This window comes from Hibiscus syriacus, unplaced genomic scaffold (assembly GCF_006381635.1).
Source record: "Hibiscus syriacus cultivar Baekdansim isolate YM2019G1 unplaced genomic scaffold, ASM638163v2 tig00110621_pilon, whole genome shotgun sequence".
NCBI classification, from domain to species: domain Eukaryota; kingdom Viridiplantae; phylum Streptophyta; class Magnoliopsida; order Malvales; family Malvaceae; genus Hibiscus; species Hibiscus syriacus.
In genome coordinates, this window is record NW_024062802.1 from 2103297 (window position 1) to 2247475 (window position 144179).

Consider the following 144179-nt stretch of genomic DNA (forward strand, 5'->3'; position numbering starts at 1 on the left):
GAAGATGTTGTTGATGATAATGAGGAGGAAGTTACAACTGTGAATGAACATGTTGAACATCCATTCTGTAATTCATATAATCCTGAAGAAGAAAAAGAAGAAGAAAAAGTCCCTGAAGAAAAGAAAATGCCACGAGAGTATAACTGGAATATGCCAGAATTACTTCAGTTACCGGAAGAAGAGTTGGCAAAGAAAGCAGTTGATTGTTACACAAAAGTTATTCGTATCAAGAAAGATGATTGTTTTGATACAAAGGAAGACTTGAAGATAGCTTTGTATACGAAATGTGTGGAAGATGGCTATCAACTAAAAGTAACAAATCAAGCAAAGATCGTTTCGAAACAAGGTGTATGATTGACAAAACTGTACGTGGCGTATGATTGCAAAGAGGATAAAGATGCGCAATGTTTCAAGTTAGGACTTTTATTGATAAACATACATGTTCAAGAACTCAAGGTTTTCCTCACCATAGACAGCAAACAAAAGGTGTTGGGTGGTTTTCTGGCTGAGTTAATGTTTTTGAATGACAGGGTATATCGGGGACATGAAATTATGACTGACATGAATGCTCGGTTCAAGATTAGTATATCATATTCTCAAGCTTGGAGAGCCAAATGTTATGCCTTGGAATTGTTGAGGGGGTCGCCAGAAGCATCGTTTGCCCAACTGCCGGCTTATTGTCACAATTTAAAGCTGAAAAATCCTGGGTCGGAACTCATATCAAAACAGATAGAGATGGACGCTTTGAGTTGCTGTTTATCGCCATTGGTGCTGCGGTTAGTAAATCAATATAATTCTGTTGACTCATTTCTGTTAGTTACATGCATTTCACATTTAAATGATTATTTCTTGTGTATATTATTTTGTAGATTCGTTCGTTTATTTCTTGTATGCGCCCAATTATTATAGTTGACGGAGCACATTTGAAAGGTCGATACCTTGGAGTAAACTTATTAGCAGTAGCCATTGATGCTAACAATGGTATATTGCCAATAGCTTACGGGGTTGGCAAATCTGAAACCTCTGATTCATGGACATGGTTTATGGGGCATCTTAGGGATTGCATAGGTCCTATTAGCAATCTGACAATCATATCCGATAGGGCAAACTCAATTGACAACGCTGTTAGAAGGTGTTTCCCAGATGCTTTTCATGGACTTTGTGGTGTTCATTTGTATGAAATCTAAAATCAAGGTCTGCTGGTATAAAAAAGCACAAATGGACATACTGGAAGGCTGTAAAGGCTTATCGGGAAGTAGATTTCAATAAGCATATAAACTGTTTAAGACGTGTTTTGCCTCAGTGTGCTCAAACACTAGAAGATGTCGGGTTTGAAAGATGGTCAAGAGTACATCAACTTGGAGCAAGATATGGTTTCATGACGTTTAATAGTGCAGAATCAATTAACGCTCTAAGTCGTCATTCCCGGAAATTACCCATTACTATGTTAATGGAGTTTTTTCGAGCCTCTATTCAACAGTGGTACTACAAGAAAAGAAACCATGCAGGTATTATTTCTTGAATTCGTAACTTATCATATATTTTACTAGTATTATTTATTTAAATTTACAGGAACATTGGAACATCGTGTTACACCATGGACTGAAAAAAAGATAACGAAACGTGTTGTGAAGTCAACGTTATGGAGAGTTGAACCATGTTCAAACACTTTGTTTGAAGTACTGGATAATAACTTAAATGGACTTGTCGATCTAAATGCAAGGACGTGTAGTTGTATGAAATGGCAAACATCTGGTTATCCATGTGGCCATGTTATAAAAGTTGCTCTTCATCTAAACCAAGATGATTCAAGCACATACGCTATGGATTGCTACACTACAGAAGTATATCGACAGACTTATGCCGAGATTGTCTACCCTATTTCACATCCTTCTGAGTGGGACATACCAGATGACTTACAAACAGTTTTGCCACCAGCCATGGACAGAAGGCTACCTGGCCGACCAAAAGTCACGATCGTATACCGTCTAAGGGTGAAGAGAAGAAGATATCGACATGTAGTCGGTGCAAGGAAAGTGGTCATACAAGGTTGACATGTGGATCACCAGTGCCATCACAATCATCTTTTCCTCTACCAAAATATGGATCATCATCAAAATCCAAAGCTCATATGGTGTCAAGAAAAAGGCAATCAAAATCGCAATCATCTTTAAAATCCCAATCACAACTGGCTTCACCTTTTGGGACTGTTAACTTAGGTGATTTTTAAATGCAAATGTTGTATTATGTAGATTTTATGTGTGAACTTTTAACATTTCAGTTAGGCATGTATTAGTAACTTGAGTTTGAAAATTACTATGATCTGTTCCAGTTGTTATCACTTAATAGGCAATCATCTTAATGTCCATCGCAACGCGGAAATTACTATCGCAATGCGATATGAAAATCGCAACGAGAGAATCACAATGCGAAATGAAAATCGCAACGCTAATTTCGCAATGCGGAATGAAAATCGCAACGAGGGAATCGCAATGCGAAATGAAAATCGCAACGCGAATTTAATTTCGCGTGCGATTTTCATTTTCGCGTTGTGATTCTCTCGTTGCGATTTTCATTTCGCATTGCGATAGTACTTTTGCCTTCAACATAATGCAGATTGAAATCAACAAAATCAACCATTACATTTCAATCAATTAAAAAAGCACAAATAAGAATTATGTTAACATCAATTAAACAAATCACTTTTACAAATCACCTTTTACAAATCAATTAAACAATCAAAAAATAAGCATAATTATTAGAGAAAATAACACTTCTACTATTGAATCAACTTTGCAGCCATACATCATTTTCACGCAGCTCACTTCTGAGATTAACCTGCATAAACCAAACATTTGCTCAAACAACACTTTCTACACATCTAAAACCTACAAACAGCAAATTATTGAATTCTAGGTACTTAACCAAACATTTTCAAACCACGAGCCTATAAACATACCAATTGTTTATGGACATTTTTATAACGCGGATGCAGGTAGGCAGCGTCTCGTATATATCGATCTAGCCATATAATGTCGAAACCACAAGCCTACTGCAGCTCTATCTATATCGGTGGGAGGTAGATACTTTATACTTCCTGTGATCAAACGGTCCAACGCCAAGCATACGAGAGGACCACAATCCCCTCTGGGTCCTTTCGTTTGTTGTGGTGCGGTCTCGTCTCTGCTAACTGTAATATTGAGCTTCTTTGGCTTCTTGTTTCCAGAACGAGTCCAATAATTTATCGCATCCAAGTATTTAGCCAAATAAGAGCTCCATCCCTTAATAATATCTCTTAAATCAGCCAATGATATATAATTTATCATACTGTCATATACTATTGCCTTAAGGGATGAGATCTGAAGCTCGACGAGAAGCCAATGATTACGTTCCAAAACAGGGATAAACACCTGCAATCATAAGTAATAATTCATTCATTTGCGCACTTATTTATGAATACCTTTAAACTCAATCTAAAATAAACACTAACCTTATCGACCTCCCACCATGCAGGATAAAGTTTAGCTTGTCTATTGCCCAACGTAAATGATTCATCTCGTTGATTCAAGTGAACGGCATTAAAAGACGTCGGCATAATTGTATACCGTGTATTTCTTTTATTTTCCTTAAGTTTCCTAATTATTAGAAGACGTGACACCCACGCATCGATATGCTGTTTTACAAAAAAAAGACATATATTAGTAACTTACATAAATTTACAAAACAAATAATCAAATGAAAATATAAGAAAAATATAAGACTTACCCCTCCATCGAAATAGCCATTGTCTTCGACCCCTAATTATACGCCCCACCAAGACCGATCAAGCAACAAATAGATATCATCATTGAGCTTGCATATGTCAGTGAAACACCCCTGGCTTCGCTCATGTAGATAAAAATCAACTGCGGTCTTAGCCCAAAGGGTGTTATCCAGAATTGTGTCCGGTAGTTGTTTCCTCTCCTCTTCAGATACCGGTATGGTACTGGCCGGTAACTCATACGAGAGCCAACTTGAATCCATCATGTCCGGCACGTCAGAGGGTTTCTCAAGAATCCTACATATGACGCCATGTGAATCGGGCTCTTGAATGGTGGGAGGGACCTCTTCAACGATGACAGTGGCCTCTTGAACGGTGGGAGGGGACTCTCGAGGAATGATAGGGGCCTCTTCAACGATAGGAGTGGACTCTTGAGGGATGATAGGCGAGTCGGGCTTCTTCTTGCGGTGTTTTCGCACTATTGGGGTATACGGAGACTTAATAGCACGTGCACGCCGTCTGATGCGTGAACTCTGTCGTGCAAGAAAAACCCGACGTAAAGCATCCACCTTATCGGTCCGCTAAATAAAAATACAAATATCAGTAAATAAAAAAACATGATATTTAAATAGTGAAAACAAAGATAAATATATTTCAAACTTTCAACCAAAAGACAAAACAAAGACAAATACTAACTTCACAGTGTTAAAGTAAAAAGTTTAGCAGTTTTGGCAGTAACCGAATAAATTTACTAAGCAATCTAAGTGAAATGGTTAATTTAAGTGAAATTACGAGTAAATTTATCATCAAGTTAAATATGGAAATCTTAAACTTACCTCGTTGCGTAGAGTATGAACCTCATTCTGCAACGATACTACCATCTCACGTAGAGCGGCAACCTCACCACGTAAAGTAGACACCTCCACACGCCATGCACCATCGTTATCGCGTAGAGTACCGATCTCCTCACGCAAGGCATTGACCTCATCACGTAACTCCCTTGACTCATCCGTGGAGGTGGAGAACAGGGAGATAGAAGTCGTGGCATCTTTGTCGGTCGCCTATCATGAGGTGATGGTGGAGAAGAGACTCGATGATGTGACGGGATATGTGATGGCTCTCGTTGTAGAGGTGTATAGTCGGGTCGATCAGGTGATGGCTCTGGGTGAGGTGATGGCTCTCGAAGTGGAGGAAGTGGAGGCTGCTCATCATTCGTGCCATCAAAAAAACGCTGACTAGCTTGCCACCAATCAGTGGCAAGCTCAGCCTCCGTGGGTGTCAGTCTCATTAATGGAGTGTTGGCCTCCTAAAAATATAAAAACTAAAACAAAGTTAAACGTCTACTATTAATAACTTGTTTATATATGATAGTATTTGTGTTAACTTACATTATTTATTGTCGCATATGGTATTAAGTCTTCCCAATCCAACATACGTTTCCTCTTCCAGGAAATAGCCCTAGGAATATCATCTGAGGATTTTAATGCATATGTCTGCATGCTGGGGAAAGCCTCGAATATCCAAATCTACAAACAATATAATAACAAACATTAGTAATTGTTAAATAATTAATTATAATTTTGAAAACATTATATAGAAATTATTACCTTAAAGGCCCAAACAAAGCCTGACAAAGTGTATTTCGACCCATCGCCCCGCAAACTTTTGCGGTCATCAAAGGCAGACGACAACTTAGTCCAGGTAGCTTTCCATATATACGAACCCCACGGAAACATATTCCATGCATTTAGGTCCTCTACCAATAATATTAGCTCCTGAGGAATAGGTTGTCTGGCCTCTCTGCATAAAAAGCCGGCATACAAAAGTAGTAGAAGGCATACTCGGACAACATCGACGTCATTCATCCGAGTAAAACCATCTTTCTTATTAAACAATTTCTTCATGTCGTCGACGTGTAAGTTCGGCTTCTCTATTGACTCATCAGGAAAAACCCTGGATAACCATGATGGGCGGGTGATATGACGAGTGTACCGGCCTACATCATCGTGTCCGAATCGTAGACCAGTGATTAAGCAGAACTCCTTCCGCCCAAAACAAGTATACGCGGTGGAAAATGAAACCATATCTCTTCTCACCACGTTGTATACTGTCGGGTAGATCGCTAGTCATGGTCTGAAGCCACAAATGGGTCAAACTAGCATCTCCACCCGGATGTTGTACTCTCAGCCATGGCCCGAAGCAGGTTTCTTCAAACAATTTTCTTTGTATAGGTGAAAGCTTCGAAGCAATTGTAGTGGCTAGGCTAACTTTATTCCTTAATGTCAATGAAGCCGAAAAAAATTTCTACAAAAAAACAATAAACATACCAAGTTAGATATACCAAAAATTACACTGTCAAGATATACCAAAAACAAAACAATAAACATAAATAGTAGTTTATTCTTGAAACTAAAATTTGCAACACTGTTTTTGTCTTTTGGTTGAAATGAAAATCGCAATGAGATAATGAGAATCGCAACGCGGAAATGACTATCGCAACGCGGAAATGACTATCGCAACGAGAGAATCGCAACGCGAAATGACTATCGTGACCAGACAATCGCAACGCGAAATGAAAATCGCAACCGCAAAATAAAAATCGCAACGCGAAATGAAAATCGCAACGCGAAATGAAAATCGCAATGCGATTTTGGTTTCGCGTTGCGATTTTTATTTCGCGTTGCGATTATCTCGTTGCGATAGTTATTTCCGCGTTGCGATTTTCATTCTCGAAACTATTATTCTTCTGCGTTACTTCAACCAAAAGACAAAGCAAAGACAAATACTAACTTCACAGGCTAAACAGTTTAGCAGTATTGGCAGCAATCGAATGAATTTAATAAGAAATCTAAGTGAAATTGTTAATCTATTATTGAAATTACCAGTAAACTTATCATCAATCTCAATATGAAAAACCTAAAATAATGCAAAAATTTCAAAATAAAATAAAAAAATTAACCCTCGGAGGTTGATTTTCCATTTCTGAATGATTGTGAGGGATTTTTGACTGTGAATGGTTGTGAGGGATTTCGCCGGCGATGGGGACGGAAATCTTCGGAGATGGGGACGGATTTCGCCGTAGAGAGTGAGAGATGGAGATGGGACTGAGTGTTGTGTTTTGTGTTTGAGGTTATGAGTTGCGATTACTGTGGACGGTTCAGTTTCGATTTATTAAGAAAAAATTCGTGTTTGGAATTTGAAAAAAAAAATACGCGTTAATACGAATGGCGCTATGTAAATCGCGTTGCGAAAGTCAGAATCGCGTTGCGAAAGTCAGTATCTCGTTACGATTTTGTATTATCGCATTGCGATAGTAAGTATCGCATTGCGATAGTCAGTATCGCATTGCGATTTTCCCAATTCGCGTTGCGATTTACTTATTCGCATTGCGAATTGGGAAAATCGCAACGACATTGTATACCATCGCAACGCGATTTCCAACTATCGCAACGCGAATTTGCGATAATGGAGATCGCGTTGCGAATTAGCGATCGCATTGCGATTTTGTTGGTCATTTTGGCAAATCCGGAAAAAGTTGATTAAAATCGTATATTATATGGGATTGTTGGTCACTGAGGTTATTTTCTCTTAACTTAATTATATTAGTAATTAAATTAAATTTTATTATAATTAAAACAAGTGTTATTTTTTAAGAGATAATGGGTTCGAGTAATTACTTTGTGGGTGTATATATATTGTTAATTATTAAAAAAAGATTATTAACATATACTTACTATATAATTTGGAGGTCGTGGGATCGAGTCCCACGGTGGACAATTCATAATTTGGAAGTCTCCCACGGAAGCTGCTCTCAACCTGGCGTTGGGGATAACCTACTATCTTACCTCTCCCTTACCCCATTACATATGGGAAAAAGGGTCAGCTAATAATTTTTACTATATAAAAAACATATATTATCTTATAATCATCGTAAACTATTTAATATATATATATATCTTAATTTTAATTTTTTTTATCAAGTCCATTCAAACTCAGGCTTACTATCTGGACAAATAAAAATGCTTAAGCAAGTCACTGAAGTCTTAAGCCCAAAGTATATAGTCAAAGGGGCCCCGCTTCAGTGAAGACGCCAACACTAGTACGGGTATATACCCAAATACAATGTATACAAAATTTTCAGTATTTTACCAAATATATTCTAAAAATATTTAAATAAACATTGAAAAATGTTTCTTTTTTTCAGTTCAATTGAATGGAACTTTGGAGACATATATTTGATTGCTAAAATAAATGCATGCAGTTCCAACTTAGTGAATTCTAAAAGACTTCACGCTAATCAATTGAATATTAATTAATATGTAATCAATCAAACACTGTTTGAAAATGACTTTTCTGCTTAATTCGTATATTATATTGTTTTTAAAATTTTAATTAGATACAAATCCAGTTAATATATATAATTTTTAATGATAATTAGTATTGTAATAATAATATTATTTTTATATATATTTGTAAATAAAGTGATTAAAATTATTGATTTTTTATAATTATATGTTTTTCGTAAAAATATATTATTTAATTTACTTCACTTTTAATAATTCTTTATATTTTAAAAAATAGGATAAATTATATGTTTGATATCTAAACAACCAGTTTTATTTTGTTTTAATACTTAAACTTTTATTTGTTTCAAAAGCGTACCTAACGTTATTTTTTATTTCGTTTTAGTATCTTAAAAACTTAAGGAAACTGTTACAACATGGCACTTTTTAATGGATAAAGTATATCACACATCACTCAATTATATTCTCATTTCTATTTTGATCTCTAAAGTTTATTTTTATTTTTAAATTTAATTATTTAACTTTCAAATTATTCCCAATTTAATCACTCATTTAAGGAGTACTAAAATAAAACAAAATTGATAATTTAGGTATTAAATATTTAGTTTACCCAAAAATTATAGGAAATTCTTGTCGAGTTGGTGCAGAAAAGGAAAATTGTAGCAGATTCCTATTTTCATTCTCACAGAAACTAAAAAACCGTAAAAATCCCAGAAATTTGGTTAAATCGGAATGCGTGTCTTGAGGAGCTCCTCAGGCGCCTCATTGAGTTCCTAAATTTTATGTGTTTTTATTTTCATAAATTTTTTTCCGTCGTCTCCAACGGCAAAACCCTAACTTGCTTATTTATTCTCTCTCTCTCTCTCTCTTTCCTGAAAGCTTTTCTCTCCGTGATTTTTGTTTTCAATAACATTCTTCAAATTATTTCCATTTCCATTTTCTTTTTTTCCCCTCCTGGTTTGTGGTGGGGGGTTCGAATTTTTAAGATGGATATCGAGCAAAAGCAAGCCGAGTTCATCGATCACTTTGTTAAGCAAGCGTCGGCTCAGAAGGGGACGGCCCTTGGTTCCGTTATCGTCGAAGCGACGTCGCATCCTTCCCTCTTCGCCTTCTCCGAGATTCTTGCCGTGCCCACCGTCGCTGAGGTCAAAACCTATTCCATTATCAATTTCTTTTCTTTTCTTTTCTCTAATTCCCTCAATCTAAGAAATCAAAGCCGTCACCAATTATTTTCATTGTTGCACATAGCTTAATAACATTTTTCCTGTTTCTTTTTCTGTCAATAGTCTGGTGTTTTAGTTTTCTTCATTGCTTCACTTTTGTTTTGATGCTTTAGTTTACTTTTTAATTTATAAGAAACCTATATACCTTTGCAGCTAGACGGAACTGAAAACTCCGTGTACCTCGAGGTGCTTCGGCTGTTTGCCCATGGCACATGGAGCGATTACAAAAGTAAGCTGGAAAACCTGTGTTTTATTGTTTGTGACAAGTTTGTAATGTTGATGATACGCTTGTTTCTTTGTATCATATTTTTTCTATTCGAGATAATTTGAATATTATTAGTAGTAAACATTTGTCACTACCGCGTAAAGTATCTGAACCTGAAAACTGGTCTTCAAGATTATCGGTTTTACTCTTCTAAATTTTAGTATTTTTAATTTTTGTTGTTGCTCATGGTTAAAGTGATAACTTTAGTTTAGATTGTTTGAGAATTGAGAGCATAGGGCTACTTAAAATTATCTAATTATGTAAATTCTTATTTACTAATCTTGTGAAAGACTGAAAGTATTACATTTGTTCATCTAAAAGGAAGTTTACCAGACGTGATTGAAAAGACATTTTATTTGAATACCAGCTTAAGACTTGGCCTTTTTTCATATTCTTTCTCTTTTAATCTCTTCCTAACTTCTATTATCTTTCTTCTGACATTGTTCGTAAGTGACGTTTATCTATACAGGCATTTTCGGTACCAAAATGCCCTTCACTTAACTATTCTACTTGATGTATTTCTCTGTTTTGATTGTTCGTATATTTATTCTTCACATCATAATGTAATAAACAGTGGCTGCTTAAACTATGTGATCAGGCAATACTGGCAGCCTTCCTCAATTGGTCCCTGATCAAGTTCTCAAGTTAAAGCAACTCACTGTCCTTACACTTGCTGAGACAAACAAGGTATTTTAGTTGAATTATGAGACATTTGCTCTTATAAATATGCTATAATTGTCAGCCTCGTTCCATTGTAGTGGTTATAGTCATTTTGATATTCATCGGACATGCCACTTTGAGGCTACCGACTTTGTAATATGATGGAACCAAGTCTTTAGAATCTCATGAAAATTTTAATGCCTTTCTGAATTGTTTTATTCCACTTTCTAACTGAAATGGATATGCCCTTTGTCTGATAATGGCACTATAGGTTTTAAATGTTGGTTGCATCAAGTTCATTTACCATTTACATATCTTCACCAGGTATTACCATATGATCAACTAATGCTGGAGTTAGATGTCACCAATGTTCGGGAACTTGAAGATTTTCTTATCAATGAGTGCATGTATGTGGTGGGTAGACTCCGGCCTAATTCTCTATTATTTTTCATCCTAGGATTTACTCCATTATGACATGCTTTAGCTACCGGAACAGCCTTGAAAGGCCCTGGGAACGTGATATTTTGGTTGCTAATGGATGATTTTTATGCAACGTGTTGCATGTGAAATAATTTTGCAGTTATTTCTGCATTCATGTTTGTTTTTTGGGGATGGTTAACTTCTAGAGTAGCCCTGCATTGTTTGCAGTTATTTCTACTACTATTTGAACTTTCCTTTGGTGGTCAAACCCAATACCTTAGATCAAACTATGCTTTCACAAAGGTTTGAGAAAGAAGGGGAAGGTGGGGCACTTGCCTTCGCATTGGGTGTTTTGTTGAATTTTAAGGGAAATGAGTTCTACCAGAGGTGCAAATATACTGAAAGTGTGCTGATTTTTGTTCACTTTTCACAAACTTTTTGTTAGGGTATAGTCAGAGGAAAACTGGATCAGCTGCGAAGATGTTTTGAGGTCTGTCCTTACCTCTCAAGAATTTTCCTTTACATTATTTTTCTTCGTGTATTAAAATCTTTAATATTTGTTCTGGAAGATCCAATTTGCTGCTGGGAGGGATATGAGGTCAGGACAACTTGGGAGTATGATAGAAACACTAGCGAACTGGTAACATCTCTGGTTCAAATAGAGCATTTCATTAAGTCTTCTGTCCATGCTGCAGTTATAGTTGCTACCGTGTGATTTTCTGTTACATTTTCGATTTGTTCATTAGAGCTATTTAGTCCAAGTAGACCTGACAGAATACAAAGTTAAATTTGATAAATCAGCATATATATAATATTAATAAATCTGTCTATGTTTGAATTTTAAACCTAGGTTGTTAACATCAGACAACTTACTAATCTCAATTCAAGAGAAGATAAAATGGGCGGATAATATGAGTGAGTTTGACAAAAAACATCTAAAGGAGGTTGAAGATAGGGTGGAAGAAGTAAAGAAGTCCATCTCTGCCAAGGTCAGTTGTATCCAGTTTGCCTTTTATATCGATTTCCCTTTTCCTATAATTCAGAATTGAACCATTAAAAAAACATGAGAACGTAAATGTGGGCTGAAAGTGTTCTCATTACTTTCTTTGTCTTTTAGTTTTTAAACTAATTTTATATAAGCATTGAAGAACGCAAAACTAATCGCATCTAGATAGTTGTTGATGTAAATTCACACTTTTAAGATATAGGAAAAAAATTTGGTGTATGGGGGTGGGGTGATGGTCGGAATGAGTCCTTTAATTCTTGCAAAAATGCTGAAACAAAGAACATTGGAGCTTAAAGCTGCAACTTCCTAGTTAAGATTCAAAGGAGGTTAACAGAATCTATATTTAGCATGCCACGACTTCACTCAATCAATATCAAGATACGTTGGTCGATGTGGCTTACTTACATTGTGGCAGAAGTTACCAATTGTAAGCAGGCTGAAGTTGACTTCCGAGGGATCGAAGAGATCTACTTTGAACCTGGTGGAGTGATGGACTATGAAGAAGACCGAAGTCGACCAAAGAGGTATTTTCTTTCCCTAGTTTTTTTAACTTCCATTATATGTCCTTAAACATGTTATCCTCTTTCTCTCTCTCTCTCTCTCTTACTGAAGAGTCAGTATGGTTTTCATGGCGTCCAGTGGTTTTCTGTTCTTAAAAATACGCTGCCTGGTATTGATATATATATTTCTATACCATCTTAAATTCACTAGATATAATAGGTTATTGTGACTTCTAAAAATTATGCTTCTTAATTGGATTGAAGAAACTTTGGATTAAAGTCTACTCTTTGAACCAACTGCATTTCACTGATGTCTAATGGTGTGGGTAATACAGGAGACGGCATCCAAGATCATGAAGATAAAGAAAAGCACCCGATTGGACCAATGTTTAGTTGAATAGCCAGATTTTTGTTCACAACATCTCAGCAACAGATGAATCTACTTTCGGGACAGGGATACTGCTGCCTCCCTGCCTTTGTGATTGTTGCTTTAAAATTCGAGAATTACACCAACTTGTTTTGAACCCTTTGTCTATTCCTTTCTGAGTTGGGAAGAACAGCAGTTGGTCTGGAGGTATGGCCGAAAACATTTTAAGTAGTTAGATACACCATAAAGAATCCTTTTATAAATACAGAACTTAAGGGAGCTAAAATGTTTACCAAAATTGAATAAAATTTTGCATTCAAATGATGTTTCCATTAACGGATAATCATCGGTCTAAGTTCAGTTGACATTGATTGAGATAAGTTTAGTTCTATCTCACTTCCTAACTCGGGTTCAAATGTCAAATTAATCTTTAGCTTATCCTCCGTTTCTACTTGGGAGTTCTATAGGATTCTGACTGAGACGATGACCAAGACGAGCCTGGAGACCTTCGTTTGTTATTGCCCAACTTCACAGGCTCCACCTGAACTGAGCCGATAAGGTGTGGAAAATTTAGCTTGGCTTTTGCGCCATACATTTGGAAAGCTGCTTTGTCATAAGTCACTGCAGCATCTTCCGGCGTCTCGTAAGTACCGAGCCAGATTAAGCACCATTTCTCTTAGGATCCCTTATCTCTGCTGCGTACGTCCCCCATGGCCTTCTCCTTACTCCCTTATAACGCAGCCCCTTAGGCTGTCTGTGAATCTCAGTCTTCACCTTAGAAGTCACCTTGCAGTTGGGAACTCGAACGTCAACAGCACCGGACTCCGGTGCATCGAATAACTGATCAGAAGTTATCCACTGATCAGCATTAATAGCAACGGCATCAGTATTGGGACAATCCATCTGATCCGATGGAACTGGAACTTGAATATTTGCAACGTTTTCGGGAAACTTGGCTGGAAGTTGAGTCCCAGAATCATCATCTTCCAAAAGATACCGACGAACCGAGTCCAAGAAGCCGAGATTAAATTCTGAACTTGTTTCACAGTACATATTTGCTTAATTTGTTGCTAATGTGGAAGATAAAGCTGAGACCACGATTGCGAGGTGTGGATTTAAACTGAAACTGGATGAGTACCTTGAGGTGTTGTTTGATTATAAATACTTTGGGACTTGGTATTAAACTACTACTGTTGTTCCTGGTTTTCTTTGCGGGAAGTTTTAATTGTTACGTCATTAATTATTATTATCAGTAATATTATTTTCGTGTTTCATTCATTTTTTATAATATACATCAATTAAGACGATGTTGTAACCCTAACTCATTAGGTATTATCCCGTTAATTGTTTGTGACAAAGACATTTCAAAAAATTTCTTATCATCATTTTTTTAAATTTAAGATAATGCTGTTTTATTAAGATAGTTGATAAAACGATCTCCCAACTCACCTGATGCTATCTCATTAATTTTTAATAATAAGATGAGATCTTTCACAAAATTAACAGTTATTCAAATGATTATAAATTAAATTTAAATCTATATTAATAATTTTTCAAAAATACATTTAATTCCTTCATTTAAAAATCACATGACTATTGAAAGTTATAAAATAGTTCCTCAATCATAAGGTATTGCTTTGTTGAGTCTCTCGACTATTAAAAATTATAAAATAGTTACATGACTATTCATATATTCCAATATCTTTTTTCGTTAAAAAATTGACGGTCGTCTAAGTTGGAAGTTAGCTTGGTCACTAGGATATGACAAAATATGATCTCATAATCGTTTGAGTTGTATTTTATAGATCGAGTCTTTATTTACATTATGTTGTCGAGCCAGTGCTTGAAACATTATGCTGTCGAGCCAGTGCTTGAAAGCAACGACAATGTTAGTAGATATCACTGAAATATGATTTTAGTAGATATCACTGAAATATGATTTTATCACTGAAATATGATTTTATCATATCATAGTCAACATGTTAAAGTCCAACCCAAACCGTCGTTAATTTTTTAACGAAAAAGTACAAGTTTTGAATATATGAACAGTCAAGTGACTGTTTTGTAACTTTCAATAGCTAGGGACTCAACAATGTTAGTAGATATCACTGAAATATGATTTTATCATATCATAGTCAACATGTTAAAGTCCAACCCAAACCGTCGTTAATTTTTTAACGAAAAAGTACAAGTTTTGAATATATGAACAGTCAAGTGACTGTTTTGTAACTTTCAATAGCTAGGGACTCAACAAAGCAACGTCCTATAATCAGATGACTATTTCATAACTTTTAATAGTCAGGGACTCAACAAAACAACACCCTATAATAAGGGATCATTTGCATACTTTACCCTCATAAATATTATAGATTCCGAATGTGTTAGATGTGTATTAATATTTTTGGCAAATTATAGGATTGATCACTTTCGTTTAAGTTTTGCATACTTTTCCTCACTGAATTCAAAAAACATAATATTTGGCCACTTTCGTTTTTATTTAATTATGATTCGGTCATTGAGGGTTAACTGTCGTTAGACCTTTAACAGATTGTTAATGTATCACACTGAATATATAAAATTAAAAGGGATAAACTATACAAATAGACACTAATGTTTAAATAAATTTTTGTTTCCCCACTATATTTACTCTGAGCAGTCTTACCGATATTATTCCTTTAGATTGTGAGCACTCAACCTCTCAGCTCAACCACTGTCACCATTTTCCCTCAAATAGTGTCATAATCAGACCCCAAATCCAAACATCATCGAAACTGCAATTATAATGACTAAATTTCTCCTATTCAAACCCCCACAACTTTCAAGAGGACCTCACACAACTAGAAAACCTTCAGTGATCAATGCTGTAATTTACCCTAATATTTTATGTATAATTGCTAATCAAAATTCTGTTCCTCGCCAGTTTCTTGATTAAACAAATATATTAAGCGACTTATTAAACTAATAAACCTTAGCTTATTAAGTAATTCAACAGAAGGCGGAAACGTGGAGGAGCCTCCACAGTAGGCGAGGCAAACTGGAGGATGAAGTGGTGGCGGAGGCCATGGGGAAGTATAGGGAAGAGATAAAGGACCCTGACAACAATGGCGTAAGAGTTTGGGTAGACACCTAAGAAACGTCCGAGGCCGCAGCTTTGGTTTTATGATAAAGCAAATTATCAAGAAACGTGATTCCAAAGACCAAAACTTTCTTCTTCTCCATTGTTGTCTACATTAGATAGCTGTTGGTCTGCATCAATGTCGAAAATTATTAGGTCTAACGATAAGAGGAGGGGTATAAATCAATGTGGTTTCAATGAACAAGGTTATATTCACGTTCATTTGTTTATATTTTAAGGTGTTTAAGTTTGGTTCGTATTCATTTAAAAATTTAACCGTTCATTTAGTTTTCGCAAACATGTTCGTTTAACGTTCGTTGAAATGCTCATTTATATGGTTCTAGTTCTCTTGACGATAAGCACTCTCTTTTTATCCTTTATTTGTGATAAATGGATTGTTGTTATTCATTAAGGTCTCGAATTTGAACATCATGAATATCAGACGTATGAGCATTCAATGTCGAATGGTTGAAAGTGTTCTTTAAATATATATTAATTTGTACTTACTCAAGATTAATAAAAATATGTAAGAAATTAAGAAAAATGATAATTCAGTAAACGAGCTTATAAATGAGTCTATAAAAAATTTATAAACGAACCGAACACCTATCTTTTCGTATTTGTTCATTTATTAAATGAACATAAATTTTTTGTTCGAACTCATTTATTTAACTTAATAAATAAACGTTATATGAATGATTCACGAATAGTTCATCAAACACGCTATTCATTAATACTCTTAGATAAGATGCATTATATTTCAATAAAAAAAATATATTTTAACTTTGAAAACAAATATTATTAGAAGATAATCATTAACCTAAATATGAATCTTGAGACGAGCATAAAAGATTAAAAAACGATATATATATATATGCACGAATCAAACAATTTTAGTAGTAAAATAATTGTTGTTATTTATTGAGGTTCTAGATTTGATCACTATGAATGTTATGAACGTTCAATAGTAAATAATTGTGACTTGAGAGATATGTTTGAACATATATTATCCTGTTTAAAAAAAAACTGTACTCTGGGTGAGCAAGAAAACGAGATATGCATGCATGATTGCGAGAGAGAGGCCGAAGGCACAACTGAAACAGCAGAGATGATGCGAAAAAGCAAAAACTCTTTACTTTTCTCAAGATAGGTAGATGACGTTTAAATGCAACCGCTTTGCTATATATACCCCAGGCTTACTGTTCACCATCATCACTACAGGGAGATATCAAGCTCACTTAGAAATTTACACAAACATCAAGTCTTCTTAATACCACCCCCCAAAAAAAATGAAGGGTGGTATTATCTTAGTTTTTGTGATGCTAGCCATGTTTCAGTTCATGGTGATGCAAGGAGACGCCACCGTGAGTTGTGGCCAAGTTAGAAGTTCATTGGCGAAGTGCGTTCCTTTCCTTACCGGTGCTCAAGCGGTTCCTACGGCTGATTGTTGTAGTGGCGTGTCGAGACTCCAGACCATCGCCACTACAACCGCGGACAAGCAGGCGGCTTGCAACTGCGTTAAAGACACCGCCGCTAGTATGCCCTCCATCGCGGCATCTCTCCCAGCCGAGTGCAACGTTCAATTTAATTTCCCCATCTCCAAAAACACCGATTGCAAAAAGTGAGTTCATCATCTTCGCTTCTTTTAGATTTTTTTTATAAACCTTAACATTATAGGATGCTTAATGACTAATGTTTCCTTCGCTTTGTTTGTAAATTGAAAGTATTCAAGAGCAGGCCACCGTAAGTTGTGACCAAGTTAGAGGTACATTGGTGCACTGCGTTCTTTTCCTATCGGTACTCAAGCGGTTCCTACGGCTGACTGATGTAGCGGCGTGTCGAGACTCCAGACCATCGCCACTACAACCGCGGACAAACAGGCGGCTTGCAACTGCGTTAAAGACACCGCCGCTACTATGCCATCCATCAAGGATGATGCAGCCGCATCTCTCCCGGCCAAGTGCAATGTTCAAGTTAGTTTCCCCATCTCCAGAAACACCGATTGCAAAGAGTGAGTTCATCATCTTCGCTTCTTTAACAATTTTATAAAGCTCAACACTATAGATTGCTTAATATAATAACCAATCTTTCCTTCGCCTTGTTTGTAACTTGTTAGTATCCGAGAGCCGGCCACTGTGAGTTGTGACCGAGTTAGAGGTACATTGGTGCACTGCGTTCCTTTCCTTATCGGTACTCAAGAGGTTCCTACGGCTGACTGCTGTAGCGGCGTGTCGAGACTCCAGACCATGGCCACAACCACCACGGACAAGCAGGCGGCTTGCAACTGCGTTAAAGACACCGCGGCTAGTATGCCATCAATCAAAGAAGATGCCGCCGCATCTCTCCCGACCAAGTGCAACGTTCTATTTAATTTCCCCATCTCCAAGAACACGGACTGCAGGGCGTGAGTTCATCATCTTCGCTTCTTTTACATTTTCGTAAACCTCAAAACTGTATAATACTTGATAGATATTAACCTAAACTCAATAACTCATGATCTATTTTCCCTTCGTTTTTGTAATTTGTCAGCATCCACTAAGATGGAAGTCATGGAGACAAATAAATAAGGCCAACTAAGACAAGTAGGCGTTGTCGTCGCCTCTTCAAGTACCTATATATCCTACTTGTGTTCTAATGCATAAAAAACTGTACCATGCACGTTGCATAAATTTAGAGTTTATACAACGTGTATACAAGCCTGTGTATTCGTAATAAAATGGAAGTTGAACAATGTTCGGAGCATATTATAAAATATAAGTCATAATCAGTATTCGATCTATTAACCCATTATAACGTGTAATCTTCCAATTCAGTTTACTTTATTCATGAACGCTAAATTTTAAACTCTTAATAATTGCATAATTACATTAATGGAGTCATCCCTTCTAAGCAACCTGGAGAAAAATGGTTGTCCCTTGTTCCCATATAAATGGGGTAAGAGAGAGGTAAGATAGTAGATTGCCCCCAACACTAGGTTGAAAATAGTTTTCGTAGGAGACCTCCAAATTATAAAATACCCTCGATGGAACTCGATCCCACGACCTCAAGGTTAAGAACCTTGTGCTCTACCAACTGAGCTGGATGGAATATGCATCTATAAAAATATTTATATTTAAATTACTAATGATACATATACTAACCATACATCAAATATTATTTCTTATGAAAAAAAAACAATGCAAATATACGTTAAATTATTGAACCGTATTATGTTTTACCGTTTTTCATTGGGCTCATGTTTTCAACGTCTGGATTGAACCGTAATTGAAATATTTTATGTTTAATCGAAATACAGTCTACGCAGAAATAGTTTCAACTAAAATTATTGGTTCAAATTATCCCTCTGACCCAATAGATTAGACTTAAAATAATCTATTCAAATCCAAGTTGGTTCGGCTTAGCTTGACATGCGACGGATTAAATATATTTATAGTTATATAATTTTAAAAATATTAATGACAAATCACAAACATGACTTTTAGTCAAACATATTTTATTGACCAGGTTTTATCCAAAACACAGGGTGTAGTCCGATAGAAATTTCTTTTAAATATTAAAGCATATTTTCAGAAGAAAAAAACAATTACAGATGGAACAATTTTTTGAATCTTACACAGCTAAACTTTTGCAGTAAAATTGAAGCATTTTCATGGAACACACTGCCAACCAATGTCACCAAGCATGCTTCCACAATCTCTACGCCTCGTATATATACTCCACTCTCCGTATAACCAAACCAAAAATGAAAATAACACAAAAACAAACACAATCCACTTCGTAAAAAAAAAAACTCGAAAAGTTTACACAAAAAAGACTCGAATTAACATCTTGAGCTGATACCGACAAATCAATAAACCCGAATGTCGTTACCAAGACTGCTCAACAGCTTCCTAGAAGACTTCTCATCCGCACGGCACCGTAGCCATAGGCAAGAAAGTTTGCTCATGGCAGCTTGACTAGCAAACTGCAACCTGCCAGCAATGCTTCCCTCGGCAGACATCTCTTCATCGAACACATCTGTGTCAAAGCTAGAGTCATATCCATCAAGGTCCGACTCTGTTACCACAACTACAGAGTTATCATCAAAGGCTTCCGTATCCTGTTGTTCTGGTACAATTAGGGTTTTCTTTACGACCACACAGCAAGAGTTTACGGGCATTCCATTATTTTTCACCTTGTGAAGATAATAATCTTGAACAGCCTACATTTACCAGAGATAGATAATATGAACAACACAAGTTCCAGAAGTTATAGGCCACTTCAATAAGTGCGAAACAAAATTGATAAACCCAATAGGCAATACCTGCTGCTGCGCAGGAGCCAGAAGTACCCTAGGTCTGATAGATCTAACATATTCATAAGCTGCATCAGGTGTCATATGCCTATGTTGCACCTGTGTTATATATATACAATTGTTTTAATGATAGATCGATTCATAAAGTAACTTGGAAAATTTTAAATTTAGCTTTTTACTTGGTGCATACCAGGTAGCAAAGGACAATGGTTGTGCTGCGCCCTCGACCAGCCTTGCAGTGAACATAAGTGGTCTTTCCAACAGATGCATTCTCTTCATAGAACCAAAAAGAAGTAGATATGCTACCGGTTAACAGGAAAAGCTCACAACCCACAAAAAATTTAAGGCCAGAAGCAGCATACCATGTATGAAACCTACAGCTTGGCAAATATCAGCAAACGATGGAGCAAAAAGATAGTCTCTTGTAGGAATCACCAAATGGTTGATGTTGTGAGCCTACCAAACAAAAATAATGAGTATTTGAGATATGAAGCATAATTATGACTGAATAACAAAAAGGTTTCAGATAGAAAATTAGAAAGTAACATCAGCATTTCTAAAATGCTTCTTCGTCAAAAGAAACACTGGCCTCCTTAACCTGCGCATTGGAGATAAAATAAAATCTCATTGACTCCGCTGTTCTTATCGTACCAAATATACACACTAATAGCTTGAAAGTAAAGTCAAAACTGTCTTCAACTTAAAGTGCTCTTGGTTTGACATCTGAACTTCCCACTCACTAAAAGATAGCCCAGCTTAATTAACTTTTCAAGGCCGAGTAGGTATATATAAAATGAAACCACTATTATCTGTGTATTTTTTATTATTCGTTTAAACATGTATCGCATTTCAAATCTTCCTCTACAGAATCGGAATAGGTGCTGACAACATAAGAGAACTCACATGATATAACGATGTCGGAACCAAAGTCTCATATGGTTCGTTTAAGGTCACAACTCCGGAGACACCAAGATCCTTCAACTGGGGAACATCGGCAGGGAAAGGCACGGCACCTAACAAAATAAACTGAATTCAAAGCAACAGCAACCATCATCAGCATAATTAAACAGTCAAGTGAAATTTCAGCCTATCTATGTGCGTTGGCAAACCATACAACTAGGATTCCGGGAAAACTAAGCTACAATAAACAAATAATAATAATAATAATAATCCCTACTCCTCCTTTCCCTTGCCCAATAACTACATAAATTGCAACAAAAATACTTCAATAATTCATGGTGTTGAGGCATAATCAGCAAAGAAATTTCATAAAAATGGTTAAATTATACCTCATCAACTCGATCCCACCACCTAAATTCAGACTGGATCTTGTTCCTGAGAACATTATATAACAAGGTTGGATAAAAAAGAGCACGTGCTCCAGCTCCCACCAAAACCCTCTTTGCATCCCAAACAACCAAGCTATCTCCGCAAAATTGACTCTGATCTTGATCCTGTTGCTCTCCTTCTTTCAATTCTTCAATATGCATCTCTTTTTCTTTTCTTTTCTTTTCTTTTTCTTTTTCGTCTCGATTAATTCATAAACATACATACATTTAAAAGAGAGAGAGAGAGAGAATAACCCTACCCTTAAATTACACACAGAACACTCAAATTAACAAGGAAAAAAAAAGTACCCTTCAATCTTAATAGCCATAATCGGAATCTACAAAGAGGATAACATGAACATCAACTCAAACAAATGAAAATTTTAATCAGACAACAGAAATTAAGATCTTTCAGCAAAAGCAAACTTTGAAAAGATGAAAACACGTTTGACCTAGAATTGTACATGATATTGCAAATTAAGAGAAAAGAGAGGAATTTTCTGAAGGCGGGGGGGGGGGGGGAAAGAAAATAAAGAAGAGATCCCAAGGAAAACGAATTCGAAATTAAAGGATTTAAAAGACAAAGCATTAATTGTTGCCCTTTTCTTGCTGAGTCAGTTACTCTCTTTTCCCCCCTTTCCTTTTCTCCAACAAACTCCAGTAATTTCGATTTGTATTAAAGTGTAATTAATTTATAATCTCCTTCATTAAGGAAACTAACAAACCTAACGCCACATAAGGGATCTTCTTGAAACGACGACGTTTTCAGGACAATTTAATGACGCATGAAGCTCGTATGTTATTTTTCTTTAAAATATGTAATCTTAAATTTGGAAATAATTGGATTGCTGACAACATGACTGACGTGTGTATTAAAAGTATAATTCAGTCCACGAAAATAAAATATGATTAATGGTAGGTCATTTTAACAAAATTGTTCAGATGTTATGATGAAAAAATAATAATTTTTATTTAGGGTGCGGATAAAATTATTTTCTTAACTAGAACGAGTATTACAGTATCCTTTATAGGCCGTTCAAATGATATTACTTTTTTGGAAAGATGTTCGATACACGACGTCTCCCTCTCTGTTACGTATATGTCTAAAAATTTGTAACACTACAACCTTGTTTAAAATGTTCTATCATTTAGACATCTTCTTGAAGATGTTATATCGGTTGAACGACTTATAATGTGCATTATGACAATCATCTATACAAAAACATAATCTCTCTCGAACTCTAAATAAAAAATTCTATCACATTATTCATAAAAATATATTATTTTGTTAGACTTTTCATGAATATTTGATTTCTTAGTTTGTTTATAAAACTCAATCCCTTACTGACTACATAAGACAACATTTGTTTACATTAATTAATTAATATATTCTATTATAAAATATTACGTAAATATTAAATACATCGGACTGTAGGTGGAGTCAAAATAATAATAAGTGGAATATGGTTTTGGTAGCCGCTGTTTTTTTCTTCAATTGTTTATTTAGAGTCAATGAAAAAACTATTTTATAATTTTATTCAAATAATATTGTTTTTTTACAATTCTCTGCTAATAAACTATTTGTAGTTGGTTTGAATTTACCTATTTATTTATATTTTATATTTTGGAGATGGTAGGGAATTCTTTTGCTTTATATGGCGTGTGATTTTAGAATATATAAAAAAATTATTTAATGTTAAGACATGATAGAATAACAAATAATAATGTCACTATACTAGGACTACGAGGACGAAGAATCCTCGATTTAAAGCAAACTATTTTCATCTGAAAAAATTACCAGATGTGTTGAGCCCATTCAGTGAATCTATTGATGCTGTTCTTTGAAGCCTAATATGCTCTCTGAACTTGGCTATGAACTCACCGGCCCAACCTCATAACTATCACTCCCTGCTACACTCAAAGTCCCGGATATGGTTTCTTCATCCGAGCTGACTTGAAAATCTTCATCCTCTGTCTCCGACTCAGAATTCTCCAACCACTCTCGTCGTCCTCGGTTCTGGATTTTAGAGAATGTTGGGTTTTGTATGTCAGGGTTACCTCCAATATTCTGCCTTTTGAACACAACTGAGAGATTATAATGTCCCAATTTTGGTTCACTTTCACCTCTAGAGGAAAGTTTGTTCGGATGATTTTCCCTGGACCCTCTGGCACTACCACTACCTCTAAAGGTCCGAAACATCCTAACAGACTTTCCTGTCGAGGAAACTTTAGAGGGAGCTACAGGCTTTGCATCAAATTTTAAAGGATAACTTGAAATCCAGTTCACACTCGAAGCATTTCCTCGAGCGAGTCCCCAACAAGGAGCCATCACTATACTGCCGAGAATGCGATGCATTCGCGGACGTATGAGGACACGACTGGCGGGAACTACTTTCATTGGGGGATTCTGTCGTTTTGGAATTCGGAGATTCCGATGAACTCGAATGTGAGGGGAACAAGCTACTCGGTGAGTGTGAACTAAGCTGGGAATGTAAAGACTAAAGACCGTGATTTGAGTGATCGAAATTGAGTTTCATCAACTGAGAGTGGCCTGAAATGAGAAGGCCGGATGGCACCACCACCATCAACTCTCTGTTTCGTCCTTACAGACCCTATATCACTCTCCTTATACTTCCCCTCGAAAATTTCAGACCCTAAAACACTAAACCCTCCACTTTCACTCTGATCTGAACTATCCGACGAATCCGTCACACTTGTACCAGAAGACTCACTTGATCCATTGCCAAATTCAGGACTAACCCCAGTTTCAACCCAGGATTTTAAGCTACTAAAAGGCAACTTCAAAGATTTATGATCCGTAAACGAACCTAATTCACAATGTGGTTCAGCCAACACAACCATGGGTTGCCCTTGAACATTCTTTGAACTCCAGGCTTTAACAACGTTTTCCTCGTAAGGATTCTCAAAGCTATCATTTTTAACATTAAAAGGCCCGGCATTACCCTGTCCACTATAGTACTTCGAATGATCATCAAAACCATCTTCAAAAACAGACGAAAAATTGGAAATTGCAGAAGCATTCGAGTGAGAATCATCATGATTAACAATATAACATTTATACGACCAAACAAGTCATAAGAAACAGCAATGCCAATGAACGAAAGATGGAGGAGTTCCCAAAACTTGTTGAGCACCGTTTGGTTTATGAACTCTGGGGCTTGGAAGGGAACAATGGGATTGCAATGAGAAAGACAGTGAAAAGCAGCCACTTACCGGGAATGCGGCGCGTGTAGTTATTAGTATTATCGTTTCTGTTTATGGTGTTAGCCTTTGTGGAGGGTCTGGTCGAGGAGTGAGGGTATGAATCCGCCATATTGAAGGGGTAAAAGAGAATATTAAAGGATACTTTAATTGATCGAAGAAAGGAAGACTTTGAAACAAAGGAAATAACAGTACGGTAGCGAAAAGAATAAAGTTCATTAAAACAAAGGCTTATTTAATTATATTTACTTTAAACTATACTTATTTTATCTAATTACCTATAAAAATTTAAATCTTTTATCTTTAAAATCTAATTATGTTACCATTTTATCCCATATTATTAACCTTTATTGAAAAATGTTAATCAATTATAACGCACCAAGTGATGTTTCTAACTAAAAATCATTTTGATTATAATAAAAAATAATATTTCAAGTAATTCAATTTTTTCATTTTAATCTCTAAATTTATTTTAAAATGACCCCTGTTTATTTTAAAGCCTTATAATTATCTAATACTTGTTTTTGAATACATTTATGAACGCCAAAAATAAATATTCACTAATATTGAACAACCCAACTTAAACAATCATAATTAAAAAAATATAAATATAATTTTAAAATTCGTAACAGACATAAATCATACGTATATGTATAAAAAGATTTATGGGTAAAGTACACAAATGGTCCCTATACTATAATACATTACTTTATTGAGTCTCTTGATTATTAAAATTTATAAAATAATCTCAATTATAGGACTCTGCTTTGTTGAGTTTATAACTATTAAAAGTTACAAAATGATTATTTATATGTTCTAAAATAATAATTTTTCATTAACTAATTAGCAGGTGTCTGAACTAGACGTTAAAATATTAATTAGAATATAATAAAATATAATCTCAAAATCGTTTGAATTATATTTTTTAAATCGAATCTCCATTTACATTATGTTGTCAAGTCGATACTTAAAAACAATGACTATGTCGATATGCATCACTAAAACATAATTTAATCATATCTCAACTAGCAGGTTAACATCCAACTTAAACGACCGTCAATTTTTTTAACGAAAAATGATGAGTTTGAAATATATAAATAGTTAGGTGACAATTTTATAACTTTTAATTGTCAAAAGACTTAACAAAACAATATCTTATAATTGAAAGATCATTTTATAATTTTTAATAGTAAAATGACTCAACAAAATAAAATCCTAAAATAGGATGACCATTTGCATACTTTACCAAAATTTATTCAAACACGTCTATTTTCAACATTAGGGTATGCTGCATCTTTCTTCTAGGCGTTGTTTTTATATCGGTGGAATATATATGTTTCATTTTTCTCTGGAAACAATTCAAGAGATTGAATAACAGGAACAAATCATTATAGGGATTCAGTTTGAAGTTTAGAAAATTTGAATGGAAAACTTTGCTTTCTTTTTCTTTTCAAAAAACCAAAATCGTATCCTAACCACAATCGTTAAATCTTTTTGATTATTTATAAATCCTCCTAAAATTATTCAAACTATGATCTAGAGGGAGAGGCATTGAAGAGCCGATGAGTAATGGGCAATGGCAATGCAGCCCAAGGACTAATCGGCACTGGTAGCTGATGGCAAGGACTAGAGTGGCCGTGCTTCGTGGTGGATGCGGCGGCAGCCGAGGATGAAGCGACCGCCACACGTTCACAAGAAGGGCACATGGCGAGAGTTGTGGGAGGGTTGATGTGCATGTTGATTTGAGGGGAGAGTTTCAATGCCCTAAGCTCTTGCACTTCCTTCAGCAGCCTTGTGTTTTCCTCTGTCAGATTGTCGCAACATCGTTTTAGATACTCACAGTCGACTTCCGTCTGCTTCAACTTCGTCCTGTGCGGCCATCCATCGATAAAATGCTTAATTGTAATATCCTTGACAATAAAAAAACAGACAGTAAATTACCTTGCTCTTCTGTTCTGGAACCAAACCTCCACTTGCCTAGGCCTCAGATTTAATTGCATTGCCAGTGCCGACTTTTGCTTCTGTATTATATAAAACACACCACTATTTCATTTCAGATATCAACTTCTTAAACTGCCTGCATTTGACAAATCACAGTAACTAACCGGATTAAGGGAGTTATGTTCCTTGAAGGTTTCTTCAAGCACCACCGACTGTTCCTTTGAAAGCCTAAGCTTTTTCCTCGAGGCTTCGTCACCGCCGCCGCCACCTCCGTCTTCATCGTCACTGGAAGGAGAGCTCGACGGTCGCTCAGTCTCGGTTTCACCACCCACAGCATCTCTCTCATTTCTCTTCCCACTTATGCTAGAAACGATGCTGTTGGGCGAGGACACCCCACCTTCTACTTCGGATCCAGCCGTTGCCGGTGCTCCGTTCACATCAATTCCACCATGTACTGATTTTGTATCCGACTGTCGATCTGCACGCATATGGTAAACCACAAATGTCTAAAAAAGTGGCATGACAGGGCAACATAACGTCTGAGCTTCTCTCTTACAGTTCAATAAAACATCAGATCTCAGCGTATTCAGATTTCATGTTACTGGAAAAAACAGAAAAAAAATATAAAAACACATACCGGAAGACTGAAACAGCTCATTCCAAATATTTCTCTGTTGAAGATTCTGCATCCAGGGTGAAGCTAAAGACATGCGATTTAACTTCAACGACGGCTGATTCTGAGCACATCCCAAGCTCAAACTTAACCCCAAACCATCATCTTTATCCCCCATCTGTTCCTCTTTGTGTCTTTTTTTCTTCTCTCCTCCTTTCTGGATTTCCTCCCTAATGTGTTTGGTTTCTGAGAAAATGGCTTGAGCTGTAATGGACAGAGTTGTGTAAACAGCCTTTTGGTTTTGAGCGGCACAACAGAAAAGGATGGGACTACATATATATAGATAAAACAGAGCGAGAGAAAAAATGAGAGACGGGTAGAGATTCAAATCATGACTTTTGTCAGTGACCATATTGGGTCAATCATGATTTTATGTAGCTTTTTCTTCCTGGACTCAACTTACAGTACTTACTTGCAATTGCATGGACTCAATGCTGGTCACACATTGAAGAAGGTGTAAATTGTAGTGTTAGGTCTGGTCTTGGGAGGTTTTGCTCATTGTTAATGAATTTGGGTTATAAAGCACTTTCTTGCTCGTTGACCGGCGAAAGATGGGACAGCAAAAGCTGGTGCAATTCCCTGCACGCTGGGACCACAATCTTTTGAAAATCCATGGGATGTGATTTGATATGAAAGTAAATCATGTGCACAGCAATCTCCCCTTCTCCCATGGATGGAGCCGGTGAGTGGCTTTTTGCCTGCATGCCTACAACAAATCACGAGGCAAATGAATATGTGGAGGGCCAGCACTGCTGTCTTGTCCCAGAGCCAGTGAAGGCGTGCGGCCTGATTTGGCACTGCTCTAATGATACTTTATTTAATCTACAATGCAGAATGGCTAAAAATCTGGCTAGTTTTTCATATGTGACAGTTTAATTTTAGATTATTTTAAGATGATTATAATTTAAATATTATTATATTTAATTTAAATTTTTATACAAGTTTATAATTTTTTTCAGTTATAACTAAAAAATTACATTGTAATAGAATTTAGGATTTATTATCGAAAATGTTATAAAAATGTAATATTTTTTTGTTGTTTTGAAAAATTATTTGTCCAATCTAAAAAATTACGTTGTTAATAACATTTCTATTACAATTGATTTTTTTATTTTTTAGTCTTATATTGTATGATCAAAACTTTACTAAAACAGATAAAGTATGTACCATTTATTTATTTGTGAGAATGATGTAAAAAACAACAATGTAAACTAGAATTTGAGACACTCCTTAGGATGAATATAATAAAAATGATTAAAATTGGTTTAATTGGATAAAATTAGGTCAATATTGAAATAGATGTTGTATTTGTATTAAAATGCAATTATTATTTTAATCAATCTTTGCATATTTTCAATTTCTATTATTTAATGTTTGATACTTTTAATAGTCATTTGATTTTTAATAATAATAATACTCTGATGTGATACTCGGATTTACTTCCACTTTTTCTTTTTTCATCACTATGCAATGCATTGCATGACGGATCTTAGTGAGGGCCCATAGGATTCGTCTCTTTTAAAATTTATATATTTAATATAATTTTAGTTTAATAGTATTTTGATTTATATAAAAATAAATATTTAAATTAAAAAATATATAATAATTTATTAAATATTTGATCAAGTAACGACTGAACTAAATAATGATAACCCTGTGTTCTCAAAATTTTTGATCTAATAATAATTTAAGTTACAAAGACTCTCAACTATTTGACAATGAACGTTCATACATTTACATGCACAATGCTCGAACTCGAGACCTCAAGATAACAATAATCCCTTAATCACTAAGATCATTTAATTCGTGTTAAAATTTGAATTTAAATACCTAATATACCTTTATAAATTTTAAATTATTTAATATTTTAATTCTAACTTCGTCCGCATGAAAATTGGGTATGACAGGCTGACGAAGAAAGAGTGGATATCACGTGGGAGAGGTGCCCAAATACACGTGTAACATCATGTGATGGATTTGCCACGTGTTGACATATGGTCTCATGATTATATTTAAAGATAGTATACGATATTATGTTAAGAGGATAAATTTATAAAATTTTAAAATAAAATAAATATATAAAATTTTTAGAAGATGATAAATATTAGAAAAAATATAAAATTTTAAATTTATTAAAATATAAAATATTTAAGAGAGATTATCATTCTCAATTTCCTATAGTACCATCCTTAAATTTGGCGCGTGCATGTGACCATGTGCACAAGGCAGCACACCTGGTCCAAGTAAGCAAATCGTTGAATTTTTCTTTGAAAACATTATTTTTGTTTTACTTACTATGCATCGTGTAGTTACTGATGAAGCTTTACTCGACCATGATTGCTAGCTCCAGCTGATTCAGAATTGAATGGGCAACGGAGCAATAAGCAGAGGAATATATACAATAAGAATCCGGTCATTCTTAAAACTGTGGTGTGAGGGTCCTAACAAGTATGATCAGGAATGAATTGAGATGACGTTTACGTTATTAAAAAATATTAAAATTTTATATAGTGTATGTATTTTTTATATCTTTTATTAATAATTTAATTTCATATTTTTATAACTTTGAAGTTCATACCTTTTTAAATTTATAATATAAACTTTTAAATTCGTACCTTTAATAAAAAATTATATATCCGTCTTTAAATATAATATTTATATGCGATGGCCTGTGTGAAGCTGCGGAGAATGAAGTCTGAAGAGGGAAGAGTGTGTGAGTTAGCTGGATTTATATTGAAGACGTACATGAACAGGAATGCCAGAATCACGTGAGGAGAAATAATTAATAAAACACAAGCTCCACGTGAGAGGAGAGAGAGAGAAAAAACTCACATACAAAAACATGTGCTGCATGCCACGTGCGTACAAAATCTTCTAACACCCACCTCTTTTGTCATTTAATATGGTGTTGATGCTCCATCAGTTCGGGTGGTTTCCGACCATCAGTTCGGGTGGTTTCCGACCATCAGTTGTTGTATCGTGAGCTCTGTAATATTCTATAGTGATTATTTTATGATATTTATTGCTTGAAGAAGACAAGGAGAAAAGAAGAAGACCAATCAAAAGTTTTGAGAAATTAAACCTGAACTAAAATGGTGTTAGGGTCATTGATTTATCGAGCCACATCAATTTTTTATCATCTATGTTATAATGTTAACGTTGAGTGATTGATTTGTTAAAAATCGATAAAATTAAGTATCAATTATTATATTTTAATTTAAGTAGAAAAAATAAAAAATTACTTAAACACTAATAACTATTTGTGTAAATTACCATTTTTAATATAATTAATATCTCTACATAATGCTATGAAAGAGATATGTGACGTTGCTTTATATGTTATCATATGATTTTTTTTTTATTTTTCATGATAAAAATGTAACAAAAAATGAAAGGCAAGAGAAACAACGTTATTTTTATATGAAGTTAAACTATTTTTTTTAATTCCTTTAATACAAAAATTATAATTCTTTTTCTTCACTATTGTCGTTGCATTTGATTCCTCCTACAGTTGGATCAATAATCACCACCTCTTTGTTATTTTTTGGGTTTAGATTTCTCTAAAAGGTTTCAAATTTCACAAAATTAAATCTAACAATCCAAACAAATTTTGTCTGATCTATATTCAGTGTAGTTGCATGGATCCACCGTTGGAGTATGTTCTTCGCCACGAGCTTTTCTCGCTTCACATTGTTTGGATTGAGCTGGAACAACCCTAAATTCCATTCTTCTTCTTCCGTGAATAATTCAATTTTACGGTTGCTATATAATCTTCAGCCTTAAGCCACTGCTTCAATATAGAATATAAGAGACTACCCTCAAGTCCCATGCACGTGTGAAAACAACAAACTAAAAATCCGGCACACTGTTGGTGGTGTGCCTTAAATACTGCTGTAAAATCACCTGATAATTTAATCATCATCACATTCAGCCATGGAAACAAACAGTTTAAAAAGAAAACAAAGATGAATCTACTTTCAACAACTCGATCAGATCCAAGAACAGAAGCACAGAAAGGCTGCTGCTTCGGAAACCATCCGAATTCATCATTTTTGCCTTTCAATACAGTAAAACAAGCAAGAAAAAACGATAGTTGAGAGGTTATAGAAATAAGAAGGAAATAGGAAGATAACCGGATTAGGTAGCTATTACGTGGTTTAAGTCCTCACTTCAGCAACCACACTGACCGAGAAGGCTATGACTGATGTGAAGGTTAGCGGCATTTTTTAGTTTTTAAGCGCCACTAATAACCCTTCTAGCGAAAAAAAGCCGCTAAAAGTTATGATCTTTCGCGTCATTTCTTTAAACGACGCTATTTATCTTTTTTTAGCGACGTTTGTTCCAAAAATGCTACTAAATGTTCTGACATATAGCGGCGTTTGTGAATGTAAAACGCCGCTATTGACTACGTATATAGTGACTTTTGCTATATAAGCGTCACAAAAAATCTTAAACTTTAGTGGCATTTTGTTTTACAAAACCAATATTGATTATGTATTTAGTGACATTTTATTATACAAACGCCGCTAATTAAAATTGATTTTCAAATGTTGCTTTTTGCTCTTTTATTACCGAAATTTAAAATTTTAACTTGTATCATTATCCAAAAAACTTGAAATCCATAACAACAAACTTGAAATCCATAACAATAAACTTGAAATCCATAATAATAAATCAAAGTTTACATTAAAGTGAAAATAATGTAGTTTAACATTGTTAACTATAATAAACAAAGCATATATCTAAAATAACACCTAAGATGGTGGATTCTGGGGTTGATTTTGTCATATCATCTGTATTATAGCTTGAAGTTGATTTTGAAAGTCTTCATTTTTTCTGATATGTTGTTTCTCTCCCTACTTCACTCGCTTTAGTTTTAGATTTCATTTGAGCAAAATTTTCATCCATTTGAGCCAATTGTTGTTTTAAACAATTAATTTCTTATTGAGAAGACTGGCTTGATGACATGTATCGAGATGAACTGGGTCTAAAATATTTGGTTGGGGTAACGAATGATCCTTGAAAGCAAACCCGACATTATCTTTCAGGACCCAAAACTTTATTAATAAATTGATTTTCGATCTCATCTGCATTAACAATACTATTACTTGAAGTCGTAGCTTCATACTCATCCCTTTTATCGCTCAATGCTTCTTAATAATCAATTCAATCATTGTTTTAAATAAAAATGTCATACTATAGATATAAATTTAACATAATTCAAATATTGTTTCCAATAAATGTACCATAATTTCTATAGCTTCATCAGTTATAGGAGTGTCATCCTTTTTTGTATGTGTCATATCGAAGAGCTTTATTCATCCAACTTTACTACCATACATATTTTCCTACAATGTAGAATAAAAATTAAGTCTTACAAAAAATTAATTAATAATATAAATAATTTTTGTTACTATATGCTATCAACTGTAAATCACTATGTTAATAATCAATAATACCTCATCATTAGCTATACAAGCAAAACTCTTTGATTCAGATGTGTGAGTAAACTTTTATTGTTATCTGCTAGTAACACCAACATGCTCTCATTCCAAAAATTTAAAATAGGTACTTATAAAGTCAATATTATAATGACATAATATTACTTTTTAAAAATGCATCATACCTCTCATCTCTTTGAATTCCAAAACCTGACTGCATCTTCTCATTGATACCTGAGCATTCCAGGTGGGACAATTTGAAGCTTCTCTTCAAGGCTGAGACGATTCTTGAAATATTTATTTTTTAAAGAACTCTTGTGGTCTCTTCATTTATTTCCTAACACTTGCTTCAAATAATCTTCTGAGACCTCTAAAGAAAATTTATCCTACAAATAACATATGTGTTCAAAAATAAATATAAATTACTATTGAATTGTAATGGATTATCTATTATAATGACATTATTACCTTAAAAAAATCCACAACTTGATTTTTGCTACTATTAGGCATTTCACGCCATGACTCATAATTGATCCGTAAAAGATTAACATTACGTGTAACCATGTCTAAGTAACCGGATAGAAGACGTGCTTCTAGGCCAATAGGTTGACCAACATCGTTTCTTGAAACTTTCACATGGTTCTCATGAGGAAGTTGGTATGATTCCTTCAACGTTGTATGCCCTTTAGTCTTGCGTCTTCGACCATTTTCAACTATATAATAAATAATTCAATGTAAGTTTTAAAAATCAACCAACAATTAAATAAAGCGTCAAACATTACCTTCAATTTGTACAACTTCTTTAACAATATTCAGAACTTCCAAAGATCCAACACCACTCGATTCCTCATTATTTGTTTCTTCTTCCTCTTGTGAAGCTTGAACAATCCGCAAATCACTTAATTTTCTATTGGACATAATATTTGCAATAAACAAACAATAATTTTAGTGAAAATATTACTATTTATGAATATATTGAACGACAACATGTTATAAGTTATAATATTATAACTTAATCAATTAAGATATAAAATCTTACTACATTGTTATGTCATATCAATTTTCATAAATATCTTCATCCACATCCTCCTGAACCTATTGAAATTGTGAAGTAGTATTAGTGATAGCTTCATCTAAGTTTTGTGCTACAAAAGGTAAAGCTTATGATCTTATTACAATGTCATCTCTACTTCCATCCCCGATGTCTATCAAGTCCCTGGGTATTACGGAGCACAACATACCAACCTTCATCCATTGGATTGTGATAGTAAAAAAACCTATTTGACTTGAGAAGAAAATACATATAACTCATCCATCAATTGTTGACCAATGTGAATTAATTTAGAGAAATTCACCATTGTAAAACCAAAATTATATATTTTAATGCTTCTAATAGTATTTACATCAACCCAGTCACACCGAAACATCACAACCTTTCATTTTCCATAATAATCCAACTCAATAATGTTCGTAAGAATTCCATAATATTCTACATCTCCCTCTACAGGATGATTTTCCCTAGCAATAGTATAACTTGTAGTTGAAGAAGTAACAACTACTCCACAATTTTGTGTTCTCCTTAATCTTTCACGAGATTTCATGTGGAACTTGAACCCATTAATGAGGAAGAAATTATATCTTTTAATAATTTTATTTGGACCTTGAGAAAGACATTTAACATCTTCACTACTTCTCTCCCACTCCAAACCTATTACATGTGAAAGGTGAATTAATTAGCATTTACGTCATTATTAAAACAAGAGTTATATATTATTTACAACTATGTGCAATGATTTAGTTGTTTACCATCTGCCCTAACCATTCATGAAAAGTTTATGTGAATAACTTATGTATCTCTCGCGGATGTAATCTTCGAGTGCGTACACAAGATCTCAAGACTTTTTAAAACCCACTATAAAGTAGATTATGTTGTTAAAGAATGAAAAATATAAAACATTGAGTAAATACATTAGGATTTAGTCCGTAAAACTTACGTGTGGAAGGAATCTATTGAATCGTGATGGAAAATAACATATCAGTGTGCTTGTACCCAAGACTTATCATCTAAATGTGCAATTTCAACTTGCCGAGTGGTTCACCATAACTTCCAAACAAATAAGTCTCAACTAAGTCATTAGTACTGAACACTTCATTTCTATTTGGTCTATTCAATCTTGTTCAACATCTTCCAAATATCTAGAGAAAAAAGTCATACACTCCTCTGTTAAATACCCTTTAGCAATTGATCATTTCAGATAACGCTTATTACGACAGTAAGACTTCAACTTGCACAAGAACTTAGACAAAAAAATATTATGTAAATAGTTGTGATGAAAAGGTATAATCAATAGTGATTTAATGCATATAAGTCAATTAACACCTCTATAGGATACGTCCATCGATAGAAAACTGGTCCATCAACTTTAGCTTCGTGAGGAAGAGGAACTAGCAGGTGCACCATAATTGTGAAGAATGAAGGTGGAAATATCTTCTCAAAGTTGTATAAAGTCAAGGCGGCTCGATCTTGTAGTTTCTCAAGTTCTTCAACCATCAGAAATTTCACACAAATAGATTTCATTATATTAGAAAGTTCAATTATACAAGACATCACCTTACTTGACATACAACAACGTAAATTTACTACAGTAAATCTTGCATCAATATATGATAATCATGTGACTTTAAAGAATAAAGTCTTCGATCTTTAACTTGAACAAATCGAAATATATTTGATGCATACCCATCTGAGACCTTTATATCATTCAACACCATTCAAAACACTTATTTTTCTTTCAACGACATCGTAAAAATAAAAAGCGACAACAAAGATTTTCCATTAGGATGTAACTGCGAATGAAGATCATGCCAAATTTTGATGTCGACTCTTTTGATTATCTTTAAATTTTGTATTGACATTGAGAATGGTCCCTATAATAGTCTGACAAATATTCTTCTCAATGTGCATGACATCAAGATTATGTCTCAAAATATGATCCTTCCAATAAGGCAACTCGAAGAAAATACTTTTCCCCCCACAAATCTACCTCATTTGGATCATCCTCTTCATCAAACTCATCATCACTCTATTGGTCAACATCACAATCATACACATGCTTTGTCTTTTTCTTTGATCGTGTATTCGGTAGTTAATTCATATTTCCATAAGTAAACTTGATATGTTTCAACATCGAGAAGGTATCAGACCCGATTGTTTTCTCAGGAGCTTTTCGGAACTCTTCAATACCATCAAACTTATTCTTTTGATTTTCAAATCTATGATTTTTAGCTAACCACTGGCAATGTCTCATATAAGAGAAATTCTTTCCATTATACAACCACTTCGAACATGTTTGTGCAACACAACAGGGATAATCATAACGACCTTTGGTACTATAACCAGATAAATTTACATAAGCAGGGAAGTCATTAATTGTCCGTAATAAAGTTGCAGGTAAATTAAAGTTCTTATTCTTCAACACATCATATGTTTCAACCCCTACCTATAATTGTCTCAACTATTCAATAAGAGGATGCATATAAATATCAATATCATTTCTGGGACCTTTCTTGCCAGGAATTATCATGGATAAGATAAAAAATTATTGTTTCATGCAAATCCATGGAGGCAAATTGTATGGAACAAGTATAACAAGCCAAGTACTATATGAAGTACTCATGATTTTGAAAGAACTAAACCTATCATATGCAAGACCGAGCTTGACATTTCGAGGATCTCTTACAAAACTTAGAATTTTTTTGTCAAATGACTTCCAACCTAAACAATCTGCAAGATGCCGTAATAATCTGTCATCGATTCTTTCATCATGATGTCACCTCACAGACTCAACAGTCTTTGAGGACATAAAAAGTCTTTGAAGCCTAGGTATTAGAGGAAAATATCGCAGGATATTTACTAGTTTCTTTCTTGATCGTGCTTCAACTCCATCATCACTCACATTTTTTGCGTCCCTAGTCATCCACTGAGATTTTCGCATATATGATAGGATTCATGATTTTTTCGATCACCCCAATATAACATGCAATCATTCAGATAACTATGAATTTTCTCATAACCAAGACCCAAATATTTTATCATTTTCTTAAAATCTTTGCATGATTGAGGGATTTTTGCAAAAGAAAACATTTCTCCTAGAAACTCTAATAATTGCATAAAAGAATTATCAGTTCACCCTCCCAAGCATTTTAAATGGAAAAGACGAATACAAAAAGAGAGATTTGAATATTTTGATCCCTCCTAAAGTTGTTCATTCATTTCATTAAGTAACTTGTAAAACTTTGCCACTTCTCTATTTGACTATTCAGTACATCCACTTCTTCCCATATCAATGAAATCATAAACATCATTGTCACAATCATTTTATTTAACAGATGGATGATGATTGTGCATATTAAATGCATCTCGCAATATACCTTCCATGTCATCTTCTCTAACATATCAATGGTGAAAATTAGGAGGATAAGTCGAATTACATGTGGAAGATGATATATGAGATGTAAAATCTCCATGGAATATCCATTTTCTATAGCCCCGAACAAAGATAAAAACAACTAGATGCTCGTAGACAACTTCATGAATGTGCCAAGTAATGTTAGCACACTTCTTACAATGGCAAATAATCATATTCTCTTGGGTTGCATTCACAAAAGCTAAATCTAGAAAAGTTTCAACTCCATTTCGATATTCTTTGCTTACCCTTAACAAATCCATCCAACTCTTATCCATTTCGTATTTCTGAAATATCAATTTCAAATGTTAAATGCTAATATTATAAAGAAAGTAAGCAACTAAACATAATCATTACATTTAATTTCACAATTTAAATTATAAATTACAATACAAACAAATTTAAGGTTTATTTTATTAATTACATAAGCAACTAAACATAAGCATTACATTCAATGACATAAGTTTATGGTATATATATTATTTGTTTCAAGATTTTGACTGTTGAATTCACGGTTTATTTTATTAATTGAAAATTTTAAAAATGAAAATCAATTGTATATAAATATAATTACATAAGCTTATGGTATATATATTAATTGCTAAGACTTGGATTTAACTACACTACACCTTTATTAACTGTCAGCGATTTCCCTGATTTCCATAGCTCCCTGAATCGGATCAGTATTTGAATGTTATTATACCCTGAATGTGACCTATTCAGGTTTTCCAATAATTTACTTTTAGATCATAACAAATATACATCAACATATCAAACTCCAGAATACCATAATGATTCTCAAAACAATTATTGAGAGATTAATAGCAATGCTTCATTAAATCATTTCTAACATCCAACACTAAATGAACTACATACAAATTTTACCTATCCATCCAAGAACTATGACTAACAATTTGATACAAGATAAGTCAACAAGATTTTAGAAAACCCTAAAAGTAAATTTACAAACTTAGAAAGCACAAAGAAATACAACTACAATTATAAATGAAAGGGAAATAAATCAACAAATACAAAGCACCCAAACGATAAACAAGTGCAAGTCACTATCAAAAATAAAAATTTCCACATAAATTAAATATATAGTATTGTCTGAACATGGAAGGGTACAAACCATGTCATCCTCGATCTCTTCAATGCCAGCTCAGGAAGAGCTGAGCCTGGCTCTTTGTATAGCCTTGTAGGCTTGGTTTTTCCTATTTTCAGAAATACCAGATCTAGAAAAATCAAAATTAGAGAGGGGAAGACAATTTACTTCTCTAATTTACAGATAAACCAGCCACAAGCTAAAACAACACAAAATATCCACACACAAAAACTAGAGGAAGAAAAATCAAAATGTTCAGTAATGAGAGAAGAGAACAAACCTTGGAACCGTGATAAAATTTTGAAGAGAAAAAGAAAGTAACAATCTCTCACCGGTGAGAGGCCCGATCTGGTCGTCGGGAGAGACATATAACGACATCACTAGTGGGATGCTACGTGAGATAAGTAAATGCTTACCTGAAGACAAAAAAAAATGACAAGGGATTAGAAATTAATAATAGAATGTATATACGTTGAAAAGGTTGGCTTTTGACAGCGATAAGGACGGTGTGTGGCGTAGAGAAAAAAAATAGAAATGAATGAGGAATGAAGGGAACCCAATGATCTAAAAAATTGTGGCGTTTTATTAATAAACACCACTAAAGACTAACATTTTACGACGTTTAGTTAAAAATGCCACTATATTTTAACTTTATTGCATCGTTTTATATAAAAGCGCCACTACAAATGTTGACTATTTGCGGCGTTTTTCAAAATCGCCACTATACTTTACCCTTTTACTGCACTTTTCCAAATAACGACACTATATATCAATTTTTAACGACGCTTGTGTTAAAAACACAACTAAAGGTTCATGAAACTTGCAGCGTTTCAACACAAATGCTACAAAGTTTTTTAAAAAATGTCGCTATATTTAAAACATTAGTGGCGTTTACGTAAAAAAACCGCTACAGGTGCCACTACAAACCTTTTTTTCCTGTAGTGATCAAGATTGTTTTTCCAGACACGTATACTCTTTTATCATGAAATAACCATACATAATGTATCCTTATGTTTCCACTACTCTGCTAATTAGATTTAATATTTTACTATATAGTGGCATAACAATCATATTTATATATTTACTTTTTTGGTTAAACAACAAGATCAATCACTTATGTTTTAATTTTGTTCATTTTTATCATCAATTTTAAAATCTTATAATTTGACTACTTATGTTATATATTTATTATATTTTGACCATTGAACTGTTATCTCTCATTCTCTCGTTACTTTGATGATTAGATACATTAAAAATAATTAATTTTAATTGACATTATGACAAAATTTACTCCTAACATTTGACTAGATAACTACTTTAGCCTCTATTCTTTTTTTTTTTTGAATTATTTAAACTCATAACATTTCATTTTAAATCAAACCATTGATTGGATATAAACTTTTAATTGATCAACTGTTAACTTATGTTACTTAGGTGATATTTTATATTTCTTTAATTACTGATATATCATATATTACGTCACTCAAAGTAATGACATTATAACACATCATAACTTAAGTGATGTGATGATAATATATCATCTAAAATGATAATATAATATAACATCATTTGAGTTAATGTTATGACATGTGTAATATCACTCAAAACAATAAATTGTAATATATATTATAGCACCCAAATAATAAAATGTAATATATATCATAGCACCCAAATAATAAAAATGTGAAAGAACTTATTATTTGTTAATTTATAAACGTCAAAAACTTATTTTAAATTTAAATATTGAATGAAAATTACGAAATTGTACCAGGGAATTGAGGTTGGGTACACGTCATTTTGATTTAATACAATATGAGCTCATTAAATATAAATTTTAATTTATTACACAATACTTAAATTTTTTTTAATTAAATTTACGTGATTGACAAGATAAAAATTAAAACTTAGGGTGCGTTTTGTTTATAGAATGTAAGATTATCAGGGAATGAGATTACTGGGAATGTTGTATTTTGTGTTTGGTTGGTTTAGCAGGAATGTAAGATTACCGTGTTTGATTAGAGGAATAAAAGATTATTAGAGTGTATATTTGACCAAATTATTTTTATTATATATTTGTTTTTTTAACAATTTGGAAAATATTTTATATTTTCTTTAAAAAAATTAAATTCATAAAATTTATATAATTTTTTTACAAAATTGAAAATATAAAAAGGTTTAATAAAATGGTAAAATTTTATTTTAATCCCTAAACTTCATATAAAATTTTAATTATAGAATTTTTTTTGTAAATCTAAAATAGTTTAAAGATAAATTTGTAATTTAAACTTCGTAGAATTTTTATTATTCAATGACAGAAGAATGATATTTTTGAAAAAAAAGTTTAAGGGCATTTTAGTCCAAAACGTCGGTAATCCAACAATACCTAAGAAAGGGAGGTAATGACATTCCTGGTAATATACCCCAAAAAATTCACTATTGATAATCTTACATTATCGGGAATGAGATTCCCGGCTAACCAAACGGGGGAATGTGGATTCTATTCCCATGAGAATCCTACATTCCCCCAACCAAACGCCCTTTAGGGTGCGTTTGGTTTACGGAATGTAAGATTACCAGTAGGAATAAAATATTACCATGTAATAGGATTACTGAGAATGTTGTATTTTGTGTTTGGTTGGTTTAGCAGGAATGTAAGATTACCGTATTTGGTTAAAGGAATAAAAAATTATTAGAATGTATATTTTGACCAAATTGTTTTGTTATATATTTGTTTTTTTAACAAGTTGGAAAATATTTTTATATTTTCTTTAAAAAAAGTATATTAAAAGAATTTATATATATTTTCTTTACAAAATTAAAAAAATTAAAAAATGTTTAATGAAAGGGTAAAATTTTATTTTAACCTCTAAATTCATATAAAATTTTAATTATAGATTTTTTTTTGTAAATCTAAAATAGTTTAAGGATAAATCTGCAAACAACACACCGACACAAGTAAATTTTCTTTGTTTGTCATAGATCTAGTTGGATTTCGCTCCTTTCTTTCATTCGTTACTTTCAAGACACTGTTTTAACTAGATCCGGTTGCTTCCGACTGTATTTTTGAAATATCTAGTTTCATGTTTCGTTGCGTAGTTTCTGCATACTGGTGTTCTTTATTAATCTTTTAGACCTTATTTTGGCTTTTTTTTTAAACGATTCATTATATTTCCGTTGAAATATAATTCTGATTCTTCTTTTGTCTTTAAGTTTCTTCTAGTATTGAGATCCGTTTAATAGCCTTCAGGTAAATTCCGAAACACCTTTTGTGATCTGTGTTCTTGTTTGTTTCCCGAGAAAGTGAAAGGAAATAAACATTGTTTGTTCTTTCAATTTTAGATGTTCGTTGTTACTTCTCTTTATTCCATTTTTAATGCTTTCACTACAATAAAAAAAAAAGAGCACTGCTTTGAGCTGATCCTTGTTACATTAAAAGAAAACAGATCTTAAATTACTCTTAAATTTATTTATATTCTCTTCGCCATTGATGTCCTTAATAGTTTCGGTATTTTTATTGATTAGTTCTGTGAGCTGATCGAGTCTTTTTAAACAAAATCTTTCTTGATTTTTTCCCCATTTGTCTGCGTTTTTAAATAATAAAATATTAATCTATTAAATTATAATTATTACTTTAATAATTTTATGACCGGTAATTTCGTGCGGTGGCAGTAAAATTCTATTAAGTAAGATAGTGTTAATTTGTCTCAAAATTCTATTAAGTAACCAACTAGGTTTCTTAGTATCCCTTAATTCTCTAGCATTTTATTGGTGAATTGTTGAGTTAATCGATTGACGAAATCGGCCAAGAGGGGGTGAATTGACAATTAAAAATTTGGTGGAAGCTTTTGCAGAAAATTGAAAGTAATTGCACAAAGATTTAGAGTGGTTCGACTTTCTCAACCAAAATCTACGTCCACTACCCTTAGCTATCCACACTAAGGATTTTCCACAAATTCACTAATTTGTCTTTCTTTTGAAGACAAAGAGTAACCTTACAAACCTTCAAGAATTATACCCCAAATTTTTGAGAACACTCTCTCCTAAAGAGAACAATACAAATTTGTAAACTTACAAGGAAATCCTCACAAGGTAGATTGTTTGCACAATTCTAGAACAAAGAAAAGAACACTCAAGAATGAATATAATTGAGTAAAAGTAGTGTTCTTGAAAGCAAAATGAATATTGAATGAAAAATAGGCTTAAAATGCTCAAACTTGAGGTTTGATGCTTTCTCTTTGATTCTCTGTTGATTCTAGTTGCTTGATGTTTCTTGTTATTGATCAATGGCTTCTAAGCTTGTTTAAATACACCTTCAAATGATTCTAAACGTTAGGGATGATTAGTGGAGTCAATAGAGCCGTTTAAGTGTGAAAACAATTAATGAAAGTGGATGGGAGCGTCTGTGCATCGATGCATGCCCTAGGTGCATCGGTGCATCAGTGTAAAATTCAAATATTTTGACCGTTGGACTCTCAGTGCATCGGTGCACTAAGAGTGCATCGATGCATAAAATGCATTCGATGTTTTGAAAAAGCCTGAGTGCATCGATGCATGGTCTTGTGCATCGATGCATCAAATGCACTAAGTGCATCGATGCATGGTATGTGCATCGATGCATAAAATGCATTCGATGTTCAATTAATTCCATGATGCATCGATTCATGGATTGGTGCATCGGTGCATAACTTTGAAAATTTGATTTTAGGCTTGATTTTGGTTCAAAAATACTTTGTGAAAAATTGTTTCAAAAATAGTTTAAGTGTAAAACACAATTTTACACATTTAGTAAGGTTTGAAATGATCTTGAAATACTTGGAGTAATAATTTGATATTCGAGTAATTAAATCGAATATACTTTTAGAAAATCTTTTGTAAAATCTTAAAATTCATTTAACTTAATTTGTTATGTCGAAACATCAAAATGTTTTCAACAATCTCCTCCTTTTAGATATAACAAAACCTTGAGTAATTTTAAGATTTTCTTTGAAAATAAGTTTTGAAATCAATTTTGAAATTACTCCAAATTACTCCCCCTTACTATACTCCCCCTTACTATAACACTTATCCCCTTTAAAACTTTTAACACTTAACACTTTTAACACTTAACACTTCTCTATTGACTCCACTAATCATCCCCAACGTTTAGAATCATTTGAAGGTGTATTTAAACAAGCTTAGAAGCCATTGATCAATAACAAGAAACATCAAGCAACTAGAATCAACAGAGAATCAAAGAGAAAGCATCAAACCTCAAGTTTGAGCATTTTAAGCCTATTTTTCATTCAATATTCATTTTGCTTTCAAGAACACTACTTGTACACAATTTTATTCATTCTTGAGTGTTCTTTTCTTTGTTATAGAATTGTGCAAACAATCTACCTTGTAAGGATTTCCTTGTAAGTTTGCAAATTTGTATTGTTCTCTTTGGGAGAGAGTGTTCTCAAGAATTTGGGGTATAATTCTTGAGGGTTTGTAAGGTTACTCTTTGTCCTCAAAAGAAAGACAAATTAGTGAATTTATGGAAAATCCTTAGTGTGGATAGCTAAGGTAGTGGACGTAGACTTTGGTTGAGAAAGTCGAACCACTCTAAATCGTTGTGCAATTACTTTCAATTTTCTGCAAAAGCTTCCACCAAATTTTTAATTGCCAATTCACCCCTCTCTTGGCTGATTCCGTTAATCGATTAACTCAACATGCATATCTAGTCTTCTTTGGATTCCTTTATCATAGTTCCTCATAGCTTCTACTATATATGATTACTTGAGGTCATGTCCTTCTTTTAGATCCCATAGGGCGTATAGGGGGAGGGCTCGACAAAGTGGTGTCAAGGAGACTAGACTTAGAGTTTGTTCGTTGAATGTAGACACATTAAATGCTAGGCTGCTGGAGCTGACCGACGTACTTAGTAATAGGAAAATAGATTTTGCATGTATTCAAGAGACTAAGTGGGAATGAGATCGTGCTAGAGAGTGTAATGGGTACAAGTTATGGTATTCAGGCGTAGATAACACTAGAAATGGGGTGGGTATCTTGGTATCCTATAGGCTCAAGAAAAATGTAGTTGAAGTTTGTAGATACCGGGATAGGATCATGATGATTAAGGTTATTATAAAAGCGGAAGTGGTGAATGTCCTTTCAGTGTACGCCCCACACGTTGGCCTAGGGGAGGGGGAAAACCGATGCTTTTGGGATCAGTTAGATGATGTTCTTAGGAGCATTCCAGAAGACCAAAGAGTTTTCATAGGGGGAGACTTCAATGACCATATAGGTAATGCAACCGACGGGTATGACGGTGTTCATGGGGGTTTCAGTTTTGGTAGTAGGAACGAGGAGGGGCGTACATTGCTTGAATTTGCTACTGCACACGATATGGTGGTCACTAACTCCTTCTTTAACAAGAGAGATGTGAACTTGATTTTATTCCATAGCGGGGGACATTGTACCCAAATCGACTACATCCTGGTTCGAATTCGGGATCGATGGGATTGTATTGACTGTAAGGTGTTCCCTGAAGAGGCATGTGCATCACAACACAGATTGTTGGTTTTGGTGTTCCACATAAGCCATGGGCGGAGCACTCATAGGACGGCTAAACTTGGTAAACCTAGGATCCTTTGGAAGAACTTGCATGGAGCGACAGCTGATGACTTTAGGTGTAAGGTTTTGTAACTATAAACGCTAATAATGCATATATGTTATGGAAAAATATGGCAAATTCCATCAGAGAGGTGGGCAAAAACACCCTTGGGTTGTCGACAGGGAAGGTCAAGGAACATAAAGAATCGTGGTGGTGGAACGACGAAGTCCAAACTAAGGTGAAGACAAAGCAAACTTGCTTCAAGGAGTTTCTACAATGCAATGACGACGAAGAAAGATCGAGAGCTAAACAAAGATACAAGGAGGCAAAGCGGGAAGCCAAGAAAACAATGTCTAAAGCAAATGATATGGCATACGATGAAATGTACAAGAGATTAGACACCAAGGAATGACAAAACGATATCTTCAAGCTTGCAAAAACCAGGGAAAATATGAAAAAATATCTAGGTAGCATTAGGTTTATTAAGGACAACAATGGTGTTCTTTTAGTTAAAGATCATGATATTAAGAGGGTTTGGGGTAGTTACTTCTATGGCTTATTTAATGACGGTGTCTCTCCCTGTAGAGATAATATCGTTGATGGGTCAGCCGACCATCATACTACGACCAATGACTGCCTCACAAGTAAGATTGGGTTTGAGGAAGTCAAAATGGCCCTTAGAAAGATGGGGAGGGACAAAGCTGTCGGACCTAATCAAATTCCTATCATTGTGTTGGTTGACCTTAGGAGAAGAGGGAGTAAAGTGGTTGACCAATATCTTTAATATTATTTTAGAGACTGCCAAGATGCCAGAGGAGTGGAGAGAGTCTACGGTGATACCAATCTATAAGAATAAAGGAGATCTCCAACGTTGTGGCAACTATAGAGGTATTAAACTTCTCAGTCATACCATGAAGCTATGGGAAAGGGTGATAAAGACTAGGTTGAGACAGGTTACTAGGGTGTCAGAAAACCAATTTGGCTTTATGCAGGCAGGTCTACTACGGAGGTGATTCATCTACTTCGACGGCTTATGGAGAATATAGGGAAAATAGAGATCTCCACATGGCGTTCATTGACCTTGAGAAGACGTATGATAGTGTTCCCGCGATGCGATCTGGAAGACCTTGGAAACGAGACGGATCCCAACTGCTTATATCCGGGCGATTCGTGATATGTATTGTAGATCTACTACTTATGTCAGGACTACAGTTGGCAACACCGAGACATTCCCGGTGGAAATCAAACTCCACCAGGGGTCGGCTCTTAGCCCTTACATCTTCGCCTTGATTATGGACGACATCTTTTGTACAACACCAGACGGTGTTCCATGGTGTATGCTTTTCGCTGACGACATTGTCCTAGTTGCTGAAACAAAAACTGAGTTGAATAGTAGACTGAATACATGGAAGGCTGCTTTGGAAGAAAAATGTCTAAGGATCAATATTGAAAATACATAGTATTTATGTTCAAACTTTAGTGGGAACCAAAACAATGAAGATGTAGAAGTATGCATAGAAGGACACGTTCTCCCCTCAAAGGATTGTTTCAAGTACCTAGGGTCTATGATACATAAAGATGGGGGTGTAGATGATGACGTTACACACCGTATAAAGGCGGGATGGATAAAGTGGAGGGCTGCTACTGGAGTTTTGTGTGACAAGAAGGTGCCTCTAAAAATTAAGGGAAAATTTTATAGAACGACAATAAGACCATCGCTGTATGGATCAAAATGTTGGGCAATCAAGAAGGATCACGTTAGGAGGATGGAGGCCGCAGAAATGACAATGCTACGATGGCATGTGGTAGGACTCTGTGGGACATGACACCAAACTCTGCTATTAGGATGTCCTTGGGGGTGGTGCTTGTATCCGAAAAATTGAGGGAGGAAAGACTATTGTGGTTTGGACATGTCCTTAGGCGACAACCGTCGGATGCGGTCAGGAGGGTAGAGTCGATTACAGTCGACGGTGCCAGAATGAGAGGATGACCAAGGCGGAAGTGGGAAGACTGCTTGATATATGATTTTAAAGATTTAGCCCTTACTGAGGACATGACCTCTAATAGGAAAGTATGGAGACTTAAGACCAGGGTAGCCGAGTAGTGCGGTTCACAACCATAGGGTGTAACATCTATGTCTTCTTTTTAATGCCTTTGTAGTAATTTACATAACTTCTACTTTATATACGTTTTTTACATTGGAATTTTTGAAGGCTTAGAACTAGGATAGCGGACTAGTATTGCCTTAGTTTAGGTGATAACCCATTTGACTTTATTCCTTCTAGTAGCTTGCTTTCGTTGACTTCTGTATATCATTCGCTTCAGGTTTCCTCTTTTTAAAATTAGTCGAATCTTACGTTTCTCTCTATATGCAGAGATTTTTCGCATGGATTTATTTGCAGGGATTACTTCTCATTACAGACGCGCATATGTAGACTGCATATGAAGTTCTGTCAACTACATATTTATTTATTTATTTATGTATACATACATTGTATTTTATCTTTATTTTTAATTTTCTGACTGCCGGAGATCTTCCAAGGAAACTGCTCTCAACTTGGTGTTGGGGGCAACCTACTACCCTACCTCCCCTTATCCTATTGCATATAAGAATAAGGTTTTATTGTTGTTGTTGTTAGTCTAAAACACCGATAATCAAACAATAAAAGAAAGTAATGACATTAACGATATCATACTAAAAAAATCCACAATCAGTAAAGTAAGAATATCGGGAATTCTTTGAAGAATATATTTGCTTTTGATTTTGTTTCAGTAGAAAGAAGGGAGAATTCTTTTTTCCTATGTTCTGTCGATCAATGGTGTTTCCTTCAATCTCAGAAAGAAAACAAAACTCAAACAAAACCAAAACCAAAACCCAGACTGTAATGGCTTCTTCTTCGACTTTGAAATCCCAGCCTCTTCATAACTTTCAATTACATGACCTCAAATGGGCCATGAACCACCCTACCAACCACCGCTTTCGTAAACTCTCCGATTCTTTTCACAAATCCCCTCAACGTGGAGATACTGAATCTGAGTCGGACAATAACCGGAAGGCGAATCCGGTGTGTGAAGCTCCTTCAGAGAACGTAACTGGGAAATCAGAGAGGAAATTCGTCAATGGTTCAGATGTTTTAGTTGACTGTGATTCCGAGAAGAAAGCTAATCCATCGGACGGTAGATCGAATATCTATATACGTGTTCCAGCGAAGAACCAGAAGCCTGTTGACGAGGTTGCGGATGTAGCAGAGCAGAGCTTGATTGCTGAAGACATTGAAGAATTGGTTCCAAAGACTTGGAACCTGAGGCCTAGGAAGCCGAATGCCAAGCCTCCGAATCATAATGAGAGCGCGACGAAGAACGGAGGTTCGGCGCCGGAGAACGAAACGCATAGATTGGACGCAACGCGGTCTAGGAACGTAACCGAACCCAAACCGGCTGAGAAGAAAGTGAAAAAACAAAAGTTATCGATTTCTCTATCTAGAGAAGAAATTGACGAGGATCTCTTTGCTATGACCGGGTCAAAGGCCTCTAGAAGGCCAAAGAAGCGAGCCAAGAGCGTTCAGAAACAACTCGATGTGAGTTTTTGAATTTCTTCATTATCGATCTTTCAAAGTTTGAATTGTTCCTAACTTTTATGAATCCTTTACAGTGCGTCTTTCCTGGATTGTGGTTAGCTTCGATAACGCCCGATTGTTATAGAGTCTCGGAGTCTCATGTAAAGGTCTGATACATACATACATACATACATTATATATATGTATGTATGTATGTATGTATTTGGCTATTTGAAATGTTTAACCTTTTTACTTACGTTGTCAATTGATTTTGAGTAAAGGTTTGATTTTGGTGATTTCAGGGCTAGACGGGACTGCTGCCAAAACTGTGAATTTGGAAGGTTTTTCTTGTTGGGGGGGGGGAGGTGTGGATAAAGGTGACTGCTAAATTGAGTAAAGGTTTGATTTTGGTGATTGCAGGGCTAGACGGGACTGCTGCCAAAACTGTGAATTTGGAAGATGGGGGGATATAGGGGACTGCTAAACTTTCTTCTTTTTAGCTGTAGAATGAGCTTGTAGAGATCAAATGGTAACAAATGTATCTTCTTTTTCTGTTTTTTGTCTAATGCATAACAAGGTTAGAACTTGGAGAGATTTTGAGGGGCAGTTGTATCATGAATCTTGTTAAGAAGTTAAAGTTACAGATTTTAAATATGATTTACCAGTTTCTCATAAATGGGGTTTCAATTGTTTCAGTTTGTGAAATACGAAATCACTTTTTCTGGAGATCTTTTAGTTCTTAGATCATGAATACTTTTTAGCTGTTCATGAACTTGTGTAATATTAAGATCATACTAACCATTTATTGATCCAGAATGCATATTTGTGTTTGATGTGTACTTCTTTTTTCTTATTTAGTTCTTTTGTTCTGTCGTGAGTTGAGTGAAATGTAGTTAGTTTACTAGTGGTTGATTGATTGGAGAACATGTTAGTGATTAGCAATAGTAGTTAGGAGCACATATTTGTGATTGACCTCCATGCTGCATCTTTGTCCAAGTGTTTGCTTGTATCTTCCCTCCAAGAAAAAAACTGCTCCCGGTTGCCTCCCAACAAGATTAAGCCTTGGTGAAGTAGTCTTTTACATTACAGAGACCGTGACTTGAATAATGGAAGGTTTGATTAGGTTAATTTTCTCTTCATTGCCATTACAGGTGTAGCAACATGTAAGAACCCACGATAAATACTAGTGAAACTAGTAATACTAAGTTTTGCAGCTATAGAGTCTCATCTGTCATATGAATGATACTAATTTCTAGCAATATGATGTGCAATAATATTTACTTGATACGAGTTTGATATAAGAATGTGCTTATCATGCCAATTATATATAGCATATGGAGTAAATAGTAAGTGCATCTATGGCAGCCTTAAGCAGTTTCAAATGCGGAGTTTGTTTATATTTTGAAACTCATGATAAATCCTAAACCACATTCTGTGAATTATTAATGATTTTACTATAGCACCATGTATTATCTGCCGTATACTAATACTTTCTGTGAATCGAGGTTTGCTATTTTTTACTGATTCATTGTGTTGCAATTCATTACCTGCTGTACCACCTATTTTTCGTTCTCAACCACATGCTTTCATGAGCACTTACATACGCATGTACACACGCCATATCAGAGCATGGCCTTGATTTGTTAGGATGTATCGATGGCATCTGAAAATGAGGATGAGATTGGAAGAAAGAACCATCCTATTGATGTTACCCTCGTATCAGATCGAGATCATAATACTTTGAGAATTGTTGCTGCTATTGGTGATGGAGAAAGACAGTTGACAACAGTGCCGCCGAAACACTGGGAACATGTCCAAAATCATTCAACAACATTGCATTATGGTGATGATCAAACCAGCTGTTGAAGTTGCAGCCAAAAAACTGACATTTCTGATGAGAAGGAACTCTTAGGCTCAAAACTTAAGTTCATCAATGGAGGAAGTATCATACTCCAAGTTCAAGGATCGATCTTGCTCATCTTCCTACCTTGAGAACTCGGAGACAATCAAAATTGAGCAATTCAGAGATCTTGTGAATCATACATTATGGGTGAAGGTACCTCTTAAGAAATATGTCGAGGGATATTCTGGCGTGAGGAGGGTCGATAAGGTCTTGGCAACATGTCGGCATTATGCAAAACTACAGAGTTACTCGAGAAGGTGTAAGATGGATTATACATAACAGAGAGTCGAGTTCTGGAAGGACAATTAGACAGGCTATGAATAAGGCAGAGGAATGCATGACCATCAAACAGACCGAAACCTTTGGGATACAAATGTTGAAGATGCTGAAATTTTGATGCTATGGGCCCCATGGATGGTCTTATGCTAATGCCGATATGAATTCATTAATCTCACATCGCCAAAAAAAAATGTATATCGACATTATTTTGATACATAATGTTAATTTAAAACTTTTCGGATCCGAAATAATAAATAATAGTACCAATGAGCAAAATTAAGAAGAAACACTAATTATTCTCCACCATCACTTTCACCTTCTCAACCCGCACTGTTAACAAACGAAACAGGGGAAGAAAAAGAATCCATGGTTATCACTGTTGACAAGTCATTAAAGTAGCTAGTTTGCAATATAGTAACACCAGAGTGACCACTTTTTGTAAGCGCCTCAAATTTCCCGGCAGCAAATTGCTCGTTTTGCCAAGAAACCGGCCGCCTCAGTTCTGAATAAGCACAATAATCTACTTCAATGACAGTAATGTCCCCCAAGAATGAAGAAACGGAAACGGAAACTCCTTCCCCTTGCATAGCCAATTTATCAAAGTCAAAACTAAATTATTCAACATTATCTGTCTAATAATCGAAGAATTCAGCTTTACCATGTGTTACTAATAGCAGGTTTTCTGATGGGTATTTATCCGCCAGTGTCTTAATTGTTTTTCATATCTCCTCCTCACAGCAATCGCGGCCTCTCCCCATTGAGGGGCTTCTTGTAAACTGATTCCACCGTCGGATCGAGTGTGCCACTCGGTATCAAAGCTTCGAGTTTGGAATATCGAAACGAAAGATTCCATCAATAGGCGCAACATCACGTCTAATTGCGAATGTATTCAACATTTCGCACAACCCGTACTCTATTGAAACCTGTAAATTACAATCAATGGCTCAACAATTTACAGAGAAGAAAACAAGGGTTTTGATTCTGACCTTGACTTTGGACGGGTCGAGGGAAACGACGTCGCGTGATGACTTGACATTAGGATCGTCATCGACGGCACAAAGGGCGGCGACGACTTCCGAAGCGGTCTGGACGCAGCGGAGGAAGGAGAGACGAAGACGCGGTGGATTGGGAACGGCAGGAGTGTTCGAAACGCACGGCCGGTTCGAAAAGCCCTGGCTAAACCGTTGTCAACGAGCGGTGGATCCCATGGCCTGTCGGACGTCTTTTCCCACGTCGGATCGAAGTTGTCGAGACGGTCACCGTGCCTCATAACCAATACGTTTTGTTGGTAAGTTTTAGTCTCCGACTCCGAGGGATCCATTGCGGCGGCTTTAAGCTTTAGATGTCTACGAGGAATCAAATGGCTTTTTGTCTGGGGGAGATTGGGTTTTGGAAAGAAGCTATGAATCTGTTGCACAATGTCCCCATGGCTTATATTGGTTACAAAAATTATGATAATTAGGTAAACTAAGAGAACGTTTCTGGAAAATTGCAAGAACTGGTTTAGCATTGTTAAATATTAATGAGATGCTGAGATATTTTCCTGCAAATCAGGTTGCGAAATCATCATCTCTCTCTATATCCAACATTATTGCCTGCAAATTCGTTGTAGCTGTTGTTTGAGTTGATGTACCAAAAACATCCATGGAATATGGACCATGGTAGCTGCACCGCATCAAACCTTAAATATCAACCGGGACATGAAATATATAACTTTATAAAAAAAATTTCAACTTTATATGTTATAACTTTATAATATACTTATCCGGTAACTACGAAAAATCAAGTCTGAAATTTGAAAACTTTCTAGTGTTTGCATGTTAAATATATATTGTTTTTACGTTGGGTTAATTTATGATCAAGATTTTATCTTCTAACATCGTAATTTCAACTTTAATTTATGATTTTAAAGTTTGATTAAAGAGTATGTGTTGAAGATCTTGTAACACCAACCCGTATCCGACCTGAATACAAATCCGAGTGTAACATTAACTTTTCAAAACATTAACTTTTACAAATAATGAAAATTTCCAACTTTTATTACATAAAACTACATAATTTATACAATTTCAACCAAAGAGTTTACAAAACTTATCAGAGCACATATACAAATCAATCTATTATTTACATGCCAACTACATTCCATATAACAAAATACATATTATTCAAATTACTTTTCTGATCTGATATTTGGAAAGAAGAAGTTAACCTTCTTACTTCGGAACCTACGTGTGAAACACTCACACTAAGTCTATGACTTATGAGTCACATAAAACGTATGATGGAACTTAATTACTTAACAATGCATAAACAATTCACACATAGTATCATACAAAAGCATATAACAATTATATAACAATTGCATAATACATATTACTAATTGCATACATACATATATATTATATCAATTATCATTATTTACTCTTATTTTTATCATCATATTGTCATCCTTTTAATCATGTGATTATCCTTAGCATTTATGCACATATCATACATTTCACTAAGCAAAACACATAACATTACATACATTTTATGTTATCCCTTTTATTTGCCCATGGTACTTGTGAGAACTAAGATATGTGAGTACATTGAGGTTGTGCACAAATGTTGTCACCACAACTTGTATAATTCCCACTGAGGGGTGTATAAAAATTGTCCCAAAGGACCACGTAGAAATGTCCCGAAGGATCACTATATGTCTTGAAGGACCACATAGATTTCTCCTTAATGACCACATATATATTCCAAAGGACTAAATATGTGTCCCGAAGTACCGCATATATGTTTCAAAGGATTTCATATATATCCTGAAGGACCACATAGATCCCTCGACTCTTGGCATGCCAACTATACCCCTCTCTATCACGTAACATGAGCTTTACCATTTATCACAATTTATAATCATATCACATAGACATACAATCTTATATTCTTATCACATAGCTCATGTACATTTTCGTATAGTCTCATAGCTTGTGTCATTTTCTTTGTTATCACTATTCACATAGTCAACCAAATCACATACATATATTCACAGAGCATATCATATAACTTATATTTTGTTCTTTATGTTCATATATATCAGGTAGCATATATTATAGTCACATATCACATGTTCATATCATAACTTATATCATATTCTTATATAATCACATAGATCATTTATACAGTTCACATGGCTTACACTAACATATATTCACACAGATCATGTAATATATACAATAACTATAACACATATACTCATATTAAAACATGCTCATATTCATGATTCATGCATTCTAATATAGGAAATAGACTCATCGCAAGTCTGTTTCCATTAAAATCATATACCAACTAATATACACTCACTTGGCTCCACTAGTCCATTCAAGCACTTATCTCTTTCTTGCTCGATCTTCTTGTTGACTCATTAGATACTCGCTTCCGACCGATTTTACACAATTATACGACTTATATGATATCAGATTTCGAATCGCTTATAACTAATCAATATAACTTAGGCTGAAAGAACCTAATTTAGCATTTCAAGCTTAATAGTATTGATACTCTTACTATAGTACAGATACTACCCTATGGTATCATACCCCCTAGGTCGATACCATTTTGACATTTTGTATTTATAACTTGATAATGGTATCGATATTAGACACTTGGTATCGATACCCCTTTAACCAGTACCGATACCACTCTTTAGGTATCGATACTTCTTAAATATTTCATCGGAGTATATCATATGATATCGTATTGTTCCTTCAGTATCGATACCCTAAGCTTAATTATACTCCTTTAGCTTTGAAGTATCGATATTGGATGAACAGTACCAATACCCCATGCCCAGAACTTACTTATTTTACCCGAAAATTTCCCAAAACTTACTTAATTTCCACTCTACTAACTTCTTTCGATTCATTAAACTCAAATATACTTACTCAAACCATCTTATATTACTTTAACACATCCAAACATTCAATATCTCATTAGAACACTTGAACCTAAAAATCTTACCAATTATTCAACATGTTCTTAATTCACTTCTATGATTCTAACTTTTTAATTAGATCCTTGACAAGTCAAATATGGCTTAAAAATCAATTATAACTTCTTCATCAATTCACTTAAATCCTCCTTTTAATAAATCACCCATAACTTGTCCATCTTTTAGTTTTACACCACTATAACCTTTCCTTAAACTTTCTTAAAACTCCAAGAATCAAAACCAACCTTAAAATGAAAGAATTAATCCATAGAAAGCATACTCACCTTATGCAATAACTCACAGTGAAAAGGAGGAAGAAAGAAGAAGATAGAAAATTCTAGACTCCTTCTTACTTATCATCCCATTTCCACGTGTTTGTAATACTATTCGCATACATTTTTAATTATTTTTCTTATCAAATAACCATTATGTCCTTTCCACTTTTAAATTTTTCTATTAAATCCAACATCAAAATTCTCCAATTAAGTCTCTGAACTTTTCAATTTTTCCTAAATTGATCACCAAATTTCAAAAACTTTCATTTTAGTCACTAACCCGGTTTTTGAAATGTTACAGATCTATATTGAGTTTAACACATAAACTAATTCATCAGTCGCATTAGAGTAAATTATACGTAAATTATTTAATTATGAGTTTAATAATAAATAAATAATAAATTTTTAAAAAATTCTAATAAATTAATAAAATATTGTTAGAAACACATCACTCCATGTAAAAGTAAAATAAACGTGTAATATAATATGATGTAATAGATTTTTTAGTCCCAAAATTTATTATATTATTAATTTATCATAATTCAAAAATATTTCAATAAATTAACTTTGTATTTAAAAGTTTATTAAGTAGCCTTTTTTCCATATTATAAAACTAAGCTTGCTTATCAAATCAAACAATAGTCGGATAATTTCATTCTATCATAATGCAATAACAAGTTAATGTCAAATTGTATTATCCTAGAAATGCAATTATTGCTTGGCTTGTTATTGGGGAGGATTTCCATTAAGGATTGATTGTTGCAGTGGGGTGTTGTTGTGGATGTCCAATGCGTTTTTTGTGGTCATTTAGAGACATGAGACCACATTTTCTTCTCTTGTTCTTTTCGAATGAGTATGGGAAGGTGTTTTGCGCCTGTGTCTTTTGACTCGACAGGTCATGGCTTGGGGATTCTTTCTTAAGGGGTTTGCATAATTCTGTTTTGGTTTTGGCTTGGTTATTGCTGTTGCTTCTTAGAGCATAGGTAAAACACAGTTTTATAATGCCACTTGAGTTGGCTAAAAAAACAAAAAAAACTCGAGAAGTTTGGTCTCAGCAAGATCTGGGGATAGTCCAACTTCCATATTCCACTCAATCAGAATTATCATATGTTAATTTCATTTGTTGTAATTAATCTGTATATAATTTATCATTAGTTAAATGATAAGAAAAACCAATAAATAATTTTCTACTTAATCGTTTTATAACACATCAATCTTAAAGAAAATATGTACAACAAAATAAATAAATAACATACAAAAATTTATTTATCTCAAGCAATTCATATGAATTACAATAATTATTTAAAATTTTCACCCTTAAGATACAAATTCAACAATACACACGTACGTAAAAATTTTGCATAAAGAAAACTCTAAGTTTCTACAGTTTCAGCCTTAATAATGGTAAAAAACAATATTATGATAAATTATTACTAAATATTAAATTAGAATATTATTATAATTATAACTTTTTTTATATACAAACTTATTGTACATGAATAAAAAATCAGTTAAAATTAAAATATATTTAATACATATAATGTTTTAAAAATACTAAAATTATTATAATTACATTATTAGTTAAATATAAAATGAAAAATTTATTATTTATAACTTTTTAAATACATATAAAAATACAATTCAATTTAAAATAGATATGTCACTAAAAGTCTAAAACCTAATTGTAGTCAAATTAAGGCTTTAATATATATATATATATATAAAGGCTTAAGGGTCTAACAACTACCGATGAACTTGTGCGCAATTCTTTGTGTAGTTTAAAATCAAATTTGTTGGTTTCATCGGGTGAATTAAGTAGAGATCGTGACGCTAGAGAATTATATTGTGTTTTTCAAGAAGGTAATGTTCTATCTGTTTTTTACTCGTACATGATCTTTGAAGGAGATTGCCGAATTATGCTGCGTCACGCGACAGTTACAACGATTGTGTTTCTCTCGCAAAAACCATAACTCTTGAGCTTGTTTCTGTGTTTTTGTTATTTATTTTCTCAAAACATAAGCCGGTAAGTATTTTAATTCTGCTATTAGTATTAAGTGCTTTGGATCATTCTTTGGCATGCTTAATGTGCTTATTGGTTTAAGGTTTTTGTTTTAATTATTAACTGGGAATTGCATCGCTTATTTCTTCCCCCAAAACCCTAACCTGTAAGTATATTGGCTTTTAACGCAGATAGCTGAAGTGATTTAATCATGTGTGAGCGCTTTCCAAGGTACTCTGTCTACACCAACTATTATGAATTGGTTTAAGGTTTTTGTTTTATTTATTAACTGGGAATTGCATCGCTTATTTCTTCCCCCAAAACCCTAACCTGTAAGTATATTGGCTTTTAACGCAGATAGCTGAAGTGATTTAATCATGTGTGAGCGCTTTCCAAGGTACTCTGTCTACACCAACTATTATGAAGTTCTTGGTGTTCCAAAAACTGCAACTCGAGATGAAATAAAGAAGGCTTATAAGAAAGGTGCAATGAAGAATCATCCTGATAAATGTGGAGACGCTGAGAAGGTAACAGGAAAATTATAAGGAAGTGCATGAGTTTTACTTGTTTTCCCATTATAACACTATACTTGTTCCCAGTTTAAGGAATTGGTTGAGGCTTATGAAGTTCTTAGTGACCCAGAGAAGAGAAAAATTTATGATCAATACGGTGAAGATGATGTTACAGAGGGAATGGGAGGAGACGACGATCCATATTTTCCTGGTAAGAGAAGGTTTTTTGTGTTTTTTCTCTTTTGATGGAAGCTTTGATAGTAAGGAAAATTATGTTGCCATTTTTCGTCCTTTTTAATGCTCAGGCGGTGGTAAATACAAAGGAGGAAGGAAGAAGCGAGGTGAAGATGTTGTGCATCCTCTTCAAGTCTCTCTGGAAGATTTGTACAATGGGGCAACCAAAAAACTCTCTGTTCCCAGGAACGCAATATGCGGTAAATGTAGAGGGTACGTCTATCACCACAGCTACTTTTACAGCTTGCTACATTTTTCTTTATAGAAAATGTAAGTTTGGATTAAAGGTCTAAATGAACCGAGCGTTTCGGTGAAGCTCGTTTGATTACATTTTATGCACTTGCATTCTGAAAAATTTCAGGAAAGGTTCAAAGGGAGTCTCCTCTAAGTGTTATGGTTGCGACGGTTCAGGATGGAATACTATAGTACATTGGGACGATGACCGTTTTTGGGATGCTTGTCCGGAATGCGAAGGTTCAGGTATGTAAATTTGTTTCTTTGGGGTTTAGTACACCATATATGTAGGAATTATGGATTTCATTTTCCTTACTTGCAGGTGAGGTTTACATGGATCTAATGTGCCCCCAGTGCAAGGGAAACAAGGTTACTCAAGAAAAGAAGAAACTGAAAGTTCATATTGAGAAAGGAATGCTAGATGGTCATAAAATTACATTCAAGCGACAAGCTAACGAGGCTGTAAGTGAAGGAAGCCCCTTTTTTAAGTAACAATTTTCCCAGATTTCAAGTTTGACCATAGTTTTGTTCTTGTCATTTGCAGCCAGACATAGCAACTGGTGACATTGTTGTTGTCTTGCAACTCAAGAAACACCCCACATTTAAGAGGATGATGGATGACCTCCATGTGGAACACAATCTCAGTTTGACAGAGGCTATGTGTGGGTTTGAATTTGCCCTGACTCACCTTGATGGCCGGAAGCTCCTAATTAAATCGAACCCGGGCGAGGTCATTGAACCTGGTAATTTCTTTATGCACATATAAAACTACATTCCAAGTCGACATCATATTCACTCGTCTTCTCATCCCCTTGCTTGAAAATGTAGGTCAATACAAGGCTATCGATGATGAGGGTGTGAAGAGACTATTTTGCATGATGTCAGCACCGATGAGGTAAAGAGGTGGAAGGAACAACAACGGCAGTAAGATGCCACATTGCCCGGAACTTATGGGTGGTATTGACTGCATTAGTATTTTGTGTCATTATTTTTTTACTTGCATTATTTCCAGCATTTTGTGTTATTTTATCAGTGTTCATCGCTGTTCATGGATAAAATTTATATGTTTAGATGCTATTTTTTAATTTATAGTATAAGTTTCTTGGAATGTCTACCTTCAACTCTAGTGAAATTGTATTTCAATAATTATGAATATTTATCAATTTCAGTAATTTTAATTTCATATATTTATAAATATATATAATTGCTTTCGTGATCACTAAATAAATATGTTCATGAATATTAAACTAATAAATTTAAATATGTAATTTTAAATAAATAAATACAAAATATTTTTAAAAGATCTATAAATACAAATAAGTTTAAAAATAAACAAAATATATATAATTATATATTTGCATTAAAGTTGAGTTCATTTAATAAACAACAATAACAGGTCGTTGTATATCATATAACATCCAGTCCATCTCAATCCACAATTTATAGCCAGCTTCGATGGCTTATCTTTCACATTTACTATATTTTGTTATTATTTAAACTTTTAGGTATTAATTCAAATTTTAACCGATAATTAAATTGTATTTTATTATAATTATAATGATTAAAGATTATTTAATAATTAAATTTATATAATAAATAAATATTTATTTTAGACAAAAATACAATGAAATTAGATTTCTTGGTAACCAATTATTCATACTTTCATGATATTTATGTTTATAGTGGATTATTGTTTTTTCCTCCGTCGAAATAGGAAAGATAAAATCACGTTAAATCTTATATCTTGTATGTGTTTTTTTACGTTGACATTATTTTAATTATTTTTCTTCTTACTAATTCGTAACAATGATATTAAATAATAATCTAACAAAGAAACCTCTTGTGAATTATTCCCACAAGAGTTCACAATGGACATGCTTGCTGATCGGCCCCTAGCTTGATTAGACTTGACTAGCTTGTTAATGGAAATTGTAAATCAATAAGGGTGGTTTGGATTAGACAATGTAGGCCAATCTCTCACAAATCACAATTATTGTGCCATAAATTGTCCTTTTATTGGAGATATATGCTCAGGGAATAATTATTTTAAGCCAATCATGAATTTGTTGACATGGTTATGGATGGGGTCTTATATTCAAATATTCACTATATTAAGTTTCAGTTTAAATTAATTTTGATAATTAGTTTAGAAATGATTGTCTGTACTGTCCACATGTAAGTTCCAAGAACCTCTGGTTATATTATTGGTGGTGCAAGGATACAAAGTTATCAGCTTACATTAGAAACTTGGGAATTCAAACGTGAAAGTATGCAGCAGTATTGCACGAGGGTGTGAGATATGAAGTTTAGTTTAATGGGGCAAGGCTCTGTCCAAAGACAAGATCTCCAACACCTGCAATGTTCTTATCTACACCATACAACTTTTGGAGTACTTAGAAATAAACTAATCTATTGTTAACGTATCACATCCACAACTTATGGGTAATCGTAATAACTTTGTTTAACATTAGCATTAAGGGTCATTATAAACCTCTCGTCCAAGATCGAGAAAAAAGATTAGACTCTCCCAATCACCTTCTCTCTTCTACTCCTCATGGAAACAAAAGATCTTAACAACCGACCAACAACTATTTTACCACAATTGTAACTGTCCACTCAAATAAAAAGGGCGAATCATATAGTCATCGCGATAAATTTATTCCTATCAATAATATTAATCTAAGATATAGAATGAAAATTGTTGAAAGCGTAGGTAGACACTCGATAATTTTTTTAACTCGCACTATTATTAATACGAACTAAAATACAAATACAATACAAACCTAGCTGCGTAAAAACACAACTCCACTATCAAAAGCTTTGCTAAGTTATCTCTCATAATTTTCTTTTTCACTTTTCACTCGCATACATACATCCTAAACTAAAGCTACAACACATACTTATACCCTTGGTTCCACCGTCTCCGTTTGCTGCAAATCCATGCCGTATTTATCTTTAATTCTATGACTTATCTACTTAATTGATAGCATTATATTATGCTGCCAACTCACCAAATTGGTGCTTCATGTAATTTTTGCTTTTTGCTAATCTCTTTTGTTGCTGCCACGTTCATCCTAGTTGATGCCTTGATCAAGGTTGCTTGTTGTGCTGTTACATTTCTTTAAACACCAAATCGCCTCAAATAACTGCTGTGAGTTCATCCACGATTCAAGCCGCTTAATCATCTTGTCAATTGTAAAAGGTTGTTACTTAACACTTGTATCAATTCTTTTAATTTGCTTAATTGCATGAAGCTTCTGTCCATATAGCTGCTGCCATCATTTGCCAAGTGTGTTGCCAACACAAAAAATCAAGTTTGATTTCAACAGAAAGTAACAAGATCAATGTCATACATACACATATAATCATATGTGGAATGTAACAAGTTGTTACGCGGAGGGTTTAATTTCGTTTCTGGTTGACTCGTTGGCTAATATAGTAATAAGGAATTTTGCTTGGATGACCCCACTCGCACGTGCAAACGTATATCTCCATTCTTGCTCCTGTCATACATACACGTATACATGTGAATATGACTATAACCTCCCCTAATACCTTCTAGAGAAGATGATTAGCAGAGTTTATTAGGACTTAATAATCAAGATCAGTATGTCGTACGAATCAATAAAGAAAATTACAGTGCATCTGTTATGAGCTATGTAACAGAACCCACATGCCATGGCTTCTTTGACAAGCTGTTTATGTGCATTTAGGATCCTATCATGGTCATGAGACTTGCGTTTGCCAGTTTATTTCATTAACACATTTCTGGTACATGAGATTTTTTATGCCTGGACTGGTGTTGAATGAAGAACAGAAGAAGTGGCCTTTTGATTCAATTGGCTAACTGGTGAGAAAGTTATGGCAGGGAGGTCATGTACGAGACATAGTTGGCCCAAGCTGAAGGCGACCCATCAACGAGCTAACCTTAGGCTATGGTACTTAAACCGAAGGTTTCAAATCGTGGTCGCGGTCGTATTTTCGGTCATTTCGAGTTTACCGTGATTGTGGCCGTTGTGGGCGCTATTACGGGTGTAGCGGATAACTCGAACGGTGACGAAATCGCTATTTCACAAACGAAATCATATTTTCGAACCGTGATTTGAAACTTTGCTTAAACGAATTCAATCAAAGAACATGAAGAAAAGGTTAAAATAAAAGTTAAAAAGAAAAATGATGGCATAAATGTGAAATTCAAAGGAGTCCTTTGTGGGCCCTACAATAACGTGCATATGTACATTGGTCTAAATTTCAATATATATATATATATATATATATATATATATATATATATATATATATCCAAATTTCAATATATATATATATACACACACATTGGCCTACCCTTTCTTAATGCATATGAAAATGATAAAAGAATATATTTTAACATATTTAATTAAATTAATTGATTAATAAATTAAATACTAATAATCATATTAAAATAAAATATGTCACTAGCTTAGCAAAATTAGCTGAAAGTGCTGAACTGTATTTGCTTTATGCCATGGACCCAGCCTTCTTTAATTCTTTCTTCTTTATATCGTTATTATGCGTTTTTATTTCTTTTTAAAAATAAAAATTCATGGAAGAATCATATAAGCTCCGTAGTCCTATACCACTGTGTTATATGTCAAATCACTCAAAATTCCTTGTTTACCTACAACTACGCCTCTTATCAGTCATGGAAAGAGATATCGAGAATGATGCTCATCATAACATGCTTACCTCTTCTCTCATCATCTCCATTGCAGCTGCCTCCGCCACCACATTCTCTTCCGCTTCAAAAGGTTCCAAGGAGTCAAAGGAAAATGATAATGAGAAGAAGAAAAGGCTAAGGACGAGTGATGTTGGTGATGGCAAGAAGCATCCGACGTACCGAGGAGTTCGTTTGCGGAGTTGGGGCAAATGGGTGTCTGAAATCCGAGAACCGAGGAAGAAATCGAGAATATGGCTCGGAACATACCACACAGCCGAAATGGCTGCTCGAGCTCATGATGTAGCCGCACTGGCCATCAAGGGCCGCTCAGCTTACCTTAATTTCCCTCAACTTGCAAAACAACTTCCACGACCCGCCAGTACGTCCCCCAAGGACATCAAAGCAGCTTCTTCGCTTGCGGCTGCCTCGACATTTCTCGACACAAGGCAGTGCAATATCAAAGCCGGGCCTGAAGAAGAAGCCGAAGTTGGAGCAAGCCAAGAAGATCAAGCTCTTCTTTCAAGTTCACCCTCGATTGATGATGACGACACCTTGTTCGATCTGCCTGATCTCACGATCGATGTCACGGATCGAAGTGATGGATTCGGCTCTTATTCTTCAACATGGCAAATATGTGCAGTCGATTCTGGGTTCCGGACTGAGGAGCCATTCTCCTGGGACTACTACTGCTAGGAAATTAAAGAGTGTATTCATCATATATATGGACTAATTTTTTTCATAATTTTTTGTGAGTTCACACTATAATTAACTCTAACTTTTGAAATTCTTTATCACATACTTAAATTTAGTTTTTGGATGAAAAAAACAATACGAGAAGAATTTACTATTTAAAATAAGATTTGATCTGACTCAACTCTAAACTTAATCTAGATTTATGTGACGGCTTAACATCGAAAAGATGAAGAAAAAATTAACCCAATAACCTCTATTAGACACAAATAAAGAGTGAATTTAAAGTGATCTCTAAAGACACTAGGTAGCTATAGCTAAAGCAATTACCATGCAAAAGAAAAGATAAACTTCTTATACGTGAGTCTATGGTTAGAAAAAGACCCCCAAAGAATGAAAACAATGATATGGTGAATGAGTTCGTGGTAAAGTTGTTTGTCTTGAAGGGAATTGGAGATACAGGAATGAAGGCGATGAGAGGGAATGAATAGTTATGCATTTGGCCAACACCAGCTTTTGTGATTTTTGGAGGCATCATGTTTCAAAAGGAAAACATGGGAGATTCCCAAGATGTGTGGATACACATGTAGTAGAGCCCAGACAAGCTGACACCATTATCTTACTAAAGAAAGCCCAAAGGCATGCAAGCTAAAGGGCACTCACTCGCCATGCATCTATTGGTTAAACCCTTCTTAGTGACAATCCTTATCCCATACTTTGTGTTTCTCATGTAATGAAGATTGCATGGAAAATGTAATAACAAGTTGATCCTCCTCTGTTGTTGTTTTACGGTTTTTGATTTAAAATTTTTGATAATTTTTTTATGTCATTCTAATAATATTTTTATTAAAATCATTTTTAAGATGAAATCGGATAAAAAAAATAAGATTAGACTTTTATTTTTAAGATTTATAAAAAAAATTAATTGAATATTGTCGAAGTTAACCTTTCAAATGCTTAAATAATAAGGATATTTCAAAATTATACATTTATTAATATCGTATTTTTTATATGCAACATTTAGTATGAAACTAGTTTATACGAATATGTGCAACTTTAGTACACAAATAATACGAACATCAAATACATAATAACACATCAAAATAAAATAAATTTAACATTGATATATGATAAAATTAAAAAGAAACATACAAAATACACAATTATCTCAAAATTCATTATATGTATATACTACATATTCAAAATTGACACAAACAAAATATATTTCAAACAATTATGTGCCATTAATGAAAATATTTGAAGGTATAAACCAAAAATTTAACCATGGAATATCAACTTGTTGCTGTTGAATTATATTTATTTGGTCTTACTTGCATGGTGAATTATGTTTCCTCTACACCAAACAGAAGGGCAATTGTGATTCTTTAAAGAACCGACTTTTTGAGGATTGAGGAAGTTGAGCCATTTATAAAATCAACTCCTCTCCTACTCTTTGATCATTATCATGTTCAACTATATACACCATCAAATATTAGACTTTGATCGAAATACTGAAGTCTCACGGCCAAACGATTTTGGAAAACTATATTAATGAGTTAGCTAACCTGTTACAATCGAGTGTGCCAACGAGATGAACTGCTTTAAGTCATTCATCTTTCATCGAGTGTTCATGTCCTTTTCTCTTCCCAACTTCCACAAGCAATGTCAAAAGAGCTTCACACACTTGGGTTGCATCTCCTTCGGAAGGGTCATCCTTCAAGGATGAATAAACCATTCCAGGCATGATCTAACTTCCGTATTGGGCGCACGACAATGGATCTTGGGACTTCTGCATTACAGCATGCCACAAGCCCGTCGCTTTGTTCCTTATACCTGACATGCAGTAACTGGGCACATGCAGCCATTGCAGCTCCAAGGGGCATGACCACGGGCAGTCTCTTAGGCTGGCCAGTGGACAGGGGAGCCACCATAGGTAGTTTAGCATGAGCAACGTGAGATAATGTCCCCAGTACTGCAGGACTGATGAGTTATGGAATAAGAGAAATAGATTGAGGTTCGAGAAAAGAATGAGAGAATTGAGAGAAGAAATCAGTCATTCATTCATTGCATAAGGGAAATTGTTGATTACACAGTAGTTTTATTTAGTTACAGGCTGGTACAGAGAATCTAAAAATGCCAGCTGGCATTCTATGCTAACAAACTGCCTAACAGACTGATTTATATCATTTATTTGCTGTTGCAGGTACTGGGCCACTCAGATTGGGCTGCTCCACTTTGCCTTGGACATCTTCGGCCTGCTTCAACCCTCCAGGTAACTTGAATCCCATTTCTCCTCGTGCTTCAATTCCCTCTTTCATTCCAATTCCCAAATTACCTTCCATAATCCCTAACCCTCGTTCCTCCTCCATTCTCAATTCATGTTCATTCAAAACCTGCTTCGTTCCTCGATCTTCCCTTTCTTCTCCAACCACAACAATATCCACCCCACGAGATGAGCCTTGTCCCCAAGGATCAAATGTACGAAACTGACATCGCAACACCGAATAATCTTCCCAAGTATCATTTGCTTCATCCAGATTTTGCCATCGAACCAAAAGCTGAGTGATTGGTTTCCCATTTCTGTTTACGATTCGTCTCCCAATAACTTTTAAGGGTTTGATTCAGAACTGACCATCATCTTCTATTGCAGGAGGATTTTTTGCAGCACTTGAGGAGTCCCCGATGAATTTCTTCAAGAGGCTGACATGAAATACTGGGTGGAGTCGCGATGAGGCTGGTAAGTCCAATCTATAAGCCACTTCCCCTATCTTTTCCAGTACCTTGTAGGGGCCATAGTATTTAGCTGCTAATTTCAAATTTTTTTCGCAGGGCAATTGAAGATTGCCTATATGGCTGCAATTTGAGGTAAACCAAATCTCCAATAGTAAAAACTCTTTCTGATTTTCTTTTATATGCTTGATGCTTCATTATGTTGCTAGTTAATTCCAACTGATGTTTAACCAATTGCCTCATATGTTCTCTGCTATACATGATTTCATTGATTGACTGTAGTGTAGTATCTGTAGGCCAAACCATAATAGGTGGTTTGTACCCATATAAAGCCTGAAATGGAGTCAGTTTTAAAGTAGTATGGTAAGTGGTGTTGTACCACCGCTCTGCCTAGGGTAACCATTTATCCCACTGTCTAGGTTGATATAAACAAATACCCCTTAAATACTGCTCCAAGCATTGATTTACCCTCTCTGTTTGTCCATCCATTTCAGGATGATAAGCAGTGCTGAAAAGGGTCTTAGTAGCCAATTGCTTCATCAATTCCTTCCAAAACAAACTAGTAAAGGTCTTGTCTCTATCAGAGATGGATATTTGAGGTTGACCATGTAATTTATAAACATTATCTAAGTAGAGTTTAGCTACCTCTACTGCAGAATAAGGATGTGATAGGGGCAGAAAATGACTGTATTTTGTAAACTTATCCACAATGACCAAAATTCAGTTTTTCTTAAAAGAAGTAGGCAACCCTTTAATAAAATCCATAGTTATAATCTGCCAAGCTTGATTAGGAACAGGCAGGGGCTGTAGCAAACTAGGTTTTGCTTGCTATATGTTCAACCTTAGTTTGCTGGAAAACTTCACAACACCTCACATAAGTAGCAACCATAGATTTTAGGTTTGGTCAATAAAAGTTTGACCTGATTCTGTAATATGTAGCATGTGCCCCAGAATGTCCCCCTGAGCAGAATCATGTAGTGTTTGAATAATATTTACTCTAAGATTTCCAGTAGCCCCAATATAAACTCTCCCATCATATCTAAGAACAACCTTGGAATTTTTCCATTTACTGTCAGCAGAAGGATTAATAGTCAAAATAGAAATCCAATTCTAAGCTAAAGAATCGCCTTGATAGCTTTCTTCAATTTCTTGAACCCAAGTAGGCACCAAAACTGTCACCCCCATAGCCAAATACTGAGCTTGATCCTCTCATCTTCTAGATAAAGCATCAGTAACCACATTTGACTTTCCTTTTCTATACTGAATAGTATAGTCTAATCCCAATAGTTTTGTCAGTCCTTTTTTCTGAATAGTGGTAATCAATTTCTGTTCCAGAAGAAACTTTAAGGGCTCATGGTCAGTTTTAATCACAAATGGTTTACTCTCCAAGTAGTGTCTCCATTTAGAAACAACTAAGAGAATAGCAAGATATTCTCTTTTATAAATAGATAATATTGAGTGTCTAGGACTTAAAGCTTTACTTAAATAAGCAATAGGTCTGTCATCTGATGAAAGAACAACCCCCACACCCCCAGAACTAGCATCTGTTTCTAAATAAAAGGGCTTAGAAAAATCTGGTAAAGCTAATACTGGAGCAGAACACATAGTTGTTTTAAGATCTTCAAAAGCAGTACAAGCAGCAGAAGTCCATTGAAAGCCATCATTCTTTAACATTTGTGTTAATGGTCTGCTAATAATGCCATAATTTCTTATAAACCTTCTGTAATATCCTATCAACCCAAGAAATCCTCTAAGAGATTTAAGAGATTTAGGCTTGGGACAAGTATGCATAGCTTCCACCTTACTAGGGTCTGTATAAACCCCTGCAGCAAAGATAATATGGCCTAGATACTCCACTTTAGTCTGACCAAAAAAACACTTGGAGAGTTTTGCAAATAATTGGTTCCTTTGCAAAACTTCCAAAACTAACTGTAAATGTTCAACATGGTCTGCCATACTGCTGCTGTAGACCAATATATCATCAAAGAAAACTAAAACTAACTTTCTAAGGAAAGAATTGAATAACTCATTCATAAGAGCCTGAAATGTAGCATATTAGTAAGACCAAAAGGCATTACTTTAAATTCATAATGGCCTTGATGTGTTCTAAAAGCAGTCTTGTAAATGTCTTCTGGTTTAATTCTGATATGCCAATAGCCTAACCTCAAATCAATTTTTGAAAAGTAAACAGCCCCATGTAGCTCATCCAATAAATCTTCTACAATAGGAATAGGAAACTTATCTTTGATAGTCAGACTGTTTAATTGCATGTAATCCACACAAAATCTCCATGTGACATCCTTCTTTTTAATAAGAAGGCAGGGAGAGGCAAAGGGGCTCCTACTAGGTTGAATAACATAAGAAGAAAGCATAGAAGCTATCTGTTTTTCTACCTCAGCTTTCTGATTAACAGGAAATCTGTAGGGCCTTAAATTGACTGGTATGGCATTGGGTTTAAGTGGAATTGCATGGTCATGAGACCTCTGTGGAGGTAAACCTTCAGGTTCAACAAAAACTGTATTGTATTTGTCCAGTACATGTTGTACTTCCATAGGAATAGAAGTATGATGTCCTGCCATAGTCAATAGTACAATATGGCCCAAAATATCAGAATCCTCTGCACTCATTTTAAGTAAAGTAGCCCCTGAAATTTGCTACAGTTCACTTGAGGGATATTGGCCTTGAATACAAATTTGTTTTCCTTCATGATCAAAAGTTAAAGTCATATTATTGAAGTCCATTAAAATTAGACTGAATAACTTCATCCAATCTACCCCTAAAACCATATCACTTCCACCCAATTTAAGCAATCAAAAATCATGCAAAAAAGTATGTCCCTGCATTTGCCACTGTACTTTATTGCATCTAGCAGTACTGAATAGATGTTGGCCATTAGCCATAATAATGTACAAAGGATAGGGGGTAATAATTTGAATGCCAGCATCAGCCCATTTAGGTGTCAAAAAACTGTGTGTACTGCCACTATCAATTAAGATATTCAATGGTTTTCCTTGAATAGTGCCCTGGTTTCTCAATGTAGTATGACCAATAGAGCCAGTAATAGCATTCATAGAAATTTCCAAGGTTTCTTCCTCTGGCTATTGAGACTGTTCTGAATCTGTAGGAAAAAATTCCACTGTAGGAGCATCACTTTCCTCAATAATCATATTCAGCTGTCTGTTTTTACATTGATGATCTGGAATGTATTTTTCACCACATTTAAAACAGAGATTATTCTGCCTTCTATAGTCAATAAGAGTCTGTTTAGGATTTTGTATTGCTGTAGACTTTGTATTTGCTGGCAGTAAATATGGTTTAGAAATAGTAGTGGGGTTTGGGTAGGGTGGGTTTTTAAAAGAGGGCCTCAATCTTCTATTCTCAAACTCCATAGATAGTTCATAGAGTTTAGCTTGCTTACTTGCTTCAGACAGATTCTTAGGATCTAAAGCCTTGACCCTATGCTTAATATCATCTCAGAGTCCACTAATAAAAAGTGACACAAAAAATTCCCCAGTCAAAGTAGGATTATGCAAAAGTATATGAGGTTGTAACTCCTAAAACTTCTCCTGATAATCCTCAACAAATCCCTTCTGAGTTAGCTTAGTGAATTCCTCCACAATGTCAGAAAAAGATCTATCACTAAATCTATGACAAAGATCAACTTCAAACTCATGCCAATTTACATGGTGCTTCTGCATAATATAACCATCAAACCATGTTTCTGCTTTTCCTGTGAGATACATAGTAGCTACCTCAACTCTCTGCTCTACAGGAATATTGCATAGAGAAAAATACTTAAGGCACTTTTGAAGCCATCCCCTAGGATTTATTCCTTCAAAAAATGGCAGTTCAATTTTAGGTATATGCCACATACTCCCTGAACTGCTAAATGAACCCCCTGGTCCTCTATTTTCATTTTCCAGCCCCAGTATAATAGGTTTAGTTTGACTGTTTTCACCCAGTTGATTCTCAGACCTAGAACTATTCTTAAGGGCTAAGCAAGCATCAGGCTTATCCTTCAAAATCCCAGGTTCATCCGTCCTATAAGAGAATCTTGATTTATCCTTAACTACAGTCACTAAAACAGGATTTTCTCCCCATTTTTAGAGCTATTAGGAGTGTATACCTGATCCCCTGTAGACTGCTCTTGTTCACCATTTCTGCCAGTTAAGATCTTCAGTATATCTTCCACATAGCTGTGATTCGTGGCCATCCTTGTCTCCAATGCAGTAATCATGTTGTCCTGAGTCTCCCACCATTTAGGTGGATTAGTCTCATTTTGACCTTGTTTCACCAAAGCAACAAGGTCTTCAATCTGTTTCTGAATCCCAGCTAAATCCGTTTCTGTCATAGATTGGTTATTCTTTGGCAAGTCCTCTAATTTATTTTTCCAGAATCGTAGCTCTGATTACCAATTTGTTATGGAATAAGAGAAATATATTGAGGTTTGAGAAAAGAATGAGAGAATTGAGAGAAGAAATCGGTCATTCATTCATTGCATAAGGGAAATTGTTGATTACACAGCAGTTTTATTTAGTTACAGGCTGGTACAGAGAATCTAAAAATGCCAGCTGGCATTCTATGCTAAGAAACTGCCTAACAGACTGATTTTTATCATTTATTTGCTGTTGCAGGTAACTTGAATCCCATTTCTCCTCGTGCTTCAATTTCCTCTTTCATTCCAATTCCCAAATTACCTTCCATAATCCCTAACCCTTGTTCCTCCTCCATTCCCAATTCATGTTCATTCGAAACCTGCTCCGTTCCTCGATCTTCCCTTTTTTCTCCAACCACATGATGATAGCTTCAGTATGGAAAGAAACAACAGGAAGCTCCATCGGCAAATGGTGTTTCTTTAAATTTTCTTTCCTCCTCTTGTAAGTCAAGTCCTCTATAGATTGTATGTCGCCCTTTACAGTCGGAATGTTTCATGTGAAGATTGTCAGAAAAATAAATTGGGAAGGGGCTACAAATTATTAAAAGATAATGCAGCTAGACTTCACCAGAAAGTACACTCATTTTGGACACATCCTTAATTGAAAAAGGGATAACAATCACCATACTAACCAATGATTATGAACCAACTGAGTTCCTCCCATGGAAACTCAGAAGTTACAGCAAAGTAATTGCATATGATCATGCTGTCAGTAATTTATACACTCGAGAGCAAAGAAACCGTATAAAAGACAACTTGCATACCTTAAGCACTTTACAAATTAGAATCTCCATAAATTTCCGTAGATTAACATAATCACCAAGCTGTCCTTCTCTCAGGATATCTGAAGCTATAGGACTCCCACTTTATGGACTCTGTGCTAATGCCAACCCAGCAACCTTATCTTTCAAGTCAGGCCAATATATAGATAGTGCAGCCGCTGCATCAACTCCTCCTTTGCTATGTCCAAGAAGCAAAACACGTTTCCCAGAACCCCAATAAATTTCCTCGATGTAATCTTTTATCTCTCCCGCATTTTTCTCAACTGAAGCCTGATTAGTGATGGTTCATTGTTCAGCGTATACTAAAGAACAGACCTGCTCAAGAGAATAGTGATTAAATATACCTCACAGTGAATCTTGGCAATATGACAAGTAAGACCCATCTTTGAGAAACTTGTTTTGTACTGACAAAATAAAGAGGCCCATGGTTGCTGAAAAGACCTGTCAAAGATGACAATTACCAGAACTAAGCAATTGAGCAACACAGAAATACCGAGTCTTAACTTATAAAAAATAATTAAAACAACATAATAGAAAGATCCCACAACGCATCTACTATCCTTTTCATGACCAATAATGCATCAAACTCATCCAAATGATTAAGTTCAAGGTTAAATTTTGAATTTCAAGTCAACTTCAGCCTTTGTTACATTTTAGTATATTCCTATCCCCAAACTTGCATAACTGATTTTAAATCAGTTCAAATCTAAAGTAGAATCTTAATCACTTGCAATAGCCTATGGTGGTGTTTGTTTTCACTGTTTAAGGTCTTCAAAGCTTTTACGTCTGCGCCGCGCAGACATTGGGCTTCGCAGACCGTTTTTTTTAGAAGACAGAAGCTCTTCTAACGTCTGCGCGTCCTCTTCTTGGCGCAGACGTGGACTTATGTCTTCAAAGCTCTTCTAACCTCTTCAAAGAACCATTTTTGCTATTAATTTTTTAAAAATTATAAAAATGTCATTAAATTTAATGAATTATTACAAAATAGTCACTATAATGTTGTAATAAATTATAAAAGTTCGATAATATAATAATTATTTTATAGTATTTAGATAAATTTATTAATAATTTTATAATCTTTTAATAAATTTAATAAGTGTTTTATAATTTTTTAAACTTTATTTACGAAAATGATCATTTGTATATAACTCAACGATATCTAATATACTTTATTTGAAAAATATATTAAACTTAGTAAAAAAAATATTATACAATTAAACTTAGTAAACTTTTTTTATATAAAAACTTAGAAAATCACGAGGACATACAATTATTAGCATTAAAATACAAAATAAATGTTTTAATAAAAAAATATTCACACTATTAAAAAATCTGATTCTTATCATTTAATTCTGGTAAAATACGAAAGTCCATTTATACAGAATAAATAAATAAAAAACAAATAATATATTTTTTCTAAATAGAAAAATACTAATTAATGTATATTATACGGAGTATATATTATATATATTTTTTGATGTTACTAGAATCGGATTGTACAACTCGAATAAATTAAGATTATTTAAATGATATTATAAAATCGAGTATTGATATATTTGTGAATCGATAATAATTGAGAATTAAAATATAATTTTTTAACAATTACTTAAACCGAAACAAACAGATTGAATTAAAATCAAATTGATTTCATTATCGATTGATTTAATAATAATTTTTAAAATGATCTATAATATTAAAACCAAAATCTAATAGTCCGTAGATGTAATAATTTATAATAATAAATTCGTATAATATTTATTTAATATATTTTTTCAAATAAAATATATTAGATATCGTTGAGTTATATACAAATGATCATTTTCGTAAATAAAGTTTAAAAAATTATAAAACACTTATTAAATTTATTAAAAGATTATAAAATTATTAATAAATTTATCTAAATACTATAAAATAATTATTATATTATCGAACTTTTATAATTTATTACAACATTATAGTGACTATTTTGTAATAATTCATTAAATTTAATGACATTTTATAATTTTTAAAAAATTAATAGCAAAAATGGTTATTTGAGTATAGTTTAAAAAATCAGTTTATTTATATTTCAGTTTATTTTAGTAGAACAATCTTCTTATTGCCGACTACAAACTTTTGGTCTACCTCTTCTGCTGCATATGCCTACAGATGTGGTCCGCAGACTGTAAATCTTTTACCTCTACAAAAACAAACACCAACCATAGCAATATAAAGGCGCATAAACGAACCTACATTCTTTATTTCACCTCTAAAAGGCATCATGACTTTCAGAGCTGATATGAAGATAGACCGTGCATATCCTAGATATGGAAGTCAAACTCAACTAAGGATTTTGTAATGCTGTTTCCAAGAAGGTTTCATGTTCTCTGAAATTTTCAAGAAACAATCTTTTGGTGTTTTAACCGGTTTATACAAACCTTTAATCAAGAATCGGTATTTTCCAAAAGAATGAGCTCAGTTAGAAATAGTAAGTACACTGTTATCTTTTCTTGAGTACATCAGAATCAATGCCCCTCCCCCCTCTTCCCATTTCTCCATTTTTTTCTTCTCTGTCAATGCCATGAATACTAATATTGTTGTTTTAAGGGGTAAAATTTGCATAGGTACCTGGAACCAATAAATAGACCATCGAGTTTGGCAGTTTGTGCAGACTTGGCTGACAAAAGAGGGACAACTAATCAAGAAATGCATAACCATGTCAGGAAATAGTACCAGAATAAAATATGGTAAGCACCCAGTTACCTAATATCTTCAAGAATTTCTGTAATCCTCACAGTTCCATCTTCAATTGATGGCATCTCTGGATCACGTTTCAGCCATCCTATATCATATGCAGACCCACAAACAGTACTCCTTACTCTTTCAATAAGCCTGAGCTTTTATTATTATTATTATTATTTTGAAAGATTGGAACAATTTATTACTCCTTATAATACCCAAACTGAAATTGCTTCTGCGCTAACTAAGAAGAAAAACACATAGACATCACAAGAAAATAAAGGGGAAAATGATTATTCAAAATATTCCAAGAATTTTAAATTACAAATATGCTCATCGATTACTACCCTGTATGTTTCATAAATGAATTATTCCAACCCCTCTTTTCCCCAAATTTGCACATTTGTAGTGCACGTAAGGATCATTAAAACTGACAAACTGAGGAACTTCACAGCTTGTAAATTGCAAAAATTTTGACCATTTAGCATCCCCATGTAATGACTACTACTATCTAAAATCATAAGTATATGATAATATCTTAAAATCATAAATTTCCCTATAAAAGAAATCCACAATTAGGCATATAGGAATTAATACCCTTGAAAAATGGAAATCCCACTTTGTCTGGTATGATTTGATTGTACAATTGCACCATTAATTTCAGATGGATCTCCAGCAGAGACCCCTGCAGAATGATGATTGGCAGACACAGTAGTTGCATAACAAGAGGATGTAGACAATGTTGAGCTACTCCCACTTGAAAAAGGCTGATCACTAATCACAGGATTCTCAGTTTGCCCAGAAGATGCTGTTGCTAATTGCAAACGTACAATGTAATCCCTCGAATCTCTAAAAGCAGGTTCCTCTGCAGCATGGCCAAAAGAATTGCAATGAAGTCATCCATAATTCGTAGATTAACAATTAACACAATATGATGAAGAAACATAGGCCAAAAAGAAACAAAGAAGACTATTAGTTTGATCGATCAGCAGACTGAAAATGAGATAAGCAACTGTTCAAAGGTTTCCAGTAAAAAAATGGAACTTCTGTAGATAAATATTGAAGAAACAACGGGAAAAATCAAGGTTAAAAGAGAGAACTCACCAGAATAACTATAAAAACAATCAGCTAAGTAGTTAGTTGTTTGTGCAAGATAACCAGCAGCTTCATTTAAAGCTGGTAAAGAGGTAAATAATTGAGACATAACCCCATCATTTCCCAGACCATCAGTTTCAGCCTGAAAAGAAGGTTGCTGTTTTGTTACTCAAGACAAGTAAGATGAGGTCTTAATGTGATTAACAAAGAGCTATAACATCAATGTACCTATGATAAAACAGAACCATAACACCAATATATTAAGTTACAGAAACTGAACATTGTTGCAAAAGATATCAAGAAAAGAACACAGAAAGCCATACATGAAGAATAAGAGAGAATAAGTGTATGTTACTAATTTAAAGTGATGCCCAGATCAGACTGAACACGTTTTGCAAATTAATCTCTTTAAAACCTAAGCATCATACAGATCCATGTAGAACATTTCGAAAACAATAATATATCTACTGTGGAAGCTGAAATCAATATCGTTCGGACATTTCATTTTTCTTAAGATACTTGTACAAATGTTCATCACATATTTCGTTATCAGTACCAGGTACGATCCTCCAAATATATAGAAACTTAGACGTAATTGAGCATATATATATCCAACACTCGTAGGATAAAATACTAACCACCGAACCTGTCCTCGAGACTCCATTTATGCACCTTTCAGCTTCCCTCATTAGAATCAACCTCTAACAACAAATTCAAGGAAAAATAAAATTAACAAGTTAGCTTCCATAAAACAAATGCCTCGAAGAAGAGAAATCCAAGCTTATTAATCTACGTTTGGGACAGAGCATTCTCATTATAGAAAAATATGCTTCCGAAACACTATTTTTATCGACTCTTGAATTATAGATCGTTCACATTGAAATATTCGGTGGGTAACGTGTTCAAATTAAATGGGAAAAAGAAATTGCAGAAGAAAGATTGAAGGGGGAGGGAAAGCAATAACCATCAGATAATTAACGATAATTAAGTACATATATTAGAAGTTAATTCCTGAAACACTTACGGAAATTCTTCTTGAGATATCAATCATCCAAGAAATTTTTGCAACAACTGGAATTTAGAAATCTTATTTCATTGATGAGTATTGTAGACTCGATAGTTTTCAACTCGTAACATAAAATTCAATAATCCTTTGGCACAAAAATAATGAAATTTTAGAATAAATTACAAGTTTAATCATTTTTTGTTATAGTTTTTTTTAAGTTTAGTTATCAAAATTGAAAAATTAAATTTTAATCATCTACATTATCGATTTATTATAATCTGATCACTATGTTGTTAATTTTTATTACTTCGATTGATGTGATATGTTAAAAAATGATTAATTTATCCGACGTTAGAAGTTTTACATTCAATTTTTATTTTTCATTTTCACCTACAACCTCTATCTTTTTTTTTTATACAAATTTCATGTATACATGAGGAAGAAAATGATGATAAAGGTTTCAATGGAGATATATAATTTGGTAATTTGATGGACCTGAAAGGTTAAGATTAAAATCGTGACATTACTCAAACGTCCTTATTTACAAATTAGACGATTAAACGTTTAAACATATTTTATTTTGTATCTTTATGTATAGTATGCTAACAATGATATTAGTTAAACTAAATTCAATCGACTATATGATAGTTTTAATTAAATTTTAAATATATATATCCTAAAGCTTATTGTCAACGACTTACGTAAGCATAATTCCAATTATAAACCGAAACTGGAGGTTTTTTAATTATGGGGTACAAAATATAAAATACATTAAGAAAGACGTGTGTCTCAATAATGTCCACCCTCTGGTTCTGCTTTGCCGCTTGGGATTGTTTTATGCATACATGCATATATATTTGGACTATTTAATAACCCTTGTTGGTCAATGAATTTGATGAAACAAATTGGCTGTTATTAATATGGTCTTTGTTTCCCATAAAAAAAAATTAGCGTTGTCCCTCTCCGTAGGAGTAGGCAATGGAAAATCACTGTGAAAACAAAACGGACTGATTCGTATACAAGGTCAAGAAGAAAACATCCTCACATTCGGAGCTCCTTATGTCTTCACAACCTTGTGTTTCTCTTGCGTTGTTAAAACACATTGCAAGTGCCTCTGATGATTCGGTGTTTTTGTTCTTTTTAATGTTTTGAATCAGAGATGATGGATGACAGCAACGGGCCCTCACATTACGTGAGGCTTACAAAGGAAAAAGAGCCTCTCGAAGAGATCACCCCTGGAGAACTCAACCAACCTATTCAAGTTCCTCAGGTTGGTATTTCGATTTCCATTTCTTAATGATCGTTTCCCCTTTACCATTGTGAATTTCTGTTGCTATATATATAATCCGATTTTGTACCCTTTTAAAGTTAATAGTTCATAGATGCCTTGAATGTGGGCAACCTCTACCGGAAAGCTATGAGCCACCTGCTGATGAAGACTGGACAACCGGAATCTGTGGCTGTTTTGAAGATTATGATACCTGTAAGACTACTATCATCCTCCTATTATCATGGCATTTTAACAGTGATGTAACTATTGATATATTGCTTCTAGTGGCAAAAATGAACATAACTTTCTATTGAATGTTCGTAAACCGTTCATATAATGTTCATTTATTAAGTTATATAAACGAGTATGAACAATATTTTCATGTTTATACAATAAATAAACGAATATGAATAGACGTGTGTAGGTTGTCTGATATTAAATCAATGTTAAATGGATACAAACTGAACATATGATAAATGAATCGAACATGAACACGATACTAAAAATTTAAACAAATACAACGGAAGATGAATACCTTCCAAAAAAAAAAACTTAATTAGTTGAAACCCGATTAGTTTTGCCCCTAATTGATTGATGTTTCAGGCCTGACGGGTCTCTTTTGCCCATGCTTCTTGTTCGGGCAAAACGTCGAAACCTTGAGAGACGATATCCCAAAGAACGACGCATGCCTCTGTCACGCTTTATGCGTAGAGGGTGGGATGCTGGTCGCGGCAACAACTTTGTTCTTCCACGGCATCGACCCTAAAACATCGTTTCTCATCGGCGAGACCCTGGTTTTCGCTTGGTGGTTGTGCGGCATCTACAACGGTTTGTTCCGACAATCACTGCAGAAGAAATATCATCTCAAGGTATATTCGCCCCATTGCTTGAGTTTATATACGAGCTTGTGATTATTATAGCATCCATGGGCTAAGCTGTGGTGTTGGTTTTGATTTACAGAACTCGCCGTGCGATCCTTGCATGGTTCATTGCTGCATGCATTGGTGTGCGTTGTGTCAAGAGCATAGGGAAATGAAGAACCATCTGTCGGATAACCTTGATTTGCAAATGACACTTGCTAAGCCTCCGCCGGTTCAAGAGATGAACTCCGATGAGCAGAAGAAACAGGAGGAGGTGGCCTCCTCATTACCTCCATCAGCACCGTCTGATGGAAATGGTGAACCACCAAAGTTGGAGATAACACCTGTATAGGTTCCCCCCCCCCAATAATTTATTTTTTCCTCTCTTTTTCTTTTACATTTTTTTAAGGAAAAAAAAGCTAGTTGGAACACATTTATGTCTTTATTATCGTTGCAACAATCAATTTGTTTTTATAAATTTAACATTATTTGTTTAAAAAATATTATTATACAAGTAAAAAAAAAAGTATTCGCATTTTAACTTCAAATAAAAAAAGTCATTTGCTAAGCGATTAAAAATTATAAAAATGTCGATTTTGTTGAACAATAATCGTCATTTTCTAAGCAGTAAACATTAACTTTGTAAAAGAATTAGCCTTGAATTTTTTTATCAATACATAGATTAAGTAGCGGCAGAGAGACTAATTTGAACAATTATATATAATACTGCATATTGGAGGATTAAATTAAACCAAATTTCATAATGGAAAGATTAAATTGATTTATTTATATAAGAACTAAATTGATATAATGCCTATAATAAAGGACCTCATCGGTACGTTGAACCACTTTCACCAGGATCTCCAATTAAGTTTGAATATGAGAACATGATTGTTGGACCATCTAATTTCCAACTGAATTATATCTAGCTTGTTTCCAATAATGTAAATAAGACGACATTTCCAGGGCATTCAGATTTTATGTATATTTCTAACCTTTTGGCCTAACCAACCATTGAAACTAGTTAAACGCTTCTCTCTGTTTTGAGGGGAGCTCCAGATTTGGCTCAGATTCACCGAGGGGTGCAAAGTACTGATCCACCATATCATCGGACACTTTCTCCAAGCTTGGAGGTTCCCACTACATTCCCGAAGATTTAAAATAACGCTCAGGTTTGGTAACAATATACAAAAAATCATTAAGCCATCGATATGTAAAAAGAATGGTACCTTTGGAGCAAAGTCTTTGTCCAAAACTCGTGCTCTATCACCCTAAATAAGAAAATAACAGATTCGATGAAGTCCTTGGAATTAAATTTTATCCACTAACTGCGAAGTGCAAAATCTAAAAGGTTTTGTACCTCACAGAAGTCATTAGAGATTTGCTTAGATATCCCTTGACAGGACATCCGATACTCTCGAATCAAGCATTGGTCAAGGGTTTGAAATCTGCCTTCTCGTATCTGGAAAACCATAACGAAACCATCAGCAATAATTTAACGCCACTCAAAGGTGAGAAAGGGGGACGGTGGTTAAGAAGACACACCGATCTCAAAGACACCTTTAAGCTCAATGGTGAAGCTTGTTTAAGTTTCTTTAATGTGGAATTGCACCATGGGTCATTTGTTGCAGATGCTTCACTTTCCTGCAGATATTACCATTAAAACTGCCACACCCCGGTATAGTAGGAGGTGCAGCTATGTAGAAATATATTATTCCTTTATATTTTGCATTAAACTGTTGACTTCTTCCGTCTGTTCTTTTTCTAACAGCTTTCATGAAACAACTTCAGCTTTCTAATTTATATAACTAGTAAAATATTAAAAACATCTTTATGGTTTGTGTTGATGGACAACGTGAGCGCCGTTGACTCAAGACGGTTCACTCCTTCTGATTTGGGCGGAGAGCCACGAGTAATGGTGGCCAAATCGGGCTTGGTATCCATGGTGGGAGTTTTGAGAGCAAAATAGGTGCTCTGGTGTTGGGAGAGAGTCCTGGAGAATGGATGAAAAGTATCCTTCTGTTGGGGAGGGACAGAAAATTACCATCTTACCCCTAAAGCTATAGTCTCAGGCGTAGGGTGGCTGCCGGTGGTGATCGATGGAATGTCTGATGGTCTCACTGACATATATTTATTATGGGTACAACAGTCTGAAAAAAGTTGAACAAAAAGAAAATGCTTATCATAGCATCGATAATTTCTTCAACTGTGTCATGCCCAAAACATTTATCAAGCACTTCAATCCAATATATGTAATACACATAATTGGAAGATACTCAAAACAACGATCATAGATTATGATAAAGAAAAAAAGAACTCGAGAGCACTGAATTGCTACCAGTTACAGAAATACGGTCTCCTATAAGAGAAAACAAACCTGTGCAGCGCACTGATCTTTTCAGGATAGACGACATCACTATATTTCTCCAAAGTAGAGTCAATGACCGAAGGATCATCAGTGACCAAATTTCCAAGCTCTTCTTCGATCAGTGGAAGCTTCTGTTATAGGAACAAAATACACCAATCTTACATAACCAGGAAAGATCAATAAATTATAAGGAAAAAGAAACACCCAAGCTATTCATCAGTACTAACCTCGGTGTGTGAGAAGTGTGTTGCAACCCCACAAGAAATCATTTCAACTCCACCGAGTTTTTCTCCTGTCAGACCCAAGTACTCTCCTGTACACATGTTTGTCTAAGATATTAGTGCATATATAAATAAAATCATGCTTGATATACATGCCAGAGGAATATTCTAACAACTTTAAACTTTGAAAAAATAACAAATTGGAAGGAAGATCATTAAGTTTTATTGAGTAACACAATAAATCCATGATTAAACATATACATTACAGATCCAAGGAACCATTCAATGAAAAGCAAAGTGGAACGCACATAAAGAAAACATACTGTAAAGGCCTACCTAAGTGACCAGGTAGTCGAGAGAGGTGAAAGGATGCTCCTGCATCAGGATGGAAGCCAATCTGAGTTTCAGGGGTAGCAAAAACCTGTAAAATCTTGTGGCTAAGTTACTTGAGTTTCCAACTAGCAAGTTTATTATTATGAACAGAGAAAGTGAACAAAATACAAAACTACTATTTAAGTTCAAAAGTAGTCCCTTAAACATGATGATTACAATGTAACAAATATATATCAGCACTGAATTAAGTGCCATCGAAAGAATTGCGGAAAGTAAATCACTGCAACATACAGTTCTACCGGTTGCAAGCCGAAATGTCCCAGGTATTGAATTCCAGCTCCACCACCCATGGTAATTCCATTTAAAATAGCCAACTAGAAACAAATCATTACTTTGTGTCACCACCAAAAAAAGAGAAACCAATATGCATATCTCCTATCATCAATTTACCAGAACAACCACAAGAAAATATTGTTTCAACAGAACTTCGAAAAGAATAAATCACCAACAACAAGTAATTCTTAATATTCAAAGAACAGAAACTAAACACTTACATGTGGCTTCAAATATGTACCGACATGGTATATAAAGCTATACACCGTGCTAAAAAATTCCTTACACTCTTCTATCTTCCCTGCACTAAGACAGTTTAAAAGGTTAATAACCATGAATAATCAACCATCCCATAAATAATGTTTAAAGAAAAATGCTTCACATATTAAAATCTATTTAGCATTCATTTCATTCATCTAGGTTTTACCTTCATTTATCAAATGATAAAGAGCAACGATATCTCCACATGCACAAAATGGCGATTTTCCCGATATATCACCAGTGACCAAATAATATTACCGATCTAACACCGGTCAGACTATATTTCCTGATCTAACACCCTTAGTAGTAAAGCGCGCCCCCTGCACCGCGCTATACGATGATTTGGCGCCACGTGGGGTATAGCACGCCCCCTGAACCGCGCTATACGGTGAGCTGGCGCCACGTGGGTATAGCGCGGCCCCTGCAACGCGCTATACCTGTATATCTGACACGTGGGGTATAGCGCGGTGCAGGGGGCGCGCTATACCCCTAATTCACGTCCCCAACCTCCCTATAAATACCCCATTCTTAATCACTTTTATCACACCAAATTTTCTCAAATTCTCTAAATTTCTCTCAAATACTCTCTTTTTAAGGTATATTTTATAATGTTTTTACTATTATGTTTTTACTTTATTTAATATTTTACTAATATAATTCTTTTGCAGATATATAATGGAAGGCAGTTTACTTCGCTCGGATGGAAATCATATATCTCTACACTTTGCTGATACGGTAACATTTTAACGTTTTAATTTAATTTAAATTATTAGTAATATTTAGTTGATTCATTTAATGCATGATTATTAGATTAAGAATTAATTTTTGTAATTATTTATTTTTAGGAGAAGGACCGTGTATTAGATTCTTTTATTAGGAATCTTAAGTTAGTGATACCCAGCCGTGTCTTGCCGTATTTAGTAGAGGCTGGATTCAGTTACATAGGTAGATATCAGGGTCACTGTAAGATAGAGCCATACCTGATTTCTGCTTTAGTAGAGCGGTGGAGGCCGGAGACCCACACATTTCATCTTCCGTGCGGAGAGTGCACGATCACGCTTGAGGATGTTTCTATGCACCTGGGGCTTCCGGTGGATGGAGATGTGATATCGGGGATAGCTTCCGGTTCTTGGACTGCTTTGTGTCGGAATAGTCTAGGACGTGTCCTGAAAAATTTTATCGGAGGTAGGATACCGTTAAATTGGTTAGATGCCAATTTTCGGGAGTTGAGCGCAGACGCCTCTGAGGATGAGGTTAAGATGTATGCACGGGAATGCATATTGTAGCTGATAGGAGGGTTGCTGATGCCGGACAAATCGCGCAACCTAGTTCACTGCATGTGGTTGCGACATCTTAGCGACTTTCGTCTCGCCGGATCATTCAGTTGGGGCTCGGTAGTTTTGACTTTGCTGTACAGGGAGATGTGTGGAGCCACTGACTACAGGCGTAATGCTATCGGCGGATGTCTCCTCCTGCTGCAGTCTTGGGCATGGTATCGATTGCCCTTTTTATGTCCCGTTGTGAAGAACACATTCGTATTTCCACTACTTCTGAGGTAATTATAAAACTGATTTTGTATATTAATAATTTTATACAGCGTATAACAAATTTTTTTCCTTGAATAGGTGGTCTACTGATAGGAAAAATCATCAGGAGCTACCTGATGATTTAGAAAAGATAAGGGTGCTAATCGATCAGAAGGCTGGCACACAGGTATGAATTTTAATGTTTAAAAATCGATTTTATATTATAGTTATATAATTGGATTATTATTTTGATAAAAAGTATATATTATTTGTTTTAGTTTGAATGGGTGCCATATTCTACTGATGATGTGAGGGCGGTGATCCCACATGAGTTGAGGGGTCCATTAGATGTTTGGATGGCGATGGTCCCTCTGATCTGTTATGCGACCGTCGAGTGGCACTCCACTGATCGCGTGCTCCTGCAGTTTGGTTGTTTTCAACCAATTCCGGTAGCACCTCGCAATATGGACGAGTTGCATAGCTTAGATAGACGCGGCAATATATATACAAATTGGCTGGTGAGGCATCATGGGTGGGTTGTGCTGTGGGAGGATCAACATCGGCGTCTTCCACGTAGAGAGCCCATTTTTACTGACTATCTGATGTATGCTGAGGATTATTATGAGTGGTTCAACAGTAACGGGAAACTGTTTCTACTTCCCGAGGATGCACGAGGGCAGACATTTCCACAACGTCGACAGAGACGTTCACCGACACAGCACCATCGTCCCCCGACTCGTGGACGGAGAGCAGGTGCTTCCGGTTCATCCTCAGCTGCACAAGCAAGACCTTCCCAGCAGCCACCGCAGCCATATATGATGCCGCTATCGCCTTTCCATTACCAGATGCTGCCACCGCCTTTACCCGATTTTATGACCCCGCCACCGCCACCGTCACAGATGACCCCTCCTAGAGGCTATTATGGGTCTATGTTTGTAGACCTGACTTCGGGTTCATATGCTAGATATTTGGCGGGTTCAGCCTCATCACCCATGGCCGCAGCACAGACACCGCCTCCTGTATAGTTTTCACACTCAGCGATGTTTGGGTTTTATGAGTTTTCCCAGTTTTCGCAGGCCGGTGGGATGATCAGTCATACACCTCCAGGGTCCTTATTCTACGGAGGTGCTTCATCATCATCAGTTCCTCATGTACCTGCGCAAGACGACGACGACGACGACGACGACGATGACGGTGATGATGATGACAGTGAGGAGTTAGAACCAGTGATACGAAGAAATCCTCCTCGAGACCGACAGCCACCGTCCTGCGAAACATATTCGCGTCGCAGGCATCGATAGATTTTGTTTTTTATTATATTTGTATTTACTTTATTTTGTTAAATTGTAATTTTTTTATTATTTCTCATTTAATACTTACTTAATTTTGTTAAATTTGTTTGACTTTTTAAATGTATTTCAGTTCGTTTTTTTATTACCATTTAATATCAGTTATTGTAATTTGGTTATCATTTACCATTTAATACTTATTGTTATTAGTTTGTTAAAATTTAATAATTGTGTTTGTTTTTTTAATCTTCATCGGTGATTATCAAATGACATTAACTTGAATTAAATGCAAATTAAAGTAGAAGAATTATTATTTGATAATAAAATACTTCATTTCCTCATCAATTGTTACTTGACGACAACAGAAGTGGACATGTTTTTCTAATGTGTCCTGTGTTTCTACAATGCCCACATCTTCTGTCTTTATCATTACCTATGGGGGGAAACTCAAATTCGTATACCTTAAAAACTTCAGATATTAGGTCTACGGGATCCACAAAATGGTTATAGTCTTGACGTGTATGCGAGCAAGCTTCTATCACATGAGAGCATGGATACTTCAGAGCTTGAAAAAACCCGCAGTCGCACGTTCTGTCTCTTAGATTTACTCTTAACGACACAGCTTCAATCCCTTGAAGAGGTCGCGGCAACTCTGTGACACGAAACATTTCATGCCTTCTAGAGAAGCTTGTTACAAACATTCCATTTGATGCAGCAATTTTTTTCTGTAGATCTGCAACTAATTTAGGGTGATAGACATGACCGCCTTGCATCCAGGTTTGAGCTTGTCTCCCGAGCTTCGCAAAAAGCGCCCCAAACGAAAATATGTAGTCTTTACCAAAGCCGCTACTGGTAAGTGACGTGCACCCTTTAAGGTTGAATTGATTGCCTCTGCCAAGTTGGTCGTCATGTGTCCATATCGATATCCACCATCATATGCGTTCGTCCACATTTCTTTATCGATGAGGCTGATGTAATCATATCATTCCTCGTTATTCGCCCGCAACTCTTGAAACATTGATTCAAACGTTCGAGGAAGTAGTTCGTAACCTGATCAAAAAATGTATAACTTACTAACTTGCTGTCTTTGCAAAAATTAAAACGATCGAAAGAAAACACAAACTTGCTAAGTTTCACTTACCCATGCGCACAATTAATTGACGCTCATCATTCTTCTTGTACCTTCCATGGTAGTTTGCGGCTTTGATCCCAGCTCCACGATTTGAAATGACACATATGTTTTCCCTCGTGATAACATGTGCCCGTAAATTTCGGAGGAAAAAAGCCCAAAAAGCTGTATCTTCTCCTTCGACAAGAGCAAAAGCAACTGGAAGAATGTTGTGATTGACATCTTGGACAACTGCCAATAATAAAACTTGCTTGTATTTTCCATACAAGAAAGTCCCATCGATCTGGACCACAGGCTTGCAGTATTTGACAGCATTAACGCACTGTGGGTAACTCCAAAAAACCCGGTAGAATTGGCATCGATCGCGAAGAACTCGATCATTATGGTATGCATAGGAGGTTTCGAAGTCCACAATTATCCCAAGATTCAACGTTCGCACCAGCCTAAACCAACCTGGAAGTTCATTGTAAGATGCATCCTATCCGCCATGAAGTTTGACAATGGCATTTTGTTTTGCCAACCAAACTTTTTTATAGGAGATAGTGTACCCATACTGCGATTGTATAGCTGAAATCAACACTGCAACAGCTATATGAGAGCTTGCTTTGACCATGGGCATGATGGCTTGGCATATCACTTTAGAGTCTAAGTTGGGATGATCTTGGTTGACCCCTCTAGCACAACATGTGTGAGGACCGTTGTATAATGTTAGTTCCCAACTGTTGTTTTTCCTCTTCCTCTTCGATACGCGAACCATCCAATTGCATCTGTTTTTGCGCTGGGTACAGTAGCATACATATTTTTCGGTCGTGGAGCGGTCTACTCTGGACTGAACAGAATTACAGATATTGTAATTTTTGATAGCCATCATCGCTTCTTCTTTGCTTGAAAACTCCATGCCTAAAGATAACTCACCATTATTTATTGATGAGTAATACCCATAGTCACCGAGATGAGGCATATACGCAAATTCTGGCCCGTACATTGTACCATAATCAGCTTCATACATGTATGCAGGAGGGTCAGTTTGTGCCACATTTCCTGGAACTTCATCATCATCGGAGTTGAATTACGGTGATTATGGGTCAATGAATAGTTCAGTCTCAGCACCATCCGCACTAGGCTCACGAAGCGGTTCTTCTGGTGGAGATGATGGTTCCTCCATGCTCTCCACATTTAGGTCGACGAACCTACTACTTGCATGCCTTCCCCTTGAACTGGAAGGCATATTGACATTGAGAACGAAAAAGCTCGCAGTCGAATGCCTCCCCTAGAGCTTGAAGCCATCACGTCAAATGGAAACTGCACAGATGGTTGCGTCGATGGCATCTCAATATTAAGGTCAAATGGATTTGCAGATGAATGCCTTCCCCTTGAATTGGACGCGAAGTTGCCATACGGATTGTTCGTGAACCTACCTCGGTATATATCGTAAGGAGTTGCGGATGAATGTCTCTCCATTATGGCATTAAAATCATTACACATTACTGTTGTCGGGCTGTCAACTTGATCAACTTGTTCAGTCAGCCCATAGTGGGAGCTTAATGATTGACCCCGAACAGCACGCACTTGAACAAAATGTGCATACGAAAACATCATCATTGTTCGAAAGTTCAAACGTTGCATAAGTTAATGGCAACAATGATGTTGGAAATCTATATTGCAACGACGACACTCTTCTATTACTTCCAACATGAATCTTCCTCGAAATCTTCGTTATCAGCTCCTCAGGAGTTATGTTTCTCTTGAATGATATTTTAACACGCTCATTTGATACGAAAACAACGCCGGTTTCATCTTCTCGAATTTCACCATCATAATAAACAATAACTGAAAGTCGCGCCATTATTTGAGTTTAAAAGTGCGGCACTATTAAATCTGCAAAAAAAATAAATGAAACAAACCTGATTTAATAAATTATATATGAACGAACATATAACACAATAAAAATTTTACACATCAACGTAAATAAATTAAATAATATAATTTAATATTATTACATGCACCGCAAAAATATTTCGACGTATGCTCCCGCTTTCCAATTTTACAAACACAAAAATTAATTGAAAATAATTAGTATAATATTTTTTCAAATAATCATAATAAACAATAAATATAATAAAAATTATAACAAAATTACCTTATAACGAAAAATCGCACGAACTTCTAAATAAAATATGAGAAGATTGCCAGAATTATTGACTCGTTGACGGAATTGTTGTATTAATTTATAAGTTGAGAGAAGAGATGTGAGAAATTAACCGGCGGAGAATGGTATTTATAGCGAGGAAAGTTATACAAAACGCGGTACATGATCCATGCTATATAAAATTATGTCAGAGTAAAGGTATATTGCGTTACCTGCCCCGCGCTATATAAAATTATGTCGGGAGTAAAGGTATAGCGCGGTTCCTGATCCGCGCTATACCCCTACGTGGCGTATAGCGCGCTGCAGGGGCCGCGCTATACCCATGTGGCATCAGCTCACCGTATAGCGCGGTTCAGGAGGCGCGCTATACCCCACGTGGCGCCAAATCATCGTATAGCGCGATGCAGGGGCGCATTTTACTGTTAAGGGTGTTAAATCGAAAAATATAGTCTGACCAGTGTTAGATCAATAACATTATCGATCACCGGTGATATATCGGGAAAATCGTCGCACAAAATGCCCTTCCACTGCCCTTTAGTAATCCAAAAAATCAGGTTTCCAGTTGTCACTTAACATTTTATTATACTGTTATTATAACAATTAATTATTTTAAAAAAATGAAATCACCTTCATAACCACAAATCCAATATTTGGATCATCTTCCCAAGATGCGTACAGTTCGTGCAACCTAGCACCCTGCAATTGAAAATAATTCCCGCAAATGGTTAATCTAATAGAAACAATATATAAGTAAACCCTAGATAACGTAACAGAAGTTCCGAAACGCAATTGAAATGCACTGAGGGGGTTTACTATGTTTGTATTGAGAGCATTGAGAGATGAAGGTCTGTTGAGAATCGCTATTCGAGAACTAGCTCTACCTTCAACCAGCACCTACTACAGTATGTGCACATACATAAGTTCATATATATCATCGATACTTAAAATTGATCGAATCCAAGGTTTCAAGAGAGAAGTGAACTGACTTGATTTTGAAGATCATCAGCAGAGGAATCGATTGAAATCAAGGATGGGGTTCTCTTGCACCGAAATAGACTGACACGACGATGACGTGTAACAAAACGCTTCAAACTCTGCATTTCGGATTTTCACTCAAAGACTTAGCTCAAAAGTTCAGTAACCGTAGAAACGAGGAGCCAAAATGTCGTGCAAGCTACCATTCCCCTGCACAAATATAGTCTGTGCCGAACTGGGTTTTCGACTTTGGATTTCGTGTAACAGTGTAGTAGCTTTTAAGGCCCATTGATTTGGGTTTCTTCTTGGATTAAGGCGATTTTATGCCCAAGCAAAAGCCAAGCTCTGTTCCAAATCTTTATATCTTAGATCCTTTTGTTGGTTCATCATTTTCATGCTGTAAAAAAAACGACAACGAATCAGGTTTATTCAATTTATAACTAATTGTCGACTCAAATAGTTTATAATTTTATTTATTGAATAATTTAGAGCGATTACAACTTAGACAGTATATATACTTTAAAATCATAATTATTCAAATTCGAATTTTTATAAAAAAAAATATTTGAATTTCTTTTGAGTGAATATATACAAAACTCCCCTAAAAATATATTCTCTTAAAAATCTCAAATTCATATTTTCAGACATGTTTTAATTCACCGATATAAAAAAATTTCTTCCAAATTAAAATAATAAATAAGATTATGAATCTATAACTTTAGACCAATTATCGCATAATCAATGGAGGTTGTCGATTTTACGAAGGACATTCGCTTGACTCTCGATAATGGTTGAGACTCTGCGATAGGACTGTAAATGAGACGAGACGGATCGCGAGCTACTCGAGATCGACTCGATCAAGGCTCGATAAATACTCGGATCGAATGGACTCGACTCGAGCTCAAGCTCAACTCGATTTCTTAACGAGCCGAAACGAGCTACTCGATATTCGACACGAAAAGCTTGTGAGCTCGAAAATATGTTATATTATAATTTTAGATTTTTTAAAATTACATTATAAAAAATTTATTAAAAATACATTATTGATAATTATAAAATCTTTAAAATATATTAAAAAATCTATAATACAACTACTCTCAAATTTTAAATTTTTTTAATTAAGCAACCCAAGTCCAATTGTTACATTGTATATTACTAAAAGAAAAATAAAAGTTCATTTAATTAGGCACATGTTAGATTACACCCTAAATCTAAACCCTAAACCCCAAATCCCAAATCATAAACCCTAAGTCCTAAACCCTAAACTCTAAACCCTTAATCCGATTATGTGATAAGGTACTAAAAGAAAAATAAAAGCTCATTTAATTAAGCACATGTTAGATTACACCCTAAATTCTAAACTCTAAACTATAAACCTTAAACCCTAAACCTTAAGTCATAAATCCTAAACCCTAAACCCTAAACCCTAATCCCTAAGTCATAAACCATAAACCCTAAACCCTAAACACTTAATCCAATTATGTGATAGGGGTTAAGTTATGCACATGAACATATAAATTATGCAAAATGAAATTAATGAAATTAACAAGGGTTTATATGTAAATAAACTAATAAATCACACTTGGTCAAATCAATTAATAGGTCTATTATAAAAACAAACGGTGATTAAAACATAAAATAAAAATAAATTAACAACCCGAATCATAAAAACGTAAACCTTGATTAGTGACGAAATCAGAAGATTACAAATATAACAAGTCCATTATCCGTCGTTGATGCTCTCTTGAAATTTTCTTCTCCACTTCCTTTAACTTTAAATCTGTCCTTCAAATCTGAAAATTTTCTTTCTGTTTGAATACATGCAGCAGTTGACTCCTTCAAATGCTCAGTTCCTTTAGATGATGAATTTGCTAGAGAAGAATCGGCTCTGATCTTTCTAGTCGGATATACTTTTGGCGGTGGTTTAATAGAAGGCCTGGCATCCTGCAGCAGATCATGTTGCAGTGATCTTAATCATGCGCTTATCATGTACAATACTTCAATGTACTTATCATGCTCAATGTACCTGATTTAGACTACCCTCAAATGCACTTATCATGTTCTTTACATTGCTATGTGCTTTCCCTGATAGTCCTGGGTTCAGAATCGAACTTTTGTTTCTGTTATCGGTATCAAATTTAGCATCCTTGGGGATAATTAAGGGGACATACACTTGTCTGGCTTCATTGATTAGTAATCCACTTCGGAGTAGACTTTCTTGTGAACCTTGAGAAGAGGCAGCACCCAATACATCAAGGTCAATCCTTTATACAATTGGCTATGCGGTACAAACGTCGAGTAAGCAAGATCGAACCTGAAACTTCACTATGACCAACAGAAGAATTATTGGGACTTCCATGAACACTTTTGCGAAGCTCTTCATGTTTCTTCTTGAGTGCAGATTCCCTCTGAAAATGAACTAAAAAAAATAACTCAATAGTTATATGGCATGCATTTGATCGTACAGCTCCATGCAGTTCATCATTTAGGATAAAATGTGCACCCATGCCTCCAGTAATGGCGTGAGCGGCATCCATCTTGAAACCTTAGGGACGCCACGATTTGCCGTGTCAAAAAGGGGTGTAACTGAAGTTTATTAATTCAGACTAAGCTTTCTTTGGAGACTTGGTTGTCTTCGATGGAGACTTGGGTTCTTTGACGGCCTTTTCAGTCTTCTTTGGCAGCAAAATTGGGTTGATGTTTGGTAAGAATCCACCGTGAGCAATGGTGACGCCGGCGAGAAGCTTCCCCAATTCTTCATCATTCCTCATAGCGAGCAGCACATGCCTGGGGATGATCCTGTTCTTCTTGTTATCACGTGCAGCGTTTCCGGCCAATTCCAGAACCTGAAATAAAATCAGAAATACAACAAATTAAGAATCATATGAAAGGAAAAGAACCAATCAGTGTTCAGGGTGGAGAATGTGGTGAAGCAGAATCCCACATCGAGTGAGAAAGAGGATGGAGTGGAAGCTGAACTTAATAAATAAGAGGCAACTAGCGTGAAATCAAACTTACGGACGGAGTTTATGGGCCATCATTAAGGCTCATGGCCTAGGCTAGTGGCTTGAATCAAGCTCAATATCAAGCTTGAATTGAGCTCAATATCGAGTTCAATATCGAGTTTAATATTTTTTTGAGTTCGAACTTTTTCGAATTTAAATTGAATTTTAATATTATATTTTGGGTTTGAGTCGAGTTTATTATAAATGGTTTCGAGTTTGAGTTGAGTTTGCGTTACGAGTTTGATTTGGTTTGTTTACATCCCTATTTTGCGATAATTGAAAAGGATATCAGTGTCACTATAAACCGCTTGATTAAACCAAACAGGGACATGTCAATAGTCTAGTCGAATTGATGCTTAATGAAGCACTCACTCTTCTTGTTGTTCTTCGAGTCTCAAAATTCACTATGTGCACCGCAAGGCCAACCGAGTAGCACACACACTCATCCGTTGGGCTTTAAGATTAATCCAACGTGATTTCTTTGAACTTGAATGTATTAACGATTATGTAATTCTCGATTCTATTGGCATTTAAATATATTCTTCCATTTTAAAAATAAAAGTATATTTTTAAAAATTGCTTTTATAATTTAAAATAAATTATAAATTTTCATATATTTTTTAAAAATGTTTCTTAAAATACTTTTAAATTATTATATTAAAATAAAATTTTAGTTATAATTGAAAGCCAAAATGAGATATTTCTATTAATTTTATATGTCTTATTGCTGTCTATTTTATAACAAATAAAAAAATAGTATCTATTTTATAATTTGTGAATGTTTAGTGACTAAAAATATTATTTCAAGATAGTTTAGTGACCATTTTTAAGTTTATCCTATTTCCGTTTATGGGTGATAGGGTTTTTCCTGTAATTGATTGCTAATGCTTTATTCCATCTCGGTTTTTTTTTTCTGAACATTTTTGTTCTTTTTCTCTCTTCCCCTGAATGGTAAAAAACAAATTCACATAATCGGATAATCATCTGGGAATCTATTTCTTGTAAAACAACTCTTATATTACCTGGAGAAATTGCGGAAGACTTTGTGATATCGCCGGTATCCTTCCTCGTATAAACCCTTTTACTGGATTAGAGTAAGTTATTTTGATTTTTCGTGCTTTCATTCTATTCATGATTATCACTGTTTTAGTTTTTACAAAATAATGTACCTGTTTATTATAATTAGCAACTCGGAGAGTATTCAATCTTAGCAATTTCCTTGTGTTCCTCTCATTTCCCATCTTATTCTTAAGGCTTGATTAAAAGTACTAGCTTTGTTGTTTTAAATATTGAAATTCTAGAATTTTCCTTAATTGTTTCTTGCAGTTTTCCTTCATTGAGAAGTGTTGGGGGGGGGGGGAATCATTGCTTTTCGTTGAATCGAATTGAACAAGATAATTCACTTTTGCATGAACGTTGTTCAATTTCAGGTAAAGGGTTCATTTTAAAGGATTTGGAAATGGATGAGAATATGAAGCTATTGCAGCAAAGCTTGATTGAGCTTGAAACTGAAGCTGAACACTTGACATCAGGTAAGCCTTGGTTTATATTCAGACTCTCAGTTCCTAGACGACAACTTCACCAGGTTGGCAGGTTGAGTGGGCCAATAAAATTATTCATCCAAGTCAACAAATTAAAGCTTCTTCCATTCCTTTATTAAAAAGTTAAAATAAACTACCCTTTAGATGTTACAATTTTTTTCTTTCCAATTTCAAATAATTGAATGTGTTTAAGTCATATTAATTTGTAAATGCAGCTGGTTGAAAATGATAAAGTGAGGAATGGGAACAGGGAAGCGCTTACTGCACTGAGGAAGATGGCTCGGACAACAAAAACTAGTGTCCCGTCCCCTTTTGAGTCAATGATGAAGGATATTGGAAACCCTGGATCAAGACCTTTGGTAAAGGAGTTTTGTGCTACTTGTGGCAACCATGACTCAAATGAGTGGACATGGATGATGTTCCCAGGAACTGATGTTTTTGCCAAGATACCATTTCATGCTGCTCACACTATTTTGGAGACAGGTTTGATTTGCAAGTTAATTTATTTTGAAGACTCCGGTGTTTACTTTATTTAGAAAATTTAAATGGAGTTTTTCTTCACTAAGAATTTCTGGATAGAGCTTTGTTGAGTAGCTGGAGAACAGATTGGATTTTGTTGCTTGCAATCACCTCAATCAATTGTTGTTGCTGTTATTGTTTTCACTAACAGAGAAACATTGTTGTGGTAATTGGGGGCATAGAGCATGATTTCATAATTGTAATTAATAGTCACTAGATTTTTTCCCTAGTTTTGTTCATGATTCATGTGCTTGAACTTTGAAGTTTAATTCTTGTCCTTGCTGTTATTCGGATAAAACAAAACTGGATCTTGAAACTCAGAAACTTCAAAGCTTTGTGAAGGAGAAATCCTTTTTGTTATCAGAAAAAGGTGTCCTCGCTGACAAGATTAGTCCTGGTGTGCTTAGATCCTTGGTAGCGTTAAAAGATAAACCATGGTAAGTAAAATTGATTAGATATCAATCTCTATCCTTTGTTGTAACAAATCATATTTATCCTATTCTGTGTGGTAGCTTTGATCATAGGTTTCTTCAATTATGTGTCTTCAGTCTTCACTCTATTTATGCCAACTGCTTATGGACAGCTGATTGTCATGATAATCATAAAGGATGTATTTGTATGATGAAGCTACTAAATTGGCATTCAAAATATAAGTCTTCCTTTGCGTTTTCTCTCTGTAGAAACGGAAATTTTATTCTTATTTTTTGTTTCAGTAACTTGGGAAGCAGGCTACATTAGGGGCGAGCAAGACTCGACTCGAAAACCGATTTTTTTTATTCGACTCGGAAAAATCTCAAGTTCAAATCGAGTTGTAAAATACAACTGGAATAGTAACTCAAAATTTTTAGTAAACAGTGGATTGATTTTCAAGTTTGAGTTGAACCCACCGACTCTGTAATATATGTATATCACATATGGAAAAAATATAAATAATATATGTATTGTATATGATTATAGAAAATCATTTAAATTGGAATCAAATAATATTATAATATTATAAATATTTACAATTAAATTTAAACAAAAACTCAAAATTTCGACTTGACTTGAAAAACTTTCAAAGTCAACTTCGAGTTATAAAATAGAACTTGTCAATTCAAAATTTTTTACTCGACTCGATCGAACTCTGACCCCTAGGCTACATTATGCATTTCTTAGTGTCATGGTCCATTTCTCGCGTTGTACTGATTATTTGTATGCAAACATGCTACTTCTTCGTCACTATTGCATTCACCATCACAAGGCTGAATTCTACATGTGCTTTCTTTATCCCTTGAGAGTTATGTGAGGCTGCCATTTCCATTTTCACAAATGTGACTGCAAATAGCGTTTAGTTCCTTCTCTTTGGAAGTTTTTCTCCCGTCCTACTTTAGTTGAATGTCAGGAAGGTCGTTATCATATTCCGAAACCATTCAGATTTATGCTTAATGCAATAATCTTGTTTTCACTTGGTTCCCTGCCCCCCCTCCTCCCATTCGCCAGCCATCACCGACAGAAACAAAGGCTGCTTCTAGTGTTTTTAGCTCAAACAAACATTATCCTGCACACTAACTTTTTTATGGATGATTTATGTTTAAAATCACCTAATTTGCAACTACCATTGTTTGTTCTTTTTTGCAGATTTGTGAGATCTGTCTGATGTGAACGTTGCTCTTTATAGTGAGGTGGGAATTATCTTTGAATAGGAGTATCTGATAGATATAGGAGCATGGACGAAATTTATCAATCAATCATTGCTTTGTTGAGTGCTCTGTTAGCATTGGTTTTGTCAAAGAACAGCATCGTTGAATCTACTTAAGTATAAATATCTCGTGCTAGGTTATATTTTGTAAGGACCCTTTCAACTTATTGAATTGACTTCCTCTCTAAAGGCGATGTTAGAGTTGTAGCATTAATGCAGTCATTATGCGGATCAAGTTCTTGCTTGTTCTATATCCACTTAAAGCATCAAAAGTGATTTTGTCCCGCACCACGGAAATCGCTACACAAGCTGTGTCGTTATCTCACCTATCTTTGTTATCTCTCGTGTACTTTCTCTGGTTTAGTTATCTCAGCATCATGGAACCGAGTACGTGGTCCTCAATGTCATGAACTTGATGTCCATCGAGTCTTTTTCACCAACTCCGAAAGTCAAACTTAGAACACCCGTCATTGATTTTGTCCCACACCATGGAAATCCCTACGCATTATGTGTTGTTATCTTGCCTATCTTTGTTCACTAAAATACAAGAGAGACAGAGGTAAAGTTCACATGCTGCTTTTTTAATTATTTGCTCTCCACATTCACTACTTTCTCTGCAAGTAGTTTCTCTCGGGATCTATGTCGAACTTAAAGGATCTTTAGAGCTTCCCATCACTGCATTCTTGAAATTAATAGCTTCCTGAACTTGTGAACATATCTGCATCTTTACTCCACATCTAGACTGCCATTTAGTTGAGCGAAAGCCACTTTTTTTGCCACGGCTCAGGCCTTTGCTTAGGAGAACTTTGTGACCTCAATTTAGCCTTGACAGAGCGTGTGTTTGCCATATAATTGGGAAAATCCATCTACTGTGAAAAATAGTACAGTGGCACATACACTCCTGGTCGGTGTAACTGGGGCATTACCGACGTAAAAACTAAAAAACCGACTCATACTTTGTGCCTTTGAGAACCTGCCATTCCTCTCCTGTTAATCCCCAATCGGTGTCTCAAAAATGGCATCTATCTGGTATCGATAAACCAGCTGGAGCTCGACATGGAAGCGGAATATGATGGGTCGTCACCAAAATCTGATACAGAAGCATTGGTTCTTCGAGATCTCGATTTCGGTCTGCCTGTATCAACCTCCACAATTTTGGGAAATTAATGTAAGTCATCGCACAAGAGTCGAGAGAAACCGACGATCTTTTGCTATGGATCGAAACAGTATGTTCACTCCTCGTATCATCGAATCTCCCCTGCAAAATGAGAATTTTAACAGATTCAGATTTTTTTTATTTTTTTCAAATTGTTGTCTAGAAAGATTGAAAAAATAATTATATAAAATCTTAATTCTAATCGAGACATCAAATGAAATGATATGTTATATTATTATTATAACGATAATTAATGAGATAACGATCATTTTATAACTAAATTAAAAGTTTAGCATTTATTTTATAATTTTAAAATTTTGGTAATAAAAAAATCAAATATTTTAATGATCGTGTACTTCCCTTAAAAATAAACGTTGAATTAATGAGAAACCCAATGGTTTGGATGAAAACAAACGTAACAAGTTACTGTTACAAAGAAAGTGATGACAATTGTAGTCCTGAAATCAAGCCTTGATAAACCAAGCAAGTCTAATACTCGTACTTCAATTCAATTCAAGCTACATGTGTTTCCTCCAAGGAATTCCACAACTCCGAACACTCTTCTTCCTCGTCCTCGGTTTTGCCCCTCGCATACAACATTCCGGACGCTGAGCTCGAAGCTTGCATAAGATTCAATGTCAACTCAGCACCAATTTCCTGGAACTTGTCCCAACCCTGAGGAGGCTCAGGAAACAAGGGATGCTGCTGAACGTCCGTACCAGGATGGGCCTCTCCAAGATCTTCCATTTCATGGTTCAAGTGCCAGTCTCGATCGAGTATAAGCTGCCGAGCCAGAACGGCAGCACGATTTTCAGCGATCAGCTCGCGTAAGGCAGCACTAGATCTTGTGGAGAGATCAGACGGGGAGATCCAAGAATCAGCTTTAGATGACAGAAGAGAGAAAGCACGTCCTTTCGGGGACGATAGGTGGTATGGAAATCTCCCGGTCAAAAATTTATTATCTGTCGGAGAACATACTTTGTCACACTTTCAGCCTGAGTTCATAAATCACATAATTAACTTCTACACTACCTCCATCACTAAGTACAGTTCCGAGTCACACGAGTTAACAAGAACAGGCTCAATAGTAAATGAATTTCAACAGACTCAGACCGGCCGTATTCAAGCTACAGGGATTCAATTGTGACTACCTCGGCAAATGGAAATCTTGTCCAGATCAAAAGCAAATCAATGACAAAAAAGAAATCCCTAACCCCAAGGAGAAGATTCATAAATCATAACAAAATGCACTTTCCAACTAGTAAGTTCAGCATCAGCATGAATATACTGCAAAAAAAAGAAGAAAAAAAAGGAAGAAAACTATCCATAAACTACACTGTCGCATAAAATAAAGAATCGACTAAAAAAAAAAAAAAGAGTACCTTGAACAGAGTTCCTAGAAGAATCATGAGCGGTTTTCCTCCTACGCTCATTGTGGCCAGCCAATCTCCTTCTGCAACTCCTCTTTGAGTCGTCAAATTCTGACACCTCATGAAACCTATGCCCATTTACACATACATCCATCACCTCTTTAAGAATTACCACACGTTTCTTACTACTTTTATGTCCGTATGCAAATATGTAAAACCCTAATAAAATAAAGCAAAGGAATGAAGACAAATGTATGAAAGCAAAAAAAAAATATATGTTGCTTAGATAAAATGGGAAATGCAACTGATGAGCAATGTACTTTTATGCATACTTTTAGCCGTAAAATGGAAAATGAGGAATGGATGGGAGAATTAGAAAGGGTTACCTGCTACACTGTTGACAAAAACGCTGCTCTAACCCTAGCACAACTACCATGGGTGCCCTCGAGTGCATCTCACAAACTTTATGTCTCCGGTGATACTCTTTAGCATTCACCAGCTCAACATCACAACCTTCGACTAGACACCGTGGTACAGTCGCCGGAATCCCTATGACAGCTATAGACGACGAAGGAGGCTCAACACCACTACTTACGCCGCCGCTACCGTCACCACCAATATGGTTGCACGCTTTACTTTTCTTTCCTACGGAGAACACCACCGACCAGGTGTCGCTCGGTCAGAGGTGCGGAGGAATCATCGAAGTAGTGCCTCTTGCCTAGATTCAAGCAAACGAGGTGAGGGTCAGGGTGCATACGAGACCCGCCGCCGGTATAAATCGAGTGTTCCTGGTTCAAGTGGTGGGTGAGCGTGACATTAACATGGTGAGGAAGGAACATAAGCGGTAGGTCAGTATTTAACTCGGGGAGTGTAAAGGAGGGTGATGAGACAATCTCCGCCCTGGTGGTGGCGGTGGGGTACAAATTGAAGGCGTTGCCATTGATATTATTGTTGCCTCCCCATTCGAATCTCGTAGTCGCAGTAGGATTAAGCTCCCGTAAGTCCCAGGCCACATTAATGTTGGTAAAACCAGTTTGACCATAATTCCCCGGGAACATGTTCCCGTCATTTTCCATAATCCCTGTCCTTCACTTGCGTTTGCAGCTAGCTTGTCCGCTGTGTATGAATATAATATGATTAAGAGGTAACAGTCAATAACTTTGCCGGGTTTGCGTATGAAGAGAGGACTGAAGCATAGTCTGGTTGTTTCACACAAAAGAAGAAATTTAATTTTATTCTTTTGAGGTGAAAAAGGGTTGGAGAACGAATAAGAGAGAATTATAAACGAAAGGGGTTAGGTTATTAAATTGTAGTCTAAAGTGGAATGGTGGGAGAGATGAATGATGGAACTTGAGAAAGAGAAAAGCTGCAACTCGCTACGTTTTTTTACAGTTGATGAAACCGTAATAAGTGAGACTGAGAGATGCCTGATGAGACTACAAAAGGTCAGATTTTTTATATTTATTTTTGGTTCTAGATGACAACCACACGCGTTTTTTCCGAAAAATCAATTTTTTTATTTAATATTCACAATCTTGTATTATTCAGATTATACTTTTTAATTTAATAACCTATACAAAAGGATGCGTGTCGTGTAACGCGTTTAACGTTGATTTGACGTCATATTAATTAAGGTACGTCTTATGTTGATATTAAATTGTGTATAGCGCGGTCTCTGGGACGCGTCTTAGGCCATGTAGGGTATAGCGCGAGGAAGGGATCACACTTTAACTGTGAATCTGACACAATTATATTCGATGCGACCCCTTAACTTTATCTGATACAATTATATAAGACGCGGTGCAGGTACCGCGTCTTGTATAATTATAATAACTTTTCTCGGCTATAAATACCCTTCCCCCGAAACTCCTCACATCTCCTCTCAACAAAAAAAAATTAATACAACAATCTGACAATCTTCTCATATTTAATTCAGAAGTTCGTTCGATTTTTCGTTCTAAAGTAATTTTGTTATAATTTTTTTATTATACATATTGTTTATTATGATTGTATGAAAAAATATTATATTAATTGTTGTCAATTAATTTCTGTGTTTGTAAAATTGGAAAGTGGGAGCATACGTAGAAATAGTTTTGCATTGCATGTAATAATATAAAATTATATTATTTAAATTATTTACGTTTATGTGTAAAAAATTTATTGTGTTATATTTTCGTTCATATATTATTTATTTAATCAGGCTTGTTTCAGTTTTTTTTTTTTTTTTTGCAGATATAATATTGCCGCACTTTTAAACTTAAAGAATTACGCGACTTTCAGCTATTGTTTATTATGATGGTGAAATTCGAGAAGATGAAACCGACGTTGTTTTCGTATCAAATGAGCGTGTTAAAACATCATTTAAGAGAAACATAACTCTTGAGGAGCTGATAACGAATATTTCGAGGAAAATTCATGTTGGAAATAGTAGAAGAATGTCGTCGTTGCAGTACATATTTCCAACATCATTGTTGTCATTAACTTATACAGCGTTCGAACTTTCGAACAATGATGATGTTAAAATGATTGTTAAAGCTTAAAGTAATTATTCAAACGCCGATATTGAGATATATGCAAATTTTGTTCAAGTCATGCGTGCTGTTTGGGGTAAATCATTAAACTCCCACTATGGGCTGGCTGAACAAGTTGACCAAGTTGACAGCCCGACAACAGTAATGTGTAATGATTTTAATGCCATAATGGGGAGACATTCATTCGCAACTCCTTACGATATGTACCGAGGTGGGTCGATGAACAGTCCGTATGGCAACATCGCGTCTAGTTCAAGGGGAATGCATTCATCTGCAAATCCCTTTGACCTTAATATGTAGATGCCATCGACGCAACAATCTGTGCAGTTTCCATTTGACACGATGGCTTCAAGCTCCAGAGGGAGGCTTTCGACTGCGAGTTTTTTCGATCTCAATGTCGATATTACTTCCAGTTCAAGGTTTTCCAGGACACGTCCTAGATTTTCCCGTGCATACATTTTAACTTCATCATCAGAGGCGTCCTCGCTCAACTCCCGAAAATTGGCATCTAACCAATTTAACGGTGGTCGGATATTTAACGGTATCCGACCACTATTAAAATTTTTCGGGACACGTCCTAGATTTTCCCGGCACAAAGTAGTCTAGGAACCCTGCGCGATCCCTGATATCACATCTCCATCCACCGGAAGCCCCAGGTGCATAGCAACATCCTCAAGTGTAATCGTGCACTCTCCGCACGGAAGATAGAATGTGTGGGTCTCCGGCCTCCACCGCTCTACTAAGGCAGATATAAGGTCTGATTCTATCTTACAGTGACTCTTATGTCTACCTATGTACCCGAATCCAGCGTCTACTAAATATGGCAAGATACGGCTAGGTATTACTAACTTAAGGTTCATAATAAAATGATCTAATACACGATCCTTATCTTAAAATTAAATAATTACAAAAATTAATTATTAATCTAATAATCATGCATTAAATAAATCAACAAATTATTACTAATAATTTAAATTAAATTAAAACGTTAAAATGTTATTGTATTAGCAAAGTGTCGAGATATATGATTTTCATCTAAGCGAAGTAGACCGCCTTCCATTATATATCTGTAAAAAAAATTATATAAGTAAAATATTAAATAAATTAAATACTTAAATAAATTAAATACAAAATATTAAAAAATAATAAAATATACTTTAAACAGAGAATATAAGAGTATTTGAGAGAAGTTGAGAGAAATTGAGAGAATTTGGTGTGATGAAAGTGATTGAGGATGGGGTATTTATAGGGAGGGATTTGGGGTTTGAAGCGTCGCGATAGGTGGATAATTAAACCAAATGCGTGCAGGGGGCGCACCTTACTGACGCGTGGTAGATTCACAGGTAAGGCGCAACCCCTACCTCACGCTATACCCTACGTGGCCTAAGGCGCGACCACTGCCCCGCGCTATACACACGTCTATCCCATGTAGGGATGGCAATGGGTCGAGTCGGGTCGGGTTTTTGGGCCACCCGACCTGACCCGAGAAGAAAGGGTTCTCTACCCGTGACCCGACCCGACCCGACAAAATTAATGTTTCACCCGACCCGACCCGACCCGAATATATGACTTAGAAACCCGACCCGACCCGAAATAATAAAAAAAATTTAATTCAATGAAAACAGTGACTTAATTGAAAAAAATTATATATGGAGGGATATTATTGTAATTATCCCTAAATATATAAGATAAAATTATATATATTTTTCGGGTCGGGTCGGGTCGGATTTTTTGTACCCTAAACCCGACCCGACCCGACCCGACCAGTGCATTTAAAAAAACTCGACCCGACCCGAACCCGAATTTTTTTTTTTTAAAATCCGATCGGGTCGGGTCGGGTCAGAACCCGTCGGATTCGGGTTGAGTTGCCATCCCTAATCCCATGTCAGCATAAGGCGCGCCTTATCACATGTGACGTTAAATTAATGTTAAACGTGTTATAAGAGACGTACCTTTCTGTAAAAGATGTTAAATCAAAAAATTAATATAAATAGTACCTAAACTAAAATATTAAATGAAAAAAGTGATTTTTTTTTTTTGTTGAGAAAAACGCCACATAAACAACCCTTCGCCCTATTTTTTTTTTTTTGCTTAAATGCATAAATTTTGGAAATAATATTACTGAGACAAATCCCTCATAAACAGAGTCTAAGTTTCGAGACTGAAGGGATCGAGCTCTGCTCTGGGTATCCTAAGCTATGGGACCCCCAAAACACTAATAAATTGAAATCGTATCCAACCACGTGTACTGCCAAGACGGTCCTGCTTATGCAAAACATTAACTCCTCTTTCCAATAATAGAGAACTGCAAGGGCAATTCGTTAAAATATAATTTTAACCTATAATTACAGTATTTGTAACAGGATTGTACCAAATTTTTTTTAATAAGTAAATTATATTCGTCTAAAAAAACGCAGCTGTTACAAAAGAACTGTCACAATCAAAATCAGTTTCTAATTTGTGTACAATAATCTATTACCATCATTAACTCTGTGTAAACTAAGGCTGTACAATTTTATTTTAACTACCTTCTTAATTCTAATTATAATTATTTTACTTGAGTTTGAGATGTCTCTAAAATACCTATAATTGCGTTATTCCCAAATATAATACATAAAATCAGTCCAAGTAAGTTTTAGGATCCGTACTCGAAGAGTTTTGCCCTTCAAGTTCCCAATCAGCTAGTTCAGGCACTGATCCCACGTATAAACAGCACATCAAGTACCACAAAGACTTAGAACAGCATTCCAAACATCCATAGTAAAGCGACAGTCAGCAAATAAGTGATCCTGCGACTCAGAGACCGAACCACATACATACAAATAAGTGATCCCGGGATTGTACTTAAATTTATTAAATTTGAAAAGTTAAATAATAATAATTATTAATTTATAACTTGAAATTTAATCATTTATGGGGTGTTTGGTTCAAAGATTGTGGGATTCTCATGGGATGGGAATCTCACATTCTCATGTTTGGTTGGCCGGGAATATCATCCCGGTAATATTTTATTACCAATAGTAGATTTTTTGGGGTATATTACCGGGAATGTCATTACATTCCTTCCCTTAAGTATTGTAATATTACCGGCATTTTGGACTAAAATGCCCTTAAATTTTTATTTTTTTCAAAAATATCATTCTTCTGTCATTGAATAATAAAAATTCTACGAAAGTTAAATTACAAATTTATCCTTAAATTATTTTAGATTTAAAAAAATCTATAATTAAAAATTTATAAAATTCAGGAGTTAAAAAAATTTTACCCTTCCATTAAACCTTTTTTATATTTTTAATTTTGTAAAAAAATTATATAAATATTATGAATTTATTTTTTAAAAGAAAATATATAAATATTTTACAATTTGTAATATTATACAAATATATAATAAGGACAATTTGGTTAAATATACATTCCAAAAATCTTTTATTCCTTTAACCAAACACGGTAATCTTACATTTCTGCTAAACCAACCAAACACAAAATACAATATTTCTAGTAATCTAATTTCCTGATAATCTTTTATTCCCACTGATAATTTTATATTCCGTGAACCAAACGCATCTTTAAAGTTCCGCCTTCTCCCGGAGAAATGTGCAGTTATTTGTATATTATATTATATTTTTAAGGAAAAAACGTGGAATAAAACAAAGGAAGAAGCACCCACTTTGTACTTGAGTAAGTGGGTGTGTGACACGTTATCGCCAACAAACTAGCAAATGAGGAACCAAATTTCCAAAATTCCATGTCTACCCCCGTACTTAAACAGAGTTGGATAACCGAGACTGGATTTAAAAAAAATGCGTTTGGTTTACGAAATATAAAATTATTAAAAAATATAATTATTATAAATATTGTATTTTGTATTTGGTTGATTTAACATAAATGTAATATTATCGTGTTTGGTTAAAGGAATAAAAGATTGTTGTAATATATATTTAACCAAATTATCTTTATTATATATTTGTATAATATTACAAGTTATAAAATATTTATACATTTTTTAAAAAAAAAATTAAATTCATAAAATTTATATAATTTTTTTACAAAATTAAAAATATAAAAAATATTTAATGAAAGGGTAAAATTTTATTTTAACCAATATAAAATTTTAATTATAGATTTTTTTTAAATCTAAAATAGTTTAAGAATAAATTTATAATTTAAACTTTGTAGAATTTTTATTATTTAATGACAGAAAAATGATATTTTTGAGAGAGAGAAATTTAAAGACATTTTAGTCTAAAAAGTTGATAATGTTATAATACTTAAGTGAAGAGAGATAATGACATACCCGATAATAGATAAAAAAAAATTACTATTGATAATAAAATATTATCGATAATGATATTCACGACCAACCAAACGGAGTAACGTGATTCCCCCCAACAAAATTTTTTAAGGGTTTGTAAAAGAGAGGAAAATGCAAAAAGCAGGGGACCAGTTTTGAGGGGAAGTACTAGGTAGGGCCGTTTAATTTAATGTTAAAAAATAATGAAAATAGATGTAATTAAAAATATAATATTTTATGTTAATTATAATTTAAAATACTATTTTTTTTCTTAATATTTTATGTTATATTCAATCTAAAATATTATATTTTTAGCTGCGCATATTTTCAATATTTGTTCATCTTAAATTGGGTCACTGTAAAATTAACCCGGTTTTGATATAATTTTATATTTGGGTGCGTTATGCTTAGGAGAAGGACCATCGGAATCGTCTCTTATCATCAAAATTATGTGTGTGTCCATAGTCTATAAAAGGAACATTCTCTTATTTGCTTATCAAAGCGTTGGATCCCAAGGAATAAAGAAAGTCCCAATTCCTTTGGAACAGACTAGTTGAGAGCTTGATAATGGGTCAAAATTCAATTTTGTTTTTTATTTTATCCAGTCAAATTTAAATCAATCAAAAAATATCTCAACTTATTCTACCATCATTCATTCTTTTTTATTAATATAGGATAAATAAAAGGTAATATATATCAAATATAACTCTCAATTGTTTGACATTCAACGCTCATACTCTTGACATTCCTAAGGCTCGAACTTGAGACCTCAATAAAGAAAACAACAATTCAAAAATTCAAACTCAAAATCTTATTTATAGTTTTTTATTTATTATATTCGAATTCAATAATTCACTTGCAGAACGAACATTAAACCAATCCTATAAGCATAAAGCAATGATAAACTATGGTAAGCAATAAATTGTGGAGTTATTTGATTAGGAAATTTGGTTTGTTTTGAGGGAATATGGGAGGGGGAAAGATGATAAAATAACTTTCTGATGTCTCAATGACGTAAAAAAATCTATCTCAAACTGAGTAAAAAACTGAAGTGGAATGCATATATTCTAACCACACACAAAAAATATTGTATAGGGTAAACATAAATAAAGTTTTCGGATAGACTTAATTAAAATAATATATAATTTATTAAAAGAAACTCGAATTTCAAAATAAGTAAAAGCGTGAATCCGCTTTGTCTCTGAGAAAATCATAAAAGAGCCCATCTCCTAACATCATCTCTGTTGAAGAAATGGAATGCCTCAATTATTTCGGCACTTTCTCCTTACTTTCTAAGTCTAAGACAGGGTTACTTTAGTTCAGTGCCGGTGGAATCAGCTGGCCTGTATCCCTCTTCATGAATAAGATAAGTATCGGAGGCCCAAAGTATAAATGTGTGGTGAAATAGCCTACGGAATCAACAATCGAGGTTTCCTTTTGTGGAAGAAGCAGAATATCACTTTCGGCAAACCACACAGTAAGCAGTTGGCTTGCCTCAAATGGTAGGTCCAAGTCCATTGCTTTTGGAACAGGAAATGGAGGGCAAAACTTTCGAGATAATGTTCTGAAATAAATTAATTTACGAAGGTAATGCACTCCCAAGATTAATTGCTCAAATATGGTGAAATCCACAGTATTGGCCGTAGGTCGCCATGCATTCCGGGCGACCTTGTAGGTCGCCATGCACTCCGGGCGACCTACCCTTGCTCAAACAGAGAGAATGAACGTGTTGCATGGCACATGCACGTCCCAACACATAGGTCGCCATGCCCTCCGGGCGATCTTGTAGGTCGCCATGCCCTCCGGGCGACCTTGTAGTTGCCATACACTCCGGGCGACCTACCCTCGCTCGGCTTCCCTCGGATTCCCTCGCATAGCTCGTTCGGTTGCCCTCGGATGTCCTCGCATAGCTCGTTTGGATGGCCTCGGATGTCCTCGGATGCTCTCGGATGCTCTCGGATGCTCTCGGATGACCTCGGATACCCAGCGTGTTGGGACGTGCATGGCACATGCAATTTCTTGTAGCTCGCCGGGAAGACATGGCGACCTACGGCCAACACTGTGGATTTCACCTTATTTAAGCAATTAATCTTGGGAGTGTTTTATCTCGTGAATTAATTTTTTCCAGAACATTATCTTGAAAGTTTTGTCGGAAATTGAGTGTTTTACACCTCCAAACACACACAGGCAGCAGAGAAGTATATTTCATGAGATTGTCAAGTTGACAACATGATGGAGTCGTCTGCACGTCTAAACTCATAACAAGCAGCAACAATGATCGATCTTAACGACCACTTACACTCGACTTGCAAAAATATATGGTTCTGTAGACATTTTGCCTCTACCTTGAAGAGAAAACAAAACTACAACAGCAGTTTGTTAGTCTCTGACATGACATGTCCCCCTCCCTCTTTTGTCCTTAAATCCAACTTTCTTTTTCTTGTTTTGGGTCCACCTTTAACCTCTTAATGTCCTTTAGGAACATATAGGTATATACCATTACCATCCAAGAGTCGATCAAAAGTTTGGTCGTACCTTCAAAACAGGTTAATGTTATTAAAGTTTAAGCAATTGAGTAAAAACCAAGAATAGATTCTAATTCATTAGACTTTGACGTTTTAGTTGCTATTATTTCACTTCAACAATGCACGTATTAAGTGTAATCATGAATCAATCAACCCCATTATTATCCCAAACTAAACACAAAGGACATCATCATCCGCCCATCATGTTTTCTTATTATTCATTAACCACTGCATAATTACAAATTTCATTATTTCTTTATAACAACGCAATTCCAACGTCCCCCAAAACATATCCAACCCTTTCCACTATCATGCTTCTACCATCCACTCACCCTCTACCCCTTCTCTTCATCTTCTTTCTTCATAACTTGCGGCCGTTTACGGCGGCAAGACCTGTGTCGGAGTTCCCGTTTAAGAAACTAACTGTTTCAACTGTCAGTAACTACTACAAATTCAAATACTTTGGTTATTTAACATCACCAGATTACAATATATCAGATGTTATCTTCGATGCTCACTTGGAACCTGCTATCAAGCATTATCATGCAACGAAGAAGTACGTGTATTTTCCCGGGAAACCTCGATGGGCACGAAGCATTCCTATGACACTAACGTATGGATTCTCCCCCGACAATTTGATCCATTACTTGAGTTCCTCAGATATAAGAAAAACCTTTAAACGAGCTTTCTCGAGATGGGCATCGGTTATTCCAGTCAGCTTCGTGGAAGCAGATGATTATGGTTCTGCCGATATAAAAATAGGGTTCTACGTAGGTGATCACGGTGATGGAGAGCCGTTTGATGGGGTGTTAGGGATCCTCGCACACTCGTTTTCACCTGAGAGCGGGAAGCTTCATCTCGATGCGGCGGAGACGTGGGCGGTTGACTTCGGAGTGGAGCAATCGGACGTAGCCGTTGATTTGGAATCGGTGGCGCTTCATGAGATCGGTCATTTGCTAGGTTTAGCTCATAGTCCGGTGAAAAGTGCTGTTATGTATCCAAGCTTGAAACCTAGAGAAAAGAAAGTTGATTTGTCCATGGATGATATACAAGGAGTTCAATCTCTCTATGGATCAAACCCTAATTTTACATTTGGTTCTTTGATGGAATCTGACACTTCGGCTAATCAAGCCATTGGTTTGAGGTTTGAACCATCTTTTTGGGCCACGTCCATGTTCTTGGCAGCTGCTTTCTTCAGCGTATAATCCCCTTTCTTTCTCCATTTTCAAATTTAGGTGGTGGTTGGCTTTTGATCATGTGATTCGTATTCCATAGTAGGAGCTAGGGTTAATCCAGACCCTTTTAGTGTTTTCTATACATCTTCGAATTTAAATTCGATTTAATTTAATTTAAATATATATAAATATAAATCTTAACATCTCGTATATTGATGTTTGCATCCTTGTGATTTACTAGAGGACCGGATAACCTGTTTTTTATGTACATCTTTTGAACATGTTGTAAAAGCGAATTATTACAATTAATTGAAAAGAATCCATCATGTGTAACATCATCCGTTTTCTCTTTTAGGTCAACCTAAACATATTGCCATCCTTTCCCCCCCCCCTCTTTTTCTATTTACATAGTTTGCTGAATTTCTAAGACACTGACGTGGCAAATCAAGTCATCTTCCATGACTTGTGAAAGGGAAAGAAGAGAAATAACTAAGGTAAGATATCATAGTGTAATTGTATTAAAATATATTGTTATGTTAGTAATTACATTTACATGTAATCATAAATAAATTAATATAAAAGAATGTAATTGGGGTCCGCCAATTACACTCAACTCAGCAATAATCACAAATTGCGATAATTATATTCAATTACACAATCTAATTGTATAATTATATTCAATTACGTCTAAATTCAATTACACAATAACTTTTCAAATGCGTCGAGTAATATTAATACTTTAGCTAAAGATTCATCTGGATAATCTCACACTAATCAAAAGAGGTCAAAGGAGCACGAATTAAGTGACCTTAATGATTAAATGATTTGTTGTTATCTCTTGAGGTCCCGAATTCGAGCATTGCATATACAGGAATACGAGCGTTCATTGTCAAAGATTTTAAAATCTTTAAACAAACACTACTTTTTAATCATTGATAATTAAAAAAGAAAAAGGAAAAAGAGGTGAAGGGAAACAATTAATATTAATACTCTAGGTAAAGAATAAACATGGGCAAAATTGGCCCACTAAGGTATATGAGTTTTTTTATTTAGCCCATTAGGGTAAGTAAAAATTTATTTTGGGCTCTATGGTTTTTTCTACAGTGACATGGAACTCTTCACGCCGAGGTGATGAGTTCAAATAAAAAAATATTTTTTTATTCTAATTTTTTTTACCTTGATATGATAGATTTTAATAAAAATTATATTTTATTCGAACTCATCACCTTGCCATGACGAGTTCGAATAAATTTTTTTTATTGAAACTCATCACCTCGGCGTGACGAGTTCCAATAACACTGTAGAAAATGGCGTATATCCCAAAATAATTTTTTACTTTCCCTAATGGACTAAATAAAAAACTCGTTATTTTTGTTGGGCTAAATCAACCATAAACATATCTTGTAAACGCACACTGAACAAAGTTGGGTCAAACAGCACCATTGAGTTGTTTCTTTGTTTGTATTAGGCAGAACAAGGCCCAAATGAAGAACCCATTGTGTTCAATCAGACTAATTAGAGTTAATTGAAATATACATCCTCAAATTATGGCTTATTTTAAATTAATTCCTAAACTTTTGAACATTTTAATTTCATCCCTAAATTATGACTTCCATTCTGAATTGATTCTCAAACTTTTGAACATTTTAATTTCATCCTCAAATTATCAACCTTATTCTAAATTAATCCCCAAACTTTTGAACATTTCAGTAATATACCCCTAAATCATTCAAAACTTCAAAGTTGAAATTAGAATATTTAATAGTTTGGGGATTAACATAGAATAAGTGTTATAATTTGAGGATGAATTTGGCATGCTCAAAAGTTTGAAGAATAGTTTAAGGATGAATTTAATATATTTCTAATATTTACGACCTAATTTAAAATGAAGATCATTGTTTAGAGACATATAATGTAATTAACTCGACCAATTAATTGCAATCAAATATATATCAATCATAGGCTTGAATTAAAGGTTCTTTTATTTTCAATTAAATCACTCACGCACCCAAAATCCTAAGGAAGTTGCACTGCTGCTGCAATGACTTAAAACACCCAATGCACCAATAATTACAATTTTCTTCTTTTGATGAGTAAGAGTATTCAAACGGTTATTTCGGTCATTGATTGAATCGAAATACTATTAATTAAACTGAACATATTTTGAAAATATTTAATCGAATCGAAATTTGTTCATAATTTATTGTGTTCATATTCTTTTTAGTTATTGACAACGCACATACATCTTATAGATGAAACTGTTCGAATTTAAAAACTTTAAGAAAAACGTCTTTTTTAATCACTAAAATCAATAAATAATTCCATGCATATTATTTTGAATGTAATTAAAGAACTATAAAATTATAAGAATACGAGGCTTGGATATAATTTAATACTAGTATAAGTTCGATGATCATGGTGTATGGTCAGATTACATTGGATGAAAATATTATTATAGTGGGTCATGTTTATAGGCACATGGCTAATCACGTGGCATGCTGTTGTTTAGGGATCACCGCCCTTTATCATGTCACGTGATTCCCTTTCCATATCTCTTCCACCAATGCCGAAACCTTAGCCACTGCCATTACCCGGCAGCTGATCCATAATATATACTATAATTTCTCTGATATATCTGAATTACTTTCCCCATACGCACATGATATTAAAATAAGCAATAATTCCCATTTTTCTGTGTAAATAAGCACGTCAAGAACATGCCACGTGCAAGATGGTAAATGATCCAAAAGACTATGTTAAAAATAAAACCCTGATTAATCTATGTACCCCAAGAAAACTAACAGCGAAATGGGCTGTCCTCCTTATAATTTACTAGACAGAGACAGTCCAGTCTGCCAAGACCCCGTTTTTATCATGGAAGTCAACTTTGTCTAGTGATAGTAAAAAAGAAAAATTCAGTCTTTAAGTTTTTACTTTAATAAATGGATAAAATACATAGTAGGTCACTCAATAATTAGTTTGGTTACAAATGTAGTCAATTAATTAAAATATTATTCTAAATAATTCATTTAGTTGTATTACTTTTCTGATATAATAACAGTTTAATTGTAGTTTGTTGTTGCTTTTATGATAAAATGTAATTATCCAACTACTATTTTGATTTGATGGACTCATTATTCTAAAAAGGATTAAATTGATTATAAAAGGTTGAATTTATTGATTTTTTTTAAATTAGGATCCATTTGATGTAATTTATAAGTTTTGAGGAATAAAACAGTTATTACATCAAGAAAAATAGACGTTTTCTCAATTATAACTATAAAGTGATTTGTTGGTAATAATATTCAATGGAGTGCAACTTTTATAAGAAAAAAGTGACCAATTGATAACTAAACTAAAAAAGTGAGTGACTTGGGGTGTATTTTATCGTAAAACAACGTAGAGAGAAGAGAGGTGCAATGTACGGGAGCGTACTTGATTTCGATGGAGAAAATAAGATAGTAGGGAGTGCAGCAGAGCAGCACCCAACTCGTCTCCTACCATAATTGCATGCATTTCTTCTCCTTGTAAAAGACAAAGAGAATGAAAGAGAAGGAGAAGGAGAAGGAGAAGGAGAAGGAGAAGGAGAAGGAGGAGAAAGAGAAAGAGAAAAAGAGATGAGAGAGTGCCAGTTGTGAGTAGTTGTCGGTTATGGTAAGGTTAAATAACACTGAGCAGGATGGCGTCAGGGATAATAATACTAAGTTAATGTGGTCCTGCTTCCAGCTTCTTCCAAGCCACGTTTCTCTCTTTGCTCAGCTGCTACTCAAACACGAAGCAACTCATATAATAATATTACTACCTCATTTGTCACCCCTTAACATATGCTACTGCTTCATGAACCTCCATACATTTCCTTTAAATATTAAATATTTATATTCAACTTTCTTCTTACATAATTTATTTAATGGTGTATAGAAAATAAGTCATAAAATACTGTGAGTAATTGTAAATTTCAAGGTGAAATAAAGCGTAGTAATTATAAATAGTAGTAAGTAATTTTCAATGGGTTTGTTAATTTATAAAAATTATTTTACCTTGAATAATTAGCAGCAAAAATAGGAGTAAATGGCAGAACAATGTTGACAGGCCAATGTGATATAGACAATGAAGTAAATGTTCCCTGAGCCAGTAGGTATAAAATAGTATAACCTAAAATCAGAAAGGTAAAACGGATATCTTAACATTTTGTCTTCATTGTTTTTTTTTTCACTACCGACACTACTTCGCTGGGCTTTTACTGTCTTAGACTTACAAAAATTAGTGTTCTAAATTATTTAATATATTCATATGCTATATTCTTTAAATGACTATATATTATGGTTTATATAAAAAGTATATATTAATATACTCTATGTCATCCCTCTAGGTCCCATGGCGATGGAAACTAAGGGGGTGTTTGGATGGGGGAATGTTGGATTCCCATGGGAATGGAATCCACATTCCCACGTTTGGTTAGCCCGGGAATCCTATTCCCGGTAATGTTAGATTACCAATAGTGGATTTTTTGGGGTATATTACCGGGAATGTCATTACCTCCCTTTCCTTAGGTATTATTGGATTACCGGTGTTTTGGACTAAAATGTCCTTAAATTTTTATTTTTTTCAAAAACATCATTCTTCTGTCATTGAATAATAAAAATTCTACGAATATTAAATTACAAATTTATCCTTAAATTATTATAGATTTACAAAAAAAGAATATAATTAAAATTTTATATGAAGTTCAGGGGTTAAAATAAAATTTTACCCTTTCATTAAACCTTTTTATATTTTTAATTTTGTAAAAATATATATATAAATATTATGAATTTAAATTTTTAAAGAAAATATATAAATATTTTCTAACTTATAATATTATAAAAATATATAATAAGGACAATTTGGTCAAATACACATTCCAATAATCTTTTATTCCTTTAACCAAACACAGTAATCTTACATTCCTGCTAAGCTAACCAAACACAAAATACAATATTCCCAGTAATCCTATTCCCTGGTAATCTTACATTCCCACTGGTAATCTTATATTCCGTGAACCAAACGCACCCTAAGGGTATAATAAAATCTAATTGTATATATATATATACACGCCAAAAAGAGCCCATAGGCCATAGCGATTACCAATAGAGAGGGATGGATTAAAAGAGTTAAAGGAGAGGTGATTCCTAAAAATTTTAATTTTAATATTTTATTAATAATTTGTTTTTTATTTTTAGTAAAATTTTATAAATCTATATTTTAATATAAATCATGGCGTATCTCTTTACAAACAATTACATCCATGCATATAATACTTTTTTCTTCTTCTCACTGTAAATAGGTAATTTATTTAAAATTTTAATACAATATATGAAATTTTTAATAATAGAAATTGGAAAAATGAAAAAACCTTAAAAAGTTTTTTCTAATAGTTTTCTCTTTGCTCCTTTCTTTTCTTGTTTGTTTGATAGATGATGACACACTAATTTTGTATTGATTATCAATCATATGTATTTTTTGCATTTTCTTTATTTTTTATATTGTAATTTTTTTAATTTTTATGCTTTTATGACACGGTTTTTTTTTTATCTTTTATCACGTTTTCGGTCATTTTTATTGATCGTTTTTATGTTTAGTTTTCTCATAGTTGGATTTGACGTCGTATCAATTGATAAAGTTGATTTTTATTTGTTGTCTTGTTGATATTTCATACTTTGGACTTTTGTATTTGATTTCTATACATGGTTTTTGTTTAAAGATAGTTTTCTTACTACACTCAACTTTGATTTATGATTGTTGGTGGTCTTTTAATAATTTGATCCATGATGTAGCTTAATTGCTTATGCAATTAGATATATTCATATTTATTTTTGTTACAGTTTCTTGAATGAGTTTTAAACTTTTTTGAATGGTCTTTGTACGATACAAAGTAACTAATTTATTGTGTCAGTTGTTATAAGAACATGTCCTAATTATGTTTTATTATAATTTTAGATATTTCATTTAAAAAATAACGGGTTTCTATTTACATAAAAATAATTAATACGTTATGGTTTAAATTAAAAAAAAAATGTAAAAGTTTTGGTTTTTTCCAGTATTATGCCATAAAAAAGGCAGTGCTCGCTCCTTGCACGTTCCTGTGTCCCCTCTTGCCATCCATATATCATTCGTCTCCTCGCGCCTGATCTTGGCCTCTCTTTCTTTTCTCTGCCTCTTTCCTTTTGAAGGGAAAGTGGGTTAAAGAAATATCAGTTTGGTTTGTGGTGAAGAAATAGAGAGAAAGAGAGAGAGGGAGAGGGAAGATGGACATGTACGGGCTTTCAACTCCGGAAGTGTTTCATATTGATGATCTTTTGGATTTGTCCAACGAAGAGCTTTTTTCATCTGCTTCTACTTCCACCAACAACGACACTTTCCCTCCTTCTGAAACCACTTTCAGCTACGCCTCCTCTTCCTCCGCCGCCTTTCATCCCTCTTTCTCCGACAAGGACTTCACCCACGACCTTTGCCTTCCCGTAATAACTTAACCTTACACTCACCATAACTTTCTTCTTTTTAGTTTTTTATTTGCTTGGTTGAGCTTAATTACTTCTTGTTTTGCAGAGTGATGATGTGGCTGAGCTGGAGTGGTTGTCGCAGTTCGTAGATGATTCTTTCAGCGACTTCCCGTCGAACTCGCTCGCCGGAATCATTAACCCTAGAAATGACCACTCGTCGTTTTCAAGCAAAGCTTGGAACAAGCGTTCCAGAGCGCCACCAACAACCTCTAAGACGAAAAGGGAAGTCCAGCGCCAAGCATCGCCAGCTGCGGCGGAAACAGGGGTTCGGCGATGTACACATTGTGCGTCGGAGAAGACACCGCAGTGGAGGACGGGACCATTAGGGCCAAAGACGTTGTGCAACGCTTGTGGGGTTCGGTATAAGTCGGGTCGTCTCGTGCCCGAGTATCGACCTGCGGCAAGCCCGACATTCGTGCTGACAAAGCACTCGAACTCGCACCGGAAGGTGTTGGAGCTGCGCAGGCAGAAGGAGCTGTCGGGACAGCAGCAGGAGCATGAACACCGTCACCACCGCCACCAGCAACATCAACGCCGCCAACAGCATGACTTTGAGGTGTGCTGACGTGCTAAAATCTTAGTGTTGTTACTGTAATTCCGTTCAATGAGAGTGCACTATTTTGGACCCTTTTGGCAATGTTCATCATCATCATCAAACGTGTCATTTCTTCGTTTCTCTTTTATCACCTATTTTATTTATTTTCCATTTTTATATGATTATAAAGAAAAGGTTAATATATATATATACATCACTTTATTAAAACATTGTTACAAATATATAATGTAACTTAATATATTTAACTTTTAAAATTTATATAATTCATCAAATTAATTAGAATTTAAAATTATTTAATAAATTTAATCGTTCATATTTAAACTTTTTAATCTTTATTACTTAGAAATAATATATTACTTTCATGTCATTTTTCTATATACTAAAATTTAACATTAATTTATTGTTGTTTGATGAATGAATATACTTGTCAAACAATAATTTTAATTTGATAGACTCACTTGATTCGGTAGTATATAAAAAAAGATAAATTGATGAAAATTATAAATATAAATAATTAAAAATTAAATTATTTCAAAATATAATGTATAATTTTAAATATTAAAAATAATATTATATCAGTCAAATAATATGTTTCTTTCATTTTTAATAATAAAATGACCAATATATAATAATAATTTGTTTGAATTACCCATTTATAACTTTTAAAAAGTATTCATTTATTATCTCATATATATATTATTAAATAATTTAGAGTATATATCTTATCCTTTAAAAAAGGAAAAAACATTAAATATTTGCTTGGGATGACGAAGTAAAGTTTTCAAAATTTCAACTACCAATTGGTTGCGTACTTTAACGATGGTTGAAAGCTAGCAGAGAGAATGGGTGATGTTTAAGTGTGATACCGGTACGAGAGTGACTTTCCACGTGATGCACCGCCGCGTATGCGAATATTCTCTCTCCTTCTGAAAAAGGGTTTTCACACAGAATTCAAAAGCTTATAGTTAACAAAATAAAGCTGACGCACTGGAAATATACAGGTAACGTGCATATAGGTAAACTTTTACTACCACCATTACACAAGTGGACGGTGCTGATGACGGCGAAGGAGTAGTGGTGTTGCCGTGTTGGAGCTTTTATGTGAAAGTGTTGTGAGGGCTTGAAACCTGTGGATATGGTTTCTGATAGTGTACAGTAACGGTAGTTCCAAAGTTCAGCCACAATACCTGGCTTTACCAGTAAAGCGATCGGAACCCTCACAGTAATCACCATTAGAGTCTTGAATGATACTGCCTGTACCAGCATACTCCGGATTTTCAATCGAAGATCCATCACAGTTTAATTTGAAATAAGAGGTATCCGTAATTAAGAAAAGTAAATCAAATCCAGTAACAAGGAAAACTGCAAAGCACAACTGTGAAAACTGTTTGCTAACGTTGATACAAACTTTAAAAGGCTTCCTAATCCTTAGCGACAAAATACAACTTGCCCATAACATGGGGAATCGCAACAAAAGCTATGAAACCAATGCTCATGACCTATGTTGCACGGGGACGGTAAAGGAAGACCGTTTCAAGTACCTGAAACGTCCCTGGCACGGGGACGGTTGAGAAACGTACCGGAGATGTGCCACGCTGACAGGGTACGGCCGAACAATACGAGGGACGTTTCGGTGCTTGCTAGGGATGTTTCGGGGACGGCCTTCATCTGTCGTCCCCGTGCAACTGCAGCATAAAATGGTCGATAAACAAACCCTTGTTGCTGTTGATTTTGCTGCGACAAGCGGAACATCGACATACGAGTTGGAGTATTTCCATATTGTTGAGGAAAGTAAATTGGCTGTTGAGATGCATCGAAAGCGAAAAGAAAAACAAGTTTAGAAGATGCGAAAAGAAGAAGGAGAACTAGTGGAAACAGGGGAGGATGAAGAGAATGAAACGAAGAAGTAGCGGATTGGATCGGGTGCCAACCCAGATCCAGATCATCTCACCAAGCTCGATAAATCTCTCTGTAGCGCCTTCTCGAATCGAGCCGAGGCAAGGTCGAAGCTACCCGAGCACTTCAAGACTGTGACGGAGCACTTTGAATCGAACTCATCCATTTCAAGACTATGTTCTGCAAAGGTAAGATCTTGCTTAGTCTGAACAGGTATTTAAGTGCTTTGACTTCTTCAAAGCAGCTCTCTTTGATCCCCAGGGTAATAGGAATCTCAATATTGTTAATGGGTATTTAGAGAAATGTAAGAAACTCAATTTCAAATTCCATTGCCATGTGTAGGCAGAGCTGAAAAAGGTTAAAATAACTTGTAATGTCTTTTTGTTGCTTGCAGGAATACAATATCAGAAGTTTATCTTGATATTGAGAATTTCACTACATGATTTTGATAATATCACAACTAAAGATCCTATTTTTTATCTTAATTTAAATTTTGAGATTTGATATTTTAATATTGTGATTTATTTATGGATTTTATTATTTTAAAATTAATATTATTGTTTGAGTCTTGATATTTGATTTTATTTATAATTTTTTACATCTATTTATAATTTTAAAATTATTTTATATGTCGTATCCTTACCGTCCCCGTACCATATAATTTTAAAAATTGCCATTTCCTGTCCCGTATCCGTCCCCTTATCCGTGCAGCATAGATCATGACAAGCACCGAATTTGGGGAGATCTCGAGTCCGGGAGCATCATCTGTGTAAAACTGAAGCATAGTCCCCACAGTCCCGCCTCAGGCACCCACACGGCTTGATGTTCTCCTCCTGCGCAGGCTGGCTGCCACCGCCGCACTTCCTCTTGGTGGAGCTGTTCGGGTTGCCATCTCTGTTAACAACAACCAAATTTGACAAGTTTCAAATTTTAATACTATATAACAGACATTCAACAATTAGTATTATACACTTATTGATAAGAGCATCGGTGAAGAATGTCTGCCTAAACCGTGCAATATGCGCTATATTACATGATTTACAAGGTAAAGCCCATACAATTTTCTGATCGGAATTACAAATAACTGTAAGGAAATAAAGGCAGAAGGGAATAATTCTAGAGAGATGGCTAAATCGCCCAAAGTTCACAAAGCTCCCCTATGAATTATTCTATCCTATACAATATATACTAATAATAACGTTGTTGATTCAGAACTAGGAGAATTTTGTACTAAAACTTTACGCTCTGAGCCAAATCGTATAATTCTAATTGAACAACAAGATTCCCATACACCAAATTTCAAGATTTGAGCAAATTACAATCTAATTCTGTTCAAAGTGTTCGTGCAAGCGCTAGATCCTACATAAACCATCATAGGCAAAGAATTTCAAGAAGCGACATTTCAAAGCGAAGTAACAGAAACAGATCTGAGAAAGCAGATCTAAATTCAAGTAATCCAGAGAATAGATCTAATCCTATTCGGATGTAAATCGGAGACAAAGTGTCACAACCACATTTTGAAATAAAAAATAAAAGAATTAATTTAATGAAATTAGGGACCAAATTGTAAGTTTTCATAACTTGCAAGACTTTTTAGGAATATGCAGAAAATTCAAGGACCTATCTCTACCCATTTTATGCCGACAGAGAAAACAAATAAATAAATGAAGTTGGTGCTGTAGGTTGTCGAACTCGTGTCTCCCAAGAAAGACTGCCAACGCCTCTACCGTCTAGGCTTAATATTCTTAATTAAATATATATCTTAATGCTTAAGACTCGGGTTTTAAATCCCCGAAATCTCCAATTTGAAACCCCAAATTTCACAACCTAAACCCTTGCCCCCGTCGGCCCTCCAAAATCCACCATAGTCCGATCAACTTTGGAGCGTGTCGCCACTACCACCGTGACCGCCACCTTGCTCCAACCAAAACCCCTCTAACCCCGCTTCGATAAGTGTCACTGATCGTCGTATAAAAGCTATTGAAGCCCGTCAAAAAACCCCAAATCATGCCGCTCGATTTCCACTCGATTGTCGTTGATCTAACCAACCAATCGCCTCATCGCCACCATAATTGGATTCGCCGTTGCCGTGCGCTCGAAACCCAACCAATGGGTCTTCGCATTGTCGTCGATTTTCTGCCATTCACCGTCGGGATAAGTTCCCGATCGATTTCTGATAACTTTGGCGTATTTTACTGTGACTTTGGATTGATTTTGACTAAATTCAAGTGTATAGTTGATCGGAGAGCGTTTGAACGTCCAAATTGACCCCGTCACTATCACACACGCCATCACTGCGCGTGAGATTCGTTCGCCGATCCAGGAGCCTTTTGGAATCGGTCTAGTCAGACTGAACTGGGTTCAATTGAGTCAACTCACTGAATCAACTTGGACAAAGTCAACTTGTTAACTATGACTGATTGATGACTTCACCATTGACATGATCGTTAACTTTGATCATAATTGATCATTGATTTTGACAAAAAATCATTTTTTTAATAAAAAATCATATTTTATATTTTTCGACGTCTTGAGTATAAATTTGAAGTCCGTTTTGTCAAATTCAAACTCGATACGATGTTTTTAGCATTTTATCTCTCGATTCAATATGAATTTTCATGTTTAAGTTTTGTTTCTAATGTAATTGATTTTGCTATGTATTCGAGACATTATGGAACGTGGTATTAAAGTTCGAGGGTGATCAAATGGAATTTAATTGGTTAACTGATGTGGTTCGTAAATCGAGGTAGTACTCTACTACCTTTTGTATGCTTTTCGAAACTCATTGATAATTGGTAAATGCATGAATGTAAATGATTGGTCAATTAGGTGTATTTAATTATCAATGAACTCAAACTAATTATGGAATAAAGGTAGAACATCATATAAGACTTAGATGACTCACAAAAGAAATTGGTAGACTGATCGAAAATAATTCTAAGTTTAAGGATTAGTTAGTAAATAAATTGGCCTCAAGATCCAACATTCTTATTAATTTATTTAAGGGTTAAATGTCGGGAATACTTGGTTAAGAAATTACAAATATAGCTCTACGGAGTAAAATTACAAAAATACCCTTGTATTGTAAAAAGACCAAGATTGATCTTGAAAGTGAAAAATAATCCAGAAAGGACATACTAAACCGAATTACCAGAAAAAATGCATATATTTGGATTGAAAAGAATTATCTAAATGTCATCAAGCTGCGAAATAACTAAAATAACCTCTTATATTTAAATGACTAAAATACCCTTGAACCCCCAAAATATTAGAATACCTTAAACTCAAAGATGACCGAAGTAACCTCGACTGTTGAAGTGACCTAAATATCCTAATGACTTGGAATAAGTGAGTGCATTTGATAAATTCTAGGAACACCAATAAACTTAAATGTTGTATCCTCCCTTAAGGTTATGGAGGATAACTCAAGTATGATGAGTATTCTTGATACTAATACATCACATAAATATATAATACCATCGAATACCTTATCGTCTCCTTTTATTTCGTTAAGTGGTGATTTTGAAAGTGACAAGTTCAACTAGTGTAATCAATATTAAGAAGTGATTATTCGTCAAGTATATTTGTCCCGATTATTGACAAGTTTTTCAAGGTGGAGATCGGTTAGTATGATTTGACTCGAAATCATGATAATTCAATATAAATTCAGAATAATGCAAACTATTGTTTTACCCTTATTGGATTAAGTTACTAAGAACCCATCAGAAATTAAAATATCTAAAATATTTCTTTTTGGTTGAAAAATGGAAATACTCATGTTATATCTAGATCTTCAATAATTCTGATGTAAAGGTTCTTGAGTATATTTTTAATACACTCGAATCTTAAATGATTTTTTGTAACATCAACTTCTGAATGTTGATTAGATCTACTAATGAACAAACCATTTTTATAGGGACATCGATTCTGAATTTCATCAAATCTACAGAAGTTATATGTTTTCCTTCCTGATAACAGTAAATTGCATCCTAAAAATAACTGAATCTTCTGGTGTGTTCCCTATATGTTGCCTGACCGTTTTATTTGTATTGAAATTATAAATGGATATCTGGTTGATTTACGATTGTTTTTACTGATTGATATAATGATTTATTGGTTACTTGTTTTACTGGAAAAATGAAATACGCCTGAAGTATGGATCATGAAACTACTGATTACTACTTGAACCGTTTTATTGGGACACTATTTGGGTAGGCTGGAGTATGAAGGTTTAGCTTTGATCAAGCTGGCAATTCCATACGGACCTAAGGTGACCATGGGTAGGCTCTCAGGTCCCAAGGTATTCCCTTAGGTTGGCTCCTAGGTCCATTGGCCCTTGGTAAGTCCTTATGGATGCAGTTATGGGGAACTGCATATGGTGTACGGTGGAGGCCATTTATGTGATTTAAATAACTACATTGTCATTTTTACATCATTTTATTGGATCATGATTTTGATATTAAAGTTATTGCTCAATCTGAATTCTACTAGATACTATATGGGTAAGAGTCTAGAGTATGGTGGTTTAGCTCTTATCAAGCTGGTAAATCCTTACGAACCTACGAAGACTCTTGCGTATGCCCATAGGCCCCAAGGTACTCCCTCAGGGTGGCTCTTTTACTGTGTGTTTAGGGTAAGTCATTATGAATGTAGTTCTAGAGGACTACATATAGAGTATTCGGGTGGATGGTATTACTGTAACATCCTCCATGTCGGGTAAGTGATTAATTTGCAAAGTTTCAACATTTGGTGATTAAAGTAGAATAATTATATAGTTTAATAAGTATGGTTAGTAAATATGAGATGGAGGTAAGGACCAAATGGTCATTTGTAAGGAAATTTTAATTAAAATAAAATGTTATGGGGTTATATGAGAACCCACGTGTGACATTAGGTTTCCAGAACCCTCCCATTTCTTCTTCCTTTTTCCTTATTTTCTTCTCTTCCTTCTCTCAACGTGGAGCTTGCAAGTAAAGGTAAGAATCTGAACCTTGGTAGTTTCTTTGATTTTTAAGATTGGAAATGAAAGTTTGGATGTTATATAAGCTAAAGGAAAGCTTATATGACATTAAAACAACAAGATAAGTGTTTTAGAGATAGATTTGGAAAATGAATATTTAGATGAAATTTTGATAGGAATGAGTTTTTGAAGTTTGAATAAGATTTTTGACTTGTCAAGAAGCTAACTAAGAAGTATGAGGTGTTAGAATTCAAATTAGAACATATTGGAATTTGGGTTGGATTCTTAAATTCTACATGGAGAATTAGATTTCTAGGTTTTAGAGGTATTTAATGGATAATAATTAGTTAAAGTAAGTGTATGAAAGCTAAGAGTAGTAAAGAGAGTGAAATATGTATGTTTGAGCTGAAATGGGATGATTTCCAAGCTCAAAATAGGATTTTTGGGTTAGGGGAATCGGTACCCATTCAAGGGGAACCGATACCCCCTCAACGAATATGAATTTCCAGAATACTAGAGGGGAACCCCCAGGGGGGAACCGATACCCCCTCAATGGATATGAAATTCCAGAATGCTAGAGGGGAACCGATACCCCAGGGGGGAATCGATTCCCCTATGAGAAAAAAAAAAGAGAAGAAAAGAAAGAAAGACTAAGCTATTAATTTCTTAAATTAATAAGCTATTAAAGCTTAATTGCAAGACATAGACATCTGATGATCATCTTGAAAATTATGTTTATGTAGATACCGAGCCTACACAAGTTCGGGAACAATCTACCAGTAGGATCGATCGAGGAAAAGGCAAAGAAGTATAGGTGAGTGCATATGCATAGCATGATTATAGAAATATACTCCATTCTAGACTTGTGATAAGTCTAGATTTTATATCTTGGTACATGAGCATAGTCGATATTATGAGACATGACATGAATTCATATAAAATGCATTATATGACATGACTATGTGGGAAAAGTTATGAGCTATGTGAAAAGGTAAGAATTTACATGTCTACGCGATATAGACTACTTGAAATGTAAAAGCCCATGTTATGTAGATGAGAACTATAGGTATAGTTGGCATGCCAAGGGTAGAGGGTATACTCGGTTCTTTAGGACATATGTATATCCTTTGGAACCTGTGTGAAGTCTTGAAAGACACATACTTGATCCATAGTATATGTATATGATTCTTAAGGAATTCTATGTGGTCCTTATGGACATCATTATATGGCACTACGGTGCAATTCTACGGGGCACTTCGGTGCAATTCTACGGGGCACTTCGGTGCATTTATACGAGCTGTGGTGACAGCATAGTGCACAACCTCACATTACTCAAATACCTTAGGTTCTCAATATGCTATCATGGGCCAATAAACTTATTAATACAGATTCATAAATGTTACAGTCATACTCTTACAGGTATGGGTATTGATGATGTATACTACATTAATTAAGTACATGTTTGCATTTCATCTCATATGATCATGACATTTTCATTACAATTGCCTTATTATTATTGCCTCACTAAGTCGATGACTTAGCGTGTGAGTGTTTCACACGTAGGATCCGAGGAAATAGACGAGACAGGTGAAGCAGCTTGACAGTATTACTCCTGCAACCATCAGATCAGAAGCAACTTAATCAGTAGGTCATTTTGTTATGTAAATGGCAGTTGGCATGTAATTAAAGAGTTAAGTTGTGTATGCTCTGAATATTTTGGTAAACTTATATTACAGTATGTATATTATTGTATTTTCTTAATATAAGTACAAATATTTTACTATTACTTGTTAAGAGTTGTGTTTTAAAGTCAATGTAGTATCTCTAACTCATATCCGGGTCGGGTATGGGTTGGGGTGTTACATTTAATGGTATCAGAGCTATGGTTTAGCCGATTCTAGGCATAAACCAGAGTCTATAGAGTCTTTAAATGGAATACATGCCAACAAATAGTGAGAACTTCTGATCTGGTATAGTATGAGTATGCTGTTTTGCTAATAGAACAATGTGGTTATTCTTATTAGATGTCCGGACATAATAGCTCCCGAAGTGAAGCGGGAGAAGATAGGCATGCTGAAAGCAGTAATTCACCTGCCCTGGCCAGGCAAGGTGAAGAACAGGCATCTCAAGGAGTGCCTGTGCAAGATCAAGATACGTTCTTCAGAACGTTAGACGCTATTCTGACGTGTCTTCAACCTTATGCTCTACTAACTCAAAGAATTAATGTAGCAAAAGAGTTGAGAAGTTTAGGAGCTCCCGAATTTAAGGGAGAAGCTGAGGAAGGTCCAGTGTCAGCGGATCTTTGGTTGAATGATTTGAAAATCATGTTAGATGGTCTCCACTGTTCAGAAGTGGAAAAATTAGATGGAGCTGTGTCTTTATTGAGGGGTCAGGCGAGGATATGGTGGACGAACGTCACCTTGAGGATGTCAACCGACCAGTTGACTTGGTCTTTGTTTTTAAAAGAATTTAAAAACAAGTATATTGGAGATCAGTTTATCCGCCAAATGAAGCAGGAATTTATGAATTTGAAGCAGATGAGCCGCTCTGTGTATGAGTACGAATGTGAGTTTAATAAGCTGAGCAGGTTTGCAGCTGAGCTTGTGCCTACTGAAAAAGATGCTTGCGAGTGGTTCGTGGAGGGCTTGCGCCCTAGACTTAAAGAAATGTTGATAGTATTAAACTTGTCCTCGTTCCAGGAGGTGATCAATCGTGCAAAAGCTCTTGAAAGGGCTCAGAATGAAAGATTTGGGGACTCAAGAGTTCAGACATCAAAGAGGACGACTACTTATTCTGGTTCAACACCAACAAAAAGGGGAAGAGACTCGGGATTTCGATCACAAACTAGATCAGAATCAGTTGCATCGTCTGCTAGGGGAGCAAGTCAGGCAAGACCTAGACAGACGCAGTCAGTGGAATCCGGTGCTGGGAGATCTACTCCGGGTCAAGGGAAACAGTGTGAGCACTGTGGGAAAAACCATTATGGGGCTTGTCGTATGGCTGCTGGGACTTGTTTTCGATGCGGAGATACCGGACATTTTGTCCGGGATTGTCCCTTGATTGTTGGTGAGCCGGCACCATCTGGAAGAGCTGGTTCTTTCTCACAAAGAGGACGAGGAAGAGGCAGAGGAAGGAACCCGTCTGAATTCTCTGCTCAACCTGAAGTTCGATCCACTGCTCGAGTATACAACCTAAAGACAAGTGAAGACCGTGATGACCCTGATATTATCGCAGGTACTTTTCAGTTGTATGATAAATTAGTATTGGTACTGATTGATCCGGGTTCTAATTATTCTTATATTACAAGTAAGTTAGTAAAGGAGTTGGGGATTCCCTTAGAAGCTACGAGTAATGAGATTATAGTAACAACTCCGTTAGGCCATAGTGCCCGGGTGAATAAAGTCTGTAAGGGGTGTCCCATAAAGGTTCAGGGAATTGAATTCCCTGCTAATCTGATGGAATTACCCTTTGACGAGTTTGAAGTGATTCTGGGAATGGATTGGTTGTTCCGTTATTATGGAGATGTTAGTTGCAGATTGAAAAAGGTAACTCTGAAAAGTCCAGAAGGAACATAGATAAGTGTGAGCAGTGAAAAGTTTAATCCTTTAGCAAATGTAATATCAGTAATGTCTGCCAAGAAATTATTGCTACAAGGATGTCAGGGTTTTCTTGCAAATGTGATTGATTCAAGAGCTCAAGAGAAAAGGTTAGAGGAAATTCCAATAGTTCGAGAGTTCCCTGATGTTTTTCCTGCTGAATTGCCAGGATTACCTCCGGATAGAGAGGTAGAATTCCAAATTGAAATAATGCCGGGAACAGCTCCGATTGCAATGGCACCTTATCAAATGGCTCCGAAAGAATTGCAAGAGTTAAAGAATCAATTACAAGAATTGCTAGAGAAGGGATTTATCCAACCAAGTGTATCGCCTTGGGGAGCTCCGGTGTTATTTGTTAAAAAGAAGGATGGATCAATGCGCCTTTGCATTGACTATCGACAGCTCAATAAGGTGACCATCAAGAACAAGTATCCCCTTCCGTGTATTGATGACTTGTTTGATCAACTAAAAGGAGCTTCGGTATTTTCGAAGATCGATCTACGTTCGGGTTATCATCAATTGAAGATCCAGGAGAAAGATATTCCGAAGACGGCTTTCAGAACGAGATATGGTCATTATGAATTCATCGTAATGCCATTCGGAGTAACGAATGCACCTGCTGCTTTCATGGATCTTATGAACAGGATTTTTCAACCCTACTTGGACCAGTTTGTTGTTGTCTTTATTGATGACATACTGGTGTACTCGAAATCCCATGAAGAGCATAGCACACATCTGAGGATCGTCTTGCAAATTTTAAGAGATAAGAAGTTGTATGCCAAATTGTCCAAATGTGAGTTCTGGTTAAAGGAAGTAATTTTCTTGGGGCATGTGATCTCGGCAGTTGGGATTAGAGTAGACCCTCAAAAGGTTAAAGCTATAATGGATTGGGAAGTTCCTAAGAATGTGTCTGAAGTTCGGAGTTTTCTGGGACTTGCCGGTTACTATCGAAGATTCGTTAAGAATTTTTCGATGATTGTGCTGCCTCTAACAAAGCTAATGAGAAAGAATGTACCATTTGTTTGGACTTCTGAATGTCAAGAAAGTTTCGAAGCTTTAAAGAGAATTCTGACAGAAACTCCGATATTGGTTCAACCGGAATCTGGCAAGAATTTTGTAGTATACAGTGACGCATCCAATAACGGGTTGGGGTGTGTATTAATGCAAGAAGAAAAGTGGTAGCGTACGCATCGAGACAGTTGAAACCACATGAAAGGAATTACCCCACTCATGATCTAGAAATGGCTGCTGTAGTATTCGCTCTCAGGATTTGGCGTCATTATCTTTATGGGGAGCGTTGTTACTTATATACGGATCATAAGAGCCTGAAGTACCTGATGACTCAAAAAGAATTGAATTTGAGGCAATGTAGATGGGTAGAGTTCTTAAAGGATTATGATGTGATAATTGACTATCATCCCGGAAAGGCTAATGTGGTAGCAGATGCTCTGAGTAGAAAGACGTTTGCAGCTTTACGAGCTATGGATGCAAGATTATCTTTAACGGGAGACGGTGGTCTTTGTGCAGAATTAACCCTTAAACCAGCATGGTTGGAACGAATAGGAGAATTGCAATGTAAGGATGAAGTGTGTTTGAAAAGAATTGAACAAGTAAAGAACAAGGAGATTAAAGACTTTGAGATTAAGTCAGATGGAAATCTATATTGTAAAGGAAGAATTGTAATACCCGACAATGACGACTTGAAGAAAGAAATATTAACAGAGGCTCATTGCAGTCCGTTAACGATGCACCCGGGTGGAACCAAGATGTATATGGATTTGAAGGATCGATTTTGGTGGTCAGGGATGAAGCGAAGCATCACCGAATTTGTGTCTAAGTGTTTGATATGTCAACAAGTCAAAGCCGAGCATCAAGTTCCATCAGGATTATTGCAACCGCTTTTCATTCCTCAATGGAAATGGGAAAATGTTACGATGGATTTTGTTTCGGGGTTACCCTTGACCCCAAACAAAAGAGAATCAATCTGGGTAATTGTTGATCGATTAACTAAGTCTGCGCATTTTCTTCCGGTTAGAACGGATTTCTCTATGGAAAGGTATGCAGAGCTGTATATTAGAGAAGTTATTAGATTGCATGGAGTACCTGTTTCCATAGTCTCTGATCGAGACCCTCGATTCACTTCTAGATTCTGGAAATCTTTGCATGGAGCGTTGGGAACTCGTTTAAACTTTAGTACGGCTTTTCATCCTCAGGCTGATGGGCAATCAGAGAGAACTATTCAGATATTGGAAGATATGCTGAGAGCATGCGTAATGGAATTTAAAGGATCATGGGAAAAGTATTTACCGCTGGCAGAGTTCGCTTACAACAATAGTTATCAGTCGAGTATAAAGATGGCTCCCTATGAAGCTCTTTATGGAAGGAAATGTCGTACGCCTTTGAACTGATACGAGCTTAAAGATAAAGAAGTGCTTGGTCCTGAGTTGATTCAGGAAGTAGAAGAAAAGGTCTTGATAATTCAGAGTAATCTCAAAGCTGCAGCAGACAGACATAAATCATATGCAGATCTAAAAAGGAAAGAAATTGAATTTCAAGTTGGAGATAAAGTGTTTTTAAAAGTGTCTCCATGGAAGAAGGTGTTGAGATTTGGTCGGAAAGGAAAATTGAGTCCTCGGTTTATTGGACCATATGAGATTGTAAAGAAAGTAGGACCTGTAGCATATCAGCTAACTTTACCACCTGAGATGGAAAAGATACATGATGTTTTTCACGTTTCAATGCTTCGAAGATATAGATCTGACCCTTCTCATATCGTGACACCAGAAGAGATTGAGGTTCGTCCTGACTTGACTTATGAGGAAGAACCGATTCAAATTTTAGCACATGAAGTTAAGCAATTGAGGAACAAGATTATTCCTTTGGTCAAAGTGTTGTGGAGAAATCACAAAGTAGAAGAAGCAACATGGGAGCGTGAAGAAGATATGCGACATCAATACCCTCATTTGTTCGTGCAATGAAAATTCGAGGATGAATTTTCTTAAGGGGGAGAGATTTGTAACATCCTCCATGTCGGGTGAGTGATTAATTTGCAAAGTTTCAACATTTGGTGATTAAAGTAGAATAATTATATAGTTTAATAAGTATGGTTAGTAAATATGAGATGGAGGTAAGGACCAAATGGTCATTTGTAAGGAAATTTTAATTAAAATAAAATGTTATGGGGTTATATGAGAACCCACGTGTGACATTAGGTTTCCAGAACCCTCCCATTTCTTCTTCCTTTTTCCTTATTTTCTTCTCTTCCTTCTCTCAACGTGGAGCTTGCAAGTAAAGGTAAGAATCTGAACCTTGGTAGTTTCTTTGATTTTTAAGATTGGAAATGAAAGTTTGGATGTTATATAAGCTAAAGGAAAGCTTATATGACATTAAAACAACAAGATAAGTGTTTTAGAGATAGATTTGGAAAATGAATATTTAGATGAAATTTTGATAGGAATGAGTTTTTGAAGTTTGAATAAGATTTTTGACTTGTCAAGAAGCTAACTAAGAAGTATGAGGTGTTAGAATTCAAATTAGAACATATTGGAATTTGGGTTGGATTCTTAAATTCTACATGGAGAATTAGATTTCTAGGTTTTAGAGGTATTTAATGGATAATAATTAGTTAAAGTAAGTGTATGAAAGCTAAGAGTAGTAAAGAGAGTGAAATATGTATGTTTGAGCTGAAATGGGATGATTTCCGAGCTCAAAATAGGATTTCTGGGTTAGGGGAAGCGGTACCCATTCAAGGGGAACCGATACCCCCTCAACGAATATGAATTTCTAGAATACTAGAGGGGAATCGATACCCCCATGGGGGAACCGATACCCCCTCAACGGATATGAAATTCCAGAATGCTAGAGGGGAACCGATTCCCCTATGAGAAAAAAAAAGAGAAGAAAAGAAAGAAAGACTAAGCTATTAATTTCTTAAATTAATAAGCTATTAAAGCTTAATTGCAAGACATAGACATCTGATGATCATCTTGAAAATTATGTTTATGTAGATACCGAGCCTACACAAGTTCGGGAACAATCTACCAGTAGGATCGATCGAGGAAAAGGCAAAGAAGTATAGGTGAGTGCATATGCATAGCATGATTTTAGAAATATACTCCATTCTAGACTTGTGATAAGTCTAGATTTTATATCTTGGTACATGAGCATAGTCGATATTATGAGACATGACATGAATTCATATAAAATGCATTATATGACATGACTATGTGGGAAAAGTTATGAGCTATGTGAAAAGGTAAGAATTTACATGTCTACGCGATATAGACTACTTGAAATGTAAAAGCCCATGTTATGTAGATGAGAACTATAGGTATAGTTGGCATGCCAAGGGTAGAGGGTATACTCGGTTCTTTAGGACATATGTATATCCTTTGGAACCTGTGTGAAGTCTTGAAAGACACATACTTGATCCATAGTATATGTATATGATTCTTAAGGAATTCTATGTGGTCCTTATGGACATCATTATATGGCACTACGGTGCAATTCTACGGGGCACTTCGGTGCAATTCTACGGGGCACTTCGGTGCATTTATACGAGCTGTGGTGACAGCATAGTGCACAACCTCACATTACTCAAATACCTTAGGTTCTCAATATGCTATCATGGGCCAATAAACTTATTAATACAGATTCATAAATGTTACAGTCATACGCTTACAGGTATGGGTATTGATGATGTATACTACATTAATTAAGTACATGTTTGCATTTCATCTCATATGATCATGACATTTTCATTACAATTGCCTTATTATTATTGCCTCACTAAGTCGATGACTTAGCGTGTGAGTGTTTCACACGTAGGATCCGAGGAAATAGACGAGACAGGTGAAGCAGCTTGACAGTATTACTCCTGCAACCATCAGATCAGAAGCAACTTAATCAGTAGGTCATTTTGTTATGTAAATGGCAGTTGGCATGTAATTAAAGAGTTAAGTTGTGTATGCTCTGAATATTTTGGTAAACTTATATTACAGTATGTATATTATTGTATTTTCTTAATATAAGTACAAATATTTTACTATTACTTGTTAAGAGTTGTGTTTTAAAGTCAATGTAGTATCTCTGACTCATATCCGGGTCGGGTATGGGTTGGGGGTGTTACAATTACAATGATTTTAAAACCTATTTTACTGAAATAAACTACTATTGCTTTTAAATTATGATTACATTTATTCTGGTTTTGAGGAAACACACTTGACTCTTTATCTCAATCTCTTGAGTCTCTGTGTGTGAATATTTCCTTCAGATTTTGATTTCATGACAGTTACTTGAAGAAATGATTAATGAAATCTGAGCTCGTCAGTAGAACTTGATGATGTCTATATCGTTAAGAAAATTCATGCTTTACTTATACCTGATGGCCTATTGCATTCATCTGGTAGTTCTGTATTACTGAGATTTCCAAAGCTCACTCTTTACTCACCATTTGAGGTTAAAATAATCAATCCAGTGCAGCTGACAACTTTAGCATTAAGAGTTCTTTTGGCTTTGCTTGCAGAGTACGATAAATGTGTAATTAGGGTGCATGTAGATTGTATTTTGTTTTTATATTCGAGTCTGAAATTTATTTTACTACTGGATATTAGTGGATTTTATTTTAATATATAAATACTTTTTTGAACTTGTATTTTATCTATAAATTATTTTACGGTGTTAAATTAACTAAAAAAATTTAATTTTTTCTTATTTTTTACAGTAAGCGAACTGGCCATGCTGTCCTTGTCCCTGAACCAGTGGCACCTGGAGCTGCAGTTTCAACTGCTGAAAATTTATGGCGAACAAAAATGCAGAAGAGAAGATCTCGAAGATCGCCATCGCCAATGGTATCTCCTGCGCTAGAGGAAACCCAGTCTCCTCCTCATGGCCAGGACAAGTTTGTCCAGGTTGAAGGCGGTTTCGCCTGTGCCCTTGATCTGGTTAAACATATTAGAGCTAAATATGGTGACTACTTTGGCATAACGGTTGCCGGTTATCCAGAGGCTCATCCTGATGCTATGGGAGATAACGGTCATTAGAACGATCTTGTTTACTTGAAGAGAAAGGTTGATGCAGGAGCTGATCTGATTGTTACTCAACTGTTTTATGATGAGATTAATGCTGCCTTAGAGCCTATCAAGGACAACGATGAAGCTGTCCAAGCCTATGGGATTCAACTTGGAACAGAAATGTGCGGCAAAATTTTAGCTAATGGGGTTAAGACGTTACACCTTTACACGTTAAACATGGAGCAGGATCACATCTTGAAAGCTAATGGTATGGTCAATTGTTAAGAGTTTTTTGAGTAGTTTGTTTACATTTAGAGTTTGCCGGGAGTTCAATTTCTTGCTGTCATTGGAAACAACTTTGTAATAAGTATGATAATATAGTCCTTTAAAAAAATGTCAAAGAATCTTGTATAAGAGGATGAAGAAGAAAGAAATGAAGGTGAATAAGAAGAAAGAAATGAAGCATCAGCACTTTCGATTCAAAGTGAACGGAAGGAAGCATCGGCACTTTCGATTCAAGAAGAACGAAAGGAAGCACCGACACTTTCGATTCAAGTGAACGGAAGGAAGCGTCAGCACTTTCGATTCGGTTGTTCATCTTTTCAATTGTTTAGGGCTAAGATGTGTGTGTTACCTTGTTGAAGGAGGAGAAGAAAGTAGAGGGAATGTTAGCATGTTAAACCAGCTAATGCAGTATGTACAATTGCAGTGTAGTTCGAAGCTTCCTGAAGATGAAGCGGTTATGGTAGCTGAGGTTGTTAGCAAGTTAATTTTGATTAGTTGTTCAGTTAAGGTGGTTGTTGTAGCTGTTAAGAGCAGCAGTATATAAAGAGCATTGATCTTGTACTTGAAGATTCATTCATAGTATCAATAAACCAGTTTACATTCTGTTGCTTACCTTACTTCCAATATGGCATCTCAAATCGGATCGGGTCACCCACATCAATTTGAGGGTGTTATACAAAACAAAAAGATAGACTTCGCATAAACGACCGAATCCATTAAAGGTCTGATGGAAGGTAAAAAAGGAGGATCAGAACTTACCTGAGTCGACTCGGGATTAAGATCGTGATTTGGCGCAGAGCTTTAGGAGATGCCTAACTATGCCTTGTTTTAATGCAATATATTTGACGACAGCCTTCCGTTTGGATATATTTCAAACAGGAACCGACTGGCACTTCCACGCAGCACTAACCAATCAGTTTTAACCACGTCATCCGCTCACCAAACAGAATAACAACCAAACTTGCCTGTCTACGCGTTAGGCTCTCTGGGCTTCAAGTTGGCCCAATTTCATATATATAAATATTTGAGTAAATTATTTGAGCAAATTATTTGAATATCAAGTGTCAATACAGATTTAATATAGAAAATATTTAAAATTTATAAATCAAGATTTTTAGTATATACATATATTTTATAGATAATTTAAATTTGTCATGTAAAAAATGTCTGTAATTAAAATTTGACATGGTTAATTTTATTAATATATCATATCTAAAATGTCCATACAATAATATATCATATTTAAGTCTTGATACACATATTTTAAATATAATCTAAAACATATTTAAGTTGATAATTAATATTCAAATAATTTTTTAAACCAGCGTAATGACATGTTTAAAATAATATTGATACTTTAAAGATTAATTAAAAACATTTTAAATTTATAATAATTTATAACTTGAACCACAATCTAAGAATATATCATGCAATTAACTCTAAAATATCCCTATTTGGTTGAAAAATGGAAATACTCATGTTATATCTAGATCTTCAATAATTCTGATGTAAATGTTCCTGAGTACATTTTTAATACACTCGAATCTTAAATAATTTTTGAAACATCAATTTCTGAATGTTGATTAGATCTACTAATGAACAAACCCTTTTTATAGGGACATCGATTCTGAATTTCATCCAATCTACATAAGTTATATGTTTTCCTTCCTGATAACGGTAAATTGCATCCGAAAAATAACTGAATCTTCTGGTGTGTTCCCTATATGTTACCTGACCGTTTTATTTGTATTAAAATTATAAATGGATATCTGGTTGATTTACTATTGTTTTTACTAATTGATATAATGATTTATTGGTTCCTTGTTTTACTGGAAAAATGAAATATGCCTGAAGTATGGATCATGAAACTGCTGATTACTACTTGAACCGTTTTATTGGGACACTATCTGGGTAGGATGGAGTATGGAGGTTTAGCTTTGATCAAGCTGGCAATTCCATACGGACCTAAGGTGACCATGGGTAGGCTCTCAGGTCCCAAGGCATTCCCTTAGGTTGGCTCCTAGGTCCATTGGCCCTTGGTAAGTCCTTATGGATGCAGGTATGGGGAACTGCATATGGTGTACGGTGGAGGCCATTTATGTGATTTAAATAACTACATTGTCATTTTTACATCATTTTACTGGATCATGATTTTGATATTAAAGTTATTGCTCAATATGAATTCTACTGGATACTATATGGGTAGGAGTCTAGAGTACGGAGGTTTAGCTCTTATCAAGCTGGTAAATCCATATGGACCTAAGGAGACTCTTGGGTAGGCCCATAGGCCCCAAGGTACTCCCTTAGGGTGGCTCCTTTACTGTGTGTTTAGGGTAAGTCCTTATGAATGTAGTTCTAGGGACTGCATATAGAGTATTCGGGTGGATGGTATTATAATGATTTTAAAACATATTTTACTGAAATAAACTACTATTGCTTTTAAACTATGATTATATTTATTTTGGTTTTGAGGGAACACACTTGACTCTTTATCTCAATCTCTTGAGTCTCTCTATGTGAATATTTCCTTTAGATTTTGATTTCATAATAGTTACCTGAAGAAATGATTAATGAAATCTGAGCTCGTCAGTAGAACTTGATGATGTCTATATCGTTAAGAAAATTCATGCTTTACTTATACCTGATGGCCTATTGCATTCATCTGGTAGTTCTTATTACAGAGATTCCCAAAGCTCACTTTTTACTCACCATTTGAGGTTAAAATAATCAATCCAGTGCAGCTGACAACTTTAGCATTAAGAGTTCTTTTAGCTTTGCTTGCAGAGTACGATAAATGTGTAATTAGGGTGCATGTAGATTGTATTTTGTTTTTATATTTGAGTCTGAAATTTGTTTTACTACTAGATATTAGTGGATTTTATTTTAATATATAAATATTTTTTTGAACTTGTATTTTATCTATAAATTATTTTACGATGTTAAATTAACTAACAAAATTTTTAAATTTTTCTTGATTTTTTACTATTGGTCGCTCCGATAATTTTAATGTGACACCTCAAATCAAATCGGGTCACCTACATCAATTTAAGGGTGTTATACAAAACAAAAAGATAGACTTCGCATAAACGACCGAATCCATTCAAGGTCTGAAGGAAGGTAAAAAAAAAGGAGGATCAGAACTTACCTGAGTCGACTCGGGATTAAGATCGTGATTTGGCGCAGAGCTTTAGGAGATGCCTAACTATGCCTTGTTTTAATGCAATATATTTGACGACAACCTTCCGTTTGGATATATTTCAAACAGGAACCGATTGGCACTTCCACGCAGCACTAACCAATCAGTTTTAACCACGTCATCCGCTCACCAAACAGAATAACAACAGCCAAACTTGCCTGTCTACGCGTTAGGCTCTCTGGGCTTCAAGTTGGCCCAATTTCATATATATAAATATTTGAGTAAATTATTTGAGCAAATTATTTGAATATCAAGTGTCAATACAGATTTAATATAGAAAATATTTAAAATTTATAAATCAAGATTTTTAGTATATACATATATTTTATAGATAATTTAAATTTGTCATGTAAAAAATGTCTGTAATTAAAATTTGACATGGTTAATTTTATTAATATATCATATCTAAAATGTCCATACAATAATATATCATATTTAAGTCTTGATACACATATTTTAAATATAATCTAAAACATATTTAAGTTGATAATTAATATTCAAATAATTTTTTAAACCAGCGTAATGACATGTTTAAAATAATATTGATACTTTAAAGATTAATTACAAACATTTTAAATTTATAATAATTTATAACTTGAACCACAATTTAAGAATATATCATGCAATTAACTCTAAACATTAAACAATTAAATTTTAATTAAATTGCTATGGTTATTGTAATAATATATTTTGATTAGAAGTACACCAAACTCCTAATAAATTATGATTTTAAGTAGTTCATACATATTTGTATATATGCTGAAAAGATGTTAACATTTAATAAAAAGAATACTGCACTGCATGAAATCAATCCATAGTTGAAAGTGGTGAAGCAAAGATTCTAAGGTGGGGTTTGGTTTGCTGGAATTCCTTGGAATTAGGGGGAATTGTAATTTAATTCCACAACTTTCTCATATTTGGTTCAAGTTTTCAAAGGGAGAATTGAAATCCAATTTCATCAAGGGAGGGAAAGTAAATCACATTCATAACTTGATGAAATTAAAATCCTTTAAAGGAGGGAATGTGAAATTTGACCATATTACCCTCATCAATTTTTTGGTATTCGGGTTGGAATTTTTTAAAAAAAAATCGGGTACGGGTCGGGTCGGGTTTTTTTTTAAAAAAATCGGGATCGGGTCGGATTTTTAAAAAAATCGGGTTCGGGTCTGGTTTTTTTAAGTTTGATATTCGGGTCGGGTTTTTTTAAGTGTGATATTCGGGTCGGGTTTTTTTAGTGTGATATTCAGGTGGGATTCGGGTTTTGGGTGAAAAATACCCGACCCGAAAAAAAAAATATAATTTTACCTTATATATTTAGGAATAATTACAATAATACCCCTCTATTTATAATTTTTTTCAATTAAGTCATTGTTTTCTTTGAATAAAAATACTTTTTTTATTATTTCGGGTCGGGTAGGGTTTCTAATTCATATATTTGGGTTGGGTGAAACTTTATTTTAGTCGGGTCGAGTCTCGGGTGGAGGTTCTCTTGTTCTCTGGTCGGGTCGGGTCGGGTGGACCAAAAACCCGACCCATGGCCATCCCTAATTGGGATGATTTTAACTTATGATGTTTGTTAGTATGATTTTTATAATTTATTGAAATGAATAATCAATCAAAAAAATTTAAATTTAAATTTTTTAAAAAAATTCTAATATATTGCTACATGTAAGTTATAAAAGAAACTAAAATTAAGCAAAAAAATAAGAAGGGTTCTGTCATTTTATATTATTGAAATCAAATTCATCTGACATGTATGCGAACCAAACAGAATATAGAATTGGATTCCAATTCAATTTCCTGCCAACCAAACATGTTTCAGATTTAGATTCCAATTCCCTCATATTCCAATTCCTTCACAGATTTCAATTCCCTCATAAACATTCCAACGAACCAAACGCTACCAAAGGAGTTATCGTGACAGAAAATAAAGGAAGGGGGTCCCTTTTTATTGTAGCATTCAATTCTTCTTCTCTACTTTGGGGTTTATTATAACCTACCATGATTATTGATTATTATTGTTTGGAGTTTGGACCATGGAAGCTGAAATGTCCATTCCTTTGCACTGCAACTTGCTGAAGACATTGTGCAGGTATATGTCGTAGGAAAATATAATTAAAAGAACCAGCTTCAGTTTTCATTTGAGCACCCCCATCACCATCACCATCATTCGATAGGAGTATAAATGATCGTGACGTTCAATGCATTGTTGGTGTATTATTAGTTTATTAAATTAAATAAATGAGTATAATTAAAAAATTTATATTCATTTAATAAATTAATATATATGTATTCGGTTCACATATAAGCTCATTTATCGATTCCATTACCCAATTCTATTTTATTTTTTTATATTTTAAATATTGACGAAGGTAGGGATTAAGTTGAACATAGGATGACATTATATTTCAAAATGTGAAATCTAAGGAACTTAAGGACTCGTTGCATAATTTCATGACTTTTATGAATATTTCTGAACATATAAAGGAAGGTGCGTGAGAACACTAAATAATCATGTATAAGAATATTAAATAAATATATTTATGAATGATAAACGAACCAAATATAAACACCTTTAAAAATAAATAAATGAACGCAACATTTAAAATTTATAAATGAAGAGATATCAAACATAAATTACCTTTAGAAATAAACAAACAAATCCAAATACTACATTACTCATAAAAAGAAATGAAGAGTTAATCTTAGTCTTTGATTTTCTTCATCTAACACTAAAAATGCGTAAAACTAAAAATATTACGCTAGGTTTAAGTGGATCCTAACCCTTTACACACACACATATATATAAATTAATGTTAGGATTGACTTACACAATGTAAAACTCTTTAGTTTTACATAGATTTAGGACCTTTGGATGATTGAAAATAGATGACTAAGATTGACTCATTGTTTTTTTCCCCAATGAATATATTCTTATTTCATACTGTTAATCTCAGTCATATAATTTTACTCATCCAATGACCCTAAATTTATATAAAACTAAAAATAATTTTACATTGTGTAACTGGATCTTATTTATATATAAATGTGTGTCTGTATATATATATGGACCAGAATCTTTCTCACTCTTCAATTGATTGTGTTATCTCCACCATAATAAAACCTAGGGAACCTCATTTTACTATTTTTCCTTTACCACTTGTGTCTTTATGACTACATTCTTGTCCGAGCCATTAAATTTGAGAAACAAAGCTCGATGCACGTCAAAACCAAACGCAGCAATTAGTTCCAGAAAAGAAAAGGATATAGTTTCTTTGAAATGAGTCAGTGTGTTCCCAGTTTGGATCTGGACGATAATCATGCCACCGTCCGCCACTCCCTCCGCTCTAACTCCAACTCCACCTCCCCCGATGTTCATATGTAAGCTCTGAAACTGGTCTCAACTGAATCTGTGATTTAGTAAGTTCTCTTGTTTTATTTGATGTTTGTGATATACTTGGCAGGTCGGACTATGAAGTAGCGGAATTAACATGGGAAAATGGTCAACTAGCCATGCATGGTTTAGGTTCGGCACGTGTTCCGGCTAAGCCCTTGATTTCCAACGCTCCTTCTAAGTACAATACTTGGGATAAACCACAGGCTAATGGCACTTTGGAGTCCATAGTGAACCAAGCCATTCGTCTTCCGTATCTTAAGGTTTCTCTTCACGGCGGAGGGGATGAAATTGTACCCTGTTTAGACCAACGCAGTGCTGCGGCGGATGCTTTGGTTCCTTGCTCGAAAAGGTCGCCCGAGGATCATCGGACCGTGGACATGATGGAATCTATACCGGAAGTCGGAGGATCTCGCTTGGGGGGATGCTCTACTAGGGTGGGATCCTGCAGTGTGCAGGCCGGTACACGAGACGATGATGTACTCGTCACCGGGAAACGTACACGGGTGGCTGCGGGACGTGTTTCTGTAACACCGGAGTGGAGCGGCAAGGAACAAAGCGCCAGTGCCACGTTCGGAAGAGGTAGCCAATACGTTACTTTTGATACGTATGAGAAAGATTCGGACTTGGGCTTTACATTTACTTCTAATTCCCTTGGTTCCCTGGAAAACACAAGCTCTACAAAACCCTGTACCAGGGCCTCCACCAACACCGCTGATGATCATGATTCTGTTTGTCATAGTACACCCCAGGTAAAGTTGTTCCATTTAATTATTATTGCATCGTGAAACTACATTTGTTTCTCATTCTTATTCTGGTTGTGTTAAAGAGGGAGAGAATGGAGGAGGACAAGAAGGAAACTGGGAAATCTTCAGTTTCAAATAAAAGAAGTAGAGCTGCTGCCATCCATAACCAGTCTGAACGTGTATGCTCTCTGCAAAGCTTTAGTTTGAACCTTTTTAACAAGAAGGAAGTATTAATTATGTTATTTGGGTGATTTTCCAGAAAAGAAGAGATAAGATAAACCAAAGGATGAAGACGTTACAGAAGCTGGTTCCCAATTCTAGCAAGGTACGACTTTTTTTTTTTTCTCATCTCATCTCTGTCAGTTGTGTAATGTACGGAGGTAGTATTGTTGGCAAAATATCACTGCAAATTTTGTTGAATAAAAAATGAAAGATGCTTTCTTCTTTGTTTTCATCTTGAGAGTTACTTTTACTAAAAACTTCGAAACAACTTCATCCACTCACCTAGGACAAACTTTTCGTGTCGTCGTCCACAAGATTTTCTTAAACGTATATTTAATACTAATCCACTTCAGATTCTCCTTCATGCATCGTCTTTATTCTTAAGCAGCTTTTAATTATAGACTCTTTTATTCTTAGTAAAAGAATAGTCGGCATGGCATATATGTGATTAGACGTAAAGTTATGAAGATTGCTTCGATTTTGATATCGTCTTTGATGCTTGAGGTATACATACTTTATACAGCAGTTACACATGTATATAATATTATTGTTTTTGTGTTTATTACAGACGGACAAAGCTTCAATGCTCGACGAAGTGATTGACTATCTCAAACAACTGCAAGCACAAGTTCACATGATGAATAGGATGAACGTACCACCACCAATGATGTTGCCGATGGCAATGCAACAGCAACTCCAAATGTCCATGATGGCTCCGGCGATGAGGATGGGTATGGGTGTTATGGATATGAACAGTATCATCCGTCCCAACATCGCCGGCATCTCGCCCATTATGCCTAATCCTTTCATGAACATGACTTCTTGGGACGGCTCCGGTGAACGGTTACAACGAGCTGCCTCTGCTGCAATGCCGGACCCTCTTTCCTTGTTCTTGGCGTGCCAATCACAGGTACCATTTGTTTTCCATCATTTTAAAAACATCATACCCCACAGATATGATATAATGTATGTATCGTCTGTTTGGTGCAGCCGATGAGCAGGGATTCTTACAGCCGGTTGGCCGCTATGTATCAGCAGATGCAACAACCACCGGCTTCTGGTTCTAAGAGTTAAGCTTCAAGCCATTACTTTTAGCTACGTTTATATATATATATATATATATATATACAAGAAGTTATTTATTTCTTAATTCAAGCATGTGACTGGTAAAGTAGTTTGATTGCTTCAAATTGTTTCTCTTTGAATTTGTATTTTCAATATCAATAATATGTAATGTAATAACAAAAGACTATAGTACTAAAATTCACTGGGTAGTCGACCTGTACTGTAATTGAATGGTGGGTAATATCAATCAACATCTGTATTTTTTGTCAACTTTTCCGGGCATCTTAACTTGTGGTGTTCACAAAAAGATAAACATGTAAATGATTGGATACTCAATTGTCAAGTTGTATTAAGGAATCGCCACATAAGTTTCTCCATTTTCAATTTCTTCATTAACATTGGCCTTTTTGGATAATTTGAAGTATATATATATATATATGATCTTGTGATAAATTTAGCCTTCAAAAATCAAGGATAATTAATAACGTGATCTGTAGACAGTGGTTTTCGTCCCCAATATTATTAGTATAATGATTATTATTATAATGACTATTATTATTATTATTATTATTATTATTATTAAATAATAATTACATTAAGTCCATAATACAAGCCCGCAAAATTACAACAATTCCAAGCCCAGATTGGGGCATTAACAGTTAGGCCTGAGGAGCCCAAAACCTAGCTAGGGTTTTCCATATTCAGCTTCCAGCCGCCGCACAACTCTCCACCGTCATATCTGGGAGTGATCTCACGGTCCAAGTGGCCCATCAACTAGGGTTTTACCCGCCTCCATCATCAATCGTTGGATCTGATCAGATCAAACGATTTAGATTTCCCATCATTTAGAGTTTTTACCATACTATCAGTCTATCGCCTCCATTAAAAACCACCAACCAATGCATGAGGCTCCACTCAACCATTGCAATGTGAGCCGCCGATATCACCGGTCAGATCCAAAAGATCTGGGTGCATTTAATACACCCAGCCGCCCCTAGTCATCCACCGCCATATATAGGTGACTCAGAGGGAGTTCCTCATTCCAAGCGGTAATAGGAGTAAACTCTGGGTCCTATAAAAGAACCCACATGCAAGAGAGAAAAGAGGAGAGAGAGGAGGGAACCAGCAAACAGTCGAATGAAAAAACAACAACAAGCCAAAAAAGTAGAAAACTGAAAAAGAAAAGAGAAAGAAAAGAATGACTTACCCTGGTTCACCGAAGCCTCTAAACGTCGTCGGGCAACCTCTATTCCAAAGGTAAACATCTAGATATAGGATGGTGTAGAAACTTTTAGGACGTGGGAAGGTGTTTTTCGGGTTTAGGGTGTGGAGAGCTTTGTTTTGAGGTAATTTTTAGGTCGCCAGCCGCTGTGGGCTGCGGCAGATATCTTTGGTAAGTGGTGATCGAAGGCTGCCAGCTGCCGGCCTCCCTCCGACGAAGAGAGTATAGAGAAGCCAGAGAGAAAGAATCATTCTCTTTAAGAGAGAGAAAGGAAATTGAGAAATGAGTGAGTTGGGTAATTTCAGCCTATGTATTGGGTATTTATACCTAATCTAAAACGACGTCGTTTCAGGGGCGGAGTAGTGCGTTTTGGGCGTATGAGAAAAGCATTCCCGCAGCCATCGTAAATTGTAAACTTTCATTTTGGTCTCCGCAATGAAGTTTCATTTATTTTGATTTGGATCTCAATTTTAATCCGTTTTTATTTTAGTTATTGCTCGTATATACATGCATTTTGGGTAAATATCTGATTTAGTCCTTTTATTTTAATAATTTTCATTTTAATCCTAGATATTGATGATGGTTAAATTACAATTCCAGTACTTAGCTTGGATGATGTTTCTATTTATGGCCATTATTTTTGCTTGGATTACAGTTTAGTCCTCAAATTTTAATATTTTATTATTTTTGTCCTGAATGAATGAAATTGGATTATTTACAATTGTAGTGCCTAATCTGTAAAATATTTGCAGTGGTTGCCATGATTTCTTGTTGGTTATATAGCTTAATCCTTAAAGTTAACATTTTTATTATTTTGATCTATCATTTACATTTTTTTAGTTTCTTGCTAATTGTAATATTTTTAAATATTATTTAACTCGAAGAATTTATAGAAACGTGCCTTAACTGACAAGGAATGTGTTTCCAAGAATTGTTTGAATAAGATAATGTATTCTATGTTTGAAGGAATTTATTTTTGATATATTTAATAGATGTCTTTTATCTAAATTCGGGCCATATTCTTTTGTACGTGGAATTCATAAAAATACCCCCTTAAGACTGACAAGGAAGGTATTTTCAAAAATTATTCGTGTAAAATAATATCTCTTTTAAATTTTCCAAAAAAGGATCACAATTTAAATGTATATTCAAGTTTGCCAATTTCAATATTTAGATGACGTATAATCACTTAGGTACAAATTTTGGGCGTTGTGGGGGTTCTAATCCTTCCCCACACGTAATCGGCTCCCGAACCATTTTCAAAACGAATTTCTGGTTAAACGCAAATAATTTTTTTTATCTTTTAAAATCATTTTTCTTAATTTTTTTTAAAATGTATTATTAGTTATTCGACTTACCTAATCCAAATATCGATGACAACTCAAAATTTATTTTAAAATTCAACATTTTCCAAAATTAAGTTGGATCGATTTAGGTCATAGCCCTAAAAATGCTGTAAGGACCGTTCCGATATGACCTCTTTGAATTATTTTTCTTTTTCTTCATTTTTAAAAAAAATTAAAAACGTGGGCTGCTTTTCAACGAAGGGACCCCAAAAGATATTAGATTTAGCAGTTGTAAACATCAACTACGTGAATGCGATAGGCAACCATATCTTGTTTAAAGCATATAAAAGAGTGTGTGATTGGAGATTGGAACGCTTGGAATATAAGATCACCACATGCTTCCGTTTTTACATTTTTCTCTCGTCCCACCTAAATTTCTCAAGGATGAGCATAAATCAGTTCTAGTTTATTTAATCACCTCATTGTTGGGTAGAACAAAAGGTTCTTAACTTTGGGGTCGTAGGATCGAGTCCTACGGAAGGCATTTCATAATTCGGAGATCTCCTACGGAAGCTGCTCTCAACCTGGCGTTGGGGGCAGCCTACTATCCTACCTCCCCTTATCCCATTACATATGGGAATAAGGGTCAGCTTATTTTATTGTCGGGTGGGATAGAACTATAAACTTATTAAAACAGAGTTAAAATAATATTTCTATTTTTCATAAACATTTTTTGAATTAAGGGAAGTCAAGTAAATCTTTTTTATTTTTAAAAATATTTTTTTTAATATTAATTAATACTTAAAAAAATAATTGGAGGGACAAAGCTCGCCTTGCCCCATGATGTTCCGCCTATGATTGCCGGTTAAGTTAGTTGTATTGATTTGGTTGATTTTGATAAATTGATCA

At 35.0% G+C, this 144179-nt stretch overlaps 12 protein-coding genes, 1 long non-coding RNA gene and 6 pseudogenes across 19 annotated transcripts; 10 read left to right on the forward strand and 9 right to left on the reverse strand.

The window, feature by feature from the left end:
- Positions 1-8896: 8896 nt before the first annotated feature.
- LOC120136159 (COP9 signalosome complex subunit 7-like) lies at positions 8897-22231 on the forward strand. 3 transcript variants are annotated; one of them, XR_005517309.1, is made up of 10 exons: positions 8897-9209; positions 9441-9516; positions 10151-10239; positions 10537-10626; positions 11078-11122; positions 11202-11272; positions 11483-11621; positions 12057-12162; positions 12474-12712; positions 22219-22231. XR_005517309.1 is itself a non-coding variant. In XM_039152273.1 (9 exons), the coding sequence occupies exons 1-9, from the start codon at positions 9051-9053 to the stop codon at positions 12493-12495; spliced, it is 780 nt and encodes a 259-aa protein (XP_039008204.1). In that variant the 5' UTR covers positions 8903-9050; the 3' UTR covers positions 12496-12712. The 3 variants fall into 3 exon arrangements, 1 of the variants encoding a protein (XP_039008204.1); XR_005517308.1 differs by having other exon boundaries at positions 8898-9209; positions 12054-12162; XM_039152273.1 differs by lacking the exon at positions 22219-22231 and having other exon boundaries at positions 8903-9209; positions 12074-12162.
- On the reverse strand, positions 12954-13573 carry LOC120135916 (annotated as a pseudogene).
- Positions 16910-17268, forward strand: LOC120136161 (non-specific lipid-transfer protein A-like). The gene has a single exon (XM_039152276.1). It carries the CDS (start codon positions 16910-16912, stop codon positions 17243-17245), a length of 336 nt encoding a protein of 111 aa, XP_039008207.1. The 3' UTR covers positions 17246-17268.
- LOC120136160 (phosphatidylglycerophosphate phosphatase PTPMT1-like) lies at positions 19377-21896 on the reverse strand. The gene is made up of 6 exons (XM_039152274.1): positions 21204-21896; positions 20818-20940; positions 20277-20370; positions 20105-20187; positions 19924-20013; positions 19377-19821 (listed from the first exon to the last, which is right to left on the reverse strand). The coding sequence occupies exons 1-6, from the start codon at positions 21402-21404 to the stop codon at positions 19468-19470; spliced, it is 945 nt and encodes a 314-aa protein (XP_039008205.1). The 5' UTR covers positions 21405-21896; the 3' UTR covers positions 19377-19467.
- Positions 22232-25991: 3760 nt separating the features above from the next.
- On the reverse strand, positions 25992-27293 carry LOC120135997 (homeobox-leucine zipper protein HAT3-like). Its single transcript, XM_039152120.1, has 4 exons — positions 27043-27293; positions 26570-26883; positions 26406-26485; positions 25992-26333 (listed from the first exon to the last, which is right to left on the reverse strand). Exons 1-4 carry the CDS (start codon positions 27194-27196, stop codon positions 25994-25996), a joined length of 888 nt encoding a protein of 295 aa, XP_039008051.1. The 5' UTR covers positions 27197-27293; the 3' UTR covers positions 25992-25993.
- Positions 27294-47408: 20115 nt separating this feature from the next.
- Positions 47409-49061, forward strand: LOC120135856. 3 transcript variants are annotated; one of them, XM_039152033.1, is made up of 4 exons: positions 47409-47761; positions 47807-48245; positions 48320-48391; positions 48645-49061. In XM_039152033.1, exons 1-4 carry the CDS (start codon positions 47469-47471, stop codon positions 48648-48650), a joined length of 810 nt encoding a protein of 269 aa, XP_039007964.1. In that variant the 5' UTR covers positions 47409-47468; the 3' UTR covers positions 48651-49061. The 3 variants fall into 3 exon arrangements, with proteins under 3 accessions (XP_039007964.1, XP_039007962.1, XP_039007963.1); XM_039152031.1 differs by having other exon boundaries at positions 47409-48245; XM_039152032.1 differs by lacking the exon at positions 48645-49061 and adding an exon at positions 48527-48575 and having other exon boundaries at positions 47409-48245.
- A 1593-nt stretch (positions 49062-50654) lies between these two features.
- LOC120135991 lies at positions 50655-51878 on the reverse strand (annotated as a pseudogene).
- Positions 51879-57033: 5155 nt separating this feature from the next.
- On the forward strand, positions 57034-58535 carry LOC120135917 (dnaJ protein homolog 2-like). Its single transcript, XM_039152067.1, has 7 exons — positions 57034-57183; positions 57256-57379; positions 57474-57615; positions 57764-57882; positions 57959-58098; positions 58181-58379; positions 58465-58535. The coding sequence occupies exons 1-7, from the start codon at positions 57034-57036 to the stop codon at positions 58533-58535; spliced, it is 945 nt and encodes a 314-aa protein (XP_039007998.1).
- A 3600-nt stretch (positions 58536-62135) lies between these two features.
- Positions 62136-63040, forward strand: LOC120136011 (annotated as a pseudogene).
- A 1456-nt stretch (positions 63041-64496) lies between these two features.
- Positions 64497-75473, reverse strand: LOC120136003 (annotated as a pseudogene).
- Positions 75474-76885: 1412 nt separating this feature from the next.
- Positions 76886-78270, forward strand: LOC120135998 (cell number regulator 6-like). Its single transcript, XM_039152121.1, has 4 exons — positions 76886-77058; positions 77157-77271; positions 77662-77927; positions 78019-78270. Exons 1-4 carry the CDS (start codon positions 76948-76950, stop codon positions 78268-78270), a joined length of 744 nt encoding a protein of 247 aa, XP_039008052.1. The 5' UTR covers positions 76886-76947.
- Positions 78271-78839: 569 nt separating this feature from the next.
- Positions 78840-88754, reverse strand: LOC120135952 (annotated as a pseudogene).
- A 1443-nt stretch (positions 88755-90197) lies between these two features.
- LOC120135918 lies at positions 90198-91039 on the reverse strand. Its single transcript, XM_039152068.1, has 3 exons — positions 90817-91039; positions 90529-90728; positions 90198-90446 (listed from the first exon to the last, which is right to left on the reverse strand). Exons 1-3 carry the CDS (start codon positions 91037-91039, stop codon positions 90198-90200), a joined length of 672 nt encoding a protein of 223 aa, XP_039007999.1.
- A 1500-nt stretch (positions 91040-92539) lies between these two features.
- LOC120135953 lies at positions 92540-93784 on the forward strand. Of its 3 annotated transcripts, none has more exons than XM_039152091.1 (3): positions 92540-92601; positions 92938-93047; positions 93261-93784. In XM_039152091.1, exons 2-3 carry the CDS (start codon positions 92967-92969, stop codon positions 93582-93584), a joined length of 405 nt encoding a protein of 134 aa, XP_039008022.1. In that variant the 5' UTR covers positions 92540-92601; positions 92938-92966; the 3' UTR covers positions 93585-93784. The 3 variants fall into 3 exon arrangements, with proteins under 3 accessions (XP_039008022.1, XP_039008021.1, XP_039008020.1); XM_039152090.1 differs by having other exon boundaries at positions 92550-92601; positions 92944-93047; XM_039152089.1 differs by lacking the exon at positions 92540-92601 and having other exon boundaries at positions 92908-93047.
- Positions 93785-96917: 3133 nt separating this feature from the next.
- On the reverse strand, positions 96918-98850 carry LOC120135993 (annotated as a pseudogene).
- Positions 98851-107411: 8561 nt separating this feature from the next.
- Positions 107412-108326, forward strand: LOC120135919 (metalloendoproteinase 4-MMP-like). The gene has a single exon (XM_039152069.1). The coding sequence runs from the start codon at positions 107433-107435 to the stop codon at positions 108324-108326; it is 894 nt and encodes a 297-aa protein (XP_039008000.1). The 5' UTR covers positions 107412-107432.
- Positions 108327-114457: 6131 nt separating this feature from the next.
- Positions 114458-115516, forward strand: LOC120136185 (GATA transcription factor 4-like). The gene is made up of 2 exons (XM_039152292.1): positions 114458-114793; positions 114882-115516. The coding sequence occupies exons 1-2, from the start codon at positions 114581-114583 to the stop codon at positions 115398-115400; spliced, it is 732 nt and encodes a 243-aa protein (XP_039008223.1). The 5' UTR covers positions 114458-114580; the 3' UTR covers positions 115401-115516.
- Positions 115517-116723: 1207 nt separating this feature from the next.
- Positions 116724-132988, reverse strand: LOC120136186. Its single transcript, XR_005517317.1, has 4 exons — positions 132899-132988; positions 119691-119697; positions 118012-118181; positions 116724-116890 (listed from the first exon to the last, which is right to left on the reverse strand). It is a non-coding gene; the product is annotated as an uncharacterized LOC120136186 (long non-coding RNA).
- A 5455-nt stretch (positions 132989-138443) lies between these two features.
- LOC120135921 (transcription factor UNE10-like) lies at positions 138444-140694 on the forward strand. The gene is made up of 5 exons (XM_039152070.1): positions 138444-138716; positions 138800-139481; positions 139559-139654; positions 139735-139800; positions 140266-140694. Exons 1-5 carry the CDS (start codon positions 138616-138618, stop codon positions 140692-140694), a joined length of 1374 nt encoding a protein of 457 aa, XP_039008001.1. The 5' UTR covers positions 138444-138615.
- Positions 140695-144179: the final 3485 nt, after the last annotated feature.

What these genes read in the sequence shown, in the direction of transcription:
- LOC120136159 (XM_039152273.1), top strand. Translation starts at nt 9,051, where the DNA reads ATGGATATCGAGCAAAAGCAAGCCGAGTTCATCGATCACTTTGTTAAG. An exon ending in TCAATGAGTGCATGTATGTG is followed by an intron (nt 10,627 to 11,077) that starts GTGGGTAGACTC and finishes ACTTTTTGTTAG; the next exon opens with GGTATAGTCAGAGGAAAACT. An exon ending in ATAGAAACACTAGCGAACTG is followed by an intron (nt 11,273 to 11,482) that starts GTAACATCTCTG and finishes TTTTAAACCTAG; the next exon opens with GTTGTTAACATCAGACAACT.
- LOC120136161 (XM_039152276.1), top strand. Translation starts at nt 16,910, where the DNA reads ATGAAGGGTGGTATTATCTTAGTTTTTGTGATGCTAGCCATGTTTCAG.
- LOC120136160 (XM_039152274.1), bottom strand. Translation starts at nt 21,404, where the DNA reads ATGCATATTGAAGAATTGAAAGAAGGAGAGCAACAGGATCAAGATCAG. An exon ending in GGTGGGATCGAGTTGATGAG is followed by an intron (nt 20,941 to 21,203) that starts GTATAATTTAAC and finishes CTTTGAATTCAG; the next exon opens with TTTATTTTGTTAGGTGCCGT. An exon ending in AGCTGTAGGTTTCATACATG is followed by an intron (nt 20,188 to 20,276) that starts GTATGCTGCTTC and finishes GGTTCTATGAAG; the next exon opens with AGAATGCATCTGTTGGAAAG.
- LOC120135997 (XM_039152120.1), bottom strand. Translation starts at nt 27,196, where the DNA reads ATGGGGGATAAAGATGATGGTTTGGGGTTAAGTTTGAGCTTGGGATGT. An exon ending in AACATAACTCCCTTAATCCG is followed by an intron (nt 26,486 to 26,569) that starts GTTAGTTACTGT and finishes TATATAATACAG; the next exon opens with AAGCAAAAGTCGGCACTGGC. An exon ending in TTCCAGAACAGAAGAGCAAG is followed by an intron (nt 26,334 to 26,405) that starts GTAATTTACTGT and finishes ATGGCCGCACAG; the next exon opens with GACGAAGTTGAAGCAGACGG.
- LOC120135856 (XM_039152031.1), top strand. Translation starts at nt 47,469, where the DNA reads ATGTTCTGTCGATCAATGGTGTTTCCTTCAATCTCAGAAAGAAAACAA. An exon ending in GCGTTCAGAAACAACTCGAT is followed by an intron (nt 48,246 to 48,319) that starts GTGAGTTTTTGA and finishes AATCCTTTACAG; the next exon opens with TGCGTCTTTCCTGGATTGTG.
- LOC120135917 (XM_039152067.1), top strand. Translation starts at nt 57,034, where the DNA reads ATGTGTGAGCGCTTTCCAAGGTACTCTGTCTACACCAACTATTATGAA. An exon ending in AATGTGGAGACGCTGAGAAG is followed by an intron (nt 57,184 to 57,255) that starts GTAACAGGAAAA and finishes ACTTGTTCCCAG; the next exon opens with TTTAAGGAATTGGTTGAGGC. An exon ending in ATATGCGGTAAATGTAGAGG is followed by an intron (nt 57,616 to 57,763) that starts GTACGTCTATCA and finishes GAAAAATTTCAG; the next exon opens with GAAAGGTTCAAAGGGAGTCT.
- LOC120135998 (XM_039152121.1), top strand. Translation starts at nt 76,948, where the DNA reads ATGATGGATGACAGCAACGGGCCCTCACATTACGTGAGGCTTACAAAG. An exon ending in AACCTATTCAAGTTCCTCAG is followed by an intron (nt 77,059 to 77,156) that starts GTTGGTATTTCG and finishes ACCCTTTTAAAG; the next exon opens with TTAATAGTTCATAGATGCCT. An exon ending in AGAAGAAATATCATCTCAAG is followed by an intron (nt 77,928 to 78,018) that starts GTATATTCGCCC and finishes TTTGATTTACAG; the next exon opens with AACTCGCCGTGCGATCCTTG.
- LOC120135918 (XM_039152068.1), bottom strand. Translation starts at nt 91,039, where the DNA reads ATGGATGCCGCTCACGCCATTACTGGAGGCATGGGTGCACATTTTATC. An exon ending in TGGTCATAGTGAAGTTTCAG is followed by an intron (nt 90,729 to 90,816) that starts GTTCGATCTTGC and finishes CCTCTTCTCAAG; the next exon opens with GTTCACAAGAAAGTCTACTC. An exon ending in TTGAGGGTAGTCTAAATCAG is followed by an intron (nt 90,447 to 90,528) that starts GTACATTGAGCA and finishes GATCTGCTGCAG; the next exon opens with GATGCCAGGCCTTCTATTAA.
- LOC120135953 (XM_039152091.1), top strand. Translation starts at nt 92,967, where the DNA reads ATGGATGAGAATATGAAGCTATTGCAGCAAAGCTTGATTGAGCTTGAA. An exon ending in ACTTGACATCAGGTAAGCCT is followed by an intron (nt 93,048 to 93,260) that starts TGGTTTATATTC and finishes AATTTGTAAATG; the next exon opens with CAGCTGGTTGAAAATGATAA.
- LOC120135919 (XM_039152069.1), top strand. Translation starts at nt 107,433, where the DNA reads ATGCTTCTACCATCCACTCACCCTCTACCCCTTCTCTTCATCTTCTTT.
- LOC120136185 (XM_039152292.1), top strand. Translation starts at nt 114,581, where the DNA reads ATGGACATGTACGGGCTTTCAACTCCGGAAGTGTTTCATATTGATGAT. An exon ending in CCCACGACCTTTGCCTTCCC is followed by an intron (nt 114,794 to 114,881) that starts GTAATAACTTAA and finishes CTTGTTTTGCAG; the next exon opens with AGTGATGATGTGGCTGAGCT.
- LOC120135921 (XM_039152070.1), top strand. Translation starts at nt 138,616, where the DNA reads ATGAGTCAGTGTGTTCCCAGTTTGGATCTGGACGATAATCATGCCACC. An exon ending in ACCTCCCCCGATGTTCATAT is followed by an intron (nt 138,717 to 138,799) that starts GTAAGCTCTGAA and finishes TATACTTGGCAG; the next exon opens with GTCGGACTATGAAGTAGCGG. An exon ending in TTTGTCATAGTACACCCCAG is followed by an intron (nt 139,482 to 139,558) that starts GTAAAGTTGTTC and finishes GTTGTGTTAAAG; the next exon opens with AGGGAGAGAATGGAGGAGGA.